The 144,179-nt window shown below is 44.1% G+C and overlaps 6 protein-coding genes across 8 annotated transcripts; 4 read left to right on the top strand and 2 right to left on the bottom strand.

Annotated features, from left to right (window-relative positions):
- The first annotated feature begins 27,511 nt into the window (after positions 1-27,511).
- Positions 27,512-30,836, top strand: tbxta (T-box transcription factor Ta). The gene is made up of 8 exons (XM_035635691.2): positions 27,512-27,703; positions 28,072-28,336; positions 28,620-28,754; positions 28,838-28,899; positions 29,005-29,066; positions 29,207-29,380; positions 29,495-29,618; positions 29,804-30,836. Exons 1-8 carry the CDS (start codon positions 27,519-27,521, stop codon positions 30,066-30,068), a joined length of 1,272 nt encoding a protein of 423 aa, XP_035491584.1. The 5' UTR covers positions 27,512-27,518; the 3' UTR covers positions 30,069-30,836.
- A 7,392-nt stretch (positions 30,837-38,228) lies between these two features.
- On the bottom strand, positions 38,229-43,244 carry nudc (nudC nuclear distribution protein). The gene is made up of 9 exons (XM_035633941.2): positions 43,050-43,244; positions 42,351-42,428; positions 42,023-42,241; positions 41,853-41,933; positions 41,647-41,760; positions 40,318-40,512; positions 40,128-40,211; positions 39,909-40,027; positions 38,229-38,567 (listed from the first exon to the last, which is right to left on the bottom strand). Exons 1-9 carry the CDS (start codon positions 43,122-43,124, stop codon positions 38,516-38,518), a joined length of 1,017 nt encoding a protein of 338 aa, XP_035489834.1. The 5' UTR covers positions 43,125-43,244; the 3' UTR covers positions 38,229-38,515.
- Positions 43,197-44,963, top strand: LOC118310723 (nuclear receptor subfamily 0 group B member 2). 2 transcript variants are annotated; one of them, XM_035633943.2, is made up of 3 exons: positions 43,197-43,320; positions 43,873-44,554; positions 44,653-44,963. In XM_035633943.2, exons 2-3 carry the CDS (start codon positions 44,011-44,013, stop codon positions 44,931-44,933), a joined length of 825 nt encoding a protein of 274 aa, XP_035489836.2. In that variant the 5' UTR covers positions 43,197-43,320; positions 43,873-44,010; the 3' UTR covers positions 44,934-44,963. The 2 variants fall into 2 exon arrangements, with proteins under 2 accessions (XP_035489836.2, XP_035489835.2); XM_035633942.2 differs by lacking the exon at positions 43,197-43,320 and adding an exon at positions 43,385-43,714.
- A 781-nt stretch (positions 44,964-45,744) lies between these two features.
- On the bottom strand, positions 45,745-53,654 carry kdf1b (keratinocyte differentiation factor 1b). 2 transcript variants are annotated; one of them, XM_035633939.2, is made up of 4 exons: positions 52,581-53,654; positions 50,624-51,577; positions 49,610-49,696; positions 45,745-47,921 (listed from the first exon to the last, which is right to left on the bottom strand). In XM_035633939.2, exons 2-4 carry the CDS (start codon positions 51,555-51,557, stop codon positions 47,824-47,826), a joined length of 1,119 nt encoding a protein of 372 aa, XP_035489832.1. In that variant the 5' UTR covers positions 51,558-51,577; positions 52,581-53,654; the 3' UTR covers positions 45,745-47,823. The 2 variants fall into 2 exon arrangements, with proteins under 2 accessions (XP_035489832.1, XP_035489831.1); XM_035633938.2 differs by having other exon boundaries at positions 52,398-53,654.
- Positions 53,655-53,858: 204 nt separating this feature from the next.
- Positions 53,859-62,391, top strand: zdhhc18b (zinc finger DHHC-type palmitoyltransferase 18b). The gene is made up of 9 exons (XM_035633937.2): positions 53,859-54,593; positions 55,343-55,503; positions 57,374-57,523; positions 57,675-57,812; positions 58,186-58,237; positions 58,357-58,459; positions 58,839-58,948; positions 59,506-59,608; positions 61,713-62,391. The coding sequence occupies exons 1-9, from the start codon at positions 54,319-54,321 to the stop codon at positions 62,037-62,039; spliced, it is 1,419 nt and encodes a 472-aa protein (XP_035489830.2). The 5' UTR covers positions 53,859-54,318; the 3' UTR covers positions 62,040-62,391.
- A 24,295-nt stretch (positions 62,392-86,686) lies between these two features.
- On the top strand, positions 86,687-96,361 carry tent5bb (terminal nucleotidyltransferase 5Bb). The gene is made up of 3 exons (XM_035635406.2): positions 86,687-87,004; positions 88,709-89,212; positions 94,670-96,361. The coding sequence occupies exons 1-3, from the start codon at positions 86,984-86,986 to the stop codon at positions 95,693-95,695; spliced, it is 1,551 nt and encodes a 516-aa protein (XP_035491299.2). The 5' UTR covers positions 86,687-86,983; the 3' UTR covers positions 95,696-96,361.
- The last annotated feature ends 47,818 nt before the right edge of the window (positions 96,362-144,179 follow it).

Genomic DNA, 144,179 nt, shown 5'->3' on the forward strand with positions numbered 1-144,179 from the left:
TCTCAAATCTTTGCATTGAAATGCTGATGAAAGAGAGGAAATTCAGCTGTAATTGCTCCTTTGCCATGATTCTGGGTGACACATCCCGGGCCGTATACGCCGAAACCGTGAGCGCTAATGTGTTGCAGCTGCCATCTATTTTTTTCCTCCACGCATGGCGAGGGAGGAGGATGCCGAGATTAACGAACAAAATCTACTATAATGTGCGACAATAAAGTAAAACGAGGCCGTGCATATGACTTTCCAGTGTCCCCCCCCCCCATCTGTTGCCAGTGGAGTCGATAAGACATAATCCAGGTTTCCTCTGAATATGATATGAGAGCTTACAATTTGGAACGCATCATTTGGATCATTTAGGATTTTGGATGGGGTTCACATTTGAAGAGGGTATTTGAACCGGAACCTTAAGAGACACTGCTGGGCAAGGCTCATGCCAAATAGGGCATTTATAAAAGGCTGGCACAGGCCCCGCGGAGTGAAGGCTGGCAAAGGCATGATGCCCACATCATAGTGCCAACCAAGGGTTTTGTTTGGCATTCGTGCTTCTGTAGTATGGCTCGTCTCCTCCAGACAACTGGCCCGAACACAACTTAGCATTAGGTTACAGAAGCATTACAAACACGAGATTGATTCATTAAAAAGCTCTCAATCGCGGCGCGAGACGAGCGTCGCAAGAACGAGGATCGATGAATAACACACGAGCCGAGGTGCAAAATAATTCTACTTGAGCGTTAGTCATATGCACGGAGATATTCTATCACTATTGCAAGGGACAAAAACTAAATTACACACACAATATCGCCTTAATTATGAACTCATGAGGATTTGACTGAATGACTACGAGAGATTTTGATATCCCTCATTTGACAGCAGCAGGCGCCACATATGCAATCCTCACTGAGACAGTTACAATAAAAAAGGTATCTCTGGGCATGAGCAGGGGCAACAGCAATGCTTTATTCCAGGTACCAAAGAGAGCAATTTCTGACGCACAACTGTACAAATCAACACAATAGGGAAAGAAGGGCAAAAACAGCTAAAGTAATTTATTCTGCGTCATTTTGACCTGCCAGGAGGGGCCTATTTTAGGAGAAAATAAAAAAAGAGGGGGAGGGAGGAGGTGCTGAAGACAATGCATTTTAAAGGAGGCTCTTCCCCCAGTGTGCTTTTATCTGTCAGTCAAACCCGGCAATGTAAACACATATTAAGGGGGCAAGACAGAGGGGTTTCCATAGCCACAGTTTTAAATGACACTGCCGCGCTCTACACAGTGCCCCTCCTCGCCCCCGACACCACCCCCTCCCTTCTTTTTTTGCACTGTTGTTTATTTGCTGTTGTGTTGGAAGAATTCAGCTCGTGCAAAACAGCGTTGATAGCGAAGCACAGGGAGCCTTGGCTGGCGCTATTTCCACTGCAAGAGAAAAGCAGAGAGAGAGAGAGAAGAGGGCCCAGCAGACTGAGAGAGGGGGAGAGAGAAAACACATACAAGGCCGGTTATGCAGGAACACAGATTTAATGTAAGGCTTGGCTCCCTGGTATAAGCAGGGGAGAGAGTAAAAAGCTGGTCTGGACTGGCAGGAAGAGGGAGACGGAGACGGAGGAAGAGGCAGAAGCTCATCCGGCAGGCCCGAGGGGCGCCTGTTTACAGGGAGACAGAGCGCTCAGAGGAGACGGAGCGCTCGGAGGAGTCTGCGAAAGGACTCAGTCCGGTAGGAGTCACTGGCCCTGGGCCAAGCGTACCGTACCTCTGGGGGCCGACTTCTCAGGGAGGCCCGTACCCCTCATTGAGGCTGCTCTTGCCCCCTCTTTGGATAAACAGTGCTTTAATACACCGAATTAACAACACAGGCCCTGGGGAAATCAGGCCTCTCCACAATAAATTTGCAAACCCACTACCCCTCCCCTCCCACCACCATGCACCACCTATGGTTTTTATGGTTTCAAGCTCAATAGCACACTTATTATTAAATCATCTTCACCAGAATGGCGTGCGTGTCCTTGTCTTGGCCGTGTAGCTACTGGGCTGTGATTTCAGATGTGCCTTTATGTTTTTTTTCCCTTTCCTTTTGGTTGAATTTATTACATGACATGATATTTCATAAGCAATTATTGATCATAATTGGGGGCTATAGACATTCAGCACAGCCTTAGATTTGAGAATCTGTGCAGGGGGATTGTATTACAGCTTTAAATATGTGTAAAAAAAATAAGCTATTTGGTTAATGATATTTGTTCAAATGTAGCACCACTGGATGCTAGGTTCATGTGTTGCCCATGTAGCTGGGCTTCTCCCTCGGACGTCTTTACTGAGGCAATACATAAAACATTAAGCCTGTAAGCAAGAAAGACTGTTCATCAACACAACATGCGGTGCGAAAATGGGGATGCGATTCTTGCCGAGCCACATTAAAGTGCTCTACAAAAAAAAGAAAGAAACTCTGATTCGGTTTGTTCCGTCATCTCCGCTGGAGACCAGGTAGGAACCCCTTCACTGTGGTTTCTCACCCGCCACTTAATCTTACCCACAATCACATTCAGTGACAGGCGCACAAAGCCATCCGCCGAGCCCAACAAGGCTCTGCTATTATGTAACCGCGGACAGCTGGGTTTTCAAGGGAGGGGGTGAACCCCCATCTGTGTGGCAGCACTTTGTGTCAACCAGACGTGACAGTCAAGAAAAGGGCCTTGGTGGAGAAAGGGTATTATCAGGCCAGGCAGAGGCATAATAGCCTCAATACCAGAATGCACTGGCGATGGAGTCCAAATCCAAACCGCAGCGTAGGCACAACACAGTGACGTCGCGTCCGGATCCTTTATCAAATGACATGTAACAAGCTGTATCCGTGTGACACTTGATAACAAGCGCTGGGCCATCAGCAACCTGTAATATTGATACAATCAGAGAAAATATAAACAAAGTGCACATATGTTCTTGGCTCTGGCACCACAACAGAGGGTAACCGAAATGAAGGCCTTCTATGTTGCAGAAAACATATGAAAGGACATTATCTCTTTTTAGTGCACCCAAACATATTCTTGGTTGCATTTCACCTCAGAGCAGATTCCTGAATCCCGGGAAGTGGGAACGAGCACATGTGCACAGGGTTTGAAGTCTCCCCGCTCCAAAAGGGGGTGATTTCTCCCCACTGTTTGTCTTAATGTGTCACGGTGGTACATTACACGGAACACAGAGGCACCCAAATGTTTGACTGAACCACGCGTCGCCTCCCTTTAGGCCGACGTCGCCCCAATGGGTCTTTGATGCTCCGAACGCGCCGCGGAGCCAAAGGACCCCGAGTAGTAGCGGGGGGATAATTGACAGGCGGCGCGTCGATTTCGATACCCTCTCCAAATAACTCCCCGTAGTTCCAGAGAACAATCATTATCCGTGGCCATATTCCAGGGCCGACAGGCGGGAGAGATTGTACAGGACGCGGGCCGCCGGCGAGATACCCTGGATCTAAACACGTCTGGTGGTCACATGGACCTGGCCTTCAGCGTGCACTTGCGCCAAACTGGCTCCGGCTTTGTTGCGTGCGCCCGCCTGCGCAGCTCGGCATGCACATAAACGTGCAAAATTAATGACGGGCACTCCTTGTTTGCCCATAAAATCCTTGATGAGGTTAAACTTTTATGAATGCGAGACTGCCCGCGGCGGCGGCGGCGGCATAATGGAGCAAAGCGGACGTCATTCATCTGAAGGGGCAAGGGGCGAATATCGGAAAACATTACATGTTAAGTAGAGACATGGCGCAAGTACAAAAACAACATTAAAAACATAAAACAAGCTATTTGAAAATCAATAAGGTACTATATCATTAGGAAGAACTGTGCATCGCGGATCAATGGCCGCGCCAGTGTGTTTAGCATATATTTTTGCGCTGTAAACGACGTGGGCGACATGAAGTCAGGCTTTTTTTTTTCCCAAAGCGGTTTGCTACGGCAATTATGAGGAAAAGCATAACAGGAATGTAGATATCTGTTCAAACGGTGCATGTTCTAACATAGTGTTTGACAAGAAATTAGCCTCGGCTAACTTTATGCTAACTGTTCCTCGTCTGCTGCCTGGACTTGTCGTGTGTGCAGAGCCTGGTGGTTGTGCACGAGTGGGGACGTCCAGTGGGCCGCCGACTGACCTTCAGGTTGCCCTCGCCACGTGTGTCCCGGTGAACGGGCCCCACCAGCTCCTCTCCCCGCGTGGCTGCTGTCTGGCGCCCTCCTCGCCGTGGAGTCGAGGTAGAGGTCACGGTACAGGAACCGCTCCCCCCCCTGCACAGGCACCTCGTTAGCATGCAGAGGCTAAAAAAAAAAAAGGGAACAGATTTAGCCCCGTGTGAATCGTGTTACAGTCGCACGCTGGTGGGATACACTTGTAAGACCGCGCGGAGTACTCACGTACTTCACTTATACTGCACTTCTTTCCCTTTTCCACTTTTAAAACTGCGTTTTTCTACTTCGCCTCAGATGCAAACCGGAGAACTCCACTTCGGGTTTTCCGCGCAGCCGCAGCCTCAATTGACTGTGTGCGCTCTCAGCGCCGCGGCACTCACTGGCAACCTTCAGGGTCCCTCCGCGGGCTCGCTTGTGTGAGTGTGCGTGTGTTTGGTGACTCTTGTTTTACAGACACAGACGGGGGGTTTTCCGCCGGCGCGTCGCGTACACCGCTCCGACATAGTTAATTTTGACCGCCGCGTCGCGGGACGGCACACACGACGCGTCCCGGCGTCCCGAGGCGCGGTTTGGGCAACTTGGCGCACTATTTCGCCCCGGCTGCCCTGTCTCTCTAACGCATACAATACATTCCTGTGTCGCTCCGCGGTGTGACAAGGCCCTGCCTGCCTGCTGTTCCTGTAAACTCCCGCCTTGACTCAACGAGCGAGAGGAAGAGGAGCGAGAGGAAGGGCCCTATGAAACGAGCACAGTTCCACAGCAGCTCCCACACTGGACTTCATATTCCATTATGGATCACACATTCAAGGCTGCTGCTGCTGCTGCAAGGGTATTAATGAACACAGTGATTTCATCATAAAATGATGACTCGCACACGTCCACGGAGAAGTGTTGAAGAGATAAAGATGCCTCCATAACAAATGATCCAGTCCTCACTGTCCTCCGAGAGCTAACAGACAATACACAAGTAGCTACTGCACGCTGACCTGTGTATATTTCAAAAAGTTATTCACTTTATTTTTTTCATCTTACGAAGGACACTGAGTAGGTTCCAATTTGAAATTCCAATTTGGTCAAAGCTTTCTACCGACTAAACTGTGGGGTTCAAATCATTTTCTGATTAATTTGTTCCTCAGTTCAAGTAACTAAACCTTGGAGGAATCTGATCTTAAACAGTATAAAATTAAATAAATAAGGCTCTTAAATAAAAAAGACTCCATAATGGTCCTACCCTATTCCTGGAGGGACGTTAAAGTACATCTGCGCCACTCAAACGTGGCTCTTCAATTTTAGCACTGATCGTGTCACCGAAATACTCCCATGACGTGGGTTTTTACGGCTGGTTTTGCTGACCCAGAATTTGCCGTTGGCTTACTTTGGTGGGTGTTTTCTTTCCACACAGGAAGCATCTCAGCCATCAATTCGTTCCTGACCAGAGGTTCTAAGCGGCGACGCGTGGTCGTATTGGTGACCGATTCTTTCGCGGTACGATTGCGTGCGAAACCAGATTCCACTGCCCCTAAGTGACGGTTTATGATCTTTGATTTGGTACGGCCTGGAGATTGCCGGGCAACAAAACTACCCCGACTCCTTGAATGAAACAGCCATCTGTTCCACGGCCCGGTAAAACTGAATTAATTTGAAGCAGGACCCTAATCCTGGAATTCGGCTGTAGAGTGAGACCAGAAAACCCTCAAAATATAGGTTACATCAAAGGGCACAATGGACATAGTGAGGCTGAGGATGAAAAAAACACAGAGAGCTTTGTTCAGTCACACTTTCAGTGCACGAGACAAACTTCCACGAAGGTAGGATGAGAGAAAAAAAGAGACAGTTCTCAAGCTGAGAGAGGATGATTGAAAAAACAAAGGGGAGGCTATTGTTTCCACTGTCTGTAAAGCAGGTCATAGCATACTAATCCCCTTGCCTGGGCTGTTACACACTGAATGCTGGCCATCCCTTGCTATTCATATATACACACACACACACACACACGCGCGCGACTATTTAGAAACTGAAGACTTTGAAAGACGGGGATGAGAGAGGATGTTTTAGACAGAGCATTCAGAAGAATAAGACTAATTTGATCCCAGGCTAAAAGCTGCACGTGATCGTAGCATTCAGGTGAGTGGGGCTTCGGACCGCTCCTGTCGACATGCCAGCGACCTTCTGCCCTACAGATTACCCCCACTGGCCTTGACCTGCGGCACGCCGAGGGCAAAGCCCTTTTCGGATTGGAGGACAGCCTCTCCTTCCAGTGTCTCCCAGCTTTATCCCTCCCTCGCCTTCATGCCTGTTAAACCTATAGGGATTGTTTTACCCTCTGATCCACCGGGGCCACACAATGCCCATTGAGTGAGCAGGGGTCAGGGGCTCGCCGCCGCGGCCTGAGTGCGGGGGCTTTTTGTTGTGGAGCGTGTATCCCATTCTCCACCCTGGCTCACGTCATGTAGCCGCCGAGCGCAGGACACACTTCGGGGCTCACGCTAAATCAGCCTCATAAAGGCCCTTGGCGACAATGGAGAGCCGAGCCGATCATCTGGCCGCTGTTGTTTTCCTTCCCACACAGTTGTGGGGTTACCCTGGATGGATCACACTTCTTCCTTTTTCTTCTTCTTTTTTTCGTGTGTGCAGTGCTATTACACCAGTGCTGAGGGCGCGGGGCTGACACTGACAGATCTCCTAATACCGCCGTGGTGTCAGACACACTTCCAGGCTATCTCCCTGTCACAGCTGGGGAAAGTGCCCGATAACCTACATGCTCCCCTTCTCCGTCTCAGATGTTGTCTAGTGCTCATCCAGGTCACAAGGTGCTGCGGAGGGAGCCAGCCCCTGCGCGGCGACGATGCCGCCCCCTTTGGTTTACCTGCAAAATTAATAACACCGACCGAGGCGCCGGCCTTCTCTTGGCGCGCAAACTCTGACCGAAAAAAACAAGAGCCGTTGCATTCAAATGGGAAAATACCAGCAGAGATTTTTTGTTTGATTTCCTTATTTTTCCTCCGTTCTTCACAACAAGATCAGTGTGAGTGCGACGATAATTGGCAAAGGGGGTCAGGAGGGAAAGGGGCAGCTGCTATTTTGGGCGTTTATCGTTTGCAATGAGATCCTTTTTTTTCTTCTCTTCTCCCCTTTTTTCTAATCCGGATTTGGAAATCACTTTGACAGCAAAAGAAAACTGTCTGTCTCGGTCTGAGGGACGGTGGTGGTGGTGGTGGTGTGTGAGGAGCGAGCAGCGAGCAGAACAAACAGCTCCCTCTCCCATGTCAGTAATTAAAGCAGCAGTGGGTGGGGGAGTGTGGGAAACAGGCAGGAGGCGTAGATGGAGGCCTGGTTCGGGACTGCCACCTAGTGGTGTGACGAGCATAGTACAGAAGTAGACATCATGTAGTTCTGCACTGAGTGGGACATCATGCACAGTGGAGTCATTGTCAAGTGAAGCTCTCACAGAAAAAACCCCAGTCACCTTGCCTGAACCCCTCTCTCCACCGCCATGTGAGTGCACCGACGCACTCACCTCTTGCAGCTATATGAATGGCAAAAAATAAAAAAAATAAAAAAAATTGAATACAGTGACCCGCAATTGGCAGCTGAAGTAGAGGATGGATTCTGATCCCTGTAATAAGTGGGACTCAATAAGCGCTGCAGGAAACCCCCCCCCTCCTGCTCGGCAGGAGAATGGCTGGGTCAGATTAAGGTTGAGGAGTTTAATTATGAACAAGGAAATGAAGTTCTCCAAAATCTCTGGCTCATGGGATAATTTTAGCCCAGAGACGGCAGGCAGTGGGTGTCTGGGGTCCGTCTCCTCTCTCTCGGTCTGCAGCTGAAGCATCTTCTGCCACTTCACAATCAGAAGCCTCCTGAGGGATGAGGAGGGGCGGCAGGATGACGGGGGGGAGAAGAAGAGGAAGAAGGAGAAGACAGGGATGAAGTGCCACTTAGGATATTGCTTCAAGGACTGCTTCTCCTTGTTAAACTCTCTTGCTGTGGGCATAAATATAGCCGGGGCGTCAGATGATTTATTGACACGCGTTCCCTCGCCTCCTTCTTCCTGCCTAACAAGCCTGTGGACAAATGAATTGTCGAACTGGAGGAATTTCGCCTTGATTTACACTTGGCTCCCGGTGCCGGTGGGAGAGTGTTGGGGAAGGGGCTGGGAGTGTGTGGGTTCATGTGTGTGTGTGTTTGTGTGTGTGTGTGTGTGTGTGTGTGAATGAGAGACGCAGCGAGTGTGTGGTAAACTTCGAGTCAGAATGACATAAGTTGGAGGATGTAGATATTTTCTTCAACCAAACACAAAACACCAAACTTTTGACATTATTCTGTATTCTTTCAGTTTTACACATACACTCTTTATTAGTAACTACAGCTCATGGCAACAACCCTTGATGATTTTATCAGGATCCTGCGCGTAAAAAAAAACTGTGTGTGAATGTGACTCGTAATGTTAAGTGCTTTGACCTTTAAAAAACGTTCTATAAATACACTCCATTTACCATTTAAAGTGATTCTTTAAAGCGGCACGACTCAATATTTTCTATAGTCACAGTGGATCTGATGACTGATGTCACTACCCCTGAGAGTTTTAGCCCCTTTTAGCAAATTGTTTTGTCTCACTTTGTCCAATCTGTTTGTGTCACCTCTGATAAACCCACTCTACTCTACCTGTCCAAAAATGGCAGACGTTGGTCGCCAATGTCACACCTAGCAGCCAAAGAGTAGTTCTTTGGAACTGGGAGACTAAAACTACCAACTTAATAGGGCTGCTCCACTACACTCGGAGGGGTTCACACATTATTCCAAAAGTGATAACCACCACTGACGCCTGATACACCGCTGCGGGGATGACATCATTTTGAAGGCCAGCCCTGAAGTTCCCATCACTCTTCTACCCTCAACCAAAAGCCAAAGGGGTTTTTCCTTTGGCTTTTGGATTATTGAAAAAAAAAGAGTTTATGATATACTTACACGTTTTGTTCAGCAAGATGATCGTCACAAGCGGCCACCGTCACTACCACTAGGCTTCCAACCGCTTCTATCTTGTGATGTTATGTGGCGCCGTCACCTCTTCTGCGAAAGCTGTTCCTGTTAGGAAATTAGTGTTAGATTGGAAGGTTTTGGCGTGTGTATAAACATGTGAGGCTGTAAGGGCGAAAAAAAAAAATCACTCGTGGGGTATTTACCAATGTCGATTAATGTTGAAGTATAAAATGTGAACGTGCCTTGTGTTTGTTGTGCACCATAGACCATATTTCTGACCTCTAACCAATACTGAACCTGAGGCATGTCAATTAACCACTACACACACACACGTGACAATGGGCCGAGAACTGCTCATCCAGCGAAGGTGGCGAATTGGTGGCAAGGCCAAGCGGCTGTGCCATATCCAGCTCTCTTAATACACCCACGAGTCGGAGCTAGGTTCATTTCTTTCATTGCATATCTGTAACAGCTCATTAACAAGTGAAACTCTGACAACGTGTACCGTACGGCCCTTCAAATTAGCTGAATCGGTCGTATCAGTGTCAACATTAGATGTAATATGGACGTAACTCCCGGTGACGCCGATTTTTTTTTACCTGGGGCTGTGCAGGAGATGTCACAGCTGGGAGGCTGCACGGGGGCAACGGTTTTATTCCTGCCAGGCTGTTCATAGTCACAGTCTGGTATAAGGTCTAGAGTTATAAGAAGACGGATGTTATGGTTTGAGAAAATGCATAAGTGCAGATACAGCCATTGTAAAAAATGTTTGTCTTGAAAGCCGAACTGATAAAAAAATGACTATGATGTAAAGAAGCTTATTGCCACAATGTGGAAATCAATAGCTGAGACTTTTCCCTATGCTCAAAGTAATTAATGTAAAGTAGTCCAAAGCAATGGGTGTTACATTACATTACATTCATTTAGCAGACGCTTTTACAATAAGTGCATTCAGCCATGAAGAGAATTAATAGAGGACACGAACATTGATCCAATGGGCAAAAACAGCTTCAAGTCAATGTATTTTATTTTTTTTTGTCAGTCTTTTGATTCACCCTCACCTTGTCACTGTGTTTGACAAATTCGTCTGCGTGACAGAAAGGGACGTCTGCAAAAGAGAAGACAAATATCTGGGACCTGCACTTGAAAGCCCCCCCCCCCTTCAGAAATGTCTTGCTCTGAATCAGGGCCTTGAGCGAGGCAGCACGGTCCTGCAGCTGTCGGCGGACGACACTGACTAAATGCACGCCAAGAACAAACGGAGAGAAATTATTGTCGACTGGCCTTTGCCACCACGTGCTTCACCAGTTGAAGATAATAATTGTGCTCCTCATAAGCTGTCAGCGCCACATGTAATTTCTTTGTCTCTCTTACCACCCTCCCCCCCTCTATTTACTTCTTCTACCTCATCCCTTCGGTTTCTGCCTCCACCGCGGGTCGGAGGGTGGCACATCACGACTGATTCGCTCTGACAATGAGCCACTTGCACTAATTTACTCATTTATGCTAATATGATTGACATTTCATTTCAGCACACCCTCCTCTCCCGCCACCGATATAGGGGCCGGTCGAAGGCAGCCGGTAATCACTGACAGGCCCATTAAAGGGAGATTGCATGCAATTATCTCGCTAATTCAGGAGGGTTCTTTTAATTTGGCAGCATAAAATTGTCAATCTTGGAGGTGTAATCGGCCTCATTCCCATTTGAGGGGCCAGGACTAAAAATAAATAAGAGCGGGTTGTGTTTCCCCCCTTTTTCGGCGGCCTAATGACAAAAAGAGATGCAGATGCAGCAAATGGAAACGATAGGGACCCTCATCTGTCGTCCGTCCACGCTGACAGCGGGCGTCACAACGACACACAGACGCTTGGAAACAAATATTGTTTTTTTTTACTGTCACATCACTTCAATTGCTGTGAAATCATCTAGATAATAGGGTTCATTTTGCATCGTATATTCACTATTAGAGAGACACATCCATATGCAGTAAATGAGCCCAAATATGATGTGCAAGACTCCCCTGTTGTACAATCCCTGAGATACAATGACACTTATTAATCCCCAAGGAGACCTGGCACAAGTAAAAGTATCAATGAGAACAGTGCAAATGGATTTACATCATATTGCAAAACTGTGCAGACAGGTGAACATCGCAGCCCTGAAACACAAGAGCCCCAGTGAGGTCCAACCACTATTGTTTTGTGATGTTGGTGATAAGGTTTGGCTTGCAGTTGGTCTTCCAATGCATCCCTAAATTGCATGATGGTTGAAGGTTGTATTGCATTTCATTTTTTTGTTAAAAAAAATTCTTAGCTCTTTTTGTGACTAACTCATAGTCTAGAGTGCAAGGCGCAAATCCATTCAGGGCATTTCCAAATCCCTTTTGCCAGTATGACGGCAGGAAATAAAAGGTCGCACATGGCTCAAAAGGATTCTACTTGGGTCTCTCAATTAATCATGTTGTGTTTTGTGAGTTCTCCCATTTCCTCCAAAGGCCATAGAAGCCAATTTACACAACATCTGCGTGGCAGAGTGTCATAGATAGGGAGCAGCACCCAAATGCAGATAGTGGGAAAAAAACAAAAAAAACACCGCAAGCTTACAGTCTTTGGCAAGAACTGGTAGGCCAAAGAAAAGATGGACCACGTAAAAACGCAGCGGCTCCATCAGCATGTTTCAGTGGGTTTTACCACCGTGTGACATCAGATGTAAATGATTCATGTGTAACAGTAACTGACATGATGACGTGCGTCTCTTCTGGGTCCTATTCATATTCATACTCTTCTTCTTCTTCTACTACTTCTGATTGAATCGTTTACGTTCGTGCATGTGCCCTATGCTAAAGGAGATAGGAAAAGAAGCATTGAATCTCCTTCCCTATGCATTTAGAGAATCCAAACAGTTCTTATCATGGCAGACGATCAAATACTTCCGGGTCACTTCAAGATTTAGGAGACCTCCTAAGTTCGACAATTAATTCCTACCCTGGGTATCCAAACCCCAAAAAAACGAACTCTGGTAGCAACAGGGCAAAAATATGACAACAAACTTGAACACCTGAACTCAGGTGAGACACATCAGAGACAGGTACAGACAATCACAGGGGGCCGGAGGAGACACAGGAAAAAGTAGAGACACCGAACACAAAGAGAGGAGAACAGGAATCGAAGCGACACGCGGGGGGAAACTACAAAGTAAACCAGGAAATGGTCAAACTAAATACAAGAAACACAAGGGATAAGGAAAGGAACTCTGAGAAACTCTCTAAAACTGAGATACGTATCAAATAAATCAATCAATAAGTCCTGCGGATTCCAAACTTCAAAATCAGTAGAAATAAACTAGAGCACTTTTTCATCAAAGAGGTCTACACAGAATTCTTTGGACCTAACAGCTTTGTTGGTGCCATGCAGTTTGAATTGGGTTAAATTTGCAAAATAAATAAATAAAACCTTGTTTGCACTGAATTTATTATGGGTTATTGAATGTAGATCCCCCAATTAAAATTGAATCTACAACACAATGAAGTCTGAATACTTTCCTGAAGGTATCTAAAACAACTGATACCATAATTATCATTCCCTGACCCACCATCTTCTCTCCCCTTCCCTTCCATGTAAATAACCGACCTGATATACCGTTGCTATCTCAAGTGATAGAATGACTATAGCAAAAAAACAAAAATGGTATGTGGACAGGGGCGTCCATAGGTGTGAGGCGAGCAGTCGTGATGCGTGGACAAAGGGAGACACGAGGATGCAAAACGTGCTCAATATGCAGATATGCAGGTAATCTGAAATGTTGCAGGAAGAAATGGGCATTGATATGATTGAAAATGCGTCGAAAAAATATCAACGACAAATAACCTTCAGACTATATCGGCAGCGTGTGGGGATTTTCTGTATGAAGGGTGAATTATGTTCACACGGAAAAGGGCATACAAATGTGTCAACAGTGTCTGGGTGTGCAATGTGTGTGTGTGTGTGTGTGTAGTGTGTGTGTGTAGCAACTACCCCCTCATCAGTGCGTTCAATTTGCACTTGTGGATAACGTAGGACGTGCACATCTCACCACTTGTCCCAGTGCATTTCTCGGCCCCATGCAGCCTGAGAGGATTGCACAGCGACACTTCATCTCGTTCCACATTTCCCACAGACTGAACGACCCCCCCCCCCCACACACCCCCTTCCACTCTCCTCCTCCTCCTCCCTCCCTCCATCCCCCCCTCCCACTCTTCCTCTTGCATGTCTGTTCTCAGGACTTCAGATGAGGGGAGGGATCGGTCAGTCCATTCAGCAGCCATCAGCCGGCCCTGGAGAAACGCTGGAGTTGGATGGGAAAGGCTGCGAAAGGTGGACTCTGCATGAATGAGAGAAGAGGGAGAGAGGGAGAGAAAACCCTTTGGCATTCAGGGGCTGAAAGATGGCTTTTCATGCCACACTCCCAGAGAAGCCAATTGGGCTGTAATGCGTGGCACGTCCCCCCCCCCCCACCCTCACTGCAGGCGATTCAATTACCTCCCCATGCAAATTGGCCGCGGCTCTCATTTCTAGGAGGCAGCCCCGGTAACTCAGAAGGCATCTCATTGGTAATCTCAGCAATTAGGCCGCTAATGCGTCTGTTTGTCACAGGTTTTTGGAGAGAGAGAGGGTGAAAGACACTGGCGTCCAATGCCGAGGAGCACGGCTGAGGGATGGAGGGATGAATGCAAACTCACTATATCTTAATTCCATGAAGCCAGATGAGATGTTGTTTCAAAAAGGAAAAAGTGTTCCCCTCTGAAGTCACAGTCTTCAAAGCAGAGATGGGGCGTTTGGCCTGCTGCTGCTGCTGCTGTCATCAGAATCCAAATTACATTCAGACTCTGTACAAATTTTATACACTTTGGAACCATAACACTAAGAAAGGGACGATTATACAACAATTTAAATGTGTTTGCTGCTCTCCATCATTCCGTGGGTGTTCACGTTTCAGCTGAGATTTCTTTATTGTTTATCTAACCCCCCCCCCCCCCCATGAATAAAACATCTTGTAAGACTTTCTTTTTTTTACTGCACGCTGTTGCATTATATCAATCATTCACAAAGCCTGTGCCTGTAATTTGATTTCTCGGTGTAATATTCATAGGGAACATAAGCAAAGGGCCCGGAAAAGTGAAACTGTGCATTTTGTCGCCTCTCTGTGTGATTTGTGGCTTATTCATCATCAATCTAGTGAATGCTGTTGGAGGGAGAGGGGGGAGGAAAAAAAAACATTGTACATTGTTTGGGGTTCATATTCAGTGCGGATTAAATTATTGATTCCGAAATAATGCACAGCGCTATGCAAGGCTGATTCATGGAGAAAACCATCTGCTTACCACACCGGGAGTGGTGGTCTCAATAGTGGCCACCAGAGGGGGACCATGCATTATTTAAGGACTGGCTACTTTGTGAACCAAAGCAAAATCTCAATCTGTGGCCCGCAGCCAACAGAAATCACCAAACTGGCATATGAGCAGTCAACTTGTTCAAAAACTCCCTGTAGATTATTATTTTCTTTACACATTTCACACACTCTGTCATCAATGGTCTGAGACACTTTCCATCCAATCACCTTCATTTGTACAGATGCTTCTCTCTCCATCCTCCGTCCATCCACCCTCCTCTGTCATAAACACCGGGGGGGGGGCCATTTAGCCGGCGATCACTGCAGGGATCAATGAAGTTGTCATTGAGTGTCGCAGCGGCCTGTCGGCAGCTGCGTCTTCTTAAAACGCAGCAGAGGAGTGACAGGGGAGTTTGGGAGCCCACGGTGGGAAAGGGAGGGCCCGGTGATCGGTATTAATCAGACGGTACATGTGGTTGAATGGCATAATTTGTCCCATGCTTTTTTGCAATTAGCCGTCACCTCTGTGACCTTGCAGCAGGGATTTGTGTGTGTGTGTGTGTGTGTGTGCTGGACTCTTTGACGTGTTCACGATCAGCAGCTTTCTGAAATCAGCCATGTTCACATCAGTGATATTTGTTATTGGTGCGATGGTTAAGACATCTTAAGTCTCCAGTGAAATGTTGGGAGAAACACCAAAGACGTTACGGACACTTGAGGGTGAGACAAGCACCTGAGGGCCACACTTCATATTGTTGTTGTTATTCTTACCCCAATTCTTCTCATTTATTTTTTTGGGGGGGAAGACATACAGGTTAGATTCGAACCCTGGACCTCTATAAGTATACGTGTGCCGGCTCTATCCACTGAGCCATCCCGGCCACCTTTTTATTCTTATTTGTGAGACTAAACATGCACAAAAAACACGTTGTCAATAATTCAGACCTGGTGAATATTCTCATATTTTATAGGGCTCAACCTTGTGTGTGGTGCAGCAAAAACGGTACAGCAGAGCCCCCTATTATTAATATAATTATTATTATTATCCTTCCCAAAATTGAATGGCTTATGCGAAGAGCTCAGCATGCTCCACCCCTCAGGAAACATTGCACAATGCGTCAGATATGGTAAAAAGTTGGATATTCTTGTGTGGGTCTCAGGTTTGGGAGGCAGCTCCCACAGGGCAGGTTTAACTTACACGTATGTGTATATTTTCATTAGATTCTCTCTCAGCGAGTCGACCACATCCACCTCAACATTTGCAAACACGGACGGCTTCACCAACCGGCGTCCCGCCAGAACCCCCGAGGGGCCCCGCTCAACGCCGCTTGCAGCGTTAATTCTGTCATAGAAGAAGAACATCTTAGCCTCTTCAGTAAAAAGTGAAGAGAATGGAGGGAAACATTTCCATCAAAACCCCAGAGTTGACAGTCATATACTTCATAACTAGTAAACAAATTGATAGTTATATAAAAAACCAAGACAAAAATCAAATTCCTCATACTTGACAGGATCGAAAACAAAATGTTTCCCATTAATAAATGGCATCATTGAAATTTTGGATACATTTTTCTCATGGTTTCAGAGTATCAAAAAAGTCCCACAGTGGCACAGCTGACAGCCAGTGGTGGCTGCCTAGTCAAGAACCGATCACAGTGCAGTATATCATGGCGGGGAATCCGCTCCCTTTACTGTCAGCTGGAATAAAACAATCTCCAAAGCAAATAAAGAGGAGGCCTGCGGTGGTGATGGGAGCAGCGACTGGGCCCGCAGCCCACTCCCAGCCCCGATGGCTCCCCGGGCAACAAAAGAGCAGACGGTGATTCTGACCTGGCTCTTTTGTCCGGGGTCCACATGGGGGCCATGATTAAAACAGTTCAACTCACCGAGGGGGGTCCGGCGGCCCTCCCCTTCCCTTGACAGCAGCAGTACCTGCACTCCCTCCATGGGAAACCGAGGAGCCAGGGGGAATGTTTCCGGCCTGGATTTGGCTTTTTCTTATAACCACCAGCACACGCACACACACGCACACGCGCACACGCACACGCACACGCACACACACACACACACACACACACACACACACACACACACACACACACACACACACACACACACACACACAAATGTAATCACTGTATGGCCTATATATTTATCTCCAACCTTTAAAAAGAAGTAGCCTTCCAGCGATGATCTCTGCTGCCGTGTTTGGTGTCAGAGGGGATCCAGGTGTCCCGCCAGGCGTGCGTGTGAAACGACATGTTTGACTTTGGGTGTTTGCATGTATCCACGCTGCTCCTGATAGGATTAGTGACACATGGGGGCTGCCGGTCGTTCTCTCCGCATAGATCCAGTCTGCTGTAGCCGCGTTTTGGCTCTTGTCACCTCCCGGAAGTTCAAAGTGAGCCAGGGGGCAGAGCTGCGACGGGGCAGAGTGTGAAGAGATGAGAGAGTGTGTGTGTGTGTGTGTGTGTGTGTGTGTGTGTGTGTATCCTCTCTGCAGCCCTGCTTCTCAAGTGCGGATTCCAGGCACCTTTTGATTTCACTCCACTTGGTGTGGGAATTCATTTCACAATCCACATGAACGTGAGAGTATTTTTAACAGGTCTGAATTTTTGCAAATTTTATCATACTTTAAGTATATTTAAGTTTTATCCTTCAATTTCAACCTAGCACATAAAAAGGTCTCTTGTGCATTTTCACTATATTCTTATTATTTTTTCTTGGCTGAACCATTTGTGACGACCCAGTTTTCGCACCGGGAATGAATATTTCCTCACATCTCACTTTACATACAAATTATTAGGAATCAATGCACTCAGCTCTATCATATATAAATGTGTGAATTCACAACTTCACTTATTAGTTTGTAGTTCAATTGAATGAATAATTTAACAACAAATGTGGCATATTCCATTAGGGATATACGAAATATAATGCAGAATAGTTAAAGATGCAATAATTCAAACAGTGGTGTGTTCAGGTGTTACAATAACCTGACAACAATAACAGAATGTGTGAAATAATAAAAAACGAAGTACTACAAACTACACTCGGGGGGGGGGGTGTTAATGGATTACATGTCGTGTGTAGTTAGATTAATGTTACTTTGTCAAGACTTACTTGATTACATTTCAATTGAATAAATTGAATGTATAGAACCTTTTTCATATTTACCAACTAATGAGAAATGACGGACTAGGCTCCTCTCCTTCCCCTGAGATGTTTCAAGAGAAAATAATAATATTCTGGTTAGATTTTTTTGTAGTAATCAAATGGTTTACATTACTGATTACAAAAATGTCAATGTCACTCGTATTCATTAACTGACCCTCATACAGCATATGATAGTAAATAATTAAACAAATATCATAATATACGTTATATTCAATGTATTATTGTGAAAACTGTAGGACATTGTGTGCACTTACGAAAAGGTCCCTTTCTTTCGCCGCTGTAGTGACTTCTCCAGTGACCCCACGAGACACATTGCCCAAGCAGACGTGTCCTCCATCTGAGGTCAGGTCAAAGGTCAGGGGAGTCTCAGGACCTCCAATACAGACACTGCCATCGTGCTTGCTTTGAACAGCCGGGATAGTTCTCATAAGGTAGTGGGACGCCTTCAGAATTCTATCCTCATCATGGAATTATTCATTTACAACGGTTTTCTTTTATTGATTCAAATTCTGTTCAGTTTCCAAAGATGAAGGCAGACACCAGAAGACGAGTGATTTGTCCTCCCTTTGATAATCTATCTAAAAGCTCGACTTTTGATGAACTTGAGAATTTATATCAGATGTGGAGAAATATTAAAGTGCAGACTCAACAGAGGACACAGATAGAGAGAGGGAAAGAGCAAGAGAAGAAGAAGAAGGGGCGGGGGGGGGGGTGAAAGAATGAAGAGACACTCCAAGATGAAGGGGCAGCAGAAGAAAAGGGGCAATTACTGTTCCTTTCTTATGGAAATGGTAATGAAGTGGGACATGGGGCCCGGGACAATGGAGGGCCACAGGCAGGTTGAGCGTCACCCTGTAAACTGCTTCCTGTTAGGGAGCCATTTAGCCCTCACTTTTACTGACTAACAAGCCATCTCCAGGCCAACTACAAAGAGGCTCCCCCATCAAAGCTGGAGGCTGCTGCTGTCTTTGGAGCCCAGATAGGGCTGTTCCCAGGCCAGCTCGCGCATCTAACGGCGCAGCGCAGGCCTTCAGGGGCACACACACAGTGTGTGTGTGTGTGTGTGTGTGTGTGTTTTTTCCACTTTTGAAGGGTTATGAAGCCACGCACTGATGCGTTTGATATAATGATCGGGTAAAAAAAAAAAAGGGTAAAGAAGACATAAATGTCTTTTTATTTTCCTGATAACGCTCCTTCTAAAAAAATTCCAATAACAATGTAACCTTTATTCTAAAGGTGTCCACTTCATGTGTCATCACCATCGACTGTACTTTAGAGTTAACGTTTTTTTTTTAATTGTTCCAGGCAGATGCAGGGAGACACGTGAAACACAAATGTATTATTATCAGAAACCGATGAATGCCTGAAATGGTAAAAAAAAAAAAAGGGGGGGGGATCCTAAATGATATGATATGATAAAAATGATACAGTAAGCTACAGTTGATTTGTAGAAAATTGGCTAAGTCGCCAACGGTACAGGTCTATGAAGCTCTATGAAGCTCTATGAAGCTCTATGAAGCTATATGAAGCTCTATGAAGCTATATGAAGCTCTATGAAGCTCTATGAAGCTATATGAAGCTCTATGAAGGCTGTGGCTGGCAAAAAGTAATTTAAAACAGGAGGAAATAACACATTTGTAGGGGACTATTTTCAGCGGTGGATCGATACATATTTGATGCTCTACAGGGAGTGATAATCTCGAGAGTGGTTTCAGTTTTCACCTGAGCAGGTGCGGACTCTCACATTGGCAGGGCATGCACCAGCAGAGTGGACACAAGGGGGCAGTCTACCGGTCTCGGGGGCTGAGGGGACGAGGAGGAGGAGGAGGAGGAGGAGGAGGAGGAGGAGCGGCTGCATCTATTGTCTTTTAATGAGGGCCTTTGATGTGGGCCCCTCTGTTTGCCGACCGTACACCTGGCTCACTGCGCCTGCATTCAGGTTGGCTGTCTGCTGCGACCCCGGCATAATTTCCAGGTGACGCTCTCCAGTCAGCTGCTGCTGCTGCCTGGCGTGGGAAGACAGTAAAAGCAGCCCGGCCCCCTTTGTTTACTCCCCCGTCCGCCTCCCCTCCCCGCCTCTCCAGTTTACGGTGCAACAGCCCCCCCCCCCCCCCCCCCCCCCAGACTCTGGCCGCCTCTCCGGGCCCCTGGACGCCCATGGAAGTGAAGCCGCCTGGCAGGGGCTCTCTCTCGGGCGACTACGCTTCCTTCCAGTGGAGAGCAGGAAACGAGCGTCACCTTACATCTGACGGTACAGTGACAGATGATGAGTTTAATATGTGGTGCACAGAGAACTGCAGAAAAATAATTATATTAACATAATCACTAGCAACATCTCTTCCATGAAACAATACCCTGGTCACCCTGGATTATTTCCTGCACACCTATATCTGTAAACTGTTCCATCATCTTGAATGACACACAAAATAAGACAAGTTGGTAACGCAAACTCATTGCCTAGAAACATTTTTATAAACTTAAGATGTTGAGTTAAAATAAATGAATGAACTCTGTAAAGAGATGTTGCATGAGCATAACATATTGTACCAAAGGTATTATTTAGTTATTCAGTTTTAAATAGAAAGCAAAGGGTTCACTGAGGTCAGATCTTCATCTCAGGGATGATGAAAAGACTTCACACTGGATAAAAAAAAAGAAAAGAAAAACTGCTCAGCAACTTCAACAAATGACTTCAATTGGTAACAAATGAATGATTTTTTCCAAATGACAAGTTTTTAGTTGTCTCTAGTCACTTGTTAACTTAAAGGTGTACAAACTTAATCCGTTGACTGCATTTAATTTTAATGGTACATCACCTTTGCCCTTGGAGCAACACCGGTGAGATACTGTTCTCTCGTGGCGTCAAATGCTTGAATTCACAACTGCAACTGTGAACGACTGAGAACACTTAAGAATCCTAAATTCTTCATTTTTGATTTTAGAATGCGAAGAGCAGTAAAAGTGAAGACAGAGAGGGGGGAAAAAGTCAGTGTAAGCCGGTGAAACTAAAGCTTAAATTAAGCTAAATGCACTATTTAATTTGGGTGAGGACGTTGTATGCATTTACACTGAAACCGATCTTTCAAATGTCCTTTTCAGTATAGTTTTGGATCGCTGGTACATCTTCATTTTGGGAGTGTTGTCTGAAAACAACAAGCAGTTGATACTCCTCTGACACTTGTTGGGGCCTTGACCGCGGCTATAGATAGAAACTCTGCAACGACGTCACTAGTTGCATTTTTACAGTGGCGCCTGTAATAAACGGAGATTACCTTCTGATTCATACGCTGCCATTTTATTCTTGTGCCCTCTCTTGTCTTTTCATCCAGAATGTACGTCCCGTGTAAGACGCAGTGTACGCTGTTGCCAACACGCTTCACACGATACGCCGTGAATACTCCTCCGTGTTACTGCCTCGGGGAGGTGATAAGCAAGTAAGATGCAGATGGCTCATTGGTCATGCATCGGCAGGCGACGCCGCGTTGTGTGAACATCTCATTTTAATTGTGCATTTATAGCGAGAGGAAGTGGCGGCAGGGGGAAGAGGGTGACGAGCCCCGAAGTCACACGTCCCCTGACTCTGGGTAAATAATGTTCCTGGCTGCACCTATCATTAATCCTCTGTCTTTAACACTTGGTGTTTGTCAGTGGAAACTGGGGCTCGCTCCTTTTGATCTGTCCCCCTCCTCCCTCCCTCCCCCCTCCCCTGCCCATTCAGCCCTTCCACTGAAGAAAAAGAAAGACCCCGACCCACCCAGGTCCGAGGAGAGGAGAGACGGAGAGAGACTGTCCTGAGGTTATAAAAAAAAAAGAAGAAGAAGGAGAGAGTCTTCCTGAGCAGGCCCTGACGGTGATCCATCCCAAAAGTCCCGATTAATATCCGCTAATATTTGCCAATGTCTTTCACGGCCTCCCAGCACAGGCAAAGAGTCGATCCCTCTTCGCGTCAGAGGGAGATAGGCCGGAGTGTGATCTCACTCCACAGGGTCTAACCTGTCAATACGTGTGTGTGTGTGTGTGTGTGTGTGTGTGTGTGTGTGTGTGGATGGGTGCATGTGCACACAGCTGGAGGCTGCAGCGGGGAGATTTAACTGTGTTTTCTCACACACCGGTGTCTGCTGACCTCAGCTGCTCATATTTACATCGGGCACCGCCGATCACCAGTAAGAAACGAAACAAAACAAAGCGAGGAGGCAAAAGACCTGGAAGAGGAAGAGAAGACGTGCGCGAGATATAACTTCACCATCGACTGGGGGGGAGAAGCATTCCTTAATCAGAATATGTTTTCTGTATAGAGAAGACAGACTTTGAATAAAAACTGTAAGGATACTGGCGTCAGGACGACATTGCTGTCACTCAAGCTGTTGTAAAAAGACAGTCGCGTCAAATAGATAAAAAAATAAATGTTGAAATATGAATCTCAATATAATCATGTGAAAATGCCCATTGAAACACGTGTTTGCTTAAATTACACGTTTCATACAGAGGGGCTGAATATCAGCTCCATCTATCCTGGAAAATTGAATATTATCGCATTTATCAGTTAAAAAAACATCATATCACAAATCACCACGACTTTTAAAAACGGAAAACTTTCCGACAACAGACTAAATGACTCACAGAGGAGTCCTGCTGCTCCTGTTGGGACCATCCGACCAACATCCACATCTATTTGTGTCAGCTTGTTGTCTCATTCTTTTCATATTCCTTTCTTGTAATTTGCCTTTGGTTTGGTATTTGTTTCTGCAATAATAACATGCTAATACAGACAACAGCCCGTAGAAAACGAAAAGTATGGATTAACAACCAACAAGCACAAATTTGAAACATCATGGAATAAGGACGTGCACTGTACACACTCACATTTCCAAAAATAGAGTGAGTTGTACAGTAAAATATTCTTTGCACTGCCACATACTCGTGCACTTCATGCACCATTACAGTACATACAGTAACAATCACGCAACGAGTGTTTATCTATAGTTGAAATTGACGGAGAACTGCAGTCAACTGTTGTGTGTAGGTGTCAAAGTATAAGGCGACGCCGAATCGAATTCTCATGAAGAAAGTGCATGTTAGTACAATTAAAATATAAAGATTTATATATTCAACATGACCCTAACAGTGAGGTGATGCATACAAGTAGAATATAATTGTACAAAATTAAAAAACAAACATTATCTTTTTATTTCTTTACTGTGGCTATTGTCCTCTTTTATTAATCATGTGATAATTTCAGAGTAAAACACTGTACTTTTTACACATCACCTTTTAAATGATCATGCAGTCATTCCTACATTTTAGTCTACATTTAGATGCCAACCCCGTTTTATCAAAAAGTGGGAGAAAAAAAAAGACCCTCCACCGGTGCAGTGAGAATAACCCACCCTCCCGTGTTTAATCAGTTTGTTCCAAGTATTTTCTCAGATCTAGATCTGCCTTATACTTTTTTGTTTTTTTAATATAAAGTCAATTTTCAGATGCATTCATCTAAATAAACAATAGGTTGAAATAGTTCTGTGTAAAGACTTTCCTCCCTCCTTCCATCAGGAAAAGGGTTAGACCCAGTGCAGATTGAATTTGCCTTTATTAGATCGGGACTATTGCAGTACATTAATTATATACAATTATAAATATCTATATACAACACTATGAATTGGACTTTTATTTTTTCTTCAAATAACATGTTCTGCTAATCCTTCTCTACATGCGCTGAGATGACACTTGAAAGTCATAGAAATAACTGTGTTTTTAACTACACTGTGAAATACGACAATGCGTCTCTACTCTCTCTCTATCGCCAGAACAACCGTTGATCAAATCTATTTTAATTTTGATCTGATATCATTTATTCCCAATTAAATCAAGCCAAGATGCCTCTGTTTTCTCTTCTTGCATATGAGGAAATAAGGCGGTTATAGGCGTGCAGTGCACTGGATTTGCAATAAATAACATTTACCCCTCGTATATCGTGGCGGTGGGGAAAAGGTTTTGTTTGTATTTCTAAACTTTTCAGAGTTGGCTGATTTTATCTTTTCTTTTTTTTTTTCTCTCTTTTTGAACTCAGCAATGCCTTGCTGCTCCTCCAGGCCTGGCTCGCTCTCTGCAGCGTCAAAGCTGCGAGCCTCCAGTCATTAGCATGCCAAAGGTCCCAAGGTCCACTGTAGGGCACCTAGATGAGGCCCGGTGGGGGGGGGGGCAATTACTGACCCCACTAATTCTTTTTATCCCTTTCAAAGGGAAGGGTGATTAGAAGAGGAAAGTTTAGATTTCCTGAACTTGAAGTGGAAACGCAAAAGTGACAGACGAAGCTCGGGGCTCAATCCACATCAGGGGAAGGGCCGGGGCTCAGCGTCTGTGTGTGTGTGTGTGTGTGTGTGTGTGTGTTGTGGGGGTTTTACTGGCTGGCCTTCTGTGGGACGGAAGAGGAAGTGGTGGCGTGTGGTGGTTTCACTTGCCGCTTTTTCTTTTCCGCCTTTACCTGCACACAATGCTACAGTAAAAAAAAAAGAAAACGTGTGGCATTAAAATACAATACAAGAAGTGAGCGTAAAAACTTCTCTTCATGACACACTGTATGTTTGGTTGAGATCACATGGAAAACACGGCGATCCAACAGAATACAACATAACAGTGCATGTGTTAACATTTCATTGACCAAAGTCGATCTGTATATAATGACTACTGTGATGCTCCTGTGTAAGATCTTTGAATACAGCACTTTTTACTTGTCATGTGTTTTACTTTTACTCATTTACTTAGAGCAAGACACAAATGAAAAATTGACCCTAACTTTACGAATGCCAACTGCAGAGACTGTACATTTTTTATTTTTGACAAACGACGAGCAGGAAAATGACGGAAAAGGGAGGAGGAGGAGTCCTGTCAGGTCAGGATTCGCTGTTCAGCAGAAGAACCCTCCACGGTCTCACGAGAAGTAAACAAACGGAGAGTAAGACATTTCAGGACAATGATGAACAAAGCATACAGGGTTTCTTCCCCCCCCCCCCCCCCCCCCCCCCGCCGCCAGAATTAAAAGACAGTTTCACATGAAGTATAAATTAAGTATCAGTTCATTAGACGGTCCGTGAACATCACAATCAAGACTATCACAGAAGTCCCACTTTCAAACGTCTCTCACATTTTGTGCATGCGATCCATCACCGAGCTTCATCGCCTCTAATATCTCACAAATGGTTCGATTGTTTACGTCACCTCCTCCATTTTTGTCCATATCAGTGACGGAGCTCGAGCTGCTGTGCAGGTTTTGTCCATTGGCCAACTTGTGTCATTTTTCATGAAAGAAACAAACAATAATCTTTGTACGTTTGTACGTGCGTTCGTGTGTGTGTGTGTGTGTGTGTGTGTGTGTGTGTATGTGCGAGTGAGTGAGTGTTTTTTTTCTTCTTCCCAGGCCTGACTCATCTGCCTCCCCGTGTTGACTTATTTAGGCCCGGCGAAGTCCTCTGGAAAATATGCATCGTTATAACTGTCCCTTTGTGAGGCATCAGACCTCTGCAATATTTCTCACCTAGGTGTGTGTGTGCCGATGCCAGAGCGGAGGCCTGCACCAGTTAACCCTCAGCTCACCGGGCGGCAGCGGCAGCGGCAGCGGCAGCAGCAGCAGCAGCAGCGTGTGTGTGTGTGTGTGTGTGTGTGTGTGTGTGTGTGTGTGTGTGTGTGTGTGTGAGGAGAAAAGCGGTGGGAACCTTCAGGTGGCTTTTCGAGCAAACTTCAAATTTCAGAGCAGACGTTCGCTCACCGTGTGGGATGAGAAAGGCTCCTCCTTTGCCTCGGTGTGGCCCTTCACCTGTCAGTCAAAATCGCAAAGGATGTTTTGCCTTTTTGGTCCGGCGCTTTTGATTATATAATTATCGCCTTGGCAACACCTGACAGCCACGGCGGCCAGCTGACGTTCAGCCACGAGATTTGTTTTGTTGCCGCAGCAGCTACAGACGCCCTTCAGCCCTGACTTACCAAACAGGCACGGTCACTGAATTCAATCTGCATTTGGAGTTATGAGGCATCTTCCTGTTAGTGTGTGTGTGTGTGTGTGTGTGTGTGTGTGTGTGTGTGTGTGTGTGTGACTTTTGCCTGACAGCAGAGCCTACAGGCCTGATCTGTGGGGGTTATGTCCAGTATGCAGTCACATTTTTTTTAACACTCTCTGTCTCCTTCTCTTAGCCTGCGAAATAGAAAAAAGAAAACACACACACACACAAGCACACACACACACACACACAAAACCACAGGGGGAAAAGGAAGAGGCCGCTGAATGATACGGGATGGAAAGGTGTGAGAGAGCCCCTTTACATTTATTGCCTCTGTAGAAGTGGAGGAAGTGGTGTAGTAAAGTGGAGTCGCGCTCCGGAGCCCTCACTCAATTCCAAGTACATCACAGACAGTGGAGTCCCAGGGCGACGGGAAAACAGACCCGTCTGATCTGAAAAACCACAAAACACAGAAAACCCTGAATACTGTACGTCAGGTGACAGCTCAGGAACCGGTGGCTGAATATAAACGTACTTACCACAAGCATCTCTTGGTGGGAGAGGCCGTGCACGAGAGTCTTAAAAGTTCCTCCTGTCAGTGAGATGGAGAGTAAAGACCAAAACCAAAGGTGGAGGAAAGTATTCAGATCTTTAACTTGAGCCATTACCAACAAATGATTAAATATACAAAAGAGAAAATGTCTGTCTTTCCTAGACCGCGAAAAGCCGACACTTTGGTGATGCGTGGCTTTTACAAGGCGGCACAATGAGGTAAAGTACAAACCACAAAGGTTATTGCAAAACTATACCACCGCAAATGCGTGGATCAAAATTATGAATGCATGATGTATGAGCAGCATTTCAGTCCTTGTTGGTCAAGTGGAACGGCTTTGGAGACTGTCGGCTACTTCAACCTGCGACGATGCTTCATCTTTTTCTGAAATAATCACGTGTTCTGTTTAAAAATCGACATGTGGTTTATCACAATGACTGACGTTTCATTTGAACAACCGAATGATCCTGTGGCCGAGCACTCGGCCTCCGGCGGGACCAAAATATTTAATACTAGACCCCACGAAAGGGGGAGACGGCGCAGGCCCCATTATGCAAATCCGGGGCATCACTTGTGGGCCGTCCACACTTTGGCACAACAGGAACACAGGGTCTGCCCTAATGGCCCGAACTCTGTCAACACAAGCCCTCCGCCATGTGGATTAGAGACAACAAAAGATTAGCACTATTTGCAAATACACAGTTGAGTTCAAAGGCTCGCGGCCCTCTGCCCCTTTCGCTTCCCTTCCTTTGTTCGAGCGCGCGGCTTTTCGAAACGTGTCGGGCCCCATCGACTGCTGCAGACTGCAAACACATCTCGGAGGTATTAAGAGTCTAAATCCTGAAGTTCACATGAGCACCTTCATCACCACCGTGAGGCATTCTTAGAACAACTGCGCAAGGCTGTTTTGGTGGGGTCGAAAAAGTTGATCCCTTTGAGTAGTTTGCTGGAGGAAAACAAGTGTCAACAAGATAAGAGGATTCTAAGTTGAATAAAGATCTGCTGAACTGCAGAGAGAGAGGACCAGTCCGGTGTGTGGGCGGCGTTTGGAGACGAGGTTTGCGCGCACAGACCACGCCCCGCATCCCCATGAGGTCCCTGGGGGCCCTTAAAGGATGAGGCCTGGGGGCTCAGAGAAAGCAGTAATCGCTTGGGCCTGATCTCCAAAGCCGGCGGCCGTCTTCCTCCGAGCCCAGTGAGCTGTCTCAGTGAGCACCCGGCGTCTTTTGGATCTTACAGTCCGAACTCTGTACACTCTCGCCTTTTTTTGCGGGGAAATATGACTTCTTCCAACCCCGACCAGCGGCTGGAGCATCTCCTCAGCGCCGTGGAGAGCGAGTTCCAGAAGGGCAGCGAGAAGGGCGACGCGTCCGAGCGGGATATTAAACTGACGCTGGACGACGCGGAGCTGTGGACGAAGTTCAAAGAGTTGACCAACGAGATGATCGTCACCAAGACCGGAAGGTAGGCGCAGCGACGCGCGCTGGGCGGGGAGGCCGCGGCCCCTGCGCGGCGCGCGCCTTTTACGCACGGCCTTTATCTTAAAACAATGTGATAAGTACAAGTTAGTTTGCGAAAATATGATAATATAAATAATTCCAAATGCGGTAAAGCTTTTTTTTTTTTTTTTTTTAAATCTAACAGACACTGACTCTTGTTAGAGTCCTGTCAAAAGTGCTGCGCCTGAGGCCTCGGAGGCCTCGGGAGGTTTCCAAACACTAACTGGGAAATGTTGTTGTCGAGCTTTAATTAAGTTGTTCTTTTTAAAAAAAAATTTAAATAAAACAAAAATCCTCACAAATGCCACGTTTCACCTCGTCTCCCCCCCACAGGAGGATGTTCCCGGTGCTCAGGGCCAGCGTCAGCGGCCTGGACCCGAACGCCATGTACTCGGTGCTGCTGGACTTCGTCGCCGCCGACAACAACCGGTGGAAGTACGTGAACGGGGAGTGGGTCCCCGGCGGCAAGCCGGAACCGCAGAGCCCCAGCTGCGTCTACATCCACCCGGACTCGCCCAACTTCGGGGCGCACTGGATGAAGGCGCCCGTCTCCTTCAGCAAAGTCAAACTCTCCAACAAACTGAACGGGGGCGGACAGGTGAGAGAAATTAAAAAAACCACTACATTATTGATTCGTATCTGTTGTGCCACATTAGGCCCAACGAAGCTTCAAGATCCATTTAAACAAGTTATTTATGTATTAATAATAAAAATACATGACCTGAAAATTAATTTCACGCTGGATTCTAAAGCCACTTAAGTTCCTTCAGCAGTTGTAGGAACCCTGCAGTGGTTTTGAAACAGGACCACATGTTGTGGATCACTTCTGCGCCGTCATCAGCAGACGCATTCACGCGCCGCTCCCCTCGCTTTCCGCACAGATCATGCTGAATTCTCTGCACAAGTACGAGCCGAGGATACACATCGTGAAGGTCGGCGGCATCCAGAAGATGATCAGCAGCCAGTCTTTCCCCGAGACGCAGTTCATCGCCGTCACGGCCTACCAGAACGAAGAGGTCAGTCACACCGCAGTATATGTCCTCGGCCGATCTGTATTCTGCTGTGCGGAGTGAAACGCTAACAAGCCTCTGCCCCACAGATCACCGCTCTGAAGATAAAGCACAATCCCTTCGCCAAAGCCTTCCTGGACGCCAAAGAAAGGTACAGGCGGAAAAAAAAAACCCAACCTCAAATGAAAGCCACAACGACCCAAGTCGGTTCGCACCAAATGTTTATAGCAGCTAACATTGTTGTCTCTGATCGCAGGAGCGACCACAAAGAAGTCCCCGACCACGGTGCCGACAGCCAACAGTCTGGTTACTCTCAGCGTGAGTTTCTCTTCATTTCTTTAATTTTCGAACATTTACCAAAACGTTTAACTCCGTATCTGCTGACGAAGGGCATGTGGAACTCTCGGGGGATGCGATGTGCACTGTCTGACTCGGGTGTGACCGTTTGATTTTCGCAGTCGGAGGCTGGTTCCTCCCGGGACAGAGCCCCATCTGCCCCAGCAGCAGCCCGCCTCAGTTCAGCGGCACAGCGGCCCACTCCTCGGGCTCCTACTGCGAGCGCTACTCCGGCCTGAGGAGCCACAGATCGGCCCCGTACCCCAGCCACTACCCCCACCGCACCTCCAGCACGAGTAAGACCCGCTCGTGTCTTTTCTCTACTGAACACACACAAAAATTGATGTTAAAATGTCAAATTGAAAAAAGAAATTTGGGATGTGAAATATGTTCTGTTCCTCCGTTTACAGACAACTACATGGACAACACATCCGCCTCTCTGTCCACTCATGACAGCTGGTCCGCTCTTCAGATCCCCAACTCCACGGGCATGGGCACTCTGTCCCACTCCACCAACTCCACATCGAACTCCAGGTGAGACGCTCGACCTCCAAACAGTGTTAAATCTGTTTTGGATCATGTTTCATCTAAGATGGATCTTCATCGTCGTAGTGAACTTTATTAATTCTGTATCAATGATGTGGGTTCTTCTGGGTTCATGTTCCCACCGAAACAATCACATTCACCAACATTATTTCTTGTGTCTCTCTGATCCACAGTCAGTACCCCAGTTTGTGGTCAATGGCCGGCACCACCCTCACCCCCTCGGGCTCGGCCTCGGCCTCGGGCTCCATACCCGGAGGTCTGACCTCCCAGTTCCTGAGGGGCTCCTCCTACACGGGGCTGACCTCCTCGCTGCCCGTCTCCTCGCCCTCCTCCATGTACGACCCCAGCCTGAGCGAGGTCGGGGTGGGCGAGGCCCAGTTCGAGAGCTCCATCGCCCGGCTGACCGCGTCCTGGGCGCCCGTGGCGCAGAGCTACTGAGCCGCCGAGGATTCCAAACTCTTGAGGGCTTGAGGGGCGGCCGTTCTCCGAAACGGCCCGAGGCTGCAGGGGACAGGACCAAAGAGACACAGATAGGGGTCCCGGGGAAGACGTGGACATGTCCAAGGGCCTGCGGGGACCAAGGGCCTTGGCTCCTGTTTGTGGAAAAAGCATAGATGATTGATTCCAAAGCCTCTATTTATAAAAGAAAAGATGTAAAGTTAGGCTGGAGTTGATGTCGATGTGCAAAGACAGAACTTGACAATCATATACTTCCATGTTGGACAATATCCCAGTAGAATACTACGCCTTAGAATAGCTGCATGGCCAGAACCCTTTCTTTGCTCTTAGTAATGCCCGAAATGCTTATTACACATTTATAACATGTTTAAGACACTTTTCTACTCCCCACCCCCCCATCAATCTATCACTGTCCACAACTTTGGTTTTTATAAATGTTAAACATATAAGGGTTTTTTTTTTAAAGGTTCCCGCTAACATAAATGTGTATATGTGTGTATATAGAATAAATTAACGTCCAGTGTTTTTTCCGTATAAATGTGCCTTCTTCTGGTTGCAATACAAACGTTCCGAGATTCGGACTCAGAGTCACAAGTGCCTTCTGAATCGCGGCAGGGTTTTTTGTCGGACAAAAAGACCCCCGCCTCCCCTGCACAAACGCATGTACATAAACTATGTATTTGTATTTGAACTCACTGTGAGTTTTATTTATGTGATTTAATAATAAATTAAATATGTTTGTTTTCTCAAAAATGCCTTTGATTTTGACTGTTTTTCTGGGGGGTTTTGGCAACTGGTGCAATACTTTCACCTCCAGTAATGTGTGTGTTTCTCAGCTGCATGCAACGAAAGATACAAACGTTAACCAAGTCGAGCATGAAATCATCAATAAATTCATATCGCCCCTTAGATCAAAGGTCAAACAAGGGTCAAGGGGTTTAATTAAAAAGGCAAACATCACGGGTCAAGCAACAGACGCCCTTGAAAACATTTCATTCTCCTCATTTTTAAACCCAAGGGGTTTTCGCTCTGAGGTGCAACTCACTTTTTTTGGGCCCGGTGGCATTATGAGCGTTTCTTTGAATAACAGCGTCCGCACGGCTGCTCTAAGTGAAAGCGTCTTCTTTGGCGTGTAATTTAAATGACAGGGTGACTATCGAGGTGCCCTTCCATCACTGGCACCCCTTTGTTACAATCTGCATCGTGGTGCGACATACGGCGAACACATTCAGATCTGTGTGTGAGGAGAGTCCGGGGTACGGAATATGGGCCCAAACTGCTCACAGCTGAGATTTAATAATTAAGATTGGAAATGTAATAAAATGTGTGTATTAATACTGGGATTTTAGCAGGAACATAGTGGACGCAAACTAAGCTCGGCTCAGTTTCGTCACCTTTCATGGTCTTTTTAAGCAAATCTTTTTATACCTTATTGCCTCTACATTATCATGGTGATAATAAACATTAATGGCAAGAATTAATTCTGTGTTTTATTATGAGGAAATCCAAAAAAGATGTGGCAACGTTAGTGGCCAAAATCCTTTAGAAAAACTGTAGTTTAATGGAAGTGTTTTGGTTTTTTTAACATCACAGCTTACACAGCTTAACATTTAACAGTATTGACGTTGTTGAGACAAAGATAGACAAATCTCTTGTGTTTAAAAGAAACCTACAATAATGCACATTCATGTAAAATTCCATGTTACGCATATACAATCAAAGTAACATTAAACCTGTTATGATTATGGGTGTCTTTTTTTAAAAACGTTAACATTTTGCTAAAATATAAATGCACTTTGGTTTGGTCCGCTCATACCTGAGGCCTGTGGCTCGGCTGTGTGCTCATGATGTCAGTGGTGTGATGTGTGTGTGCGTGCGTGCGTGTGTGTGTGTGTGTGTTCTCTGAGGTTGAAAACCCCAGAGAAGTGATGGAGTGGTCCTCACCCAGGTGCAAATTAAGGCTTGGGGGGGTCAAGGGGCCACGGGCAAATAGTAATGAAGCAACAATGTGAACTGCAGCTGGCGGGGGCCAAGCAGAGCAAAGCCCCCCCCCTCACGAGGGCCGGCATCTCCCAGCCACTGCACCGCTTTTCCAGACATCGTGATTCTATCTACGTTAGCTCGATTACCCAAAATATCTGTCTGTGTCCGTAGAAAGGACTTCACTTCTGTGATACAGGGACCGGGAGGATATTCAGATGACATGTAACATGGTGTTAAATGACTATTGTTGAACGGGTTGATTGCAGTCTGAGTTTGCAGGTCCTCTGGAATGATTTAGCACCTTTTAGCTCACTGTTTTGGTTTTACGGCTCGCAACTTTACTGATTTGGTTCATTCTCGCGGCTCACGATTTATTGCTTTCTGCACCATCAGGCAGCTGAGCTAAAAAAAAACAACTCAAAATCACAAACACGAACGATAATGTTGCTCGCAACGTGCTGGATGTGTAAATTGGTAAATGCCATACAAGTAAAAGTCCTGCATTCAAAATGTTTCTTGTAAAGTAAAAGTAAAGGGCCCAATAGGCAGACTGTCCCTTTTCAGAGTGTTACATTATTATGTACTCAGTATACTGTATATTTATATTTATTGTTACTGTGTCTATATATTTTGCATGTAAAAGTATTAATCTGTATGATTAATCTTATGAGTCAGTCATCACTACATTGGAGTGGGATCATTAAAGCTGCACCGTTTGAGTTTTTTTAAGGATCTATTATCACCATATTCCACCTCATATGCTATGGCGTATGTGCTGGCAAAAAGTTGATTTTCAAGTTTTTTTCAAGAATTTGGCATAAATGGCATTTGGATATATTCCCACAACACACACACACACACACACACACACAAACACACACACACACACACACACACAGTCGAACGCTCCAGTCACAAGTTTTACACTTGAAGCATTTACTGTAAATGCCAACACGTAAAAACATTCAGCGGCAGATGTAAAACCATGTTTGTGCGATTCTGTGGCGATTAAAAAAAAAAGCATTGAAGAAAACATATGAGAACTGATCAGGATAACTTGATATTTAAGTTTTACATTGACATGTGTATGCACACAATACTATATAAATATATAACATCCTGAGTTTCTAATCCAACTGCTTTAATATGATTTCTCATATGTAATTTGATGATCCAGACTATTGAACATGACATTATTGTCATATTAGCCTGTTGATGTGAATCATATTGAGCCATCACCAGCACGTAACTCGTGTAGGTTTACAGTCTCTACAGTACGGTGAGTGTAACCCTGCAGTACTTTTCATCAGCGGCTGTTCGGAGGATTGAAGTTCAATGACTTCATTTTGTTCAGCAAACGGGGAAAGCTGTTTATGAGCTGTTGTCCAGACTCGCAGAGGAGGATGTTTGCTGATGGTCTTTGCTCAGTCTGGGGCAGTAAATAGGTCCTGCTGGGCTCGGGGGCCATCTCTGCCCTCTCGGTTATGTTGTGTGTGTGTGTGTGTTGATCTGAGGAACCTGAGCATGACTGAAGCCTTTGTCGTCCAAGATGGCTGATCCGCTCCGTACACCCCCAGCCCGCAGCCTGTGTTGGCCTTCGCTAATTGGCAATTGGAGTTTGACTTTGCACACTGGCCTCTTCTCCACCCCTGGAAGTGTGTGGTCCAAATACGCTTTGCAGAGTGTGCCCAGCACCCAGGTGCGGAGGACGGAGGGGTCCGAACAACAGACACAGATGTTGGGTTGGGTTAGTTTTATTTGTAGCAGTGGTTTTATGTGTGTTACGGTGGCAGAAATAGAGTTTCTTAATGACAACTAAGAATATGTCAATCACTGATGGAAAGAAATGAAATATAGACCGGGACTGAGGTCAGACTTGTGTTTTCATCCGATGAGGCACCATGGAAATCTAAATCAGAAAGATGCGGACAATGCCAGCCTCCCGTCCCGTCCCAGTCCTGGTGTCCCCTCACGTATCCCTCCTCCACTTCCAGGAACAAGCCACGGGTTGCCTTGTGGAAGAAGGGAGGGGGGGGCGAGATGGCCTCGGCAAACGCCACAATTATGACGGTGAGTCACATTGTGCGAGGCCCTGGCGGGTGATTTACGAGGGGCCGCTGCAAAAAAACAAGTCGTCAAGTCTGGAACAGCGAGTCAGCGCGGTGGCGGGGAGGTGTGTTTGCAGACCGCCCCCTCGTCCGCCCCTAAACCCCAACCCCTTCCCTCTGATGTCTGTGTGTCTTCGTTAATGAAGAAATTCTGGTACCTTGGTGAGACATTGCTGTCAGCTGAGCGGACTCTGGCTCCTCCGTGCCCTCAACCCCTGCACCGTCACGCAGCCGCCCCACACAACCGCAGTCCCATCAGGCCCCAGTCTTCACCTCCTCGCGCTGCTGGAGCCCTTTGAGGGACTTCTGGAAGTTGGGTCGTACTATGACTTCAAATGTGTGGCAGAATTATCAATATGCTGGTCTTGGAAAGTTTGGTTGAACATTGACTCATGGCTGACAGGGTATCTACTTTAACTTTAACTAAATGTGACCATTAATATCATAAGTAGTGTAGGTCGCCCTAAAAGGTTTAGAGGCAGCTTCGGCCTTAAATGATTGACTCAATGAAAAAAGCCAGAGTTTTGCAGAAATCATGCATTCAGAAAAGTTCCTAAAACCGGAGACCGAACCCCCTCCCAGTCTATACCCATGTTGTTAAGACCTGACCGACAGAAGCAAGAGATACTTTACTCATATCCACTTGGCATCATCTAACTACTCAATGAAAAAAATAAATTACACTTGCACACAATTGACACAACAAGAAATTGGAGGGGGAGGAGACCAAAATCGAAGGGTAAAAGAGAGTGAATGTTGAATTTGCCAGGGGACGAAAAAACAGGAGAGAATGGTATTTTAGTTATGTCGGTTGTGTTTGCAAAGTATTGACTATGTACTTATAAACCTAGGGTTGTGTCAGATTACTTGGAAATGTAGTCAGTTACTGCATACAAATTATGTGGGAATTTTTGTAATCAGTAACGTAATCCATTGAATTACAAAAGTAATGGAATATAATCTGAATACTTTTGGATTACTATTGGATTACTACAAAACAAACACGGTAAATATTGCAACGTATAACAAACAATGGACGCAACCGCAAAATTTTTCGAGTTCCACTAATTAATCTTAAAAACTGTTGAAACATCAAAAACATTTTCGACACAAATAAACTCCAATTAGCATATTCAGCATTTACAAAACGAACAAATAAGGCATTATCAGTATCTATAAATCCTAGAAATTAAAATAAACATTAGCAAAACTGGCAACCTGAGAGTGTATATTGATGAGTAATGTATACAGTATTATATATATATATATATATACTTTTTTGACAATTGTGGTTTCAACATCAACCAACAACTTAAAGTCCATGAAACATAAATCTAAACGTCGATGCCCTATAATATTCCCTATGTGGGGATAAACCTCACGGCCTAAAAAAGGGAATCAAAGCTCAAACACTACCAGCAGAACAGTCTCTGTAAAGGCACCGCCGTCCCAAGTGAGACAGATGTCCCAGCAGTGCTTTTGAACTACACGACCAATTTCACACATGAGGAGGACTTGCTTGCCGGCATAAGCTAATGCGTGTCTCCTCCGGTCGCCACAGTGATGGCGACAGCCTCTCACCCTCCTGACAGGGCCAGTCCAGGCCTCGCTGTGGACCGACACGCGAGCAGAGAGGGCTTGTAAGCAAATTGGTCCTCTGGTGAAGTAACATTTAGCAGAGGTGCACGATATCCAGTGTGGTCTGAGTGAGAAAAGCGTGTCCCCCCTCGCTCGGCGGTGGTCGTCCGCTGATTATCCTCACGGGTTTCGGCGACGTGTCGGCAACTGCGTTCACGCGACGTGCACCATTGCAAAGAGTGAAAATCTCTAATTACTTCAAATGATGACTGCAGTAATTGCAGGGTAGCTGAGGCAAATGTGGAAACTTTATCTCCTTCAATTTTACTTCCACAAACCTAAAGGGAAATGCTACAAATTCGTCTGTTCAGGGGACTTGGGGACTACAACTTCATACAGTATGTGAAAAATAGAGTGTGTGACCGAAATCCGTAGAATACTCTCTTAAAAATATGAATTATTTATCAAATTTCTTTTAACATACGTCTTCTCCCTCTAGAAACCTTAAATTATTCTTGATATCAAACCCGTTTTGTTTGATACTGAGGGACCTGCGTTTCTTTTTTCAGGAACAGCCATTTAATGTATTCACATTCAGCAATGACCCCTCTGTCTCGTAGTTTACATCGACCAGCATCCGCAGGCTGGATTCAAATCCAGCACGCGGAAGCTGACCTTCCCGCAAGGAAAGATGCATTATGCAATCCACGTGTTTTTAATCTCTATCACTTTCCTCTTGCCCCCTCGGATTAAAAAACATCCAGCAAATCAATCAGGGATTTAACGGAAATGAAATAGAGTTCAGCTTTAAGAGAGCGGCTCCACAGGTCCTCAGGGTGGTTGTGACTCCACCCTGCTGACAGGTGGAAGTGCACAGTCATGCTTGTGAGTGACTGTTAAATATATTATTGGTCATAATCTGGAGACATTTGTGTAATCTAACACTTGATTTATAATATGAATATTTTAGTTTGTGCTGTTTTCTTAGAAGCTGTTAACTCACAATTGCTGCACCTTTTTTTTTTCATGTCATCAGTTTTTTTATGGAAAGAAATGAGTCACCAATGTGCATCACATGACGTAATTTATTTACCATATATTTATATGTATTCTATATTGTACATGTTCTAACCGAGAGGTGACGAACTATTCCGTCCATTTAACAAAAAAGGTCCCAAACGGTCTCAAAGGTCTAATTGCAAGTGTCAGCTGATCCCCGCACAGACATTTAATAATCTGTAAATAAATACAAAGAATGTGACAAATATTATTTGTACTCACAGGGAGCAGTTTGAAAGCTTTACATCTGTGGAGTTGAAGTTAAAAATAGTTGTAAAATATTAATATATCTCAGTTTGAGAAATGCGTCCGGGCGCACAAATTACTTCCCGTATGTAGATTTGAACACTTTGCAGATCATGTGATACACATTTGTGACCATTATGAGACAAATTGCTCTCCATAGTTTTTTACATTCGTTTTATTAGTGATATAAATGCCACTATGTTAGAATTGTAAACATAGATTAAAGTTAGCTCAACAGGTTAAAAGCTACTGGGGGGTATTAAAAGATTTCTTAAACAAGTAATTCTTATTGATTGATTATATTATTGATTAATATGAGGAGGAAATATTGTAAGTTTTTGGCATCTGACTAGCAAAACCTGCCCGGTGCAGGTGTGACTGTTTCTGTGCTCACTGGGGAGCTGCTCTAAAAAGTTACACCTACACTAAATCACTCGATGGAGGCTTCTTGTTCATTTTAGTTCAAACTTTTTTATTCTTTCGTGTAATTCTGATAAATGAGACAAATACTCTATTTAAAAAAGACTATTGGCCTCCCAGATCTCGATTTATTCCATTTAAAACAATAATATATATATATATATATATATATCAATAAATGTCCCAAGTTATTTGTATGATCGGTGGGGGCTCAACAGGCAACACGCAGCCTTACACTTTGAAGGAAAACAACGCCCCCTGGTGGTTGATTTTTTAAAAACTTACACTTAAACTTTCAGCTATTTACTGGTGATATGACATGAACTACAAATACAGTGATTTGACTATTTCAATGTCTAGGGACATGTTTAACATATAAAAAAAAGTCATACTCGACATCAGGACTTCCACTGTTGTGCAATTAAACGTGCCTGCTGACTTTCAGGGAAACCTGTTCTCGGTGAAGGCCAGTGGCCTTTGGATGTAATCCAAACACAATACGCAGCAGAGTTCAGTGACAGAGTTAATGGCTGCTGAAATCACTAGTTTTGGCCTTGAACTCTTCAAGGTTGTGAACTTTCAAATTCATCACCAGTTAAGTTTTTAAGTGAGCAACAAAAAAGATTTTAATTTCAATTTTACAGATGTTTTTTTACCCCCCATTAAATTCTCCTCAGTCACGAACTTGACGTTTAACTCTTCACCCTTGAAGTCAGGTGAAGTGTTCAGTAAATATACACATCACTTAGATTTTATATTCATTTATTAAAAAAAAGAAGAAATCCAGACATCTTTAAATATTCAGACGACGTGCGGAGGGAGGATGTGGACGTTACAGTCATCAGAACTGTTCTCGTAACAAATAAAAAAACCAAAAACCAACCTGTGCCTTTAAGAATGTTAACCAACAGAAACCATGTTCAGTATGTAGAGAACACATGATGGGGGGGAGGTGGCCGTCGGTCGGTGCGTGACATTTGCTCCTATCATTCCCCTCGAGTATGAATATGTGGATCCTACAGGCGGAGTCTCTCAGCTGAATTTGGCTTTAGAGAAATCCATCTCTGGGTGCTGAGCCATGAACCTGTGGAGACAAAAGACGTTGTCAGGAACAAGGAAACAGTTCACACGTCACCAAAGCAACATGTAGTCAGAATTAAATAATAATAATCATTTTCATTATTATATGACAGAAATTCTGATTCTGATCAGGGAATATTTATAGGTTAGTGCATCTTTTTGTGGCCCAGGAAAGGGAAGTTTGGGGCCCCCTACTGAAGCTGCTGCCCCCGCGACCCGACCACGGATAAGCGGTTGAAGATGAGATGAGATGAACAACGACAACAAAAAAGTGGGAAGATTTCTATCAGACTTTTCTCTTGCACTATTTTTTTTTACTTTAGCAACAGCACCTCCAGCTGGACAAAAGGAGATTTTTTTTTTAACGAGGAAAAAACTGAAAAAGAAAAACGCATGATCCTTGGGAAACAACGCCATCAGACGACACATCTGATTGGACAGACACAATGTGAACGTCTTGCGTCCACACCAGTGACCACAGTGTTATTGTTACACTCTTATAAAACTGTACAGGACCTTTACAGGCAGCTTTAACAAGCTTATAAGAGGAAGCAGACTTCAAAATAAAAGCAGACATTCCTCCTCTGGCCTCAGGAAGAGGGGGTCGTTCACTACCAACAGTGATAATGCAGCACCATTCACTTCTGTAATATTAAATACGATATGATGTGAGAAAAACTATAATCCACCTCAGCAGTTTTTTAGCATCGAGGAGTTGTCGTAGTTTGAATAAAATCATCTTACAGACGTTGAAACTCGTTGCACCAACGGAATCCAGCACAGGGAACAACATGCTGCCCGTGTTGTTGTGTTTCTATGGTAACAATTGTTTTAGCTCTTCCTGTTGTGGTTGCTGAAGACATTCTGATAACTGAAAACTATTCTTTATTCTTCCTTCTAGTCAAAACCGTTACGCCTGGATTACACAATTCAACTTGCCTAAGGGAGGCCAATCTTCCCCAAAAGTCCACTATATCGGGTACCACCTCTGTGAAAAGACACTGCTAACTGGTGCAACGAGGCTGCGACGGTGACACTTATGGTGGGAAGTGAAACGTCTCCTTTTACCAGGTCCCCGTCTGCACCACATTCACTTTTATAGGTTTCAGTCAGAGAAGGTGACCGAGGGCAAAACTATACAGACGATTGTACAAGTTCATCCATCATATTAAAGCTCTGTGCATTATAAAGCTTTTGTTAAACCGACTCAGAATACAGTGCCTGCTTTGGAGAGTTGCCAAAGATGTCAGCTGACAAGGGTAAAAACGATCTTTACGACATTACAACCTGAGCTGAACTGTTCTGGTGTTATTGATTTGGCAGTGATGCAACAGCGGAGACTCACTTTTTAAGAATGTCTTGTTTCTTCTGCTCTTCTGATGTCGGCAGACCCATCGATTTCTGCCTCTGGTCGTACATCATCTTCTCCACCATACCACGCGTCTCTCCGTCCAGGTCCGACAGCTGCTCGGCAGGAAATGCACATGAAGGAGAACCAGTCAGAAATCCTTTTTGTCACTTTTAACCACACAGTTAGTGCAAAATGCATTAGTTCGGCCCTAACCTTTGAGTTCTCCGGACAGATCTTCTTGGTGTTGAGTTCTGGATCCGTGGAAACAATCTTGTTCCACCACTCCATTTTATTAATCTGGCATTAAAGGGAAGGAAAGTACATATACACAAACATTAAGCTCGACAACTCAGCATTCCTTTCATTCACTCAATCACGGCTGAGACGCCGACTCTCTTCTCACCTTTTCCAAGTGCACTGTGACCACCTTGCCGTCGTCGATCAGCCAGGAGCTTTCCTCCACCTTCACCTCGCCGCAGAGCTGCCCGTCAATGATGGGCGGGTGTCCCTTCAGGCCGACTTTGATGGAGCGCCGCTGGATGTCCACCACCACGTCCCGCCCCTTAATGCGGAACTTCACATCGAAAGGCACTGCCAGCTGTGGGACGACGTCAGAAATCATAAAAGGCGTGAGATTCTGTTTGTTTTCGCGGGCACCAAAACATTCACAGCAAGTACGTTGGGTACATTACTTAAAGTAGCTTGTGACAATTTTTTTTTTATACAAAGAATGGTATTATATATAATGTATATGTCTTATGATGTGTGTATGTTTTATGTCTTTAACCAATAAAACTAAGCTGAATTTGGCCTGTAAAAAAAGAAAGAAAAAAAGAAGCCTAGTTTAATGGATGTAAGCCTGTGGGGGAACATTACTCAGTGGCAACAGACTGGGTCGAGTATCACACGCTGCTTGTGTGTTGACCTTCAGAGCAACAGGTGTTCCCAAAAGAAAATTGGCCTTGGGGCAACATTATCAGGCTGCTTATCGACACACCTTGAGACTATAAAAAGCTGCATTCATGGTGTGAAAATATTCAAATATTGAGTCTGGGTTCCATTCTGCACAAGGAGGCCTTTTTTCCAAGCAAATGCTGTGAGCAAAAACACTACTGGCGTCACTCAAATAGACGTCTCCAACGCCAACACTTTGACATGTCTGAGGGAGCGTAATGTTAAAAATGGACATGAATGGGGGCCGACGAGTGGTCAAGAGTCCAAGAAGAAAGGAGGGGAGGGTCATTTAGGTTTGCCAAGACCAATTTTCAGTTTTTTTTAAAGCCGGTTTAACAATACAGATGTGCCTGTGTGTCAATTTGAGAAAGAAATACATGGAGAGGGAGAAAGCGGGGCCAGGAGGAACGGAGTGAAGCAAAGCGTGTGGATTTACAACGAAACAAGATTTTACTCATCTCGAAAAACCAAAACCCCAAACCTTTTTTTCCCTCTCATTCAGCTCGATTTCTTAAAGCGCCCAGCACCTCAGCCAAGCCCTGATACTTGATAGAAAACACTGAAAGTGTAAACTATGTGAAACTATAGCGGGTCAGAGGAGCTGTCCACTTGTGGTCGGATGGATGTTAACACCAGGTCTGAACAGAGTCTGTGATGTGACGCTGCTGATGAGGGTTTTCATATATGTCACAGACTGATAACAAAAAATAACCTCTTCTGAGAGGCTTAGTAAACACGTTTATGATACAGAGGGAATCCATTATCATAAGGAACTCACATCCACTTCAGACAGGCTCTGCGTCCACTTGTAGTTGGGCAGGTCGGCTCCGTTTCCCGCATTGGGCTTCAGTTTGCCCTTGTCCTTCTCGTCTTCCTCTCCCTCTGAGTCGGACTGTGGACACGGGCATTAAGAAGAGTCAGTCCGCACAAGCACTAGTTTACGTGGGACATTTCACTGTGGAGCAGGACCTGCTCTTCCCTCACCCCTTTCTCTTTTTCGGCGCTGTCGGGCGACTTCTCTACCTTCGTCGTTGCGTTCACCGTTTTCTCCACTTCTTTCTTTTTCTAAAAAGTATAATCACACACAAACGAAATATTACAGAACAACTGCGGCTACTCGTGTGACAAAGCATCACAGCAGCCCGATTCGTCACCTCGTCGAGTTCAGACTGCAGCTTCTCAGCCTCCTCCTCCGTCAGTTCCTGAATTCTGGGCCCGTCGTCGTTTTTCTTTTTCCTCGCTGCCTCCTCCTCCTCCGCCAGCTTGGCGGCTCTGTCGGCTCTGGCTTTCTTTTCCTTCTCCTGTTTCGTCTGGTTCTCTTTGTGGGACTTCAGCGCCAGCTTGTTGTGGTTGGCGAAAGCTTCCTTGACTAACTGAAAGAAAAGACATGGAAGGATAGGTGAAGATGTGCCTTTGATTAGTGATTTGGTGCAGCACGGTCTTGAACGTCGCAGCAGCGGCATTGAGCGGAACATCACTTACCTTCTCTGCAGAGCCTGAATCGCCACCGGTGAAGAAGTCGGTTTTGCGTCGGAGGAAGCTGAAAAATGTGTTTACTAACTGTTGAGAGACAAGCAGACCATCACAGATGAGTAAATAAAAACTAAAGGAATCAAATGTGCTGTATTATTATCTCCCAAGTCTCCTCTGATTGTCAACCTTCAGGTAATATACATATCCTATAACATTAGCAAAAAGAAATGTGTGGTGATGGGGGAAATGACAGTCAACTGAGACCACCTTGCCAAGACCCATATATATATATATATATATATATATACACACACACACATACATATATTTACGTGTATATATGATATGTATGTGTGTGTGTATATATATATATATATATACACACATCATACTTTTACAGGAAAAACACCGATCTACAAAATGGCTTTAACGACAGGTGAGGCAAGAGATTTCATTGAGAAGTCATGTAGCTCTGATAGTCACGTGGAAACCGAATTCACCACAACACCCCAGTGATCAAAGGACACGAGGTTATAATCTCCTGAGTTTATTTTTTATTTTTTTAAATAAAGGCAACACAATGTAGTTTAAACCCATAGCGTTGTTGAGAACATTTGCTTAGCAGCTTCTAAAGCGCGAACGGACGCAGTGTGCCTCCTAGCTTACAGGCTAACTCGATTAGCTCCGACGGTGGCAGCGGTGAATTACCTCCTGCACTCCTCCTTCGTGTTGCTGCGCCATGACGAGCAACATGCCGTCGTACTTTTCTTCGTCGTCGCCCATGCTCGTGGAGTCAGAGAAGCTCAAAATATATACTGTTGTAGGTGAATGACAGGGACGAAAAGCGGAGGTGGCGGCGATATGATGCGAGGGCCCGTTCGTAGAAACGACACTGACTTCCTGGAAACAAACCCCGCCCGCGCTTGCTCGGACCAATTGGAGGAAGGCATGTTGAAAGTCGTCTAAACTAACCAATGAGGTGAGCGCTTTGTGTCAGGGAGAACGAGAACTTTCTAGAGGAAAAAATATTTTTTTAAATGTTGATTTTACTGTAAATTTGATTTTAAAGCACCGTGTTAGCCTGAGAATGATGAGGTCTTTGTTTAATAGTTAACTAATTTTAAAATAATTTATAATAGCATCCCAAAAAAAAAAACTAGATTCAGAACAAATAGGCTCTAAATTATTATTTTTTTTAATGTAGCTGATGTTTGTGTCAGAGAAGCAGTGAGCAGTTGCATTGAAAATAATGACATTTATAATATAACTATGAGTCAGTTCCAAGGTGTAACTGGGGCACAGGTCAGGTGGCAGCCTGTGCGTTGACCCCGTCAGTCCTTGATAGACTGGTACGGCCTGAGTTAATGGCTCAGGTAAACACAATAAATGTCATTCACCTCCGTCGGCTTTAACGCTTCCTCTCCCCGTGCAGCTGCTGAGTTGAACTATTCTTATCGGCGACACGTGGAAGTAAACTATATCCACTGCATGGGAAGTCCACGGTCACGCGTTTTTTTTTCTCTCAATGCAGGGGCTTAAATAGGAGGGTAAAAGCTGAGTGGGCCGTGTGCTGGTGACATCCTGGATAAACAGTTGACTGAGGTTGAGCACGGAGTGAAGTTGTTCATGATCTCTGGAGCTTTTTTTCAACGATACGTCTTTTTTCACCATGTTTCATGCTGACGAGATGATCGCAAACAGTGCTTGCTCTGGTCACAAGGATCAGCATCCGCACACCATCCTCTACAACATCTTGAGCCGGAGGGACAGCGACCGCCTCAATGGCAAAAGGAACTCTTATTTCGTAGTACACAACTGCCTCTGTAAGCAGAGGAAGGTTTGCCTGAAGGACCCGAAGGCCACCTGCCAAGTTGCCGCCGGTGTGCTGATCAAAAGCGTCTGCTTCATGAGAAGTTTGCCATGCTTCAATCAGCTTCCACCCGGCGACCAGTCATCACTGTTAAGACACGGCTGGGTTCCTCTATTTCTTCTGGGCCTCGCACAGGAGAGGACGGTGTTCGAAGTGACTGATGCACCAAACTCAAGCATCCTCCGCCGGATTCTGCTCAGGCCGGGACTTTCCGAAAAGGAGGCCGACCAGCCGACTCTCGCCGGAGTCCACAGACTGAGAGCTTGCTTGCGTCAGCTGCGGGATCTGGATCTCAGTCCGAAGGAGTATGCTTACCTGAGGGGCGCCGTGCTGTTCAACCCAGGTAAAACCTCTCTCTTTTCATTTAGATGTGTTTAAGTAGCCATGCCATGTAGTTTGTTACACGAGCTTAAACTCAAACTTCTCTACTCCCCGCTACAGTTGTCCACGGGTTGAGCGCTACATGGTGTATCGAGGGTCTCCAACAGGAAGCGCAGAGGGCTCTCCAAGAGGTCGTCGGCCTCCTGCACCCGGATGACGCCGGCCGCTTCAGACACATCCTTCTAGTGGCCTCCGCTACTCAGAATGTGAGCCACGACTTGGTCGCGCAGCTCTTCTTCAAGCCACTTATTGGCAACGCAAACATCATACATTTGTTGACAGACATGCTTATTTGTCCAATGAGAATTACGGAGAATGTGTTGACTTTTATACTAGAATAAAATGCACATGAAATAAACCTTTCAAAGCCATCTCTAGTGTAATTATGACTTTAATGAGGTATCGCTATATTGTGGAGGACCTTAAAGGAAGCAGTATGGTCTGACCCCTTCAGAAAAAACTGCATTCTTGGACTCCCTCATGTGGCCATATGTGGCAAACAACAAGCAAAAAAAAATAAAAACTCGCTCTTTTTGTTTCACTTCATTCACTTTATTGTTTTATGATTAGACATCAGTTAAAAAGTTGGGTTACTGACAATGCCGACACATGGAAATTTCTTTTTGGTGGAGGCCCAATTGTTACACTTTGCTTTTATGAAACCTGACAATACAGTATGTGTGAACACAAAGGGCTGTGTTCTGGTGGACATCTCAACCAGTTTAGTGAAATAAAAAGGACGCTCTCGTATAAACAGTTAGCTGTTTATACCAGAGACACATTCGTCAATCCTCATTAGTCGATTTGCTCTTCATGGTACAAACCAGAAAAACCTGTTTCACACTAATTATGACAACGCTGCTGTTGCAGCCAAATTCTCAACTTACTTAAAGATGACATATTAAGCAAATATCACCTTTTCAGTGTTCGTGCACCTTAATGTGTGTATCTGTGGAGCCTGCCAGCCCATAAGACCACCATGATTTTTTTTGTGAGCTACTAAACCCTACAGCCTGGCTCTGAACCACTGGTCCAGATTTCTCACCCGCTGTGATGTCACAGTTGGACTCTTTTGGGGTAACCCCCCCTTAATTGGAGAATCTCCACTTCTCTGGTGAAGGGGCGTGGCATTTCCTACACATTTTGAAATCGGTTGGCCAATCACAACAAACTGGGGTTTACCGGGAGGCGGGGCTAAAAGAAATCAGGGGTTTTAGACAGAGGGTGAAAAGAGGAGCTGCAGGACAGTATGAGAACACTGATGCCTTTTCTGAACATAAGAGCAAGTAAACCTTTCCAAGTGGTCACCCAAATTTACAGTATGAACCTGAATATGAGCCTAATATGTCACCTTTAAAAAGCTATGTCAAGTTGTCTTTAAAGCATCTTGGACCATAATACCTGAAGATAAAAAAGTAGTTAATTCTCTATATACACTAAAGGGTAGAAGATCCTGGTAGAAACGTGTGTACTCTGGGCAGTTAGGCCTTATGTTTACAATATGCATATGTGTGCTCCCCGTGTGTATTAACCGCCGCCACTGACTACACTAAGGTCCACGACCAACAGTAACCATAAACTAATGCTGATAAGAAGGCCACAGCGCTGAAAGAATTTCACCTGAGACACCTGGACAAATTCCCATCAGGACCCGGGAGCAAACAAAAGCAGGCATGTTGACATGAACACAGACATTCACTTCATGATACAGTAAGTTATAGCGCATGATACAACCTGAAGAGTACAGCTGCGGTTCACACCAGGTTGTCATGGCAGCCGACCAGAAACAATGTGTGCACAATGCAATGAACAGAGTGGTGGACAGCTTTCTGCTTCATATGAACTTCGTGTTATGATGACATGATACAATGCATTAAAAATCACACTGCACATAAAAGTCTCAATTCAAGGGCCACTAACTTGCTTCTTCGTTAACCTGTCCTTGGCATAAGAAAACTAACATGTTATATTTTGGGAAACACTTATTTTTTAACCCGAGAGCTTTGTGCTAAGATTATTTTAGGATAGCATAAGTTTAGCATTTTTGGGTAATATCTTCATGGTTGAATGCACTTATAAGTCAATCTGGACAAAAGCATCTGGTAAATAAATGTAATGTTGTTTACAAACCCAAAGAAATAGTCCGGTAAATACTGTAATCCTCTGTAAAGATAAAAAATTATCACTTTTGAAAGAACAAACGTGTGAATTGTATAAATTAATATCCAAAACATAGCATGTAAAGAGGTGTTAATAGGCAGATTTCGTTCCCTTTGCACAGATCTTGGCTAGCTACAGTATATTTCCATCTCATCGTCTAAATGCTAAGCTAACTGGCCGTCAATGCTTGTCATTTTCAGCAGGGTACATGAGGTCAAAATCTTGTTGTTGACATAAAAACCTAATTTTTCCAAAATGTCAAACTATACATTATTTCTACCAGTATTTTTCTTCAGGCCAAAAATACTTACTTCATACTTTTAAATTATTTAAACTTTTTGAATAATGCTGCCCAAATGAAATAGAAAAATGACAAATTTTGAAAAGCATAATGTCAGATAATTGGTGTAAATGTGTAACTCAACTGAGTAAAAGCTTAAAATCTCACAACTAACCGTAATCAAGCCTAAGATGATGACGCCTGCGACGTGAAAATTAAATGTGCCAAAAAATACAACTGTGTATCTTACTTTCACAGAACTAAATTTAAATATCCTTTACATAACTACAGCATAAATCAGCAAAACGACACAATTCCTTCAAGGAGGACGGGACGGTTATTCAGGATATTTTAAATTCAAGAGCCGCTGCTGATATCTGCCTGCAGGACAAGCTTGCCACCGAGCGATCCTTCAAATATACACATAATATTCATCAACCATAAATACACACACACACACACACACACACACACACACACACACACACACACACACACACACACACACACACACACACACACACACACACACACACACACACACACACACACACACACACACACACACACACACACACACACACACACACACAGAGCCCTGAGTTCACTGATGTCCTTCAAGACAATGTGATTTTCATATTTTCCACAGCCAAGCCGTTGTTTCCACAAAGAGCTTGGCTCGGCCAGAGACTCCTGTGCAAGTAGTGTCTCCTTTCAATGTCTCATACGTGACTTTGTGGACACAAGCAAGACAAATAATTCAAGCGTAGACAGACAGCAAGGAGCAGGAATCATGTTCTCATGGAGGAGCGAAAAAGTGAGACACCGGAGGAGTTGGACTCCAGGTGAGACCCGGGCGAGTAGGCCGTTGGAGAGCCAGAAGAATGACCTGTACAAGGACAACCCCAAAAAAAAGTGATTAGTGTTCACAGTCACTGCCACAATAACCCTGCTCTATAACATCATCAGCCACACCAGGGCTCGGTCTGTTCGTCTAGAGGGTCACATTTGGACTCCTCCAAACCCTTTAGGAATTATCAGCTATGGGAATGTTTTATTGTTTTATGAGGAAATAAAAGCATATGCACGAATACACAGTATGCGTTTCACTGTAAACACAAACTTAACTTACCAGGAAACTCTACAGGGCCACTTTAAGAATTATAATGCATTCACCTGAACGAACGCAAGTGTTTAAATATGGTACAGAAAACAACATAAAATAAACATAACTAAAATAAACGTAATGCAAGGACTGAAATGTTTTACAGTGTTTTTGGGAGAATCATTTCCCCTTGACTGCCTCCTGTTATGGACGACATTTACACAAGAATACCTCACAGTTACGGATACAGAGATTAAGGATAAGAAAACAAATATGCTCTCCCATTAGGCCCATTATTGTTATCTATCCACCATTACCGGGGTAAAAAAATCCGGCACACTGATGTAAGTCAAAACAGCAGTTTCACTGATAAACACTATTTACATTGAGTTTGAGTGATGGTGCAGCCCCATGAACGCTGCAGTCCACATGTATGAATAATGGTCAGTTGACCCACAAAGCCCTCTGTTCGGGGGGTTGTGCTACATGTGGCTGACCCACTAAATGTTTACACATCACGCAACAGGTAACGTGGAACTAGATCAGGACCGACAATCATTGTCCAGGTCAACTGCTGCAGACTCACTGTTCTCACCAGACAAAGGAAGAGAGAAAAAAACAAAAAAAACACTGCACATGCTCATGTGACACCTCATAGTCTTGTTTCTTTTTTTCACCAATTTAATGTCATTCAGTGGATAGTTGTGACCAAATGAAATCAAACTGTGGAATTCCCTTTGTAGTAAAATGCCTGTACAGAAGCATTGGCGCCATAAAGGACAAGTCACAGTTTTTATTCCGAAGAATAAAAGGTGTTCTAGAAAGCCGGGTGGAGGGAATTTACATCTAATAATTAAAAACATTTGGCTGACCTAGAAATCAAAATTTGACAAATTTTAGACCCACAAAAACCGCCTCCGCTCTGATGCTGGTAAGGCAGTCAAAATTCAAGTAATTCAAACAAACAATGTGCACAAGACAGACACAAGGCGGAGAAAAGAGAACGAGGTGACATCCAGAAAACAAGTTGGCTATATCTTAGATATCATGCAGCCTGTCTCTTTCCATATTGTCAAATACATTTCTGTCTGAACGTCTGGCATTTTTTTTTTGTTTTGTTTTGTTTTTTGTTTGTTGTGGCACGCCAGAAAAAGAATCATGAAATAAGACCTTTGTTTCAGGACATTTAGAGACACAAATAATTCAAAAAATTTGCTTAATATTGCGACTGTGAAGTTGATGTTAAAAGAACATATCAGGTAGTCAAACCCGTGTTATGCTTTGTGTGAAGAAAACTAACCCTGGTGTCCGCTGCTCAGGAAGTACAATGACAGTACTATATGACTACTACGGTTTTAGTATGGAAATCAAAACATTGCATTTAAAGTCACTGGCCAAACAAAGTAATGAATGTGATGTCGTTCACTGTGTAATATTTCTATGTACTGACATAATAATGACTGATCTCTCACCTCCGTTGTTTCTCCACATCTCCCTGGCACACTGGTCAGAGGAGGTCAGTTCTGATATTTGGATGTTGGGATTTGATTTGTAGTCATCTGGAGGAAACGGGGAAAAGGAGAGTGATGGTTACTCAATGGCAGAAAACAATAATTCTCTAGATAAAGGGGCAGTGAGCGATTTTTAATCCAATACACAATTTGTAAAAGTCAGCGAATATTTCATTTCATTATTTTTTCAGCAAAGCCCGGGCTCGGTAAATTAATAGTGCAAGATCATGCAGACTAAATAAATATGTGTGCTGGTGCAGTTTATTTTGTTGAGGAATTACTTTTTTAAGCAAAGTCCACAGCACCCCATTCAACCAGACATATTATGCTCATATTCAGGTTCATGATTTCAATTTGGGTTGGTACTTGAAGGTTTACGTGCTCTCATCTTCAGCAAACACATCGGTTTCCTCATACTGTTTGTTTCTGCTGCTCCTCATGCTGTTTGTTTCTGCAGCTCCTATTTTCAGCCTGTTGATTGGTTTTAGCTCCCGTCTCTTTAAGGCCCCCCTTTTACCAGGCTTTGTTGGAAAAACGTCCTAGTCGAGCCGCTGCTTAATGCCTCACATTGGAAGCACATAATACGGCAGAGGAAAACTGAAAAATGTATCATTCTATGTCTCCTTTAATGTCTCAATGTGGTGACTCATGCCTCTGCACATCATTCGTGCAAGCAAACATTTTTGCTGAATCATTTCTCCAGTCATGAGCATCACACAGCAGATTAATGAATCGCTTAACCTGAGCATTCTATTAGGACAGACAGGGAAGGCCATCTTAGCTCTGAACGCTCCAGCTGCAACAGTGTTACCGCGCATGCATGTGTGTATTTGTTTGTGGGTGTGTGATAAGTTATACCAGCCTCAGCTGACTGAGTAGCGTTGAAAGGGCAAGTTGTTGTTGTTGTTAGGTTTCCTTGTAAATGTTAATGAACACAGAATTTGCTTAATGCATATAAGGGGGAAACAGGCTTACTATTGTTGCTGAACGTAAAGGAGTCGCTCTCCCTCATCGTCTCATTCCCGCTGTCCGACAGCGTCCTCTCCCTCCTGGAGGGGGGCGGCCTCCTCTTCGCACTCTTCCGGGTGCTGATGCGGATGATGCCGCGCACAAGCCGGCACTCCGCCTCCTGCTCGCCCATCTTGTGCTCCTCCGCCAGCGAATTGATGAGCTGATTGATGTCTTTGCTCCTCCTCAGGAACACAGAGTCCGAGGTGCACCTGGCCAACTCTTCGATCTGATATTCGGAGTACAGCTCCAGCAGCTTCTTGGTAATCAGAGAGTCCACGTTCTCCTCGCCGTCCTCCCAGTCGTCAAACCTCATGGACTCGTGCAGCGACGGATTGCTGGGCAGCGTTTGAAGAACGGACTTCGAACGCAAATAGGACGATTCGGTGTCCACGTCTAGATACTCCCTTGGGCTGTCCACTTTGACACCGGCGATGCGAACATCCCCAAGCCAGTCTGTGTGATCCTCCTCTTTGCTGTCTCGCGGGTTCACACTGCGGAGGCTCACCTTCTCCGGTTCATCCGGGGAGCTCTCGTTCGGCGCCAGGCGAGGAGCAAGCGTGGACCGCTGGCAAACCCTGTACAGGCCACAGGTCAGCACGCTGCACAAGAACGTCCTGCAGCTGCTCAGAGAGGCGCAGGGGTTGCAGGTTGGCGCTGCGGCGGGAGGGCCGGCCGAGCCGGGGATGAAGCCGATTGTCTCGCACTCCTTTCCGTTCGCGTCCCTAAGGTGGGCTTTGTGGGCCGCCTTTGGCTCCGGGGTCGGCAGCCGCTCCTCCACCGGGTCCACGCAGCGCTCCTCGTATGACGACCGCTGGCTGCCGCTGCTCTGGCTCGGCCTGTGCGCGGAACCGCCACGCCCCGAGCTCCGTCTCAGACTGCCGGTGCCCTCAGCGGACATGACTTGCTGGCTCCAAGGTTCTGCACAAGGGGAACAGAATGCGTGACTACTCGGCAAGAAATCGTCTTATCGTGTTGTCAATCCAATCCGTCGGGCAGAACCTAAAAACCCCTTTGTAGCCACCTGAGGGCATCTCTCTTTGAAACAAATGTGATGCTACTATCTTCAGGTGGCAGGTGAAGAGACCCAACTGGTTCTGTGGAGGATGCGTTCGCTCACACTTGTCACATATCAAATTCCGCTGGATTGCTCTCGTGGGGATTTCTATGAGTGAACTCAAGTGTTTCATTGTAAAAAAATAATTGTGGGCGAGTGTTACATGAGGGCAGAACTTCAAAAATGTCGTTTTCATTTATTTTTTGTTTATTAGTTTTTATTGGAATTTAATTGGCCTTTTCCTCGTGTGGAAAAAGTTGAGAGCATTATGGGCAGCTTAATTTGGTAACAACGGGAAATAAAACACCAAATATGAATATGGATTCAGTCAAGTAGCTTTAGTAGAACTCTTTAAAATGTGTTCTGGCAGACAGGAACACGGCAGAACCATTAAGAAAGCAGTGATTGTTTGTTTTTTACATGAGCCGATGGTTCTCTGCGTCTGACATTCCGCGTCACGACGGCGACTCGTGTTTACAGTCGTCGTACCATGGAGTTAGATATTAAGAAAGCAAATTCCACGAAAATAATTATTTTTCATCTTTCACATCTAGCAACCAACATTCGATTCACGTCACCGGGCAATTCGCCTTCGCGTGCGAAGCATTAATTTTCACTTTCGTGTCGACCTGTCGCCGCCGCTCGCTCCTCCATTAGAGGAGCTCGTCGGTAAACACGACTCACCCGCTCGCACGGCGCGTCCACGAAGTTAGCTGTCGTCCCGTGAAAACTTTTACATTAAACACTTCTGTTGTTTTTTTTCGTTGTTTTTTTTTTTTTATCAATCCATCTCGACCGTCCCCGAATATCGACTCCGCTCAGATGTCGAACTTTTATTCAAAGTCCTCGACCCAGATCCGCGTTTACCTGCGCGTCAAGGTGTAGCGAGCGCACCAGGTGGCTACAGGCGAGAGGGCCGAGGGCTTCCGGTCGTGACTCTTCAAAATAAAACACAAGGTGAAATTGCCACCGTCGTGTATTTGACAGCGTTTCCTATAACTCCACGTAGACCTATTCAAAACAAGTTTAAACTAGCTAACAATCAAATACAACATCTCCATGACCAGTGTCGGACAGTTTCCATGTGGAACTATTGCAACAGCTTACTATTTTTTATATTTTGTTATATTTTGTACATACAAACAGCTTTTTAAAATTTCTTTCTATTCTGCTATTTCTGCTATATTCTGTCCACTGTGCTGCTGTAACGACCAAATTTCTCCATTGTGGGACAAATAAAGTTATATCTTATCTTACTAATTACTCAGTAAAATATTACTCTAACATTATTACTCCTCCCAGTAACTAGTAAGGGATTACAATTTCCGAAATAGTTATTATATTACAGTTACTGATCCAAGTAACGCTGCATTACTTTTTCTTTGCGAGAATGCGAATATGTATTTTGTCTTAGGTAGGCTTTATTGTATGATGACGTGGACGCGCGGGCAGCTCACCTCAGCTACGGTCACTGAGGAGATCTGGAGAGCTTGTCGCTGGGTATATCTTAGATAAGACGTTTGAGCTAATATGCCAGGGCAAAAATAACAGAACAAGAAGCTTGACACAATATCAGCTGGGGTGTTATGCAACGTTTTATGTTCTGTAAAACCATCAGATACTCCTTGCTGCTCTTATGACTGAATATGCAGAACCCGCAAATGTAATATAGTAATATAACTGGTAATGTGACTAATTACTTTTAAAACCAAGTAATAAGTAAGGTAATATAATTACTTTTTGAAAGAGTAATAAGTTATTTATTACCCTTCCTGAGTAACTTGCCCAACACTGTTCATGACACCCCCAGACGAGTCATCATTTTGACGCTTTTATTTTGAAATAATTTCCGGTAAAAACATTTGGACAATCCCTCACTCATTGTCATGCATCAAGTTAGCCACAGTGAGGCGTCGATTTACCGGATGTTGTACACTTTAAAAACGGTTTGTCGATATTTGACTTGTAGAGAACTAAATATCAATGAAAGGGCGACAAGTATATACCTGTGCATTCATGCGGCTATTCTGATCAGGGCCATCAACGTGGCTAAAATGTAATGTAGTAACGTGTCATTTATTTTGAAAGAAAAACAACCGGACACGCGTCTTTGTCTTTGTCTTAAGTTTGACAACTTAAAGCCATTTTTTCCCAGCTTGTTTAACGACGACGTTTCCTACAAGTAGCGGTCACGAGTGTGTCGGGACTCAGTATGAATCACGAACGACTGTTTCAGAACTGCTTGTGTTAATTTGTGTATGTCGGGGAAAAAGGATATGAGCAAAGGTTTAGCTCAAATGGGACGAGAAAGCTAGCAGTGGTAACGGGGTTACCGGTGTCCACCGGTCCGCAGCTGGCGGAGCTGCTAAGCTAACGATGGACAGCTGTTTGCATTTGTGCCCAGTATTTCTATTGACCGGAAGAGGCATGACAGGTAACGCACATGCGGTGTCGAGCGCGGGGTCTTCGTGTCATTTACACTCGGTAGCCCCGGTGAAGGGTTAGCTCGTGTCGTCGTCGCCTCGGAGAACACAGGTGTGTCTGTGATGTCGCCTGTCGCCGGCCGCACGCACCGACTGTCCGGATCCCAACTTCACGATTAATCATGAAGAAGTGCGAGTACCAGCAGATCGACCCGCGGGCCCTCCCGACCCCGACCCCGACCCCCACCCCGACACCTCCGCACCACCGCGGGGACGACGACGGCGGCGGCGGCGGCAAGAGCGACGAGTTGAAGAGACCCAGGAGGAAGTGGGAGGTTTTCCCCGGAAAGAATCGCTTCTACTGCGGGGGCCGGATCATCGTGGCGCGGCAGAGCGGGGTCCTGCCCCTCACCCTGGGCCTCATCCTCGTCACGAGCGGACTGTTCTTTATGTTCGAGTGAGTGTCATGTTTTGTTTAGGATTATGATCAAATCGAGAACGACATTTCAATAACCCCTCACCTCCCATCACTTCCCAGTGAGACGAGCTCAACCAGATCTCTCTCTCTCTATATATCTATTTCTATCTATATAGATATATATATCTATATATCTATATAGATATATATATCTATATATCTATATAGATATATATATATATCTATATATCTATATAGATATATATATATATCTATATATCTATAGATATATATACATTGAATTGATCTGTGTGTTGTATTAAACCTACGCCGATCTGTGGAGCATATCACACTGACTGCCTCATGATCTATGTCACACAATAGTTCAATAAATTAAACCCAATTCAAATTTAAAACAACATTTCTGAACGTAGTCTTGCAAGGTTTTCCAAAAAAGGACCTATCAGACCCTGTATTTTTGTAGCTATTAATGCAAAATATACTGTAAGAAGGAATCCTGCCAGAATATGGAAATGACTCTCTCTTTATTCCTGTGCAGTCAAAGGGTGTTCTGTCTCCAGGGGCCGACATGGTGATTAAAAGCACCGACTCTTAATTAAAACTAGATCCCTTGGTGGTAGAGGAAGTCGGCTCAGTTATTATACGAGTTGATCGTTTCCCCCGATCCTCCTGAACACGGTCGGTGTGTGTTCTTACGTTAATTCATCCTCTCGCTCTGTCGTGTGCCTTGCCCCCCCCCCCCCCCCCCCCCCCCCCAAATATCACAGCTGTCCCTTCCTGGTCAAACACCTGACCAGCTGCATACCGGTCGTCGGAGGGGTCCTGTTCGTGTTCGTGGTCATCACCCTGCTGCAGACCAGCTTCACCGACCCCGGCATCCTGCCCAGAGCGACGCCGGACGAGGCCGCAGACATCGAGAAGCAGATTGGTAAAGACCAGCTCTGCTGATTTCCATCAATCGTAATTATGGTAGCGACTCATCGCACGATACATGAACGTGGAATCAATCAATCAATTTTTATTGACCTCATTAACAGCCATTGTGTCCATGTGCGCGTTTGTTGACATGAGAATGAACGTCAGCAACAGTCCAGCAAAGTCTTCCTGCTTCTATTCTTCTCGTCTGTTCTCGTCAAATGATTAATCAATTACTGGTTTGGTCTATTAAATGTCAGAAGATATGGATTTCTTAATATTTTTCTACAGGCACCAGGTCTTCAAATTGCTTGTTTTGTCTGAGGCCTAAATGCAAGTCTAACATTTCTCTCAAAAGCAACACACATCGACCAAGCTCACGTGATTCAGTATCAAAAAAATTGTCTTCAAATGTGTTAATGTTGTTTATCGTAATAATAAAAGATGTTAACGTTACAGGCCTAATCATAGTTATATTTTCATTAGAATCTTTAAAGTCATGCCTTGAATTTGATCCCCAAACGCAAGCTGCTTATGCTCAGACCATCTTTTTTTTGGAGTCTGCTCACTAGCATTCAATTGTGTCAAACATGATGACCATACTATTTTATGCATTGTCATTAGAGCTTTCACACACTATTTTGCCATAGAGCATAATTCACAACTGGGATTATTAAGGCATTGTTCTGCTGACATCGGCTCATTTGCTCTGAAATCAAAACATACGGCAAATTGTAATGGGGCGCCAACAACTCATCCTGCAGCCAGTCAAGTTTTAATGATGAAACCTTTGACACAGCAAAATTCACTATGCAGAATTTTTGGAGACGACTTATTCACTGTGACACATTGGAAGCAATTAGGGCAATTTTTTCTGCAGGCCTGATATCTTGTTGCCTCCTGAAGCTCCTCCATTTGGTCCGAGCTATTCCAGGATTGAGAAATAAGTTGCCCCCCCGACGAGGTTCTGGACAGATTCTGTCCCTCAGTTGCAAGTTCTTGCCATCATTATCTTTCTTTTCCATATGGCCTCCTTCAGTGTAATGACCTCAGTGTTATAAGGTGGCCTCGTGTGTAAACTCCTACTCATGGAATGGAATCATCATCACAGACATCTCCTCTCTGTACGCTCTACTGTTGACATTTTTCGCATCGCTAAACAGACGTCACATGATTCGTCTGCGTCCGTTGGTGACGCCTCTTGGAAATGGAAAATGAACCGAGAGGTCCCAGACTAATACGCATTTGATTATTAGTCTGAGTACGCCAGGCTACACATTGACAACAATGCCACCAAAAACTGAACGTGAAGAGCTTCTTAAATGTAGATGATGTGGCAGGACTGTTGTCTTGTATTGTTTGGAGTTAGATCATAAATTATGTACACCTAATAAAGTGTTACACCTGAGCCATGTGAATGTTATGACAGCTGAAATTATAAACTTAAACTGGACAGAAATCAAAGCAAGTCTTAAAAATGAAGTTACATAGTATGTACGTGGCATGGAGCTATGTTGGGCATTATGTGAGATCAACAAATAAAAAAGATAAAGGTGTACGTTTAATGCTCTAATGACCATGTTCAATTTTCACATGCTGTTGGGAAAGGCTGGGGCGACAGGGAAATAGCACTTGCTGCTAAAGCTAGCATGAGCATCTTCTCACAACCTGAAAATTACACAAACTTTCATTATAAACACTCCGTTAATACACCCTCCGAGCCCCATCAAGTTGCTTGTGTTATTTCCCCACGCAGATACTGTAAATAAGCAAGGATTGGCATCTCCTGTACTCAATAATGCTCACTTCAGCAGATCAGTGATTGTGATCAATGTCGTTCCCCCCCTTGTGTCTTATTTTTCGTCCTCACCTCTGTCTCTCAGACAACACGGGAAATGCTAGCTATCGGCCTCCGCCGCGCACCAAGGAGGTCCTGATCAACCAGCAGGTGGTCAAGCTCAAGTACTGCTTCACCTGCAAGATGTTCCGGCCCCCGCGCACCTCCCACTGCAGCCTGTGTGACAACTGTGTGGGTGAGCTGCAGATGCAAACACCAGCACCATGGCATTAACCTGCGTTCAATAATAAATGAAGTGAACATCACACTTTTTACTCTGAGACAAATCAGCGTAACTGTTGAACCATTCTTCTAAATCAAATTGTCTTTTGTGGATTCTCCTTCAGAGCGATTCGACCACCACTGCCCCTGGGTGGGGAACTGCGTGGGGAAGCGCAACTACCGCTTCTTCTACACCTTCATCGTGTCGCTCTCCTTCCTGACGGCGTTCATCTTCGGCTGCGTGACCACACACCTCGCGCTGAGTAGGTCCAGGTTCTCCACGGTTGAAAATCAGGCTGGATTTTACTGATACTTACGTACCTGCCAAAATGTCGGTGTTTGTTTTGCCTCGCTCCGGACTGCCAGACGGGTGGGGTTTACCACCTCATTGTTTGATAAGAAAAATAAGCAGGAATTTTTTTCGTGACTGTATTAGGTGCCTGCTATTCTACAAACGTTATTTATTCCCAGAGTCCTGCTCTCTAAAGGGTTAGAATAAATTAAACTAATTTGAGCTTGACTCTGGTAGGACTGCTTCCACATCAAGAAAATGAAATAGATGTTTTTTCACCTCTTTAATAGACTCAGAAACACGGGTGGGGCCTCGCCTCACTGTTATTCTTTCCTCTCTTTCAGGGGCTCAAGGTGGAAAGGGTCTGGTGTTTGCTCTACAAGAGAGTCCAGGCAGATATCCTTTACTCACCACCGTGTTTTAAGGTTTTTTGGAGTAAATGGACACGTTCAGGGAGTCGGTGTAATTTTTTCTGCACTCAAATAAATGACGTTCTCCTTAATTCAACCTTTCACTGCAGTAGAGCTGGTGATATGTTTCTTCTCAGTCTGGTCCATCCTGGGCCTCTCAGGCTTCCATACATACTTAGTGGCTTCCAACCTGACCACCAACGAAGACGTGAGTAATGCATTGTGTTTGCACCCTTACTTTGATTTAAGTGTCTCATGATACAAAGATAGGTCAAGGGCATTTAATGTGACGTTTGTAAGAGGCAAATAAATTCAAATAATAGATCATGTAAAATATGAAACTTTGTCTTCCACTCACTGGAAGCAATGTTTGTTTGGTTTTGTGTCTTATGTTACTGAAGCTTTATAAATTTGTGTTGACATTGTGCAGGAGCTTATTTTTTAAAGCTTATGCTGTTATTCATAAAAGAAAATAATTAAATGGAAACCTTTGAAATTTTCACATTTTAGTTACATTTTATCTTATGAATCTTTAGTATTTCAAAAAATGTTGTAACCAGTCTGTACTGTTAAATTTTTTACCCAAGATTAAAGGCTCCTGGTCAGGGAAGAGCGGCGAAGACGTCACCAACCCATACAGTCATAAAAACATTTTTATCAACTGTTGCTATGTGCTCTGTGGACCCCTCCCACCAAGGTTAGTCTCAAGTCTCACACACTATATGAATTATAATAGAATCCATGCACGGTTAGATCCTCAGGCTGGCGTTGATCTGACAGTTTTCGTTTAGACATCTCAACCAGACAGACGGATATTAATTTTTCCTGATCCCTCAGATATATATGAAAATATCATGTTTCTGTATTCAATGAAAAAAAAAGCACACTGCCTTGCATGTTGCACCGTCATATTTATTCTATAGATTATGAAGCCAGGTTTCAAATCAGGAACACATTTGATCTTCCGATTATTTTGGAAATTGCCCAGATCTTAATCTTAACTCTAAATGCTGCTTGTTTTGTTGGCCCAACAGTTACGCAGTTACCCAGTATTGCTGTCTTTTTTTGAAAAGTTCACTAGCCTTTGCACGTGCTTGCCAATTAGGTTAGAGAAAAACCTTTATTCCTGTTGTTCAGAATTCCTTTGAAACCACCTTTACGAGTCTACTCAATGAACAGTTGTCTGTGTCCATCACTAAGCGAACACGAGACTAAAAGAGGACTTGGACCTTCCCTGTTTCTTTCCCGTCCCAGTTTGATCGACAGGCGAGGTTTCCTGCCCGCGGATGAATCTGCCCAGACAAGTGGCGCGGACATCGAGGTGCCAACTGTGGCCACTAAAAGCGAGATAAATGTGGTAGGAGGATCTTCCCAGCTTGTTAATGGCACGCAGGAAGCCCCCTCTCCTGTGCCTGCACTCCCAAACTCCCACCACGACTCTTCCTCTGCCTGACAGACGCCTTGTTGCCTGCTGTGCTGCCTGCTGTTGACTGCGGTGCATCGGTTAATCCCTACAAATGCTGTATTCTCACTGCAGTCAGAGGTTTACATATCAGTATTTAGAAGTTCTCTCAGTGGAAACAAGACTTGATTTTATGATTTTCATCAGTTGAGCCAAAGCTTCCTGATTGCAGGGTAAAGACAGACATGGGAGCAGCATCGATCTCACCCATCACCCTCGGGAGCGAGGTGGGTGAGAGTCGCTGTTAACCTTGTCAGCCTGATGAATTCAGACACCTGCTGCAGGCGGGCAACGCACTGCTGAACAGCTCAGTCATAAACAAATCAGGTTAACTGCTGCTTTCCTTTTGATATAAGACCACAAATACTGTTCACAATATATATGGATATATATTTTTATGTTTTGTTCCCTTTCCTCTTCACAATCTACACTCAAGTATTTAAGTTCCTGTGCTCTACTTTGAGGAAGGAAGACTGAGCTCGTTGTCTTCCTCCTCACAGAGCTGCTCTCTTGTTGGAGAATGCCTGAACAGCCACTTTTGTTTACAAGATGTACCTGTGAGCCACAATACTGTCAAATCAAGTGGTAGAGGAGCTGCTGTTTGGAAAACGTGACAGGCAGTTCTTATTTATTTTTATTTTTTTTGCACCAAAGGATCTATTTGCATGTACAGAATAAGCTGATGCCAGTCGAAGCTGCAGTGTTTGTAGTTCTACAGATATTTTGTGACAGATGTGGGTTTGAGGAAGGTGTAAAAATAGTCTTTTGAATTCAGTTGACACACTGAAGCAGTGAGGTAAGCGTCTTCTGCAGTACCTTGTTTTTACTCCGTGACGGTTCCTTTTGTCCTGCCACATGTTCACAATATTGTTTATCTGTATCTAAAAGTTTTAAGTGCCAATTTATCTGTGACTGATCAACTCCATCAACATCTTTTATTGCTGTTTCTTTGTGTTTTTTTTGAGTTGTCCACCATCTGTTTATACATTTTTCTATTTTTGTCATGCATCACAAATGCAAAGATTTAATAAAACATGCATATTTTTCCATGCAGTTCGTCATCTTCATTGCACCGTTTGTACTACCCTCCCAGTTTCCATATTAGAGTATAACTGTGTTTTCCACGGGGAGAAAAGCTCCGAACAAAGTGTCCCAGTGTCGGTACATTTGCTGTGCGTCCATCCACCGCTCCTCACGTGCTGTTCTGTATGTTGTCTGCCTCTATTTGTCCTGCCACCAACACTATAGGAGAAATGCCTGGACTGTACTGGCTGATAAGCCACAAATAGTGCAGGAAAAGCAAGACTTGATTGAGCTCGGTAAGCCTGTATAGAGAGAGGGAAAGCGAGTGCAGCGTCTCTGTGCCCACTGCTGTCACGTCCTCTTGGCTGGCTTCTGTCCTCATGCTTTGCTTTATGTCTAAGGGTGTACTGTGTAAAACGTCTTCACAGGGTTGCAGTTACGGCTTAGACAATCGCAGTGTACGCTGTCAGTATAATCTTTAAAACGCACAGATTTGCCAAGATTTGGTTTTTACTCCAAATTTAAATGCCAAACACATTTTAAACAAATGCGTAAATAAAATTCTTATACATAGGTTAGATTTACTTTGCCACATTAAAAAAGGACAATAAACACATTATCTTTAGGAGGAAGTTCATTCCCGATAAAGAAATTAGCCATTTAATTGATGATAATCTATCAGGACAACGTAATAGATCACCGTTGCTTTATCTTAATTTGCCCATTCTTATTAAATATGATCCCTGATGTCTAATGTGCATCTATATGCAAATCTATGGCATGAAACAGTGCTGCCTTTGATCACTCGTGTGGCCTGCTCGCACTCCCGGCTTGTCTTTTATTCAGCTTGCACAGTCGTTGCTGTATTCACCGACGTGATTTAATACCCTGTTGTTCGTCCTGTTAACTTCCTTGGCTCGTCTCACCATTGCACATCTCTTCTCCCCACCCACCCCGCTTTCTTGTTCCTCCCCAGTGCACACAGGGAACTAAAGGTCTGCTGGAGTCAGCCTCTCTCCCTCCGCTCCTGTCCACCTCGTGCCCTCAGGGGAAGCCTCAGACAGCTCATACCTGCCCAGACAACAACAGCCCTGCGGTGAACTCTGACCCCTCGCCAGAGCTCTCCATGAGCTGCGGGGCCCGCCGCGCCGCCAGCCCTCAAGGCGATGGCTCTCCTTCACATCACACCAAGACTCGCTGGAAGAAGAGTAAAAGAGCGGCTTTGCATGTTCCCAACCCTGCCTTCGACGTCCCTGTCTCCCCCACTTCTCCGGATGCTGCCAGCTTCGCCCCTTCGCAGTGACTGACCTTATAACGACGACTTTCTCGAGTCAAAACACATTGCTCGAAGCTTGCATGCTGTACAACAGTGAGGTACAAGTATGAGTTAAATTTTTGGTTTTTATTTAAAGTCTTGGGTTTGGCCATTGAGTTTGGGGATGACAATCACAAAGACATGTTATTTATGTGTGATGAATTTACAGGAAATAGCGACATTAGAGGAGAATGGAACGAGGATTACTTGACCGTAAATGATACAAAAATTAGCCTCTGGTTTAGGATGGAAAACACATTAAAAGATAACATGGGTACGGTCGAATTGTCAAATTGGCTTAGGAAGTTTCCTAAATCTTGACGTGATCCCGAAAGTATTTGATCAGCAGCCATGATAAGAGCTGTTCGGATTCTCTAAATGCATAGGAAAGGTGCTTGAATGCTTCTTTTCCTATCTCCTTTAGCATCGGGTACACTGGACTTTCCTATGCGAAAGGAAAGCGCATATAGACACCCCACAATTCATTGCAGCAGCGATATTTAACGTGATGCACCATGCACGAACGTAAACGATTCAATCTGAAGTAGAAGAGTATGAATATGACCCAGAAGAGTCGCACGTCATCATATAAGTTACTGTTACATATGAATTATAACATGTGATGTCACACGGTGGTAAAACACACTGAAACATGCTGATGGAGCCGCTGCGGTTTTTTTGTAGTCCATCTTCGGAAATGTGTAGTTTCACCACGACAGACGCACGTCAACAACATCTTCCACTGAGCCATATGTCTTTCAATGATATTCACCTAAAACATGAATTTTACCAGCATGTTAGATCCACTAAATTTGTGTATGGGGCAGATTAAGCTTAAGTCAAAGCTCAGAATCTGTGTTTGTAAAGGCAGCAGCTCATAAAGGGAAAGTCTGTCCCCAAATATGTAATTCACATGTGCAGCTCAGTTTATGGTGTGAAATTCAGCCACTCTCTTCCTCAAACTGAAAAAGCAGAGAGACAATTTATACTGATGATGTCATGGCGAGGCAGTGAACAGTGGAACAAGTGATGGGATTTGGAAAGCAGCCGTGGAGCTTTTTTCAAGGACCTGCGGACAGTTTCTTTATCATTTTTCGTACCTGACAGCTCCTGTGTTCGAAATCAAACTCCTATCGATGTACAGATGGGTGACAAATTAAAGGAAAAACCTACATGATTTTTTTATAAGAACACCTTCAGTGCTCCTCGTCATAGTTTCACAAACTCTGGAACTCGACTGCAGGGTTCAACGCCATTCTTTCAAAAGACAGACCAGGCTAACAACTGGGCCTCAAATTTTCAGGATTGCAAATTGTTAATCTTGAGTGACTGTCATTAATATCTTTATTATTTCATCTTTTGTCAAGATCCGTGATACTGTGTTGCAAAAAGCAAAGACAGTAAGGGGACTGGGGTGGACCTCACTATTTTTTGCCCCCTGGCCCTGTAGTAGATGACCCCGGCCCTGGGTGCGGAGTGCTGTCCGGTACAAGTACTGTCTGCATACTGCTCCAAAAACTCAAATAGGCTGGTTTGAGATTTGGTGACCGTTAAGGTCAAGCATATAATTCACATTATTTAACAACAATACTATAATAACAATGATCATTTGATTTTTGTGTGAGTTTTTCCTTTAGATTTGCACGTTGGATTCAGTGCGTATCAGTTGTTGCTGGTGTTCTGATGTTTTAGCTGTGGAAAAAGAAAAAGAAAAAGAAATGAATGGATGAATGCAACTGCATGATATTGACTAGAGAGGTATTTTTGTGTGGTAATTTTTGCTAAGTCAAATCCGTTCAAGCATCACATCACTCACCTCAGAGGACCTCCACCGCCTCGAGGGCCAGGAGATTGTACAGTCGTGTACCTGAGCAGAAGCATTCCTGCTTGTGTTATCATTATATACCACACAGTAATTCAAGGCTCACTTCCAAATATGCACTTCCTGCTCACACTTTGTCTCGGCAACAGCAATACCTGTACTCTCCTCCTTTTGAAGCAGTTTCCACTTTGTGCGCTTGGACAAATTTAGAAGATGTACAGTATGTGGAAAGCTGTAGGAGGTTAAGTTGTTCAATATGCAAGTTCCGCGTGACATAATATCGCGTTGACCGACATTGTAACCTGATGCCAATAGCTGCACAAAAATGCAATTGTCCGTATTTCACATGATGAGTGTTAATACTGAGCTTAGAAGCACCGTTTCATGTGTCCATCCCCGAGCATCTTCTGGATATCAGTGAGAGCGAATACAAGCAATGCATCAACATCACTGGCCCGCATTATGCAGTCCCACTGTATTTGTACAAAACTGGTTATTCAAGCCAATGCTACTGTCAGAATAAAGGAAAAATAAACCTGTCTTTTAAAAAAAAAAAAATCCTCTGAAGTGCTGCAAACGACCACTAGATGGCAGCGATGAGCTGTAAACACGCAGCCGCAGTCGAGACAATCCAAACCCAGTCAAACCAGAGCACTTCATACTCTACACCTCCATTTGGTCTCAAGCGTTTTATTATCACCGTCTTTTCTGTCTGAATCTCTTTGGTTTTCTTTATCTTCTTCCTCCTCATTTGAGAATTCAGGCATTTTGAGCCCACTTGGTTACTCAGACAGTGTGAGTCCGTGGGACAACGCAACGTCGAACTGGACCAGGGAGCAGACAGGTTTCAGTGGCCGGCAGTGTTGGTCCTGAAGCTACAGAGACGACTGAATTCCTCACCTGGCTGTGAAACTCAAGACTGACAGCCAGTGAATTGTGTTCTGCCCCTTGTCAACGACATCGGCGATCCCAGAGTGAAAAGGCCCTTAAAACTCGGTTCATGATCAAAATTTAAAAAATACATATTTCAGTTTGTACACCATCTCGAAAAAGTAAAAAAAGTATTAGTAAATAAAACATTAGGTTGAGTTTAAAAATTCAGCTAATTTGCTTCATCAGGACTGCATAAGTGCGCTTTGATCACATACGTATTTGGACTCCATGGCAACACAAGAGAAACCCGAAAAACTATCATCAGTTTAAATGCTATCTGGGTAATAAATATATGATTTGGGGGGGGGGGGGGGCTACTCTGTGTTCAAAAGAACTGCTGAAACAGGTCGAAAAGAAAGAAAAAAGAACATGGACTCTTTTTTTTTCTCTCTGAAAGTGACACCATATGCAGCTAAGTAAGTTCAGGAGTGTTTGTGGCATGAACACTTACTGGTATAATTATGTTACGATAACACGTCACCTGTAGGTTCAGCCGTCGTATCTCAAGGTGTTTTTGAAGTCACAGGTTTTTCCAGTGTGTCACGCTCATACATTCCCTTAACCTGTAAAAGGCTTCTTCACCCAGCGTGAATGTCGTCTTGCCGTTCCACATTCTCGCTGTGAAGACAAATATGCAAATCAGTACTTGTTGAGGATTATGCAATCAAAACAAGGCTTCAAAATGCCAAAAAAGAAAAATGATGTGTTGTTCCATTCAGTTTCATCAGATTGCTTCCAGAGAGACATCATTGGAACTTCTCCAGGAGCCAGTTAAGTTGGACCGAAGGAATCGCACTCCCTCAGTTCATTTATAGGACACCCAGTATCATGGTCACACTCTGCATCGCCGTTTTCCATAGACGGAGTGATGAATCCCCAGACAGCTGGTCTGTCAGGCCTTCGGTTTGCCCGATGCTTGTCGTTGGTAAAGGTTGGAAGGTTGGAGGCTGCGTCTGACGTGCACGACATGTTCTGTGGGAAAAACACTTTGTCCCCATCACCACCATCACTGTGGTGGATGTAAAACTGCTTCAGCTCTTCAGCTGTTCCTGACAGAAACATTTGGGAAAAGTATATTGATGTTGTTAGGCACGTTTCCTTTGCATCTCCTTAACGCTTGGTTTGCAGGACCCCAACTTCACTGTCTGGGCTCGATGCTGCTCCATCAGTCTCGTTTCCAGCCACAGCAGGCAGCTGTTTTCAGTGAAATCGCTCTGTATGCTACTGTACCTGCCCGGACAACAGACAGACAGAGTAAGTGACCGGATGGAAATGAACATGCAACTTTTTATCTTCTTTAGCGTCAGATATCTGTATTTTTCTCAGTACTTGGTGGAGTGAATATTTGGCATGGCCTGCATTACAAACACATGTCCAGGAGAAACATATTCTGCATGTTTGCCAGATGTTCAAAAAGGCAGCATGTTCTGCTTTTATTTTATTTATTTATTATTCAATATCATCTTTAAATAATAAGGTCAATGCACATCATATACTTCTAATGGCTGATTTGAGCTGGTTAAGGGACTACAGATGTGGGCTTTGTACCTGAAAATGAATAAATACATCACCTCTGACCCCTAACTATACTGACTGCGTCTAAATCTATCTGATAATCTAGTCACAAATATCAAATGCAACATGTGATACATGCATTTTAATCATTACATTCTCATGTTGGTCAACGGCTTATAGTAACATGTCTATTTAGGCTTACATGATGTATCCCTATCAAGCTTAAAACACTGACCTCACATGATGTCATATATTAAGATATTTTGTTTGTCTCAACAGCCTTTGCTAAAATGTGAGATTATCATCATGTGAAGAAAGCCACGGACCTAGAAATACGTGGAACTAATGTATGAAAGACTGCACATCAGCGGAATAATATGTTGACAAGTTTCCCCCAGCTGTCCAGCTGGTAGTTTACCTGTCCCGCCTTACATCTGCAAAGATTACGAGGGAAGCGGGGCTCCCCTCTCTACGCGCCCTCCGAGGAATATCAAGACAAATTAGGTTGCCCCGGGCCGAAAGAGTCTGCCATGTTTAATGAGTTCCAAGGAAGAACAAATAAATGTTTATGGAGAGCTGCTGCTTAACATAGCTGATCTCCCCTTCCTTGTCTGCCGTGCGTAGCTGTGTCACGGACAACACAGCACTGTTGCCAGGGAGATCCCCTTAGCTCTGCTTAATGAGTGGGGTCTTTGTCTGCGCCTTGGGCTTCAGGTTAAAACTTTTCATCACCCTTTACTATGCATTCACTTCTTGGCACCGATAACATCTCATCAGATGCCCTGACCAACTCTCATTTAGAAAATATAGGCCTCCTGCAACAGCCAGTGCCAAAGTCAAGATCAAGGGCGGCAATGGGAACGTCTCCAGAGCTTCATCATGTCGTCATTACTGATAGCTACTGTTCAGCTAACAGGTTTTAAAGGCTGTCTGCTGAAAGCCTATGTCAGTATTTTAAATTATTTATACGTAAATCTAAAATATATTCAGACTTCACTAGGCGTCTTTTCATGAGACAAAAGCCTCGTGAACTTTATCACCGAAAGTCTAAAATATTGGCATCTCACTGACACGGCCAAGGATGCACTGACATGGGATACACTGCATGTGCTGTTGATTTGATGGGAGACTCATTGAATTGCTTTGACCTGCAAGGTGAGGGTCACGTGACTGACGTGGACAACTGAAGGCTTCAGTTGACTTTGGGTTGGCTTGTCAAATCATACTGTGGAATGAAGGAAAAAGTGAAGAAGCCCATAACCAGTGCTCGGATTCAGGGGGGCACGCATTTTACTCTTTGGCATACTGTTACTTTTTCTTGCACAAAGGGACTTCCCTTGAGATGCCGGTACTCGTTTAGACTCCAAGATACAGCGTGATTGACAGCTAGAAGGGGAATAGAACTGTAGAACAGTTGGGGTGGTCCAATGATTTGATCAGGACGCCCTCTAGACAACATCACAGTGGAGGTAGTTTGGCACATTGTAAGGTTCAAGAGACCTAGGGCAGATTCAGAACCCTCTTGATTCTCATCTTCACATTGGCCTGCTGCTACCGTGATCCTGAACTGGATAAGTGGAACAACAAGGATGAGTGGACTCCTGTTGTCATGTTGTATCTCTAGATCTGAAAACTCTGAAGATCAGCAATTCTGCTATGGGTGTTGTGTTCTTGAGGGTTGTGGACATCGGCTCTGGACTGGTTGACCAGCTTTTGACTCCAAGATGACTCCAGCCTTGAAAACATTTTTCACTATGTGAAAATTCAGAATCCGCGTTTGTGGTGTTTCCTCGTTTTCCAACTTGCTGCTGCTGCTGCTGCTCTCCAGCTGTCCTGCCACCCGTGGCGAAAGGGCCAAACTTATCCACAGTAATTTTCTCATATGGGATCAGTCTCATCTGGTATATTTCTCTGCGGACGTCCAACACTGTCTCCCAAATTACATTCATGTGCAACCAATTTGCTTTTTAATTCTTGTGGAGGATATTTGCTTACACTTTGCTAAGTGTGACATCCTTACGCTGCAGAGAAAGGTCGTAGGGAGGAGGTTGGGGTGAATTCTTGGGCGCACAAAGCACAAGACTGACGCTGGAGACTCTTACTCATCTCTCACGCTTCAGGCCACTATCGGCATTTTCAAAATGAAACAAAGACCATGATATTTCTTTAAGCATTAGTGTTTTTGCATTGTGCAAGTGTTGTTGTATTGTCCAATCTTGCCCATTTGTGACCCCTCTGACCCCAGTGTTTCCCTTCCTTCAATACATGCCTAGATTTGGCTTGATACAAAATCCACAACCAAAACTACTTCAAAGTAGGTTTGTCTTGTTTTTGGCAACTCTCATGTTCCTTAACTTGCTGAGCAACCTTCTGAGGTATGGACCATTTATTTGGCTCCGTATGTCGCATTGTCCCATGTCAGCCCCATTCATTGAAAAAAAACAAAAAACAGTTACACCCAAAAGAACTAGCTTTTGTCATTAGAGGGAAAGGGTGCAATCGGTCCGTTCAGGTATTTCCATTGATAGTGATGGAAACATGACACCGGGGTGGACATTTCCCACACAATGCTGCGACGCATGTCACACATTCAATGAGGCCCTTTACCCCTCTGCAACTTCTGCGACTTCAGCCAGGAATTCTGACCACCTGCATTCAAGCAGCACTCGAACACTGTTCAGTCTGCATTGAGTTTGGGTATGATAAACTTCACATTTGTACTTGGCTTTATCTCTTCAGAACACTATCAGCATGTGCTTATATTGGTCAACATCACAGAGGTCACAAAACCCATTGTGGAAGGTAAAAAAAATAAAATTCAAACACACTAGTCTTCCTCGACAAAATGATTGATTGTCGCGTCCGTTCATTGCTTCCGAATCCACCTGATGCCCCATAATTAGGCTGATAATGTCTGACTGCGGCGTAACACAGATGAAATCCTGAAATCATCAAAGTCAGTATCCAGTCACTGCTTTTCTCTTGGTTACTTTATTTGTGTATCTGACCAAATCCCAACAGAGCCAGTTCTACCCCCTCTTTCATCAGCTTTATATAATAGTATAATATATTATTTCATTCAAACATAAAAGCACTTTTTGTGATTCAACAGGTTCATTGGATTGAACCTGTTGTTCAAGATTCCTCCAGTCAGCGCCGTCTTCCACAGAAGGAAATGGTTGATTTGTCACGTCCAAAGCGACAGCGCAGATGTTGGACATTGAATTGAGCAGATTCGTGCGTATCTGCAACTTCATAAATCCACTGCGGACTCATTACATAATCTCTTACAGTATGTCTCGTCAATGGGTGAATCCCAGAGCAGCAAAGTGATTTGTCTTGGTGTCATTTTGTGTGCATTGGCTGATACCCAGGGGCAGGCTGTCTGACAGATGCAGAGGGAAACTGTGATGGAGCACCTGGAGGCCATGTGTTGCCTGGACCGAAGCAGGAAAGTGGATGGTGGAAGATTGTGTGACATTGCAAAAGAATACTTGGGATCCAAAACCCCCCACATATAAAAACAACATAAAAACCCCAAATGCTTTATTTCTATTTTAATTTTCCAGTCCTGTTGCTACTGGGTAACCTTTCTTTCCTTTTTCTCCTGTGTTCAATCTCCTGCCTCCTCCCTTACCATGTGACAGAATCACTGTGTCAGGTTTTTCATGGCACAATTAGTATAAACTGTGGCCACTTTTACAGTGTGGGCTGGCATTGCCTCACCCTGCTCACCGCCAACTGTTCAGCCTGTAACGCTGTGTGGGGTCCGCCAGCATGAAACCGCTGAACGCATGGGGAGTGTGAATGTGCAGGTTGAATGGTGCTTTCTTTCCAGAAGTGAGAAATCAAACGCAGCACCTTTGACTTGATTCTAACCTCGTACACATTCTGTCAAATACAGTGAATATCTCCTTACGGTTTACTAGCTGTCATCCTTTGTGTGCGGTGAAATATAATCCGGTGTTGCTTCACAGCCCTTGTTCCGTAGGTGGGAACCAAACAATGCGGCGTTGACTCAGCCACACAACACCAATCCAGCCCATCAGCAACAGGCAAAGAAGGAGAAATGGGGTAAGATCGAATTTTCACGCACACAGAGAATGGACCCACAAATGCACAAGTCACGTAAAATACAATGATTTATTAGCAAGCTAATGAAGCAAGGCAACGGTGTCCAGTAAGCAGCAGGCAAAAGGGAAATCCAGGAAAACAGGCAATGGTCAAAATCCAAGGGAAGACAGGAACTCAGGATAACAGGATACAGGGAAAATGCTTGAAGGCTGAACACAGGGAAGCAGACGATCTGGCACTGGGGTAAGGGGAAGACAGAACTTAAATACACAAGACAATGAGACACAGGGGCAAGACATTAGGGCGGAGACAGGTAATCAAACAGGCAGGAAAATATAAGACAGGAAGTAAAACAAGACAACACATGGGAGAACAGAGAATCTACAAAATAAAACAGGAAATGGAAAAGCTAACAGAAAACATGAAATGATCTAAAAACAGAAATTTGACACAGGAACGAGACATGACGTGACGGCCCAGGATCTTCCGGGTGTAGCTCGTGGAGCTCACTAATAAGTTCTGGATCCAGAATATTACTGGCCGACACCCAGGATCTCTCTTCGGGTCCGTACCCCTCCCAGTCCACAAGGTACTGATGGCCTCTTCTTTGTCTTCTGACAGCGAGAAGTCTCTTTACAGTATAGACAGGGCCTCCATCGATAATGCGTGGAGGAGGGTGAGCGGGTCTCTCGGGCACCAACCGACTCTCTTGCACCGGCTTAACACGGCTCACGTGGAAGGTGGGGTGCACTCTCATGGTCCTAGGAAGTCTCAGTCTCACAGCAACAGGATTAATAACTTTTTATACAGGGAATGGACCAACAAAACGGGGGGCCAACTTACGGCTCTCAATGCGGAGGGAAAGATCCCGGGTAGACAGCCAAACTCTTTGTCCCTCCTTATAAGTAGGAGCCTTGGACCTCCGATGATCTGCAGACTTCTTGTACACTGAAGATTTATGTAGCAGAACTTGACGCTCCCTGATCCATGTCCGCCGACAACGGCAAACTAATGCCTGGGCGGAGGGAACTCCCACCTCCCGTTCCAGATCACACTGGAAGGGAGTGAGGCCGGTGGAGGAGCAGGGCAGAGTATCATTGGCGTATTCCACCCAAATCAGCTGCTTGCTCCAACTAGCAGGATTCCTGGAGGACAGACAGCGAAGACCCACCTCCAACTCCTGGTTGAGCCACTCAACCGACCATTGGTTTGAGGATGGTAACCCGAAGACAGGCTCACAGTGGCACCGAGAAGTTTGCAGAATGCCTTCCAGAACCGAGAGATGAATTGGGGCCCCCGATCAGACACCACTTCCCTGGGAAGTCCGTGCAACCTGAACACATGATGAAGCATCACCTCCGCCAACTCTTTGGCGGAAGGTAGTTTGGGTAAAGGAACAAAGTGAACCATCTTAGAAAACCTGTCCACAATGGTCAGAATGGTAGTGTTCCCTTCAGACGAAGGCAAACCTGTGACGAAATCCAGAGATATATCCGACCGGGGTCGAGAGGGCACAGGAAGGGGATTGAAGTTTGGTAAAGATAGTAGCCCCCTGCAATAGTTCAAAAGCAGAGGAAATCAATGGGCGTGGGTACCTGTTCTTCACCGTGATATTGTTGAGTCCACGATAATCAATACACGGCCGTAACGACTTATCCCTCTTCCCCACGAAGAAGAAACCAGCACCAGCCGGTGAGGAAGAGGGTCGGATGATCCCCGCCTCCAGAGCCGAATCGATGTACTCCTTCATGGACTGGGTCTCCGGGGAAGAGAGAGAGTACAGCCGCCCCTTAGGCGGTGAAGAGCCAGGCAGCAAGTCAATGGCGCAGTCGTATGGTCTGTGAGGAGGTAGAGCAGTAGCCCTAGCTTTGTTAAACAGCTCCTTTAAATCCATATAGCAGGAAGGAACAGAAGATAAATCCGGAAAATCCCTCCTCTCGGAAACCTCCGGGTCCACAGAAAGAGGAGCAGGAATCCTCTCCTCCGAATCCACAGAATGAGAAGCAGGAACCACAGTCACCTTCGCCAGAGTCGACACACTATCTCCAGAACTCCCTTCGGATCTGGACTGGAAGCGGGTCCTGGCACAAGGGGAACCCTTGGAGTCAAATCTCTCTCTCTCCCGTTCGAAGAGCCGCTTGTCAATTTTGTTGGCTAGGGCGATGAGAGCGTTGAGGTCCCCTGGAAGATCCAATGCCGCCAGCTGATCCTTCAGCGCACTCGAAAGGCCATACAGGAAGGCATCCAGACGAGCAGCCTGATTCCACCCGCTCTCTGCCGCTCTTCGTCTGCCCTTACGAAGGCTCACCAGAGCCCGAGCCGCTTCTCTGCCCGGAGTGACATGTTGAAAAATCTGTGAATAAGCTTGGGTGAAGCGAGCAAACGAGTCACACAGAGGCGAATTTCTTTCCCACTCCGCTGTGGCCCATGCCTCTGCTCGACCAGACAGGTGTGAAATCAGGTAAGCAATCTTAGCCCGATCAGTGGGATAATGGACAGACTGGGGCTCAAAATGTAATCCACGTTCAGGCCGAGACAGATGAGGAAAAGCAGTGGAACTGACAGGCGACTGGACCAGAACAGCAGCAGAACCATCCCCGACCGTGAGACCAGCAGATGAAACCGGAACTGTGGAGCTTTGAGACAGGTGGCGCAGCAGAAGACTGGATGGCTTGAAACTGTGTAGTCAGGAGAGACACTTGTCTCCCAGCAGTATGTCCCAGCTGACGCTCCGCCATACCTCTCATCTCCAGCTGAATGGTGGACAGCACTTCCTCTAACTGGTGAAGCTTCTGTCCTTGAGATCGCAGCGCGTTCTGTACCATACTCGGGTCGCCGGAGTCCATGTTTGTGGCGAGATCGTACTGTCACACACACAGAGAATGGACCCACAAATGCACAGCTCAGGTATGTAAAATACAATGATTTATTAGCAAGCTATTAAAGCAAGGCTCCAGTAAGCAGCAGGCAAAAGGGAAATCCGGGAAAAAAGGCAATGGTCAAAATCCAAGGGAAGACAGGAACTCAGGATAACAGAACACAGGGGAGAAACGCTTGACAAGGGAAGCAGACGATCTCACACTGGGGTAAGGGGAAGACAGAACACAAGACAATGAGACACAGGGGCAACACATTAGGGCGCAGACAGGTAATCACACAGGCAGGAAAATATAAGACAGGAAGTAAAACAAGACAACACATGGGAGAACAGAGAATCTACAAATTAAAACAGGAAATGGTCGGAATGGTAATCTAAAACGACTAAGAAAAAACAACAACTTGTATTTAGGTGATTGATGAAAAATGGCCCAACTGCTGATTGGGCTTCACGTTGATGAATGAAGTAGTTGAGCTGATAATGAGGCCCACTTGAGTATATGAGTTCATGGCGACAGATCTGTCGACAGATAAGACTGTTTTATACAGCTCACATGCAGCTTGCCAGACCAAAAAGCTTGAAAGTACAATTAAAGAGGAAACTCCTAACACGAAACATAAAATATCCTGACCTAAAACATTTCTGTAGAGGCCTTAAGATCTCTAAGGTCAACCACTTGTGAGACGTTGTCATGGTCCGCTAGGACCAAGACACTTTTGGACCTTTGGGAAAGACGTGAATTTTGCATATGATTTCTGTGATTTGCCCTTCCCTGTGTGTCTTGGTTTATGTGAAGACACTTCCCTGTGTTTTGTTCATCTTGAGGTTTGTATTCCCTGTCTTATTACGTGAATTCATTCCCTGTGCTCTCCTGTGTCTGGTTTTCTGTCACTTTTCGTCTCTGGTGATTCCCTGTGATCGTCTCCACCTGTTCCCAATGCGTCTCACCTGTGTAGCGTTACCTGTGCCCTCTTGTGTGTTTATAGTCTTTGTGCCTCCCTTTGTCCTGGTTGGCTCGTCTGTTCATTTCCGTATAGTTCTGTGTAGCTCTATCTTTGTGTAACCATGCCATATTTCTCATCAGTACTTGTTGTCCACGTTCCATTGTTGAAGTTTGGGATTTTCTTTATTTTTCCCAGTAGAGGACTGGAGGTCAGTTTTTTTTGTTACCTTTTTATTAAATACTTTTCCCCCCCATACCTGCAGTTTGGGTCCTGTCTCTTTACCCCAACGTGACGGACATAACTTTAATATACAACACTAGTAAAGGTATTTAAAGATGCATTAGGTCACAAATTCTCTGACAATGACACGTGCTTGATTAGCAAAGAGCAAAAATATTAACATGATTAAACTTAATTAGATTAAAAAAGGTACAGGATGTTATTGTGGGAATATACAGCTGAAAAGCGTCGGAGGAAAGGTGTAAAGGAGGATTCTAAGCGCTGCTTAGGGAATCCGACTCGACTTAGACTATACTACGTCAATACACGACGTGGATGTTATTGACGTGCGTCTAATTATTGTTTTCTATAATTTACAGTTGCTATGCTTAAATTTGTCAGTAGAGGAGATGCTTGGTCGTCAGTAAATATTGTTTGTTTGAACCTAATTCTGTTCTGTATAGATCTGTGTATTCTTAGACTTGACAGATGGAGCAAACTGTTTTAAAGAAAGGAGGATTGTAGTGGGAGAATATAATGTATGTATTATTCACTGGAAGAGATGCAAAAAAAGTACAAAAAATTAAAAAATGATTGCAATTCTTTGCAATTCAGGCGCAAATAATATATATATATATTTTGATGTGTGACGTGGCATGTATGTGAGTGCATTGAGATTTGAGCATCAGTGTGAGGGCTTGTATATGGCATTTGTCATGTTTTGGTTGGGTCTTCATTTTTTTTGTCCTGTAGCATGTACTTTAGCTATATGTTCTTGTAAATCTATGGTGTTCATGCCATTGTAAATTTAACTTTTACGTATAAAGTCAGAGGAGGGGGGCACTTCAAGTGTAGTCATCCTGGGGTGTTAATCTGGGCCTGAGAACAGGTTAGAATCACAGAAAAGGGTGTCCTGCCAGCTGAAACTCTTCCAAATCATGTTTACTTAGTTCTTCCAGTCAAAGGGCTCATGAAACTAAACTGTGCACATAGTTAGTGTCACTTCAAGACAATATAAAAAAGGAGGGTGGGGTTTCCAATTGTAATCCTCATTGTCAGGTGACTGATATGTCTTCATTACACCCACCTGCAGTGGCACGTGTTGGCTCTCAACAACAGCACCAACTCAGTACGTGTCTCAGCTGTTTACTCCACCAACCACACTAAAAGTCTAATGTTAAAATATTTTTACAATGACTAAGAAAAAACAACAACTTGTATTTAGGTGATTGATGAAAAATGGCCGAACTGCTGATTGGGCTTCACGTTGATGAATGAAGTAGTTGAGCTGATAATGAGGCCCACTTGAGTATATGAGTTCATGGCGACAGATCTGTCGACAGATAAGACTGTTGTATACAGCTCACATGCAGCTTGCCAGACCAAAAAGCTTGAAAGTACAATTAAAGAGGAAACTCCTAACACGAAACATAAAACATCCTGACCTAAAACATTTCTGTAGAGGCCTTAAGATCTCTAAGGTCAACCACTTGTGAGACGTTGTCATGGTCCGCTAGGACCAAGACACTTTTGGACCTTTGGGAAAGATGTGAACTTTGCATATGATTTCTGTGATTTGCCCTTCCCTGTTTGTCTTGGTTTATGTGAAGACACTTCCCTGTGTTTTGTACATTTTGATTTTTGTATTCCCTGTTTTATTACGTGAATTCATTCCCTGTGCTCTCCTGTGTCTGGTTTTCTGTCACTTTTCGTTCTTAGTAGCTCTGTTTATTCCCACGTATCTTTGTGTAGCCATGCCATATTTCTCATCAGTACTTGTTGTCCACGTTCCATTGTTGAAGTTTTGGATTTTCTTTATTTTTCCCAGTAGAGGACTGGAGGTCAGTTTTTTATGTTACCTTTTATTAAATACTTTTCCCCCCTATTCCTGCATTATGGGTCCTGTCTCTTTACCCCAACGTGACGGACATAACTTTAATATACAACACTAGTAAAGGTATTTAAAGATGCATTAGGTCACAAATTCTCTCACAATGACATGCGCTTGATTAGCAAAGAGCAAAAATATTTACATGATTAAACTTAATTAGATTAAAAGAGGTACAGGATGTTATTGTGGGAATAAACAGCTGAAAAGCGTCTGGAATTATCGTAGAGCCACGGACAATAATGTCCAACAAAAATGCAATACAGCTGCACATACCTTTTATCCAAAAACTCACGCAGCATATAACTTATTTTGAAACTTGTATCTAATTCTGGTGTCACAATTGTGTTACATGTTGTGTTATAAGAATACATAATATAATAATGAAAATGGTTTAAAGGAAAAATAAAAGACAGGCTTTTAAACAAGAGCTGTTGGGAAGGTAGTTGGCCGTGGAGGCTACAAATTGACCTGAACTATGGTCGGGCCTGCCGTGCAAATCCAACCAAGAACCAGAAAATAAGAGGCCAAAAATAAAGGACTTGCAATTCTGCCAATGAGCCGTGTTGTGGGGAAATATATTCAAAGGGCTGTCCTTATCCATTTTTGACTCCATTCAAGTCAAAATAAGGCAACTGTGAAAGAAAAGTGTTGGATTTCCCAGTGTTCACAATCCCATAGGAGAGAGTGGTTCTAAATACACAAATTAAAGAAGAGAAGGAGAAAAGTAGGGGGTACTAAAAGTAACCACATATATATTCATGGTAGAAATTTTGGAAAACTGACAACAGGCTAAAAAAATCAAATACATTCTCACAAAAAACAATCTAATCTCTCTCAATAGAAGGACAATGTGTACAGGAGTCAGGATAAAACACAGGAGACAGCTGACATTAAAAAGAAGGACAAAATGTATTATACAGTGAGGTTTTGTGGTCAAGGTGGAGGATCTGCAATAGGGTTGTCACTTTTTCCAATGTCTGGTTTGTCTGGTTATGTTTCCAAATCAAGTGCTTTTTTAAACAGCAGTCTTAATACCTTGTTTTCTACATGCCGGCCTGTCACTAAGGCCTGTACCTTGCACTCTGTGAAAAATAAAGGTATCAGAGTACTACACTATTAGGCTACTGTCTATCAAGTTTGTATCTAACTAGCTATCTTTTTATTTACAATATTACCTGCCAACAAGAAAAAACGCTCAGAGCCCACGCGGTTGACCACCCAGGATGGTTTTGCTTGCTGGTGTCCTCCACTTTCGTAGCAAAACAACATGACATAACTGGCTGATGCCTAGTTCACACTGCACGATTTTAACCAGAAAATTCAAATCAATCATTCAATCAAAATTGATGTTTGATCAGCAGTTGCCAATCCGTCCCCAATTGCTATGAGGGCCCACACACACACACACACACATCGCCTGCTCCGACTAGAATCATAGCAGGCTAAAATATCTAGAAGAATCTGTGACAAATACAGCCAATCAGAGCGCAGGACTACGGTGTAGGGGGAGGATTCTCCTGGTGGAAGTCTAAGTGTGAACTGCATAGCGAGCCGGTGACTTTGAAAGGCGTGAGTCATGTTTTAATTTCTACTTCAACGACTTGTTGTACAACCTAACCCAAAGCCTCTCCCTAATCTTACTCAAAATAGTTTTGCATGCCTACGGATAACCAGAGACATAAATGTAGTAGTTGTGATTGTTTAACCATTATACCCAAACCTCAGCCAGAGTTAATTTTAAATATATGTCCTTCAACTATTAGGACAAATCTCCATGTACTTTATTTCTATTATGCAAGTGATCCCTGGGAGACATAGTAAACATCCATCCATCTACACTGATTTATCCATTAAGGGCTGCAGGGGGGGGCTGCACTGATCCCAGTTCACATTGGGCGAGAGGCGGGATTCGCCCTGGAGGGGTCGCCACCTCATCACAGGGCCAACATACAGAGACAAACAACCATTCACACCTATGGTCAATTTAGAGTCAGTCAATCAACCTAACCCCAATCTGCATGTCTGCATGTCATGTTCTGAGTACCCAGAAAAAACCCACGCAGACAATGGGAGAACATGCAAAGCCCACACAGAAAGGCCCTGGGTGCAAGAACCTATAACTACATAATGATAACTATAATACACAGTAATAACAACGGATCCACTGTTACATACATTACACTCCGTATGACCAGCACTGATCTTTTGCAATGACTATCATAGGAAAAGTCGCTAACGCACCTTTGCTGAAAGGGTTTTTTCCAATTTCCATGGACATCCTGGTTACACCACCTCACACGAAAAATACCAAAACGTTTGCTTCTTCTCCGTGCACATGATACAGGTTTCATAATTTCTTTGTTTTGTTGCTTGTGTCTCTTAACATGAGAAGCTTTGAGGGGGAAAAAACCCTGAGCAGTTGTTGGTTATTCACCAAAAGTAATTTGAAATATATAGCCTTCAACTGTTTGGATCCATTTTTCTATTATTCTATGGAGCCCTTGGTGGCAGAGTAAACATGAAGTGCCGATTTATTCGAGTGGATAAAATTCGCTGTTAGGAGGCTATCATGCTCTAGCAGCATGTACAGCACAGGAATTTGTACAATTTAGTACATAATAATAACTTTAATATAATAACACCAGATCCCCTTGTGACCTTGATTACACCTTGCATAACTAGCAGCAATCTGTTGGTAAATGACCACAAACATCTGTTTTAATTGTTGTTCTTATAAATGTCCCTAACACACCTAGGTTTCCCCTATTTCCATGGACATGCTGGGTACTCCTCCTCTCATTAAAAAAATACAAAAAAATTTGCTGCCACTCCCTCGACACATGAGTTCGCTTTTTGCCATTCCCATGAGTCTGCAACTGATATATAAGTACTGTATGAACCTAGCAGATGCCGTGGTTGGAACATTAACTATTCATTTGTGCCCTAAAACTGAGATGGCTTGCACCACTACAACAAAGCAGCACCATCGATGTATTATTTTGAAAAACAAAGCATGTCAACCATCTGTTAAGAGCTTATAGATAATGTAATGTGATCTGGTGATTCTTAATTGTCAATTGACCAGCAAGGCTACAATCAAATATAATAAAAGATCATTGCATGCAAAAAATACCAATTTAGAAGATCAGTTTCAGAATAGAACAGAAACGTCGTAACACTAATTCATCCCCCTGCTGTTTCACAACATGACATTGCACCACAAATAAAACGGCGCATTTATTTGTCATATTAATTATCAGGAGATATCCCAATACTTCTTGGTGTGAAGTAGCATCAGTGTGCAAAGCTATGATTTCCACGTGGCTTGAAATTTGGATAGCAAAAATTCAGTTTCAGCTCAACTACTTCATGTAATGAGTAGTGTAGTCTCATTAACTACTGCTAAGAATGAACGCACTGAATTGTAGGTACCTCATATGGCTACAAACTATATTCAAGAACATGCCAACCAAACTTTTTTCTTTCCACACTCACTATTCTACTGTATACACAGTGTGGCACCATTGCCCATGGGCAGATGACATGCATGTCAGCTCTAATGCAGCTCTAATGCAGCTCTAATGAGTGAAGACCACCCTTGGAAGAACCAGCTATGCCATTAAGTCCCATGCCATAATGGCACAAAGGTGCATTGTTTCAGTGTATTACACAAGGAACTATATTTAAAACAGGTAATACCCCCAATTAAATTCACTCATCACATTTACTGTATTTTTCATGGCTAATGAATCTTCCACGGTTGATTCCATTGGAGTCCACATGTGGGGTACGTTTTAGCAGCACTGGACACATCCCACATATTAGGTACATGTTGAGTGTGAATGGGAAGTTTCAACATTTTCGCAAGATGTCAGACAATTTAATACAGGCTTAGTTTGTTGAACAGCATGAAACTTCACCTCGTCTCCATTTGGGATGATCCAATAACCCTTCAAAATATCTGGATTATCACCATCAGACTTCAAAGACCTTCACTCTGTCAATCCCATGATGCATATTGCTCTGTACTTACATCAAACGAGTGGACTCCGATGAATTTATGTGGCTGTAAAAGAAGATTTCAGGCCGATTGTAAAACGGCTGACATCTGTGCTCAATCTTCAGTGTGGCATGTAATGAGGATCACAGGGCTTTGTTCACTCCCATATGAGAGAGGGAGCCGGAGCCTGGAGCTCAGGTAAGCCTGTGTATGTGCCGGACAGCTAATGGAAAACATTACTGAGGAGCTGTGGAGAATCGAGGCTCTGTTGCTGAGTTTCTGGTGGCCTTTAAACCATGTGGTTAGATCATTAGTGCTCACCTTGGACCAAAGGTCTGGAATCTCCCACAGATAAAAGCAAGGGGGTACAGCTAGAGCGCCGACCTGTGTCTGACATACTTTGCTGCAACTTTGACCTGTTCGTGGTCTAAAACTGTAGCATGCTACAAGGTCAAGGTCAGAAGGTCAGTCATACACACAGCACTAAGACATGAGCCACAGCTAAAGAAACAGTCACTGCAGTCCTCAGCCTTTATCATATTCCCCTGTGCATGCAGTATTTTTCTTATTACACTTCGAGTCAGCTTGATGGAAGCATGTACAGTTGGTACCCTTGCAGCATAGCAGCTGCATGGTCACAACAAGTTGGAGGGTAGATCCCCACAGAGCCTCACGTACACCCTCTAATAATGAAATTTACGTTATTTGGACTAGCGGATCCTTCGCGTACTCGTGGATGCAGAAAGTATTAGCCTTAAGTTTTGCTTTACCTTATAATATGAAAAAGATAAAAAATTAATTTTGCCAAGGGAAGGCAACATGTTCTTTTGTGGTTTTTAAAACAAACTAACTTTTTTGAATTTGTCAAAGTTAGCAAATTTACAATATCCAAAGACTTTAGTTTGCTCAATCTTAACGTAAAACGTATAAATAACCTTGTAAATTAAGTAAATAAGCCAGGAAATAGTCCTGCACATAACCACATGACCCAAACATGCATTCAAGTAACAGCCAGGCTAGCTGTGTCCACCTCTTTCCAGTCTTTATGCTAAGCTATGCTAACTTGCTACTATCCATGACTTCAAATTCAACGGACAGACATGAGCGTGGTGTCGATTTTCTCATCTCACCATAGACAAAAATGCTAATCCCTGTATTTCCAAAAAATATTTTCAGGTTCACTTGGTGTGCACATCTGAATTTTAATGCCAACTTATTTTGTGTTCATCGGGCTGCTGTTATAGCTGAGACCCAAGTCACTAACATTGTGACTTAGTCAGTCCACTCAGTGCAGCTGCTCACATAAAGCCAAGATGCTCTGCAAGCCTTTTTTCACCTAAGGTCACTCGACACTTGGGTGGTTGTTGGTTAGCAGTCTCGATGGCGAGGTGCTCTGAATCAGCACTGTGTCTTTTCTAAAGGAACCACTTGGAGCTGTGAAATGTTAAAGCTCATCTTTTCAGTTGAGGTCAGAAGGGGCTAAATGTAGGTAGCTCCTCTGTCCATTTAAAAATAAATCCATGAGGTTTTCATAAAGATATAAAGAACTCCGTTATACTTTTCTGTGTTTTTTTTTTTACAGCTGTGATTCAGCCACTTGGTCGAGATAATTAAAGCTGAACCCATCAATATTTCGCTTTCACAATGGTTCAAATTACTGTGTGGAAGGAGTCATTGACAGAGGTGAACCACCAGAGAATTATTATTATTTGCAGGAAAAAAATCTCTGATTAAGTATAGTCCCTCCAGCCCCAAATGCTCTTTTCCAGACCATTAACTCGCTCTTGTTAATCTGTTTTTGGGGAAAAGACTCTGATAAACATGGTCTAAACTTGCCAAATGACAAAACAGACGAAATTAGCTTTTTGCTGGCAAACACAGTGGAGAAGTCAGAGACCTCTTTCTATGGTGTTGGCAGAGACAAAAATGGAGCTAAAAGGCGAAGGACCATTGCCACTAAGGGGCCACAAGATCACTCGAAATAAAAATCGCTCCGTGTCTGGAAAGTTTGATAACACTTTAGCTACAGGAACTTTACAAGGTCAAATCATGTAAAAGGAAATCCTGAAACGAGCTACATCCTATCCCATGGAGATGGACCAGGAGCGTCTGTTGCTTCAAAGGCCCGGGCCGGTGTGTGCCGATCGGCCTTCAGCAGAGGCTACACCACAACGGGGTGGAGCTGGAGCCGCAGGGGGTCAAATTAGACCTGTTGCTTGTTTGATGCCATACAGAAAATAATGTTTTTCTAATGGAGCATTCATTAGTTTTTACTGCTACTGCACCTCGTAAAGCACATGTTGATCTCCACTGATCATGTGGTGTGAAGTCCAAATAAAAACCTCTCTCTCTCTTTCACTTAATGGTTTCACCCTGGACCTGTGCGTGTTCAATATGTGATGTTTGTGTGATAAGATTTTAATAAAAACGTCACTTTCTCTCACCTTGTAGTGCAGTAGTTAAACTTATTGCACAGCACCGATATAAAAATGCGTGCTCCGTACAAGTACCAATCACATCTTTAAAACTTTGACTTCCTTCTGGAACTTTTGGAGCTGGCAAGACACAAACTTTAATACTGTACAGTATTTCCTTTCTATTGCACATTTTCAATTTCTTTAGCTTTTCCATCCTGTGTGGTTTTGCCTTACTCTTACTTTTGTACTATTTAGAATTAATCTATTGTATATATTACATATCTTATTTTCTGTTTTTTGTTTTTCTTTTCTACTATTGCACCGTGGGTCCGAGACAAACGGTTTTTCAATTCCTCTATGCCTGGAACAATACTGCAGGAATTGACAATAAAGTTGACTTGACTTGACTTGACCACTTTCGACCACTGTTTTTTCAACCATCATTTTTTAGTAGGTAGCTAACGAAGGCTACATCCACACTGCTATGTTTTCATTTTAAAAACGCATCACTGTTGCTATGTCTGTGCCTGCCGACCAAATTAATCCCTGGCTGATGGCCATGTTTTATTATGAATGGGCAGAAACAGATAAAGTTTTTTCAATGATAACAGTTTCACCTCGTCATCGATACAAAAAACCCCAATATTCCTGCCCTTACTTTTTACCATTGCTGTTTCTCTTGTGTAGTATTTTCTGTAACTACGCAACCAACTGCAAATAGACAAGCTTATTTTGATTAGATTGTCCAGTGTCCATGAATGGTTACGTTTTAAGGTGTGTTAATATGGATTAAGATGATACGAAGCTATAACTCTGGTCTGGGCAGAGATTGTTTTAGTTTTTGAAATGCCGTTTTACAACGAAAATGTACAAGTATGGATGTAGACTAATTATGCACAAAGATTACACCCAAATTCTTAAGCCAACCTACTAAACTCTAAACGGAAATGTGGGTGCCGATTCAGAGGTCTGGGCTCTAAAATAGTGCCTGGAGGAACTCCGCAGATGCTGAAGTTGTGACAGAAATGGTTATTTGGTACACAATTAGTTCAGTACAGTGTAAGTAAGACAGAAGAGAATGAGATTGAATTTTGGGGAGTTTGAACCCTGTTCTTCCAGGAACTTGGCACAAGACCACTGCCTGTGAATAGTGAACATATTCTTAAAAAATTTCGAAAATAGTAATGTGATAGCTGATTACAAATAAAGTTTCTCATGAAACTGATTAATTGTTCGGAATAATAATAGGTCACCAAGTATGTTTGGTGGCAAGAAAATGACAGGAAGACATTTGATATTCCAGTAAAAGATAGTTCTTAGAGGAAATAAGAAGTGTTGCATTGATTCCCACGATGTCATAGCTGTTCAAAGCAGTTTGGCAAGAAGTTTTTAGTTAATGAAGTAGAGTTTGAAAGGTCATGTTTTAACTTACTGGAACACACCCGCTTGTCAAACAGTGACAAACGGGTTGTTTGACACCTGGGGCATGATGTATCCAAAATGAGATATCTATTTGGTCGTAACGTGTCAGACTGGTGAACAGCAGTCTTTTCCCTTTTGTCACAGACAAATTGTTTCTGGCATGCTGAAAATACAGTAATAACACATGAGTTAACACGACAGTGGAGCATGAGAGCCATTTGGTTCCCCTCATTAAGGTCCCCCTCTATTTAGTTCAATTTGCAAGCTAAAGGACCCCAGGTTGGCCAGGGTGTCCCTGAGTGGATTTTGAATGTTATCCCCATGCCTTTGTGCATCTTGTACCAGTCGTGTGATAGACTGACGACCTGTACAAGGTTTACCTTGCCTTTACCCCCCAACCCATCAATTGATAAGCATTGTAGTTTATACAGGGATAGTTGGAAGTTTGGCATCTTTTATTTTCAGAACTTATTCACAGAAATTGAATACATTGTCCAGAACTGTGTTCATATAATCCCCTGAAACAAAGAACCAATGTTTTTTCGCCAACTTTGAATGAGTTAAATATAGTTACATGAGGTGGACCCGACCTCCGTGGGAGTCTCCATGTTTGATACGAATACGGTTGCACAAAACGGTCCAGAATAGGGAAATGGAATCAGCGGTGCGCCACCATAAAGTGTCCCCTGTCCGTCGCTCAGTTGGTTGCGGTTTGCAACTTTACCACCAGATGCCGCCAGAAAATTACAAAAAAATTACATACTGGGGCTTTAATAGTAGCTGGATCCATATATTTTCATATTTTTATTTGATCATTTTTATTTATCTCTTCATCAAATTGTTATTCCTATTGATGTACCTGTAAAAGAAAATGTTAACACTTGCCATATCATGCAGAATTCCCCTTCAACACTATCAGCAACATATGTTTGTATTCTGCCCATATTGCTTGCCGTCGTGCTCGGAGCGGTGCGGCCGTGATGATAATCATTCCCTTTGATGTCACGACACGGGGCCAATTTAGCGCTGTAGTGTGGCCACAAAGTAGGGGGTTGCAGCTCATAAATCCGGCGTTATGTGCGTACTTTCCCAGAACAGCAGCTAGTGTAAATGTTGAATTTGCTTGGGGGAATCATATCAGTGGGGCTGCTGCGCAGTTTTCCGTGTTGATGTGAAAACACGCCGGCTGTTATGCAAGGGGGGGCGGCGAACGTAAATGGCAGAGGGACAATGGAGTGACGCTGCCCGTCACAGAGGAGTGTCTTTTTCAACACTTCATTATATCATTGTCATAGAAGAATTCATACATGCCATTCTGCTCTGCGTTTAAAACCGCAGGTGTAAACATTACTCCGGTAACGGACTCTGCGCGACGGCTATGTCGTTAATTAGGCCAAATTAAAAGTGTCATGGCAGTGGAAATGGGCTTTGCTGATATAAACGTTATGAGGGTGAATCTGACAGAATGTCAAGGGGCACAGAGCTGGAATCCGTCTGACAGGATATGTAGATCCGTTGCGATTTTCGTTCATCACATAGAATCTGTGGTAAAATGCCACTGTTTAGCCTGTCAGCGCTTCAAGCGTGTGTGTGTGTGTGTGAACTGTGAGCTTGAGACATTAACACAATTTTCCCTCCAAGGGGGAACGTCCCTATGGTCACAAGCGGAAAGGAAGAGGCATAACAGGCCCTATGCACGGAGTTACATAAGAGTGACGTGTTTGGCATGTTGTTGCTTATGTTGAGCTGCCGAAGTGCAGAGAAATATCTACACAACAACTGATCCACGTCTGACATGACGAAGACACGCGGCCGGCGCTGAACCGGGGTCTCATGAACTCATCTTCTTATTCACTGCCCTCTTGTGCATGTGCATTGTGGATGATCCTTGCATGTTTTACGGGTATATAACCAACGACAGAAAAATGTGCTCGTCAAGCCTCCCCTGAGCCTCCGCTGTTCTAAGATCAGTCATGATGTCACACGCATTATTATACACCTGCACAGTTGCGAGTGGAAAACTACCTGCACATGCAGTAAAGAAAATTACTTCCACAATCCTGAGGGGATGCCACGGCAGTTAACCATTAACGCAAACCCCAGGCCTTTTGATTCTGTTGTGCTTTGTACAATTGTCATTATAAATAAGTTTTCCTTTCCGTTCATTGAAGTGTAGGGTTGTCCGTGGAAGGTCCGCAGTAAATCTAAGAAGTTGAGACGGCATATTGTTCAGTATTTTGCCAGTGTCAATCAAAATACCGGCCTCTTAAGCTTCTAAATGAAAGGAGAAATTCCGGTGTCTGACTTGACATTCGAGTTATGCATGGAAGTGAAACACGTTCCATGCAACATAAGCCCAACATGCAAATAATGTTTTGCATGTGGTAATTCCAGTTTTCGCTGACTTTTTATACAGGTGGTTTATAACACAAACTCTTGCGACGCACGGTGACGAGGCATCATGTGATCACCCTGACAAAAGATCCAGTCTCATTGCACAGTGGTGAGAAGCAGATCTCGGATGTTCTGAAATCAGGCCATGAAAGGCTCTTTCCTTTCCCCCCGTGATTTTGTCTACCGATACAGCCGTCTGAAATGAGAGCCACTGATCTCCCGTTGGAAAAACACCTGATTGGCATTTTGGTTTCGCCGTGATGAATTTCTCTCGGAATACCCTGGATGGTTGAGCGGAAACATGCAGTATCTCAAAGGATTTTTTCTACTTCACATGCCCTTAACTTTCCAGATCAACAAGTTTGACGGTGTATCAAACCAGATGTCGTTTAGACAATAACTTCGAAGGACAAGGTTGAGCTGATGACGCACAACTGCTTAAGGGTTAGTTGAGTTTTTGATATTTTCTTTAGTTCAACTAAAATTATTTAAGTAGTATAATCATGAGTAACTCATACAACAAGAGTCACTTTCACACAAGAAACCAATAGTCTACAATGTTTATGACTGTTCCACAACCCTCACCACATTTTTATTATTGTAACGACCGTGCTGTAATCTTAAGGAAGTGCTTATTTAAATTCAAACCATGCAACCTGCACCCAGTGGATGGTACGAGCTGTCAATCACTCGTTATCCACACCCCAATGCATACTGTGGGCATTATCATCTATTCTACTCTAAATGGACCATCATTTACACAATGACAAAAACTCATGCTCTGTTGAGTATTGACACCATAAACTCGTACACTAAATGGACTTCTGTTTGCAACCGGTGGAGTCGCCCTCTGCTGGTCATCCGTGAGAATACTGGTTCTAGGCACTTCCACATTGACTTCACATTCCGGACCCAGTAACTATCCATTTTCATACACAATATGGTTTTGTCTCATTACCCTGATTTTGCCTGATTAAATTTCCCTTTTACCAAAGGTACGCCCTCTTGTGGCTCAGGGCAACAGCTTGCTTTGAACTCTTTTTTTTGGAATATCAAACCTGCATCTCTGGCGGCTGTCTGACTCTACGGCTGGTGCGTGGGCGAGGGAGAGAGTGGGTGTGTGACGGTGAGGCTGGGGACGGCAGCAGAGAGTTAAGAAGTTATCAACATTGCTGTGATCTATAGCAGTGAAATAGTAGCTCATGTGCAATGATAGAAACCCCTGTCGTTAAAGACTATCGGATACTCGACTACGAGCCTTAAAATTCAAACTATTTTAGTCAGTTTTGTCCAGCTGGAGCCTAGCAGCAGCAGCAGCAGTAGTAGTAGTGGTGTTTCTGATGAGTCGTGATGAATCTGAGACCGTAGCCTATTTATAATCAACTAGTTTTTCGAATTTGTGCGACGAAAAGGCCCGCCGAGCGCAACCGACAGATGAGCTCAGCGAATAGGAATGTTCTGTAATCAGGCCAAACTTGTTTCTTCTTTGAAATGAGTGGGAGAGATGCTTAAACGGGTTACTGAGTCCCCTCCGCATCTCAGTGGACGGATCAAGAGAACAGTCCTCGCCACATGAACATTAGGCTACCTATTATTAGCCACAGCCTTATAATTTAAAGAAAAGGAGGAAAACAGTAGAGAGATCGTTTTTTTTTTCTAGAAATAATATATAAATAATGAAAAACAATAATAATATTAGAGACCAAAGTCCAGTTTCTAGCAAGTTGTATCATCACACACATCTTCAAGTCCTGCAGAGTCGGGGCTCTGTATGTGTGTGATGAAAATATTATTGTGGCCACAAGTGACCCCACAAAAAGATGAAATGTTATATAGGAGGTAGGCTTACCCCCCTTCTATATATATTTATATTTATATTTATATAGTTTATATATAAAACAGAAGCGATCTAATGAGCAACATGAGCAGCCGATCTGGGAACATCACGTCCTCAATTCAAGAGAATGTAATTGCGCTTACCTAGTAATTACCATATTTCCTACAGTCCTCGAACCTGCCATTTTACGCATGGGAAATGTGTGTGTGTGTGTGTGCGTGTGTGCGCGCGCGCGCGCGCGCGCGTGTGTGTGTGTGGGTTGATTGTAGTCCTCTCTCTGTGTGCTGAGGCGTTCATAAATCTCTCTCCAGCCAATGGGGAGGCTCGTCTTAATCCCAGCTCGGTCAAAAAGCCCAGATGCGGCTCCAATCCGAGCAGAGTCAGCGGAGACAGAGGGGCAGAGCAGAGCAGAGGGACTCGGCCGGCTTTCTGTCTGTGGACATGTGCAACATTCGACCAAACTTCCCCATCACTCCATCGCGTTCTGGACGTTCCTGAAAGTCGACCGGAGGGGAAAAACTGCGCGCTTTGTCCCACCTCATCCGCAGTCAGACGCGCCCCCCCCACCCCCTCCTCCCCCCCCCCCCCACCCCATCAGCACCACCAGCACCCACCTGCTCCCTCCGCTCTCCGGACGGTCCCCGTTGTGTCCGGTCGCCATGTCCTCCGGTGATGCCCCGGAGCAGGACCGGCGGGTCAGCGTGCTGTGCTGGGACCAGATGCGCCGGCTGGACTACATCCTGGGGGAGTGCGTGCCGATCCACGGCCGCGGCAACTTCCCCACACTGTCCGTGCAGCCCCGGCAGATCGTGCAGGTGAGACCCCGGTCCCTCTCCCCGAGTCTATCCATATCTATATGAAATATGAAATTGTCCTGGTTGGGAAGAAAAGGGGAGAATTGCCGTCAGTTTGACTTGGTGTGGTGTGCGTCAAATAATGATTCCGACGCAGCAGCCATAACTTGTTTTTGTTTTAGATACATATTTACTACTGTCTTCTGTGTGATTTCTGCTTATTCTGTGTTAGGAAATAGTGGTTCCTTGTGTGTTTAATAAAAAATAAGTTGTCTTCACATGTATGAGGAGAGTTGCCGACCCCCTCCACCCCCTCCCGTCTGTTTCAGATATTTCAATAATCGTGTTACTGATCAGTTGATTCATTATGAGTCGGTTTGTGAAGTTGTGTCCCCTTCTTGTTGGACTAGACTAGCCCCCCCCCCCCCCCCAAAAAGGTCTGACTGGAGTTTACACACCAGTAAACTTAAGTGGTGAAAATGGTCTCTTTTGAATGGATGTGAGATTTGAAAAAAAGAATTCACTCGTTGCCTTTACAGTTGAGATAAAAAAAGAAAGAAATCACCCTGGCCTGTCTCAGTTCCCACGCGTGGACACACGGTCGTGCTGTTCATTTGTGGCAGAGCCGATCACACTTATTAAAGACATTCGATCACTCGTAATCCTGACGCAGACGCAAGAGCGGGGATGATCTGACACCACTTGACACCGCTGGCTCCTCAAGTCTCACAAGCAAGGGACAGATAATGACGGAGCCGCGGAGTGTTTACGAGGAATGGAATTCTCACAGGGCTGCAATATTCCCCTTGACATTATTGAGATGTCTTTGCCTGTCATCCGGTGCTTCATATTTTCTATGGTGATCCTTTGGGGGAAGAAAGACCCCCCCCCCCCCAGACACACACACACACGGGACATTTCAAGGTCCTCTATAATCATGGAGGCCAAACCATCTGCACTGAACATCCCCAATAATGCCTTTTCCCTTCGTTGCACAATCCAGTATAGACAACAGGGACCCCACACATTTCTTTTTTCTTTCCATGAGCTGGATTACTTTTTCAGGGGCTTTCGAAGACCAGCTCTTGGAAAATCAGCCCACTGCTTACCCAGTATCTGATGAGAGGCCACAATGATGTCTCCTCTGTCTCCAGCATCCGTCCCGCCTGAGCATGTTGGATGCGGCAAGACCCACAAAGTACAAAGTACAAAGATAAACATTTTAGTACTTTGGTTTGCTTTAGTAAACTGGAGAACACAAGTAATTTGTTGGTAAAGTGTGAATGATTGGTGCAAACACCAATTTGGTGTTGGAAAAGTTGGAAAAGTTGGAAAAGTTGCCGAAAACATATTTTTGGGATATAATTATGTTTGCAACATCAAAATTTTGAGGGTTATTTCCTTTCGCCAATTTTCGCCTGACGCTGGCCACCTGTAAATAAAACAACCTGTGTCTCAGGCACGGCCGTGTACAGTCTGGTGCCGGTGCCAAGAACTGCATCCGTGCTGTTGTAGCAAGTTAATTTGAGTAAAAAGAGGCAGATTGCCATGTTCCCCGTGATGGAATAGGTCGAGCAGGTTTTCCGGTTTCTGCAAGTTGATTGTCATACCACATGGACGCGAGTGGAGAGCAGTGGCTGCCTGGGAAGGAAGGAAGGGAAAACCCATTTGAGAGATCAAACCCCACTATGATATGTTTTGGAAGACGGTTCACAGTAGTGAGGTATTTACGACTCATGGTAAACGAGCTAAGAAGTGCTGCTCCCTTTTTTAATGTCATTTTTATTTTTAGCCTACGCACCAGACAGAGCTGTCTACCTGGGACAGATAGAGATGATTTAGTAGCCCGAGTCCTGTCATCGCATATTGGGGTAAGATGATCGCACTCCCAGAGGGTCGGAGGAGCCCCTCTCTCAGTGGTGGGTTTGTCTGGGGGCCACATTTGAATAACATCTGCTTGTGGTCTGGTAGCGAGCGAGCCACGGGATCAGCGAAGGAAAACTCTTTACTGTTACCGACACTTCTGTGCTTTGCGCTTTATTTAATGCTGAAAGTCATCAGCCCACAGTCGGAATAATTGTGAGCCGTACATTTTCCCCCTCAACAGGCCATGCCTGCAGAGGCCCCGTGTGGTTTACGCTTTTGGTAGCATTAGACGGCATGATGTTAAACACAGATACTCCTGTGTGTGTGTGTCATACGTTACGTAATTTATGTTGGTTTATGTGTTGAGGCGGACGTCTGGGGGCCAGTGTGTTATTGTTGGCCACCAGGAGGGGTTGTTTCTTATTCCAGCTCTGCAAACTATCATATTTTAACTGAATGGTTGTGTCTAACTTACATACAGTGGGGTCTAAGGTCCAAGACCACATTCCCAGAATAGGAAAACCGTTTCAGACATTTTGGACCTGTTTCCACCATTGTGCTTTTTATTTATTTATTTTTTTCTTTTTAATTGGAGTTAATACTCCACTTTCCGGCACGATCTGGAGCAGAATGTGAGGAGTGGATTAGTGTCTGTAATAACCCCGTCAGGCTTCCAACGTATCACTGTGGTAAGTGTAAGACACTCGCCGGACCCCACTGTGGTCCTTGCCAGATTGTAAACTAACGCCTCACTGGGCTATTGTTGCGAGATTGAGCAACACGAAGACACCACATGCTCCCAGTGGTCCCCAGGGAAGGTAATCTGGGAAGAAGTCAGCTTTAGATTGTTTGGTAATGATTTTTCTTTGGCAGTTTGCTCCCAATTATTGGCCGTCAGTTAGAAATTTCTTGCACGTCATCGTGCTTCTCGGGGATCAAAAAGTGGAAGACAGCGCCGGGGGGTGTCTCCTTAACTGGATAGAGTTGTATTGCCGTCTCATTTTTTGTTAAATGCCATATTGGCTGCTGCTGCTAGATGAATGTCTTTATTCAATATATATGTTCTTTACATATTTCTGCTTTTAGATGAACAATAAATGATTTGATATCTGCCTTTGAAACACCATCCAGACCTTCTTGTTGGGAAATGCAACTTATGATCAATACAATTAACCTGTTAACTGAATGTAAAATCTAAATTATTAAAATGGATCAGAAGGTAGTTTCGGGACTAGAGCAATACAGTACAATGACACAACAAACGTTTCCTTTTCTTTAAATTTAACCTTTTTACACCTAAATAATAAGTCCATTTGACATCTGATATGATTTCAACACATTACTAACAAAAATTATGAGATTTTGAGCAGGCTGCAGGGACAACAAGACTGGAAAGAGCTTGATTTCGGTATCGAATCACAAACGCAGTTCAAGGCTCTATATGGGTAACTATTCCTACCATAGCTTTCACTCTCAGCCGTTTGATCTTTCTTGGCTAGCTCGACGAATCTTATACAACCTCCTCAAATTAGTCCCTTGGATCGAATCCTGCACATTAAAAGGTCTGTGAACCCTCGAAGCAGATGAGCAAATCCTTCCCTGAAAACACACAGTACGTCAAATAGAGTAGCAGCAGCAGCGTCACATTTCAGCCCCCTGACTCACACTGGTCAAAGCATTCAGGTGAAATGGCCACCCCTTTGCATAGGAAATTCAAGGCAGCCTTTTCAAATAGGGGGCCTGCCAAGCTACCGTACGACTGACTGGCTGAGTTAATTTTGGAGTAGATGCGACGTTCAGGGACTTGTAACTTCTCATTCGCTGTCGCCATTTCCTTGGCAGAGGGGTGATTTGTCTCGGTGCCCAGAGCTCTTTTTGGCGTCCAAGGTACCATGGGCTGGTAAGACGGCCGGGGCACTTCAAACTGCCTTAATAAAAGCTAATTCAGGCCGCAGCTTAAATGAAACAGTCCAGGAAACTATTGAGACAGGGGAAGGAAAGTGGAGGGACTGTTATGTGTCGCCAAGGCGTTGTCAACACCAGACAGTCTAGGGTGTTTGCGGCTTTTTTCACAAGGCTTTTCTGCTCAGACGTCAGCGGAAGTGTCTCCCTCTCGCCTCGAATCGCCAGGCGGCTGGTCTGTAATGTGGGAAAGGTGCTAACCTGTGTTTTATGAGTGCTGAAGGTTGGGGATTGTCGGGGTGGTGGTGGCTGTGCATCGCCATACGCTCCTCTCAGGACGCCCAGGCCGGCAGATGATGGCGCGCTGTTAACTCGGACCAACTGTTTAAGTGGGAGGTCAGAGCAAATACTGCTGTGGGTTTCCCTTTGCTGGATAGTTAGAGAAAAAAACTAAACTTGGCAGTGTGTCCATGGCTCTTTGTGTTTTCATTTCATTCTCATTTGAATTTTTACTTATATGGCCCGAACTTCAACCATTTGTTAAACTTTGTTCGCTTGGCTGGGGGAATCAGCACAGAGTTAAATCCTGTAACTACTTCTTGACGTACAACAGGCCTGTTAATTCGGTACTAATTACTAACTACTAATCTTGCTTGCCAACATTTAGGTTGCTAGATACGAACATACCCCAAAACCAAATGTCTGCTTGTGCACAGATTAAAAAAACAGATACAGCATGTAAATGTAAGATTTAGAGGTGCTAGTAGATACATTTTGGGGGATTTAATCTTGAAAACGTAGTGAATAAGATTGTTCTCCAAACTCGTGGACTTGCTTTAACACCAGGGGCTGAAATGGAATGAAAACGATTGCCTTTTACCCATTATAGGTGAGCACACGTGTATCCTTTGTAACTGTCAAACAGCGGTGCATAATTGACGGGGGATTTATTGGACAAAAGATTAAGGTTCTGAAGTTCAAGTATACGTCTCGGTGGATAGGATTACATGGCTGGCCGGGTAGAGGTCTGTCAACGTAGACTGATGGCCGGTTGGGCAACAGCAGATGCCGGTGGCTCAGTGACATTTTTCCTAATGGGAAGCATTGTTTTGGATTAGCTGTTTTCTCCCACTCTGTGACATTGGAGTGACGCAACATCTCAGCTGTCTGTGTAGCCCAGCCGTTTTCCCAAGCACCGCAGCAGTGTATACATGGTGTGTGTTCCAAATATGCGGATAGAACTTTGTGCTTGCCAAATAGTGTTCATCCGACAGCAAAGGGCTCACATTTTCTCAATATAGGGCCACAAATTTAAAAGTTCCCAGCCTTGTGAGCCTGGAGCAGACACAGCGTATCTCTGTTGTGCTGATGTTACTAGTACATTATATATACATTATAAGTGTTGAGTTGAGTGGGGGATCTCAAAAATGATCTACTTCAGGAATCTGCCATTGGCTTTATCAGGCTTTTCCTGCCTCTGGCTTCTACAACATATATATATATATATATATATATATATATATAAGCTTCAAATTCTGGTTCGGCAAATATTTGATTACTCCCATCAAGGTTTTCAGTTTTTAATAAACCTGTAAATTCCATTTTTTCTGCAGCCTGTCAGATTCCTTCTTCTTTTTTGCATGTAAAGACTTGTGCTTTCTTTGTCTGCCTCTTCTGATTGTTATCTCTTTTATTTTGGATATCTTTCAGGTGGTCAGGGCTCGACTGGAGGAGCGGGGCGTGGAGGTTCGTGACGTCAAGCTGAACGGCTCGGCTGCCAGCCACGTGCTGCACCAGGACAACGGCCTTGGCTACAAAGACCTGGACTTGATCTTTGGCCTAAATCGAACTGACGACAAAACCTTCCGGGTGGTGAAAGATGTGGTGCTGGACTGCCTGGTGGACTTCTTGCCGGAAGGGGTGAACAGGGATCGAATGACAGCCCTCACCCTGAAGGAGGCGTATGTGCAGAAACTGGTCAAAGTTTGCAATGACACCGACCGCTGGAGCCTCATCTCGCTGTCCAACAACACCGGCAAGAACGTGGAACTTAAGTTTGTGGACTCCCTGAGAAGGCAGTTTGAGTTCAGCGTTGACTCCTTCCAGATCACCCTGGACTCGTTGCTGCTCTTTGACCGCTGCTCGGAGACGGCCATGTCCGAGGCCTTCCACCCCACAGTGCAGGGCGAGAGCATGTATGGGGACTTTGAGGAGGCCCTGGGTCACCTCCGCTCCCAGACCATCGCCACCCGCAGCCCAGAAGAGATCAGAGGCGGCGGGCTGCTCAAGTACTGCCACCTGTTGGTGCGCGGCTTCCGGCCGTCCTCCGAGGTGCAGATGAAACAGATGCAGCGCTACATGTGCTCGCGCTTCTTCATCGATTTCCCTGACATATGTGAGCAGCACAGGAAACTGGAGGGGTATCTGCAGAACCACTTTGTGGGCATGGAGCACAAGCGCTACGACTACCTGGTGACCCTGAGGCATGTGGTGGATGAGAGCACTGTTTGTCTAATGGGCCACGAGCGCAGACAGACGCTGGCACTTATTTCCGCCCTGGCGCTGCGCGTAATGGCCGAACAGAACGCTATCCCCGCTCTGTCCAACATCACCTGCTACTACCAGCCCGCTCCCTATGTCAGAGATGTCAACTTCAGCAATTACTATGTGGCACAAGTTCAGTCGCCCATGGCCACATTCAGTAACTCTTATCAAACGTGGCTGCCTTGCAGCTGAGCAGTGACTTGATGATGTGTGGAGAGCTTTTGATTTTAAATTTACATTCAAGTTAACTGGGCATTTATTAGAATGCTCAGTACCTCTGTAGCCGTGTGGATTTTTGGTTTGAGGCCAAGTGTGGACGAAAAGAAATGTATCTTTTCTTTTCTTTTTTTTGTTGCCAAATCTCATATCAAAACAATTCCACTAAATTATATTGGTTTAATACTGCTGTAAAGAATTCTCATTCGAGCCATTATAATTATATTTTTATTCTGTTGGCATTTAATTACCATCGTCGACATGCATGGGCAAATGACGGGTTGATATGTGACAGAAGAACTCTGTCAGTTCTGTTTCTTGTCCGATGAAGGCTTGTGTATTGTGTCTTTAATGAAATGTAAATACTTGGTATGAAACCAGAAAGCTGTTTTTTTGTTCTGTCTGTGGTTTCAGCCGACCTGATTGGGAGGGGAATAGGACCAAAGAAATTCTTTCTTGTGTAGCATGGCAAACAGAGACTGTACGTGGTTCCAAGTGCCTGAAATTGACCAATGTCTTTATAGAATTTTCTATGTAAGAACTGCTTTTGAATCATTTTTCATCCAGGTTACTGTACATTTCTATAACAAGGGTTAAGGTATTTGTTTTTAAATCATTAAAAAAAAGTGAGAAAAATATAAAGATGTGGTCTTTATTAACTTATGTTCCAGTTGAACTAAATTATTCTGGGGATGTGCGTCATGAATGCATTCTCCGTCTCCATTCTCTGTAACTCACCGTCTCAGTTTCTGTTTCTAAAGGAACATTTATCATCTATCTTTCACTATATTTCTCAATCACACGCCACCTTCACAGTGTGTTGTCTGTGTTCCATCAACCAAACACTGACTCTGGTCTGACACAAACACTTACTTGTTCGAGCTCTCTGCACACCCCCCATAATGGATTCCCATGAGCCTGAGCCTATACATTAGCCATTTCCTTCCACTTGTGCATCCGACAAGGGGTTTCCTTGGCCTCGTTTCAGAAAGAGGAGATCGCTGTTGCTTGTCTTGGACGAGTTTAGCTCTTGAGGGGGCAGCTGAGGACCAGGTGGTGAAATGGGACTGCTGGCTTTTCAGCAAATGTAATGATGCATTCCAGCACTTCGCTTCCTGGACGATCAAAACAGTTCAGTATTTCATCCCTGAGACCAGCATTCCTCCCACTATGACATTTTATCCTAATTACTTTTGCATGGGGGGACGATTCCTTGAGATTTAGTAGAGCATCTAGCCGGGACACAACTGCTTACGAGTGCTTCAGATGGTGAAAGAATGCACTTTGCCAGAAAGCCATTGCTGGAACACATGAGCACTGAGTGATTTCTTTATGGACTTTCATTAGAAGGCAAAAAGCCTGTCAGTGTGATTAAGGGCGAGGTATATAAATGCGACGAGGGAAATTCCCCCTCCTGGGTTAGCTGTCAAACTCTTCTCCAAACTGCTACAAGAAACACTCTAGAAAACACAAGTCACCCCGGGAGAGTTCCACTGGAACAAACACGGTTTGATTGACTCATCTTTAACAAACCAGTGATTTCTGTTCATGGTGGCCAGACCCCAACAGTCAGCTGCAGGGCTGGGATGGTACATCTCTGGAAATGTGCAATATTTCATAACAAGCAATGTGTCGCCTTTCAGGCCTTTATAGTGTATAGGTTAGCTTCCTGTTAGTGATTAGAGGAAGATGGCAGAATCGTTCCACGTGCTTTTTTCATCCATTGCAATCCACACTGTAAACGCTGCAGAGGCAAAGTTGTAAGTTGATCATTTCATTGTTTTATTATAATTTGAATGTTAAGATCCATTTTTACATTAAAAAGCATTTGATCTGGTTGTAATTGATTAATTTACATAGGATTGAACCATTTTGTATCTTGTCTTTTGTTACAGTTTTCAAAAGAGCCACAGTAAACGGCTTGGTAAGCGTACACAAACAGTATGCTGGAACCGTTTGGTGAAGTGTAATCTAAATGACTGTTGAACTTTAAGCCACCCTTGCGGCAGAGCTTCATGGATGACAACGTGTAGACCGTTGGTCTGTTGCATCACGGCTTTGGTCCAGGTCGAAATATCTCAACAAGTACTGGATGAATGCCTTGACATTCTCCTGTTTGTATACTGTATGGTGATCACCTGACTCTTCCACCTGGGCCACCATGGGTTTTCTAGTTAACTTTCTTAACAACTATTGCATGGATTGCCACGGAATAGCATATTTAGTACAGATATAAGTGGTGCAGAGGGGATTTAATCCTTAAGACCTTTGTGACCCCCTGCCTTTTCATTTAGCACCACACGCAGGTCAAATCTGGAAAATATCAAGATAAAGATCTACTTGATGTTGCGAATTTTGGCAAAGATTTCCACGGGTACCAGATGTTCAATCCTAATGACTTCTACAAATCTCTGAAGCACCGTGGGGTTGAAATTTGGGGGTTTTGAGTTTAATGTCTTTACAACTATTCAGTGGATTTCCATTTAGTACTGACATTCAACTCAACTCTAACGATTCCAGTGATCCCTCCACTTTCCAACTAGAGACATTATTAGGTGAAAACTTTAATGTGTCATTTGTGGCCCCAATCGTAGCTACCCCCTGGGTGAAAGGAATTCCATTAGTGTGTAACTTCCAGAAATTTGTTTACAGATGCTGATTTTCCAAAGTTTAAAGTGGTGACTGTGATGGTTTATCCACCACTTAGGTCCAGACTGATAATCTGGACACTTTCTCTTCTAGAACCACCAGTCTGTTGAATTTTTCGGTGGTTTGGACTTAAATATCTCTTCAATTCTCATCTTGCACCAAAATCAGATCAAAGTTTCAGTTTACTCAATACTTTGTATTGGTTCTAATTGACATTGTTATTGTGTGAGCATAGTAGCATTGTGACGGTCGCATTCACCTCTGTCGCTTCAGTTGCACCACCTCAAAGAGTGGCTGGCATGGCTGTAGAATCTTGGTCTTGTATTTACGTAAAGCCTCAAAACCGTGACTTAGATTTTTACCAACAAATTTTGTTTTTCCTGCACTAACACATTTCCTCTAATAGTGGCTAAAGTGTTTTCTAAGTCATGTGCACTATAGCCACACGTGCTTTTCCTGGACAAATACCACCGATAAATATGACACTGTGGTAAGCACTGTGGTTCTTTCTGTTCCACAGTTCACACAAGCCCTCAACAGCTTGGCCTCCTCACCCTAGGGTTCTCCAGCCTACGTGGGTGGGCCCCGTGGCAGTTTGACTCCCACCACACACACTGGAGCTCAAAAGGTCCTGCTATCATTTTATCTCTCCCCTCTGAGTCAGTCTACTGCAAAGAGAAATCTGTGTCTGAGGACTGCAGTGTGCATGTTGTTTTGGGGATGCGGTAGGTTCGCATGTCAGATTAGATTATGGGGAAGTCATCTTCGGTTGAGAAATATACCAGCTGGGGGGATGATGGGAAGGGTCAGGCTGCGTGAGCAGCTACAAGTGGTCTCCAGTGTAGCAAGCCATTCACCATTGTCAACTCCCAGCTCCCTATCCGGGTATATTGGCTGCCTGGGGAGATTGTGAAAGAAAAAACAAATTTGCTCTCTGATGAGATGCTACAAGGGTGGCTGAATCTTGTCAAACAGAAATGAATGCAGTGATCCTTAAAGAGCATGCTTGAAGGAGGAAGTTTAAGGAATATTTATCATGGGAGGTGGAGAAAATTAGAGAGGAAGTGTACAAAGTAAAACACATTTTTTATATCAATGTGACTATGTTTTGCCAGTTTCTGATGCTGCCAAGTTCCATAAAAGCAGAAATCCGCGATTGAGATATAATAAAAACAAATAAAATTGTTTTCATTGAAGAATGATTCGATCGGATTGATACTAATTTCAGTCTTTACGGCTGAAGACTGAAGGAAGCGGTGCAAGTTTTTTCCTCGTAAACTTGCTTTACTGGACTGGGTGGCATCGCTCCATCCATCATCATGTCGTTACCCCAGAAAATCACAGGACTTCTATTTGGAGGATCGGTGGACGTTCAGAGCGGCTTCACCATGGTGATGTTTGTTTGTTGTCCTGAAATGCGAAGGGGCTCCCTGTAGCATACAGTGCGCAGTAAAACCTATGTATTCACCTAGGCTCTTGTGGCAATTTCCTCAGCCACAAATTGAGTCAAATACGCGTTTATTGGGAAAAATTCTATCAAAAGGACCGCAAGCTTCTGACATTTACGTGAAAGTATAAAAATCACAAAATGTAGCTTATTTAGCGACTGTTTTCACTCCCTCACTCTTCTCACATATGGGCATGATATCTATGACTCATTCATGAGTAAAGTTTAGGGAGTCTGAGGTTGGGAGCTTATTCGTGACCTTGGAGACAACAGCAGCGTACCCTTGTCTGCGATGTTACCTGGCCTTCATCTGGAGAGCCTTGGATGTTCCAGTGACATTGGAGGAGGGTGCTACCATCAGTCAGTCTTTTTTAAATGTATTATAATGCAAAGGTACATTGTATATGAAGTACAGATTCTGCAGTTTCATACATCTAATATGTCTTAATGTCTGAGGCGGGCCAACTGACCTCTGTAAGATGTTTTGATAATGTGTCACATTCAAGACAAATGTGGTCATCATCAAGATTTGGGTTCTGGTTGGTTTGGTTAGTATTCCTAAGAATTTCATAATGATAGAAGGCCTATAGAGCTCTGCTCTTATTGGCACATCTATCAATCACAGGGAGCAGAAAACAAGCAACAAAGTGAAGGTGAGAAACTGAAACCTTCTTCTTTATAAATCGCTGCAGCTAGAGCATTTTTTCTTCCTCTACAAAATGCTCACATGCATGCCCACAAATTCACTGCACAATGTTGCATGCAGCAGCTCATCTCTCCTGTCAATTTTTTCGCTGGCAAGTGCATGCATAATGTGAACCCCTTGTGCAACGTGAATGCCATTCGAATGAAGCACTGGAATGGTCATATAGCAGAATAAATACAAGCCATAAATAGGACCAACAATTTGGTTTGATATTATGGAGGGGTCCACCTCAAAAATGTGCCTTTCGAAAAACTAATAATGAAGTTAATAAAAAAAAGCTTCTTAAATGTAAATATTTTTTGGTTTCTTTGCTCCTCTGTGACAGTGAAATGAATATGTTTGGTGTGTTAACAAAACAAAACATCATCTTGGAGTTTTGGGAAACACGATCAACATTTTTCACCATTTGATGACATTATATGGACCAAACAACCAATCGATTAATCGAGAAAATAATCGACAGATTAATAGATTATGAAAAGAATCGCTAATTGCAGCCCTAAAGTTTTGATATGATAAGAAAAAAAAGGTTCTGGGTTCCAACCAGCCGGGCAGGTTGCATGCTCTCCTCAAGTCTGCATGGCTTTCCTCTCTGGCTTCCTCCCACTGTCCAAGCACACACCGCTTCGGTTAAAGTGCAACTTTAAATTGAAGAGAAAGAATTGACACCCAAAAAAGAACACACGCACAAAAAAACCCCACCTCCCCATAAAGACCAGCTTGGTGATGAATCAATCAACAAAGTCATGCAAGTCATAATTTTTCTATGGCATGACGCACGCTGTATAAATCCATCAGTAGCCGAATATATGTTCCGAAAACGAGCAGAACAGAAGTGTTCCTCTGTTCCTAGATGAGTCCGATGCGCTCACCGCTTTATTTGAACAAATTAGTGACCAACCTGTAATTTACAGACAACATCACAGGCAGTGAAAAAAAAGAAGCCCCCGTCTGTGCTTGCATGACAAATATGGGCTGGAACACAGACGGACTGAGCAGTGAATTCTGTTGAGTCACTCCCAAACTGAACAATAATGAACTGTAGTCTTTTAAGAGAGTCTCAGACCGCTGAGGGTGTAGACTTTAAACAAAAAGAGACACTGTGTGAGCACACAACACAATTTTGGGAAAGAAAAAATTGGCTGAATGGAAATGTCATGTCTTGAAATGGTACTTTTTTTTCTTCTCCCCTTTTTTATATGACATGAACGATATGCTCTTTTCTCACAGACTTCTACACAGCTGCCGCTGCAGCCGACGCCCGAGCTTCGGCTAAAACTCACGGTATCCTACCGACATCTGCTCAGACCAAACACCCGCCTGCTTTCATTTTGGTTCAGAGGAAGATGGGCGTGGTTTCCTATCTTCCCTCATCCGACGGAACTTCCTGACGGCACACAGTAAACACTGTGCCCACTGAAAGGTCACACTGTTTGTCAACCATGGGCCCCGGCGAGTAGCTTCCCTCCTCATAAATATTAATGGCCACTGTACCAAATGGGGCCACTGGCTTTTAACAAGGGGTGCGGAGGATGGGAGGGAGGCTTGTTTCTTTAAACGCTGCGAGAGACTCCTCCGCTGCGGGGCCAATGGGAAACTGAGAGGCCAAACTGGAAAAGTCTGGCCCCTGCCTCCAACATATGGGTCTTCTTAGCCCAAAGTGAATGGAGCTCTGATCCCTCATGGCTTTGATTGCCTTGGTGCTCACTTTGGCTTCAAAAGTAAAATCAGCATAGCAGAAGGTTCCAGTGCCAAACACATCAGCTCTTCGGTTGAATAACCAACGGCTATAAACTCAAATGATTGATTACCCTCAAGCATGCCAAACCTTTACTGCACACCAGCTGGGCTAATACTGTATGGTGGACCTTGTTTATCAGTTGGCCTTAGACGGCTTATATAAGAGTGTTACATAATAATATGAGCCACTCAGACTAGGTGTACCAACAGGTCCCCAGGAGATCCGCGCCATATTACTCAGCAGAATACCTCCGGCCTGAAACGGGCCCGGCACATCTGGTTGTCTGCTGATTTCAGCCAGAGCCCAGCGAGATGCAGATGGCAGCCAGTTTGGGCAAGAAGGCAAAGAGAAGCTCTGTTTTTTTTTGTCCAAGACAACCATGAGTGTGCACAAAACCTTGGAGGGGTGTTTGCTTGACTTGGAATCATTTGGATTTCAAAGAATTTCCCAGCCTTTGATGCCTTTCCTCACAGTGAAATGTGCTCTCTGTGAAACGCTAAAACAAAATGGATGAAAAGCATGAGGCGTGGTTGAGAGGAATGGGAATGAAATAGTTTAATTGCAGGTAATTTCAGTACCTGGACTTGTTACTTATTGATTTGTAACTACAGACACCTGTAGTTACTGGTGTTGACATCAGGTGGTTTAATACTTCAGGTCGCAGAATTCTGGGGGCAGCAAAACAAACTATGGTCATTTTAATGGACTGATGGAAGATATGGAAGGAATAAAAAGCTGTGAGTCGACTCTCATAAAACATCAGGTCCAAAGAGGTATTATTTTAAGCATACATGCATATACTTCCTGCGTGTTATAGCACTGGGGAACATTTTCCCAGAGTCACGCACTGCAAATCAAGACTCGCAAAAGAGAGGCAACATTTCACCGGCGGTGTTGATGTTTCCTTTTGAAAAGGCGATGGGTCCACGCTGAGCAGGGGGAGGTTGATGGATGAGCCACAAGGCAGAGGCTTCGGTCTGACTCGCTGGAAGCAAGAGGGAGTGACATCTGATCTGCTCAGGCGGGTGGGGGGGACAGGCCTGCTTCTGTTTCCGTCAAAACCTCTGTGGGTTCTGAATCACCCCAGAAGGTAACGTGTATCTCATCTTGACCCTTCTGTTCCCCTTTATTCAGATCCACATCAAATGACGACCGTCACGAGGGTCAAGAACTGGAGCCTGATTACTTTATCAACGACACTCTACTCACCGACGCAGTCACGGTAGATTCGTGCTGTCCGTCGCACACATGAGGTCGGAAAGAAAAGAGAGGAAATGATCAACTCCAGCTGGTGATGATCATAAAGTAAACAGCCAATTATGTCATTAACTGTGCTCGCAGAAACGCAATGTAGGAATAACTGACATTTTCAGATGCGGAAAAGTTGACATTCCATCTTCTCCAAACATGACTTCCAGTCTCAACCATGGACTGTTTGTGTAAATGGACGTGGAATGCGAGTGCAACACCACCGAGGGCCTCCATCTTGAAACCAATGTAAAATTTTTCGTATTTCTGCTGTATCCCTCAGGTGAAGACAGTTCAGCACGGGGGCCTATGTGTGTAGCTGTCAAATTATGCTGACTGGGCAGGAACAACATGAAGCAACTACAATGGCAATCGGTAGAGCGCATACCTCCGCCAAGGCCGAACAGGGAAAAAGGCCCAGACCTCATCGCTCCACCAAGTTTGGTGGAATCGTTTTTTTTTGGTAATTTTCACGTAATCCTGCAAACATATAAACCAGAGGTAACAAATTGACTATATCCACCTGCACGATTCCCACCTTCCGCCGTGAAGGTTGGATTTCTGGGTGCCAGCTCTTGTGTGCTAATGTCTTGCTCGTCGCCTGCTAATTCTTGCGCATTTGTCTGTGCTCACGTGCTTGCATTGCACTTTTTATTGGGCAAACAACCTGCCAGTCGCTGACACGCTGAAGCCGTGGTTGACGAGCGTGAGGGGAAAGAACCGGAGCCCGTACATTAGTAACACGTCAAATCTGTGCAGTTCAAAACTTTCAAAGGAAGATCAGCTCTTCACAGACAATAAGGCAACTGAATGTGAGGACAGCAACATCTAACCAAATCATCTCCTCGTCACTCTTTCTGATGATGAACTTTTTCAATTTATAATTCATGGATCTTGATGGGGAAGAAAATTCAGGCATATTTAGGGGACTGATACCTATGAGTACTGTAAGTGTCTTCTGGTGCGGCTTGGTTGAATTTGAGGGGACTGTTGGGCCTAGGCGGAGGTATGCGCTCTACTGAGTGACATTCTGGTTCTGCATGTGATATTTTCTATCTGTTCTTTGGTCTAAAACCTTCGAGTATCAGGATATTGTTGTGGCAGGACTTCGAATAACCGTTTGCACGTGTTCAACCGACCCTTGTGGGCCTTTCAGGAAATGAGGTGACGTCATGGCTAGTGCTCTGATCATTACACAAGTGTTTTGATAGCTTAAAAACATCAGTTGTCCCGCAGCCGAACGTCCCATATGATTCATCAGGATCCACGTTGGAGCGTCGCAATGTAAGACTAACTATAATGTGTTATACTGTTACCTCAGATACATCTGATCTTTTCAGGTCCTAAGAACATTGTTTTCATTTGCGTCAATATCATGCTATTGGAGAAAATAAGTCTCTGATGGACTCTACATGCAGCAAACACTATTTTCAATCCCCTTCCTCCTCAAGTCCTCAGCTCGCATCTCATGTGGAAGAGAGGTGTGATGCGTAAGGAGACGACGATGTTAAATAAGTGAATGAGATACACGATAAAACAAATTGTTGGAATCATTTACTGCAAAGTCGACAGTGTGATTGCACGTCCAGAATATGGTGAAAGTAGTGAGTGATGGGTTGGATTGTAGTTACAGTAAATTCCTGATCTGAATGTGACAACAGGCCTTTTTTCTTAAAGTACATGGAAAATCCCAAAACAGGAAATCGCTCCGACGTCTTACTTTGAGCTGTTGCTGATGCTGCTACACTGATGTCTTTCTTCCACTTTCGGTGTTTCTGCCAACCAGTGTGAGGACCTTCTGTTCTTCAGTGTGAGGATCTTCTGTCTGTTCTGACGGTCTTTTAAAGGGGCAGTACGCGATACTACAGTAATACTCGCTTTGACAAAACTCCAGCGAATATTTCCTCATGCTTCCGCGAGCCGTCGCCTCTGTGGACCTTGAGTAAAGGCTTTTGTTTTTGAGGAGGAATTTGTCAGTTCAGTACCTGGATTCGTGTTACTTACTCTAAATGTACCTTTCAGATTTCACCCCTGGTCCGCCTGTAGTTACTGGTGTTAACAACAAAGGTGGTTTAAAACTTCAGGTCGCAGAATTCCGGGGGGCAGCAAAACAACCTGTGGTCGTTTAAAAGAAGTCCTTCACAGGATCCTGTGGACAGGAATAAAAAGCTGTCAGTCAACTCTCATAAAACATCAGGTCAAAAGAGGTGCTATTTTAAGCATACATTCATATACCTCCTGCGTGTTATAGCACTGGGGCACATTTTCCCCTCGAATGGATTCCCAAAAGTCACGCGCGGCAAATCAAGACTCGCAAAAGAGAGGCAACATTTCACCGGCGGTGTTGATGTTTCCTTTTGAAAAGGCGATGGCTCCACGCTGAGCAGGGGGAGGTTGATGGATGAGCCCCAAGGCAGAGGCTTCGGTCTGACTCGCTGGAAGCAAGAGGGAGTGACATCTGATCTGCTCAGGTGGGGGGGAGGACAGGCCTACTTCTGTTTCCATCAAAACCTCTGTGGGTTCTGAATCTGCCCGGAGGGAAACGTGTATCTCTTCGTGACCCCATTTCTTTTCCAGAAAATTCTCAAATTCACGTCTTGTCATGAAAATGCTCAGCTTCACGAGGGTCACGAACTGAAGCCCAAATACTTTATCACTGACACACTACTCACTGACGCAGTCACTGTAGATGCATGCCACACACATGAAATGATAAACTCCTCTTGGTGTTGATCATAATGTGAACAGTCAATCATGTAATTAACTGTGCTCCAAGGAACACAATGTAGTGATAACTGAAACATTTTCATATGCACAAAACCTGTCTGGCTGCTCCCAATAGTGGCAGAAATACAACAACAGTCAATTGTTTCCCCAAAACTTTCCATTTCGCTCTTCTCCACACATAAACTTTTTTTGAATGATTAAACAAATAGAATTTGATATTTAAATTGGTGATTATCTAGAAGTGCGTGCTGAAAGTCACGTTTTTAAACTTGAGGCCGAGCGAGGCTAGCAATTTTTCTCCTGCTTCCGGTCGACGCTCAAATAATATAAGGCCACTTCCAAAAATTGTAGGAAGTGCATTTTCCAAAATGTCATCTCATTTAATCTCTACAGGTTGCGAGCATGAGCTATGTGGGAATGAGCTTCCTCAGCCACGCAGGACAGCACAACGCAGACAGGTCATTTTCAGTAGCTAACAGGTTTAAGCCAATTAACAACTACTGGTCATGTACACTTAGAATAAGTGTCAGGTCTAATGCACAATGTATGTTTGTTTTCTCCTTTACAGATTACTTACAGGCCCAGCTGAATGTCGGGCCGCAGTCGGCCGCAGCAGTCGTGCTGCCTGTGCGTCAGAACCCTCCCGTGGTGACTCGCTCGGATCGGCTGAGTCGCTGCCTCTGCTTTTCTGTCCCGCGTGATTGAACCGCGTGATTGAACAGCTGGAGACACACGCACGCAAATCTTAACCGTCGTTCTTACCCGTGTTGTGCATGTCGCCGCTCACGTTCAGGAATTTCAATTGAAGACGTGGGTGGAATGCGGTCTGACTGTCAGAGGTGTGTCGGGAATCAGTCCGTGCCCTGGCTGATTGATAACACCGGTGAGGTTTACAGCGACACATGGACAACGACCTTCACCAGGATTCTGAAGCGATGCATATTATTGACGTAATGTGAAATAAGAGATAGTGCAACCTTGAATGTGTTTGAGCTGTAAACTACATGATTTGGTGGCTTTAATATCACGTGAGAACGTTCGGCATTCCGTGGGTGGAACTTGGCTCACAAAACCGCCCCGTGTTTAAGACCGTCTTGGCTGTCTCTATGTCATCAAATGTATATTAAAGTTAGTGCCCTCTTTTTAAGTGCGGGTTAATTATCATTCTAACCTAGGCATACCTCGGGCACCTCCTTAAATCACACACCCTCAGAGGGAGACAGGTGACTGCAGCGTGCGCACCAACACCTAGGACATATAAGGATGGCATTGTGTCACTCTTGATTTGTCAGTTTCTGCAATAGCTACAGATACTGTTTGTTGAAATTATATTGATTTTCAGCTTATTTTAAGGTTTTTTAAGGTTCATTTTTAAAAAATTTTTTTTGCATTTCCTAGCTTTTCGGGAGTTGAAGTGTTGGCTTCGTTAACAACTGCATAATGTTTCACATCCCTCTCGCATTGATATAACGACCCACTCATTTCATTTGCATTTTCAAAAGTGTGATATATATATATATACAATGGCAGCTTCTTTCATCTCCAGCCATCCCTGCCTCCCTCCTCCACTCTCGCCCACCCCTCCTCCTCCTCCTCCTCCACCTCTGCTCATTCATCCGCTTTTTTTCGCCTTACTCAGATTGATCAAATATTTGCTCTTCTTTGGGCCCGGCCTGTTTATTTTCTGGAGTGTGTTTTCAGCGGCGGTCTGGCCTGTGCGGTGGCTCAACAGTGCCGTCTCAGACGTCCCACTGTTTGGCCTAGCGGCTGGGGGGACGGCGGCTGGGCCCCGAGTGCGCCGGCAAAGTTGGCCGCTCTTCCTTTGCTGGGCAAACTGGGCCCGTGAGTCTCACACACTGCGGCCATTCACTCTACCGGCACACACAGGATAGAGTATGGATTGTTAGGAGGCCAGTGGCAATGCCAGGAATGCTAAGCCCTAGTTCCTCTCTGGGAAAAAATGGTATTTGGTTCTCGCTCCCTCTCGCTCCCTCTCTGCCTTTGAAATGTTGCAGCAGTCTGATGGGATCACTAGGTGCATTGGCCCTACCTGTTTCCTCTTTCCTGCAGATTCCAGCCTGGCCGGTCAGAGAGGGCCTCCCAGCCAGAGGAATCCTAAGAAGAGACACTGCCTTCCACATTGGTATTTCCTGACCCAGTCCCACATCCCCAGTGGCTCATTCACAGCAAAGAAAAAAACATGAGATGAGATCCGTCTTTAACCCTGCATTGACAATAAACGTTTATTGAGAATTTAAAAACCCTCTTGCTCCTAATCAGGTCTGTGATGATCTGTGAGTGTGTATTATCATTTTCATTTGCCTCAGGGAACACAGGAAACCGCTTTGCCGTATGCCAAAGCATGCTCTTCGAGGCGCGCGGACCTCGCCGTCTCCGCAGACCTCTTTCCTCCAAGCTCAGCCGGTGCTGTGCCTGAGTGCGTGTGTCCAGCTAACAACTTTGCATTGTGAATGTAACACGAGCAGAAGGGGTCAGGGAGGATATGAAACACGGTCCAGAAGTCATCAGAGGAGGGGCTGTAAATCTGGAGGCGTTGAAAAGCAGAAATATGTGAGGGATTTTTTTTTTTTTTAAGCACTGTTGAGACACTCGTGGGGTACGAGAGATATCAGGTGGAAAAGGGACTTCCCTTCAGTTGAGTTATTCTATTTTATGTCCCATAAGGTTGCGTATTAATATCCCTGCCACCTGAGTAAACAACAGGAATCCCATTGCAGCGAGTCACTGAAGTTCAGGATTAACAAGAGCATTTACATAAAAAAAACCTGAATGAATGCAGGCATCAAGGGGCCAAGTGGAGAAGTCACTGGGAGAAAGCGCTGCAGTATGCAAAACCCATTTTGTCTATCAGATTCATTTCATGGCCGGAAAAAAGAAAAGAAAGCGATAATGTCTCGGACAAGTTTGTAAAAAATTGTCAAGGAAGCAAGTATTTAACAGTCAAACACAGTTGCTCCGGGGCTGTTGTCGGCCTTGTGTGAAATTCTGCTTTCTGTGTCTGCGCATGCCAGGGGAGATCCCCGGGGTGATATCCCATCCCTTTCTCCTGAAAGATGTGGCACCGTCTTCTGAGAACACTCTCAGTAATACATGATGAGCCGATAGCCTCCGCAGCGTACCGTGTCCTAACACCTGACCTGAGCAGCACTGCAGCTGAACACGGAAACAGGAAAAAATGTTGTTGTTCGGTCCCATTTCCAATCTTGAAATCGTTCAAGTGGAGCCAGAGACTGATTCCAATGATTCCAGCGAGATAAACCTCACACACACACACGCACACACACACACACACACACAAACACACGCACACACACACACACTCACAAACACAAACACACACACACACACACACTCACACAATTTGCTTTTATTTATGGAGCAGGAGGTCAGACCTGCCTGACTTTGTCCAAAAGCTGAAAGAGATAAACGGATAATGAGATTAAATGCCGTTAATTTTGGTGGTTTAGTACTCAGGTGCAACATTTCTCCCTTTACGGTGCAGGTTGCCAAAAATATGGCCGATAAGCTCAAACGTGACGACCTCATTGTGATGACAACTCCTTTGCCATTTCCTGAAAATGTGGTCCAAAATGTCTGTCCAAATAAAACATACCCCAAATACATTGGATGTTGAACTCCCTAGATAAGACGTATGCTCGTGGTCTCTTTTGAAAGGTAACATCCTGAAGTTTTATCCCTGACAGTCAGAATCACTGTAAGCACTTCTTGCATTGCACTGAATTTGAGGGATTTCTTTTCTCACCAGATTGTAATCAAATGCCTGTAGCTGGGAACAACTAGGGAATATTTATTTGTGCAATTATGCAATTATGTGTCTTGGACCAAATATTGGACTGGATTTTATTTGCCCTGGGCCCTTTCCGCTGAACGGGACAGTTTTTTTGTTGGAGAATCATTATGGACCACTATGAGACCTGATCGGTGCGTTGTCATTTTTTTTGCTTGGTATCGTTTTATTCCTGAGAATCGTAGCTTTCTAACCAGGTTTCGTTGAGTATGAACTCATACATAGTGTTTCTATAAATGGACGTGAACTGACGTCTTTGGACCTGCAAGGGTTTCGGTCCATCACGAGTCTGACGATGCTAAATCTGTGGAGTAGTGGGCTGCACAGGGCCGGTAAACATACTTCTCTCTCGCTCTACAACTCCACACCCCCATTTCTTTCACTCTCAAACTCTGAGTTCCTTAGACCCAACCAGGAGTGACTCATGTGACATCACTTGAGGCAATTTAATAGCTTTTGCGCAGCTACCGTTGTTTCACTAAAGTCTTTATACACCGTTTTTTTATTTTACTCACAGTGCTCGGGGAGACTGGTAACTTTAACAGACTTTGAGTTGTAAAGTCTTTGAGTTGTAAAATATCAGAGAGAAAAAAGAGTATTTCCTAATATTGCAAACTACTGTAATGCACACATGCAAACTATCTATGTCAGTAAAAACACAAATGAATTCTCCTTTAAAATTTGGAGACATTGACTAATATGTCACCAAAGTCCTTTTGAAAGAACCCTTCCATTAATTTTCGACTGTTTTTGAAAAACCTGTACACACTCCAACCGTGAGAGCGGCTAAATGCAGACGGCCTAAGCCTACACTTAGTGTGTATGGTCACAGAAGAAAAGGCCTGATCTTGCGTTTCTAGCTCTAAACACTGAACTTCACAGCAAGCCGTTCCCTCCACTGTGATATAAAATGCACACAGTTTTAGCAGAAACACTGTCATTATGCTCAAAAGTGATACTTAGGATGTTGGATGAGATGTTCACGTGCCAGCGGAGGGAAAGTGGAGAGCCGTCTTCCATGTGCTTGGCTCGGAGAAGGAATTGAAGACTGTCCCATCAGCTGAATGAAGGTCCACCTCGAACTCTCCATAGACATTTACGAATGAATTTACCTAAAAGAATATTCCGTCATTCTGGGAGACAGAAACTTTTAGTTTGATTATTGGCAACTGTGTTTTATTCAGTGTAAATCAGTGTATACCTAGGCTCCACTTATGGCCAACCGATACCCCAAATGAAAGGAAAGAGAGGATAAACACTCTTGACTCAGGCCTCTGGTTTACTGCTCCATTTCACGACCTCCACGCCCTCCGCCGCCACCACTCCATCCATCTTCGCTGCCGCTCAAAGCTTGACCCTCTCGCAAACTGCCCACATCACAGCCTCCATGTTTACATGCGAGAAACATTTTTTTTTTCTCCTGGCAAACTTTTAATTAGTTGCTGCGTTTTTAACCTCGAGCGTGTCCGACTTGCAGGGGCATGTCCAGCTGCTGCAGCGCGGAAACATCCAGAGTTTAGTTTTTCTCTCTCCGGAAGACATGGCCAACAGTAACTGTCCTCCTGAAGTTGCAAATATCAAAGAAAGTGCCAAACTCTTACACTGTGTTAAATATCGTCACTGAATTCCAGGAGGCATTTTGTGATGACGTCCGTGTGGCCTTTGTACAGCCTGTGTCGTGGCCGTGCTATATTGTGGTTGGAAGCAGGTTGAAAGAAAATTGGTGTTGAGGTATTTGTGGTTTTCTTGAGCATTTCCATTACATACAACTTTTAGCAACACTCATTTGTACAATGCAAATCATTTAGGTGTGTGGCACTGGTGTGACACTGGACGACCAGCTGTCCTTCGCTGCCAACATCGCAGCGACGACCCGCTCCTGCAGATTCACCCTCCACAACATCCGGAGGAGACGTCCGTTCCTCACCGAGAAGGCGACGCAGGTATTGGGCGGCATTAGGCTTTTGTCAACTCACGCCTGGACAGCTGCAACTCGCTCCTAGCTGGTCTGCCGGCATGTGCCATCCGACCTCTGCAGCTCATCCAGAATGCAGCGACCCGACTGGTCTTCAACCTACACTGCACCCTGCACCGGCTCCCGGTGGTGGCTCGAATCAGATTCAAGGCACTGGTACTCGCCAACCGAGCTGCGAATGGCTCAGGCCCTTCCTACATCCATAACATGGTCAAACCTTACACCCCAGCCCGTCGACCATGCTCTGCTACTCCCTCACTGCGAAAACAAAATCCCATCCGTTTGCTGGTTCTGGTTGGTCCTGGTTCCTCAATGGTGGGATTAGCTCCCCACTGACATCAGGACAGCAGAAAAACCCCTTCAATCCTTATGCCGCCGACTGAAAACTCACCTGCTCAGACCGTAGTCCTTGAATCCTTACCCAACCACAGCGCATCTCTCCCTTGTTAGCATTGAGAGAGCGAAAACTTGGACTTTTTCAACAATACAGTGTGAGCAGTCAGCTCGTGACTGGATGATCAGACCGTACAGTGAGTTGAAAAATCGTGGGCTTTGGCTTTCTATCGCAGACGATATACATATCAACATTTCTAAAATTTTCTAAATTTCTAAACTTCTTCCATTTCAGTTTATTGAGGCCACTGTCCCTCCGGGGAACTCTCTCTCTCTCTCTCTCTCTCTCTCTCTCTCTCTCTCTCTGTGCTCTGATTCTGTGCCTCTCCACAGAACTTTATCACAGAGGTCTACACAGAGTTTCTTGGACTTCACCGTGTGGTTTTTGTCCTGACGTGCAGTGTGAATAGTGGGACCTTATACTGTGCACACAGGTGCGCCTTTCTAAAAATCCATTCACCACAGGTGGACTCCAGACACATTTGAAGGATCATGAAAGCAAGTAAAAGCCTGCACCTGACCATGATCTGTAGTGTCGCGCCAAAGGGTCTGAATACTTGAGATGAGATGAGACATTTCAGCTTTCAATTTTTATGCAAATATAACATATTTCATGTTTTTACTTGGGTCATTATGTTAGGTCAGCGTAGCTTGATGGACATTAAAATTAAATCTGCAACGCAATAAAAAAAGCACTGCCATTACAACGCTTTGAAAGGGGGTATTCTGCCCAACAAGCACTTTTACTTTTGAAAATTAAATGCTGATGCAAAAAAAATGCTTTATATAAAAAGCATATGTCTGTCAAACAACAAAAGGAGAAAGAAAAGGTTGAGGCCTTTTTTATTTGAAATTGATTCCCATAGCTCGGGAAAAAAACTTGTGCCCGTTTACTTTGCAAGAAAGAAATGACTACATGCACTGTTTGTGCAGCTATCTGGAGTACAGCCTCGGCTAAAAACAACGCTGCATAAAATCATTATAGATGCACAGTTTCGCAACACTCTGTACTCTGCAGAGCTCGCACAGTGGCACAAATGGCAGGTCCTTGGCAGGAAGTAGACTGTGGGGTTAAGTAAGGGTGGCGGCTGGCGCTGCTACCGATTTCCATGGGTTTGGATGAAAACTGACTGGCTTTTTATAGCACAGTGGCCGGGCGGGGTCACAGGGTATGCGAGGCTCAGAGCGTTCACTGTGTGGGAGTGTGGCACTCGTTCAGACGCAGCCGACAGAGAGACAGTGAGGGAGAAAAAGAGACGGGGAAGGGGCAGAAAGCCAAGGCCGAGGCTGAGAATCAGGCATTTCAGCTTCCTTTCCCCCCAGAGATCTCCTCGCTGTCATTCTGGGAAGGCGTCATGCGCCACAGTAAAAGTGATGCGCTGGTGAGTGTTGAGCAAATGGACTGACACAAGTGGACTGAGCTGGCAAGCGATGACAAGCCAGGGCCCCTTCTCCCTCGCAGCCTCAGGAAATACCCTGGTCCCAGCCCCAGATCTTCAATCACTCAGCCTATCTCTAGTGTTTTTCAAGTGTGTGTGTGTGTGTGTGTGTGTGTGTGTGTGTGTGTGTGTGTGTGTGTGTATGCACATCTTCGGGGTGTACCTGCGCATTTTCATTATCTTCAGACCAGTAACACAGAGTGATTTACGCGGGGGGAAGGTCTGGTTCACAGCATTCTGAGCGAGTGTTTTTTTTTCCCCCCTTGCCAAAATCAGCAATATCGCAGATGACAGAGAAGCTTGCACGGATAGAGAGCCGTACAGCCAAACAAGCTAACACATGAGCCCCTCCGAGTCATACCAGGGATTCCTCCCTGCTCGGCAGCTGGATCGTGAGGACCAGAGCACCAGACAGGCCCGATCATCCAGAGGAATTCAAAACACCGGGCCATATTAATTCAGCTCATTGCTGCTCTGCATAAATTGAAAGGGAATGAACGAGGTAGTCAGCAATAAAGGCAGAGTATGTACTTAAGAGAAAATTTGAGTTTAGGGATAAATGTGACATACTGCAACAACTTTGGTCTTAGTCTGCAGTATTTCTTCAGTCACGAACAATGTACTCACCAGAGAAATTGCCAAAGTGTGGGACGTGCGGTCCGAGATCAGAAAAAACAGTTAATCCAGAATTTCCAAACCACTTTTTTTCTTTTCTTCTTCCAGTAAATCGAAAGTAATGCATGCACCTTAAACAAAGGCACGGTAGCAGATGCTGCTGCGTGACGTCCCCTTCACACCAGTGGTGTCTTCATGCATGTTAACTTTTTTAGAATAGCTGCAATTATGTCACACTCGCTCCCCTGCACAGTGACTTCTTCTTCTGCCGATATAATGAATTCAGCAAGAGACATTTTGACAGAGAGACCAAGCACTTACAGAATCCTGGATGGGATATCATGCAAAATACATAACCTTATGCAAAAGATGGTGGTTGTATAAAGTATAACACCCCCCCCCCCCCCACATACACACACACTATTTTTTATTTTTTATTAAAAGAATCAAGCCAATTGTGTTGTTGAGAAAAAAGAGTAAAGATGAGGTTCACAACAGTTTCAACTGATGGCTAATGGAATCAAATGGTAGATGGACTTTTAGTCTTATCGACCACTCAATGTGTAACTGCAGTGTTTCCCTTGTGTGTGTGTGTGTGTGTGTGTGTGCAGGTGAGGCTTAACGTAACCATGTGCACCTGGAGCTGCAGCACGACTGTGCTCCAATCAGACAATCATCATGCCAGCACTATAAGACTCCAGTTAGTCGTGGCCGGATTCTTCAGCCGACCAAGTGGTAGTCCGAACCTACGGCTCTGCGCGTGTTCATCTATATTGTTCATGTTAATTCCAGTCAGATATTTTCTTGTGGCCACGTCTAAGTACGCCCTTTCTTGTGCTCAGAGAACCGGACGCCTGGCTGCTGCTTCTTGTGTTACTAGTTTGCCTCACCTCCTGCTCCGAGTTATCCATATGAAAGCCCGTCACCGACTTTCACGTCAGTCTGCGTCCGCATGCTGGGGTTCAGCCAAATACAAAAACTGACACTCAAGGTGCTTTACGGTACAATTCGCATTCACCCATTCACTTAGTGCTGCTATGCGCAGCGCTTTTTCTGTCACACGGGAATCATTCATTCATTCATTCATTCCTTCCTGCTGGCACAGCTGTCGGGGGGAATTTGAGGGTTCATTGTCTTTCCTGTGGGAATCGAACCACCACCGTTCTGGTTAATGGAGAACCCTCTCTAACTCCTGAGCCGCAGCCACCCTGTGATTATGTGTTGGCGACGGACTTTAAATAAGCAGAGCGGGGTATTGTAAGGAACTTTTTACTGTCTCCGTTACACAAATTGCATTTGTTCAAGTCTTCTGGTGACCGACCGAAGTCACCAAAGGTTTTAGCACTTTTTTTCTTTTTTTAAATCAGATGCCCTGTTATTCTATAAATGTCGTTTTTATGTCCTGTTGACCATTGACAATGCAATTATGGCTCTCCGTTCATTTAGGGAGAGGAGCCTGTCTTGTTAGCCCAAAATAACCCGACTGGGAGTGATGCCAAGATGGCCGGCGAGCGGCAAGACTTGTCTGGAAGGGCTTTGATTCAGTGTGTGTGCCACAGGCAGGCGTTGAATACACTACATGATACAAAATGACTCCATGACGGAGTTGAGTTTTCTCTTAGCCAGCCTCCAGTGGGGCAGACTGAAAGAGAGGACTGCATTTCTGTAAAACTAGCACCGATATTACCCACAATGCAACATGACCATCGACAGTTTGGCTAAGAAGTGACAAAGACTCAAACCCCAAAGTATTTGATTTACGATAGTATAAATCGGAGAAGTCAAGCTGAAGTATAAAAATAAGTGATCAGAATGGATCTAGAATCAGTAAATCTAATAATTGATTAATTATTATTATGCTTTTCAGGACTGTCCCCATTGAGTTTGTTACTGATAGAAACGGAGCCAAAACCATAAATCGAATATTTTGGTGTTATCCTTTAAAACACTTTACATTATTACATGCATTTAGCTGATGCTTTTGTCCAAAGCGACTCACAATAAGTGCATTCACCCGTGAAGATATTACCCGAAAAGTGCAAGAATCAAGAGAGAACTTTACCGCTCTGGATCGATATGAAACCGTTGTAACGTGATGACAGGCCTTGGTTTAGCCCTAGGCCATGTGAATTTATTTTGACTATCAGCTGTGTCGGGTTGATTACCTTGGATGTGTCTTCGATGAAGTGAGACCTGTGTAAGTGAACACACATGGAAACGGACACGCCCCGACTCGACTCGCCTTTCAACTGACAACTGACAAAATACTGACCATACTGTAAGCTCCACTAAAATAAAACCATATTTATTCACTTTTTTTGGCAAAAGAAGAAACACCTTTTTTCATATCTAAACTTTGCCTAGCTCCTTCATGAACCTGCATATTGTCAGTCAGTCATGTTCAGGCACACCACTGAAAAGTTTCTGCCCTCCTCTTACCCTCCACAGGCACAGCTAGATCATACAGTGATCTTAGCGCGACCGCTTGTCTACATTATAGGGTACTATAACGACAAAAACAAGCCAGCGACTTGGGAGCAGATCACAGTTCTAGAGTTTCCACTGGTGGCTGCCTACTGTGTTTCAGTTCCCAGGCTTCTCCATTGTCCCTCTCGGTCAGAGAGTGCTGCCGGGAAACGAGCTACTTATATGGCTCACAAGACACACGCAAAACACAAAGCCAGCCGCCAAACGGTTAAAGTTACAAAATAAGGTGTAAGCTCATCCGAGTGCAGAGTAATAGTAAATCAGCACGCTGCTGCGTAAGCTCCGGTGCCAAGGCTCACATCGGGTCAGGGCAGGGTGCACGAGCTTGTGAATGCGCCATTTAGCTGGATTTCTTATTTAGTGGAATTTAATCATGTACTGGCACTCTCCTTGGCAACTAAATAGTGCAAGTTCTAGTGGTTCAAGTGTTCCATGCTAAGTGCAAATGTTCAAAATTAGGCCCTTTAATTGTGGGTTTTTTCCAAGAAAAATGAAGCAAACTTCCTGTTAGTATCATACTAATTGTCAATTTGGGATTCAAGCAATAGGTTTTGACATATAAACTCGACACTGTAGCCTCTAAATGGTAATTGCATAACCCATACGAGACAATGACAAGCCTGTCATGTTACACGTCACACAATAATGCCGTGCATCATGCACATCACATGAAGCAATGTTAGCTATCTAAAATATGGGCAGCTATATGAAAGAAGATAAAGTTGTCTTTCTTCCCTTCAACAGATTATTTTGTGTCCATTTTTACCGACAATGTGATTGGATAACATCTTTGGTGTGCAGGAGCAAACTAGAAACAGGAAGAAGCTGCTGACAATTTAGGAGCTAAAGCAGGTCAGGCCAAAGGAGAGAGGAGGCAAACGATCCTTTAGGTGTCAGGAGTAGGGTTAGGGCGTAGGGATTTCAGAGGTCAGAGTCCGGCTAGGTCCGCACAGTTCTTCCAAAGAGCTGGAGGAATCGTGTCCATGTAGATTTCTTCTTTAGTTTTCTCCGCTGAACTTCCTTCATGTCATTTTCCAGAGTCTTCATCCCTTCCTTTTTTTCATCTTATTCCTCGTCATCCAGGGACTGAAAGACTCCAGGAGGCAGGACTATTCCTCATTCCGCTGGCACCTTTCCTTGGCCAGGTCTTCCTGCGCCTTGATCATTGTTGCCATATGGTTGGAGCTTGCCTGCATTTGTGAAGCCAGGAGATGGAGCCTATCTCCTCCCATTGGCATTGAGGTTTGGGGCCTGTGGATGTTCCACCTCCTTTTCTTGGTCAAATTTTCCCACTTTTGTGATTGTCTGTCCCGCCCTGATGTATTTCACCTGTCCAATGATCTCTGCCTCCCTTGTGTATTTGGATTTTCTGCCTGCTGACCTGCGAACTGCCACATCTGTAAGCCAGTTTTTGCACATTAAATGATTTTCACTGTGCCTACCTGCCTTTGCTGGTCTTGAAAACCTAACCATATAGAGTCTTTGTATACCTGTATTGCTTTAAATGACTACAAATGTGTCCAACATGGACACACAGAGAACCTAACTGATAATGTGCGACACAAAACTTTTAGTCAAGCTGGAACTTACATTTCCCATAATGCCACCAGTAGTTTGCTAGACATTCCTTTCATGCAGAATTCCAACTCTTTTCAATCTTCACACGTCTGTTTTATAACACAGGCTTTCTGTTAAAAACTGTCATCGCCAAGCCAAGATAACCTTCATAATGTCATCAGTGTTGTCTTTTCCAGAGCAACAAAAGACTTTGTACAAATCTTTTCACGGGCTGAGAAGTTCTCCCCATGACCTGTAAACTGAACCTTATCTGCACAATCGCTGGAGGTCCCCTTTAACAAATGATGGGCTTTAGAAAGGATTACAAAACAAAAACGTCGTTCTCAAGCATGTCAGTCTGCAGTCAATCATTTGAACTGGCATTGGGACTTGAGATGGTTCCAAATCGTTTTTCAAATCCTTCTTAAACCAATGCTGACATGTACAATGAAAGCATTATTGATCGCTGTTATTGTTCCCTGTCTGACAAGAGATTTTGTCCTAAAGTAAGCAGAACTAGAGGGTTTTAAAATACTGATTTGTGTAGTTAGTCTATTGAGGACTTATGTTAGCTTCTGCGGAATTTCTGCTGAATTTGCTGAGGTATTATCTGAGACTGGTGTTAATATCATGGTTTCCAGTTAGTTAGTGATAAACCCACCAGAAGATTTGATAAGATGATGGCACTAGGTGAAAGGTCATCGGATAAAGGGAAGTACAATTCATCCTGTTATCTTTTCATCACTTTCCCTTGCCTTGCCAGTTTGTCTAATGGATTCAAATTTATACTAAAGAAAACATAGACCAATGTGGAAGTCTTTGAAAACCGAATGACGCCCTTGCATTTTCTGTCTCCACGTCCTCCTCTCACTGAACGGAGCTGCTGTGGACTGGTCTACCAGACAAGATCCAAGAAGAGAGCTCGAATGGAAAGAACAGGTGAGCCATCTGTCTCTGGGATTCACCGTGGCAACACTTGAAAAGACAATAAGACTGCTTAAACAATGAGGCCTTTGTAACACTGCCTCAGTTTCCTCCCTGGCTCTTCTTCTCTTTTTTTTTCCAAACACATTTCGGGGTCCACGTGAAATAACAGTAGACGTCAGTGCGACGAAGGTGTTTCCGCGTGGCGTCACGGCAGGCTGGTTTTGGCGAAAAAGAAGGTCAGACAGGTGCTGACAGAAAGCTGAGGCTACATGTCTGAAAGCACTGAAATAATCATCACGTGGAGAGATTTCATCACCCTAAGTGGCTGGACAAAGTTAAACAACTCTTCCTCGCCCTGTGCGAGTGTGTACAGTAGGTCACATCTACAGCCGCACTCTTGAGAAATGACAATGTGGATCGCTCTTCACGTTTTCTCGTCATCGGATCTGTAGACATACCTGAGAGGGGTCTGCTTTGGAAGTGTCGAACACGTGGAGGGCAGAGTGTTTCTGTATAAAGTAGACAACGTTCTGAGAAGTTCAGTAGGGAAGAATAGCCAGCTGACATTAGTATGTTTGGGAAAATTTTCAGTGCAATCAAGTACAGACCTTCAGGCAGTAATGTGATTACATTACAGAGACTTAGGGGCTTTAAATGTGGAAAAAGTCAATAGATCTTTGGGGGGAAAGTACCAGACTGTCATTCGCCACTAAGGCTCTTGCATGGAGGAAGTGCGCTCATGTCTTTGCAGCATGTGCTGGATCTGCATGGCCGTGCAATACAGTACAGTAGGCCCCTTTGTAAAATCTCAATCACCCCCTCGCTCCCCTCCACCACCCTCCCACCCGTCGTTGGTATAAGTCCTGCAATATAGCTCCCAGTTTGAGCAAACATTGGGAGCTATTGTGGAGGACAGAATTTCGTCAACAAGCACTTTTTTTTCGGAGCCTCCCCGCCAGGCTGATAGCTACCCTGAGTTCCCAGCACTCCCCAGGGGGAGATGTTATAATGACCATGTGGGACAATTTTATATGAAACACCTCTCTGCTTTCCAGGCGCATGGCAGTTAAATCCCCCCTTCATGCCCAATCCTATCAGCAGTGCTGTAAGCTCCCTACTGGGGTCAGGGACTGGGGGCTGGTAGGCTCTGGGGGGGAAACTGAAGTAAAAGCCCTGCTATAGAAAACGGAGTGGGGGGTATGGTATGGTTGTGGAACCAGCTGTATATGATCAGGTTTTTTCCATCCTCTTCAAAGTGTTTGTAGAGTGTGGGGCTGCAAGTGGGACAAGTGGCGAGATGCCTGAGGGGGAAGTGAAAGTGGTAATTTCCTTGGACCTGAAGGTAATGGTGTTTAATAGTCACTTTATCCCAAGTTCAATTTTAAAAGTGTTGAGTGAGTGCGTTCTGCATGCTGTGGCATGCTTTTGAGGGCTAAATAAAAAAAAAAAAATGGCCCCTCATTTTAATATCTAAAAGCTGCAACATGCTAAATATGAAACAACAACCAGTTGAGAGCTTTGGTGTCTTTTGTTGGAGCTTATTAACCAGCCTTTCGTGTGATAATAGCTGACTAACGCCCTAATTTATGTTTCATGACGGATTTTGCCAAAGGCTTTAGAATGGTCTCTTTTCTCATTAAGAGTAAAGCCTTCTGTAAATTCCATGCTGTGACCTGTGCGCTTGCATTTCCAGCAACAGCGGAGAGTTGGAGGACATTTTATCATAACCGCTGCTTATCTTCTTGCCTTGCTGGCAGGGTTTTTGGGAGGCGATGTTTACACAGGAAAATAGTTTCTGCTTGGAGTGCTTAACCTAACGGGAGGGTTTAAGCTTGGCTTTGCTCAAGTCCCAATAACAGTATAGTCAAACCGACTGCTGTTTGTGCAACTAATCAAAACTGCATCTGAGGTGTTCTTGTCAGAGCTTAAGGTATCAGACTGAAACGAGAAGATGGTATGTCCTGTCAAAAAACGGAAACAATTGCTTAATTTTTCATAAAGTTACTAGGCAAATGATTAAATATGAATATACAGTATATGCTCTGCGGTATTTCTCTTGTGTTGTGTTGTCTGTGTCATTGGTGAATTGCATGCAAATTTCCCAATCACTAGTTTAAAATCTTCTCCAATAAAGCGCAATGTTCACGCGAATGCAGTGGGGCATGAATATGGTGTGATTGACAGCTAGTTCCTTCCAATAGGTGCAGTTTATCAGTCCCTGACTCTCGCTCCCTTTTTGGCTGCTCTTCTTAACACACCTCGTCACAAGAAGGTTGTAAGATAGATTTGTCTCTCGAGTACTAATTTCAACATCTCTTTTTTAAAAATTCCCTAAACTGAATGGCAAAGAAGCAGTAGCATTGTACTTAGGGTGAAGCTATAACCAGTAGAAATGTGTTTCCTCTTTTGGTTTTCTTTAGCACTCTGTCATGCATCTGTTACTTCTCCTGACACCGACCCTGAGGGATGATCACTCAGAGGTGTTTTTGTAGCATTGTAACGTTGTAACGTTCAAGGACGGTGAGACCTTGAACGTTACGAGGCCGCCATATCCCCAAATGTGCAAGATTCTGCCTGACATACCAGATCTCTGTGCTGCCTCTAGCCTCCTTGGCCTTCTGTATGCCATGCACAATTATCATCCAAAGCGGATGAGGTACCCCCCTGAAGCAACTCAGACGCTTCATCTTTTGTTTTCAAACTTGGCTCTTGATGATCGCAGCACAGCAGTTTCTGCGAAAACTGTGAATGTCGATGGGGGAAGCCTGAGATGACTTCAACCTGTGCTTTGCCTTTTCTACTTGTGCATTCTGTGATGTGCACTTTAAGCTGTTTTACTAAATTAATAGTTACAAATATTGAAAATCAAATTTGTTGAGAAACTGAAAATTCTGTGTTAAGTACAAAGTTCCAGAATTACATTTGTATAAAGTTGTCTTCAGTGTTTTCATCGTGACAGCATTATGCTAACATTTGTATCAGTTTTCAAATCTCTTTGCTTTGGTTTTTAAACCAAAAATGTTGTGAAATAAATTTCCTGGTTTCAGAGAAAAAATAAATAATAAATTAGAATGCTGACCATACTTCAAACAAGGCCTAACTGTCCCTTTAAATCCAGTCAAGCCACACCAAGTTGCATGCGCTCATAGATATCAGTCCTCCAATCTTCGATTTCTCTGGGAAACTCATGGATCTTGATGAAAAAAAAATTGGCATATTGAGATGACCTATTTTATTATTATTCAGGCACCAACATTGAATGGGTTCTTGCCTTCCACCAAGTTTCATCGAAATCCGTTCAGTGGTTTCAGCGTAATCCTGCTGACAAAGACACACAAACCAACCAAAGAAACAAATGGAACGTGGTGAAAATATAACCTCCATGACAGAGGTACAGTCTCGTAGCTTGTAGTAATTTCTTTGGGTCTTATTATCTGAAACACCAAGTGTCTTATGATTCAACAATAACAAAAGAGTGTAAATTATCTAAAAAGGGATTTTATTGAACTCGTTCCCTCTATAATTATTTCCTCATGCAGTGGCAAAACGACAACTAAAACTCATGTTTTTATGGTCCCAAAGTTTCTCTTAAAAATCACTCAGACAGGGATAGGAGGATGATCAACAGTTTAGTTGATCATCCTCCTATCACTGTTTTCCACTTTGTATTTGACAGCCCCTCATAAAACTAATGCCACTTAAAAATACCTCTTCCCTAAAGGCCTGATTTATAATCTGGGATCTGATGATTTTGCAAAAAGCCGTCCTGTGCAAGTGTTTGCTTCAGCTTTTTTTTTTCCCCCTCTCCAAAGTGTTTGCAGAGTGTGGGGCTACAAGTGGGACGAGGTCGCAAGATGCCTGAGGGGGAAGTGAAAGTGGTAATTACCTTGGACCTGAAGGTAATGGTGTTTAATAGTCACTTTATCCCAAGTTCAATTTCAAAAAGTGTTGAGTGAGTGCGTTCTGCTTATCAGTACTGACACTGTTGGTGACCAGTTGGACTTTGCAGAATCTCCAGGGCTGAGCCAGTCGGGTGAGACTCATCTCTTTCCTAGTGGAGGATGCTGGGGGGCAATGTGTTTGAGTTGGTGCAGGAGGAGAGTCTGGTGCTGTTGGTGGTGAGCGTTCAGCCTCCTCTGTTCCATCCCCCCCACCACCACCACTTGAGCAGCAGTTTTCCTGTCAAGGAAACCAGAGTCTAATAGCTCACACATGTCAGTGGAGGGTGATGAGACTCTGATGAGCCTCTCTGGTTTTCCTGCTCTGTCTCTTTGTGTTTCTTTCTCGCTATTTTTACTTCCACTGCCGCATTGCTGTGCCCAAGGATTACCCCAGACCAAGATTAATATTGAAATACTATATTCGCAATGATTAATGAACATGAACAGGAATGGCACTGACCAAAATTCCAAACGATAGCAAGCTCTGTGGACTGTCTGTACATCTGACAGATCAAGGGTGAAATTAAATCAGTTCAGTTCAGGACACATTAACACGACACATTTGCAAGAGTTGGATCATTTCACAGTCCGTGAGAACCAAGATAAACAAACTCAGCTTCATGCTTTGGCCCTGACATGGTCTGCTGCTGGCAGGAGTACCTGGGTATAGGCAAAAAAACAACAACTTTACATCGGTGAAAGATGAAATTAGTTTTATGATCAAGACAACATCACAATGGCCGAGGCTTGGTTAGTTTTATGCACCAAAGCAACTTGATCCGGTTTAGGGAGAGATGCTTTGGGTAAAAATAAGCACCCTGCGGAGGCGAGGTGACCTTCGATGTCATGGCTACAATGATAAACACCTTGCTGAGGTTAGTGAATGGTTGTGGATGTGCTTTGAAAATCAAAAACAAAACTGAGAACTTCGACACGGGACTATCGTCGGCCGACTTCCTCCTTTACTCCTGTCATGCAATATGTCCTTCCGCTGCAACAGGTCTTTATTACTGGAATGTAAACATATTCCATCGTGGGGCACTTGGTGAAACAAACCACTCCTTCTCTTTGGTCTCCATAGTTACATGTGCCCTCACGTTTTTCCTGCAACGAGTGTCCGTTTTAATGCCGGAACTCTTTACAACCAGTCTGATCATACGACGGCTCTTTGGCTCTCGACCTATCGGGCTTAATTGTAGCAATGACGCAATCTCAACTATCACATTGGTGAGTACGATGTCACCACGAGAGAACGAAACGATGGTCAAAAGCTCTACCAAGAAGACCCAAGTCGTAATAAACCAGCACAAGCCTTCAATATGTCAGCAGTGTCTATCTCTGCTGTGAAAGATGAATGTCAAATCGAAAATGATGAGAGACTAGTGTGTGCTGTCACACACTCCTATAGCCGCACTCTGAATTAGACGGAAACTGCCGGAATATGTGGATCTCTGTTTCCAATTTTCACGTGTCAGACGGTAAGCAGCAATTTGTCACTTAGCCTCCAAATCAACGTCAGTGAACTGGCAGCGTCTGGCTGCGGTGACATTACGCATTACTGTCTGCCGTTAGATCAGACAGTAATGCCTAATGTCACCGTAAAGCACGATGGCTACATTGACCGTCTCAAAGCAAAAGGAGGGAGCATTTAGTCATATTTGGTTGGTGGGAACCAGCACATCAGTAATACATAGTGGCTGCAGGGCATGATGGCAAAGCACTGGATAGTCCCTGTGACTGCAAGTGTTTCCCATTTTCTTCAGACTGTGATTGATGCCTTTGCTTTCTGACAGCAGAGTGCACGAGAAAACCCACATTACACGCACCTATCTTATAGAGCAAGAAGGAAAACAGGGACTTTAGTCTCTGCGTGGAGCGGCAATTTAATCTCAGACAAGAAAACCATAAGGAGGAGCATCACCGCAGTGCTAAATACCTTCAGCAGCCGTAGGAAGGAGTTATCCTCAGTGGGATCTATCCATCAGTCATGCAGCTGCTGAAACAAAGCCATCGCTGCTGCAACGGACTGAAGAAAATGCTAAGTGGGAAGGGGTTTTTATAGCCATGTCTTGAGAGATCAATGTGAGATTTCTTCCCCAACAAATGGAGCAAATAAAATCTGTCTTGGGGACTTAATTTTTTTTTTCCCCAATGAACATTAAAAACTACGTAAATGAAATAAAAACTACCCGAATGACAAAAACTAGGGCTAAATAATGACGATAATAGAGAGATTTTGTTTGTTTTTTCAAGTCAAAATGGGAAACATTACTTCTATGGATAACAGGTGGTTTTCAGTGGGTAATCGTGTCAGTAAAATTATAATAGCAATCCACAACCCCGCTCCAGGGTGAACAAAAAAGGACGCAGTCAGGCTCATGCTCTATGTCCTGTGTGAATCTGTGGACACTTCATCACCTCCGCGGGGCTGTTTTGTTTTCCTGCCCTCTGCTGATTCCCCATTCCTGTCGTCGCTCTTCTAAGCGGTCAGCGTTTCCCGGCAACAGCTTGTTCTGCATCTCCAGCGCAGTGCCGGCACTGGGTCTGACAGGAAGATGGCGTGGACCAATGAGACTGAATGATGCCTGGGCGAGCGTCACCTGGGGCCATGGGCGAGTTAATCATTTCCATTTGGAAATTGGAGGCATTTTTTCTTTATCAATGACTTTTGGAGCAAGTCGTCACTGGGCAGGGAGTGTTTGTTGCTAACACACACACATTATTAAACTCTGTTGGCCTTTTTGGAGGAGACAAAGAGATCCACAGCGGCGCTGATGGCTGGCAGTCTCCCATCTGAGGTCATCTCCTGAATACCCCCCTCATATTGAACTGGCACATTGTCCAGGCCCCTTGAGAAAACAAGGCCGAGCCATCCACCAGTGACTGACTCAATCAGGTTTTTATAGCCATGACACGGATCAACGACTTGCAAGAAAATGTCAATTTTCTTTCTCTCTCTCTCCTCCTGCGGTGCACTGGCCGCTCTCGTGATGTGGACAGGCCTGCACTTTCCCAAAGACTTTTCCCCATCACACCCCTAATTAGGTAGGAACTTTCCGTGCTCACGGAACGCCAGTGCGACCATCAAAAGGAGGAATGCTCGGAAACGGAGAGGAAAGCTCCAGGAATCACAATCTGCAGGCTGACGGAAGCCCCGCGGATTACTATTTACAGTGTCACGGGCCTGGGAAGCCAGGGAGCAGTGGAAAAATGGAGTCTGGAGTGATGGAATATTTCAAAGGATGTCTGGCCAGACCACTTATGGGTGGTGACATATAGCTGCTACGCTGACACATTGCATACTATAAGTTACATCAACCACCAGCGGGCATATATGCATTTTCGCAAAAAGGCCTCTCTGGACTTATGAACAAAGGAGAAAGACACACGCAGAGGGGTGCAGGCGGGGGGAGGCGCTGAGGCTTTGTCTAAAGGCAAGGTTTCATTACAGCGCATAAAGAAAGTCAGACGGACAGAAGAACCTTCAAACTTCCTGTGAATTGAAATATCATAATATGACGTGAACATAGAGGAACATACATTTTTTTTGTTCACAAATTTACAGTAGTATTTACTACATTGTTTTAGCTCTGGTCAGAGAAGTGACTCATCTGAGTCTCGTGTACCAGTACACATAACATTCATCATCAAATTTACTCACGTTTAACTTTACGTTTCATTCTGAGTAATGTTAATGAAGCAACAATTTCTTTAGAGAACTCTAAAAGTGAATGAACAACTGGACATTTAGTCATTACACATTCACTACACTGAACTGATTATCATAAATTCTGAATATGTCAACGAGATTGCATCATTGACCTGACCTGAAACTGACCCGAAAGTTTTCTGATAAAAAAGCAGCTGCTGTTGACGAGAAATGTCATTAGATTTGCATGTTTTTTTTCTAATTACAAAAAATACTGGAGGAATTCAACTGTTTACCTTAAATGTCAAGTGATTACCCTACGATTTTTCATCCTGTGTACCATATTTCATAGCAGTCCACAGTGGTCGTTTGGACATTTCGATCACAACCACAAATGATAAGTCACAAAAGTATTACCGAAGTTATTAAGATCCATCCTCTGGGAACCATGAATGTCTCTGCAAAATACATGTGTCAGTTCATACAGTAGATTAGATATTTTACTGGAATCAACAGAAGAAGCCACCGTGTATATATTTTTTCAATTATCAGGACACACTCACTATTTTAAAAGCACAAGATGTGTTTTTAATATAGATAATTTACATACCAAAGAAGTGCATTTGCTATTTGGAGCAAATAACACTAGTTGGTATCATCCGTTACATGCAAGAGAAGGCAGTTTCATTTGTGGATCCTGCCTGACTTGCTTGTAGTTCTCTGAACATATTTTATCATTGAGTTAAACTCGCTCAAGGGCTTCTCCGCAAAGCCTCTCAGGGAACAGTAAGTCAAACTTTTTCCTTTGTGCCATCCATATTTTCAAACCTGGGCCAAAAATTCCAACCACACCTTATATTCTGTTATTAATAATCGGTGAAGGGCACAGAGCGTTCGTACCGAGGGAAAAAAAGGAACCACTCTAGTCTGAAGCACATTCTAATGGAGCAATTGCTTTGGCCTTCAAAAACTATGATAAATATCTTTTTGGAAAACGAGAAACACAGAATCCATTATGAGTGGAAGTGAAAAGAGTTTCCTGCAGCCAGGCTAGGAGGAAATAAATGCAGGAGTTAAACACTATAGTTCTTCTACAACAAAAAATAAAGAACAAGTGAAGCAGCAAAACTTTCATTTATAACATTATAATGTGTCTGACTGTAAAACATGAGCAAAATAGTGATTCAGCTACTAGTACTGCATACGTTTGAAGAAATGTATGTACATGTTCAAATGCACTAACAAACAGTCTGAAATGTGGGAAAAAAAACTAATTTGCTTTCTTTCCCAGGGTAAGATGGTTAGATTGCTAAAAATTAAGTTTGAATATAAAGTAGATATCATCCCATAATTGAAAAAAAAGTAAATTCTTCTTCAACTGGTGTGGGATGCGCTTTGTTTAGCACTTTTGAGAATCATTTTGTGCATGGTGGAGAAACTTTGGGAGAGAAATATTACAAGTAAGACGATTTTTTATGAGGTAGAAGGAAAAGCCTCAGCCTGTGAAGTGCCGTAAGCGTGCTCCGATAGTTACAGAACAATTTGTAACATCAATTAACGTGCATCAAGGCATCGAATTCATTTAGACAATGTGGTTTAACCTCGGTGTCAAATTTAGGTTATGTAAAGGTTAACGCAAAGGACTCCGCGCCAAAGTCTTCCCCTTTGATTTGTATTTTTTAACTGAAAGGCGGTGAAAGAGCCACAGAGGATTCTTATCCGCTGATTGTGTTTTAACCAGGGTTACAGTCGGGGGGGCTGAAGTTAGAGATGAGCTGCAATCTCACACATACCTGAGGACCTGCCCACCATGTCTGTATCTGCGTGTGTGTGTGTGTGTTTGTATGTGTGTTTTGCACTGTAAAATAATTTTGTAATGACTACCGGCCATGCTGTTCACAGATGTCCGCTGTGTGCAGCACAAAATCAGATCCCGTTTGCACACGGGATTATGGAAAAAAAAGGCTAATTGCTGCATGATATCGTTAATAAATCGACAATAGTTTACTTTAGTTTGCCCCCACAATTCTTTGACCCGTGGTATCTAACCTCATTTCACATTACCACCAGTAACTACAGGTGTCGCCAAGTCTTTATTTTTTCTAATTCTTTTTAAACATTTTTCTTTAGTGCTTCTTGGCTATGCTCAAAAACGCTGTGTGAATGTGGGTAAATGTGACTTGTCCTGTAAAGCGCTTTGAGCGGCCTATATGACTAGAAAAGTGCACAAATACAGTCCAATTTACAGTCCATTTACATGCTGTCAATCCCACAATGCATTGGAATATATATATATATATATATATATATATATACCCCTCTTAAAAGCTCTCATGTGTAAGTAGTGCATTGGTAGAAGGGCATGGAACAGAACAGATTAGCCCTGCGGTGCTCACACCTCCTGTATATAGGTGCACTTATTGTATGTATGTATACAGTATAATCCACATGTATGCAGCATAATCCGTGTTAATGTCATCTACCCTACTCTGCCTTTGAAGGAGAGGCTTGAGCTGTCGCCCGTGACAAAGGGTGATGCGTGTGGTGTTATCGCCGTCTTTTACGTACAAGACAGATGTATTTAAGAAGCTCTACTCAAACCCCTCTGCAGGACATTCCGTGTTGTTTGGCGTCTTCATAATCTCACCTGGATCCCATGTGACATGTATCATCCCTGGATGAATCCTCCCTCACGGTCACCAGCCTCCTGTTATTAATGAAATCCGAGCAAGGTCTCCCAGCAGAGATGTGTAATGTAGATTAACCGTTTTTTTGGCTGACACTGTTGGGCGTTCACAGTTCGCCTACGATGTATTTGTTTAGCACTGCCATGGCTTTGTGGGTGAAAGCAATTAGCACAAAGCTGCATGGAGTATCGGGAATATCTTTTTCCCAACTTTGGCAAATCTATTAATACACAGTACGTACTGTCAATCATGCAGACAGGCGCTACACTAGTGGACCTCTAACTGAACAGCCACACACACGCAGCGCTGGCAGCATGCAAAGGGCAAACAAAACAATCATGGCACAGAGTTTGTGCGTGACTTCTCAAACATGCATCTGACCCGAATTTAACATTTCACGGTTTCCGTCTATTTTTTCTTTTTAATTACCATTCCTTCGATTTTTTTTTGGGGGGGAGTTGGAAGCGTTTGCTGACGCAAACAGGAGCAGACGTGACTTCCTGAGGTGCCTCCACTCCTCGCCGCTATTTCATTTCCACTTGTGTGTTCTTCCTGCTGTGAATCGCATACTGTGTCTGTGTGCACGCTCATGTCGTTTCCACTTGCAGAAATATACGTTGAGGCACTGCAGGCGGGGTAAAAGACTGGTGCCGCACAAATGTGACCTCATTCAAACGGGGGACGTGGTGTCATGGTGCTGGAAAACGGTGGCAACGGTGGCGCTGTCACACTCCGTGTCCGTGATGAGGAAAACGACTAACGCACGGCCAAAGACCTGCGGAGACTCTTAAATATGTCTCCTTCCCTTGCAGCTGCAAAGCTGATTTGATGATGTGATTTATAACCGTCTCTGGCAGATGGTGACTGTGCCGGTCACGTTGCAGAAATATGCAGCGCGTGTTATCATCTATGGCCCCCCCCCCCCCCCCCCCCCCCCCCCCCCCCCCCTTCTGCCAGTCTGCCATGGCAAGGTGAAATGTCGGACAGACGTCAAAGGTTTAATGTAGCTCTTCTGCTTTCAAAGGTCTTAAAAAACAAAGGAGAACTACATTATATGTTCTATTGAGTTGTGTATTTACATTATCCCAAATGTTTCCAGCAATTTTCAGACCAGGAGAAATCTGTCATTTCAATCAGAGTTCCATTTCATTTGTTTTTTTAAAGCCTGTTTTAAGCCACATTTCAATCAAAACCTTTGTAAGTCTTGGTAATCTTTTCATATATCTTGACTGGATGAAGGACTGTGGTCGTCGGACGTCTGGATCATTAATTGTCTGATAAACAACAGTAGCAGCAGCCACAGTCTCCTGTGGGAGAAACACTGATTTTTAATGTGAAACAGTTTTACTCAGATTTTCTAACCGATTTAATTAGTGGATCCATTCGTTTTGGCGAGGAGGACTCCTCCGGATAATTCAGCTCCTTGTAAAAACCTGAATGCATGGATCATAAGTTATCAGAGAAACAAGGAAAAGTTACCAGCAGCTCAACTTGCAGGCCCCCTGAAATGTCCTGTGTCTGTCGAACAGCATCAGAAAAACACTGATTTAATGTTTTTTTGCTTTGAATAATTGAGAGACCGCTCGCGTCAGAAAACATTATAGTTCAAAAGTTCAGTGCACCTTAAATCACAAAAACACATATTTTCCCTACTCACTCCTACTGTAGTGGTATGTGGATTGCTTTGCCAGGTCTCATGCTATTGACCACAGAGATTTTGTGGCACCCGCCCAGTAGTGGAGGTGAATGGAATTTCATTTGTGGCCCTCAAAGCTTTGGAAACTTTGTGAAAGCTTTCCAGTACAGATGTTGCCGTTACTCGGGATAATCCACAGACCTCACTCTGAATATTTCTTTTGCTGTCAAAAGAAAACAGTAAGGTTAATTGTATTTATATTGGCCAGAAATCATGGATTTACCTCAAATGGTTTCACAATCTGTGCAAAATATCACGTTCTCCACTCTCAGAACCTCCATTCAGATTGTGGAATTTGTTTGGCAAGATACCACAAAGGGTAAGAAGGAATTTAGGTGACCTAACCCTTTAACATGAAAGACACAATGGCGATGTGAATAGATACAGTGCATAGTTGACTCTGTTGTTTTGATTACATACTGTACTGTAGAAATTGCCGGCTTGCACATTCCGCTTTGACCAAATCAATTATGTCAGTGTTGCTGTTGAAGCACATGCTCCCCATCTAGATGGGCTTTCCACGTGAGAGTCAGCTGCTTTTTGAAAGCGCTCAGAAGCACATGATTGGAATACAAGTATTGGTGACTGATTCTGTAGTCGTCAGTTAAGACAATGTACTTTTAAACATTTATTTCTGCACCTGCGAGTATTCTAGCAGAACCATTTTTATACTGTATATTAAAGTGAAAAATATCAGAATCCCAAATTAGGTTATCTCCAAAAAGTCTTTTCACATGTGAATTCGCCAAATTTGCCCCCAAGCAGCGACCTTCTTCAAAACCGGAGAGCTGTGTAATTGGTCACAATCTCCATGGTGTCAGATTTACTCCAAAGGGATCAGAACCCGATCTGTCACCTCTTACACACATTGAACAAAATAAAGGGAAAATATTCTGGCTATGTGTTCTGCCATCTCACACTGGTGACATCGTTTGAAGCACAAGTTTCAGGCTTTGGAGTAGTAATCGTGGAAAGCAATTGCTGTAGCAAAGTCCCATCGATACACCTCCCCGAACAATTGTGACTTAGTCTGTGCAGCCCGCCACAAGGAGAGGAGCTCCGGTCCCTTTTAAATTTGCAGACCTTTTAAATACACAAAAAAAAACCTATATAACACTAAAGGGAAAGGGAAAAACTAAAGAGGCATAATATGTCTCCGTGAACATTTGTTCGCAGTCAACATTCACTCACATTTGAGCTCTGTTTTGATCAACATCAGGGATGCTCGTGTTGCTAAATGGGCCACTGTGTTGGCTAGCCATGTTTAGTACTGGCTGTTTATCAGAGACAGCCCTAACCCACCTAATCACTATACCACCATGCTGCCCTTTAATAGCTAAACAGAATTACTTAAAAGAAAACAATTTTAAAAAATCTAAAAGAAATTCTGCTGTTTTTGTTATGTCATATGATCCAGCATATGACTATTCAGCATCGAGCCGCACCAGTCTCTCCTCAGGTTGTGGCCACATTAAAAGAGACATTGAAGACAAAGTGGTCTCATTTGATACATCTGCTTGTTTCCCTTGACTTTTAACCAGAGAACACATTTACACTTTTTTGCTACTGTCCACTTTAATAATATCACATGTCACCAGTCTCATACACTGTGCCATGAAGATGAGCCTGGCGGATTTCTCCTCACACTCCTCGTGAAGAAGTCGCTCAGAGAAGCTTTTCTTGTATTTTCCCTGATTAGACACAGCTCACAGAGAATGAGCCAAAACATGAGAGAACCACTGTAAAGGTGATCCGATAGGTGTGATGCATGTAATTTTTAACTGCTTTGGGAAAGAAAGAAAATATGCAAGGAGAGAGCATCCAAAAAGGGATGACAACACTATCTGATGAATGCTATCATCAATCTCCTGCGCGCTTTTAAAGCAATGATACTTTCAGCATCATTTTACACACAGCTCACGTATGCCAGCACACGAATACCCACAAAAAGACACGCTTACAGTCTGAGCCCTTTTATTTATTGCTCTGGCAACACACGACACAGACATGGGATGTATTATGGTGGAAAATTCCTGGTCCCGGTTTCCTGGATTAATACAGTGTCAGCTTCAATTTGAGTATGTATGTGAAAATGATGTGTTGAATCTCACAACAGAACGGAATGATACACCAGTGAAAGGCATTTTTGCTTTCATTGGCCGTCCCAGGGGCTGCGACTGCTGCCAGTGTCACGCATGCCAACACAAGGCTATGATTAAGCTAGTTTGTGTAGTAATTTTGCGACCTTTTGAAAAAGAAATGACTGACATATGTAATTCACCCTATAGCCTGACTGAACCGCTGAAGTTAGCCTCCCACAGAGGTTCAAACTTCTGAACTTCTTTCTCTGATGTGAATACATGTGTTTCACATTTCCACTTTCAGCTCGCATGAGCAGTGGACCACCGTGGCAAAAGAGACAGACCGCTCATATGATGCTTTTTTTGGGGTACATGTTAGTCTGTTGAGTTTTCACTGACACACCACATTGTTTTGGCAAAAGCTTTTGATGCTATCAAGCTTGAAAGCTACAGAGCCAGCCAACTGTCACAGAGAGAACAAAAAGGATTATTGTGCACAAATGATTTATTTGTGCTTTTGAACTAATAATTTTAAGCGTTTAATACAATTAGCAGATGGACATATTTCAGATTATGCCTCAAATTTGCACAGTACAGTTTAACATTCAACGGGCACAGAGCAACATTATCATTCGTGTGGACCTGAGTGCACCTGGTTAGGGTAATTCAAAATTCCCTCTCCAGTACCATGGTCTGGTGACCTGTCCAGAGTGTACCCCACCCCTCGTCAACTGGGATAGGTTGGTCTGAGCTAAAAGAGTAAAATGTTGAAATGAAAATAATGACCTACATTGAACTGAGTAGAACGGTGGAGTTGGCTGATGGGTTCATTACTTTAAGCGATCCAATTCTTAAAATTTTCAGCTCCCAAAAATGAAGTCAAATAAACCGGATCGTCCCCTGGTGGCTGGCAGCAGTATAGGTCATAAACCCCGCCTCCTTCATTTTAGCAGATGGGACATGGACCTTGATACCCCGTCTCCACAACATGATCACTACTGCGCAGATTCTTTTTCCAAATGACGTCAAAACTCCAATATGGCATCACCTTTATCACTAATATTTTGGCTTGATTTTTGTACAGTGGCTGGAAGCGGAGACGTGACGTCCATCTTTATATGGAGTCATGCTTTGCAATCACTGTTATTTTACATTCTGTGTGGCTATAAACTGAATTGTAACATCCAATCATATTCATGCAGTCTTCTCCATCCATGCTAACTGTATACTAACTTCCTGTACAGGGTTCGTTAGTCCCTGAGGGAAATATGGTAGCTGCTGCCTGCCTGTGTTGTTCTGACAGAATCAGAATTTAGAATCAGTTTTATTGCCAGGTAGGTAACAGGTTACTACAAGGATTTTTTCAATAGTCCAATAAGGAACGAGGCATCCCACTAAAAGCCTTCAGAACGGTGCCATAACATCATATGGTGAAGTGTTACTTGATGGGGCCGACACTGACTAACACTTTCCAAACACTCGATGGAATATTACTCTGATAGAAAAATTCCTGCTAGCTACATGAGCACAATCGTCATGGATCTTAAAGGGTCCAGCTCCCCAAAGCATCGTAACTTATATGGAAATTATAGGGGAACAGCTGCCGGCAACTTGATGATCTAATGTCTGTCTGTGGCTTGGTGTGAAAATGCACGGGTGCATGGATGTAATGTCTCAAGAACGGAACTAGGACCTGGAGAAGTGGTGTTAGTGCTCTTACTTTATCCATATGAATGTCCCATTCATACAGCAGCCACAGGTAAAGACATTATCCTTGGTATGTCCTGCTCCACCAGGAGCTCTATTTCAACTGCTGTGTTACTGTGTCTGCTTATTCCAGGTTGCTGACTTGAATCTTGTTTTGAGCCTCCATCTTCATCCACGAGACGCTTCCTAAAAAACAAAAAGAACCAACAACTGGCTGAAAAGTGAAAACTGGACCTTCAAACAGAGAATAGTGATTCAATCTCTTCCTCTTTTTTTCTTTTTAAAATGAAAGTAAACCAGTAAATGATACGACATTCTTTCTAATGGATTAAGAGTAAAGATATCGACAAAGGCTTTTGGAGTCCAGGAGCTGGCAGGGGAAAGTGGTGACAAGATAAGATTCCTCTGAGCCTGCTAAGTAGATCATTGTCCGTTTTCCCCCTGGGCAAGATTAGTCCTCTTGGGAAATGAGCACAAGTAGGTATTAACACGGTCAGGGGTGCGCTGTAACAATAGTTTAGGCTGGGAATTTGGCTCCATCCCAGGCCACCTTGTTCACACCAAAAAAATGATGTGGACCAACCCTATTTGTTAATGTAACACAGGGGTGGGGATCTGGCCTGAAAGTACATTCGTAAAAACTAAAAAGCAACTCAGAAATACAAAAGATTCTCATGAAGTAGGAGACGAGCATCATGGGTACGGTCAAGAAAGCAAAAGCGGCGGAATCACAAACTTTGCAAGAGACATGGACAAATAATTTTTCCTTTTGTTGTAGTAAAAGTTAAGCCATTGTGCCTAGTTCGTGGGGATTCACTCAAAGTGATGGAAAAAGTTCAATGGATGAGTTCATGGACAAATCCTCTTGGATAAAGCTCTTTGGCAGAGTTTTGGTGCCCAGCAAGCAGCTTTTGCAAGACTACATTCCAATAGAGACAAATGTGAGGCAGGGTTTGTGATGAGCAAGCCAATAGCTACGAAGCTGAAACCTCATCCAGAAGGAGAATTGGTGAAGGAGCCTTTGTTGCTGCAGCGGAGCTGCTGGAAAAGCAACATAGGGGATTATGGTCGGGATATACATGATATTGAAAAAAACATGGAAGAACACGGGAAGAAATTACCAGTTTCTCTCTTTGCCTTTGATATGAGGGAGAAATCACTGCCAAAGTTGAGGATCTGCTCGTGCAAGTTGATTAGGCCAAAACAACTTTCATTATCCATTCAAAGTAAAGTTTAGTACTTTTTTAAAACGGTGTATAAATTATTTGGTAGCCTTGGAAACACGTTTGCATCAGCAAGTGACAGAAAGTCCAAAAGTGGAGACTAGAGATGACAACATCATAATTTCTGTCTGCTGATGAAGATTGTATTATCATTTAGTTGAGTTTTTTTAATGTCAAAACTATCAATTATCCACATCTGAGCTTATATTCGAGAAATATGTGTCTACTTATTTGCCACGGGTCATCTTGGGTCTACATCCATTTGATCCAGACTGAATATGACTCAACAATTTTCAGATGAACTGCCACGGTATTCGGAGCAGGCATTGATGGTTCTGTGAGGATGAATCGTACCAAGTTTAGTGATTTTTGCGGAGTTTCCTCTTGTGCAACCATGTGTAATTGGGTTTTTATTGAAGTCAAAACTATTGCATGGGTTGTCATGAAGTTTGGTACACAAATCCCTCTTCCCCTCGGATTGCGATCACTATTGTGAACTCTTAACTATTCCCTTTAAATATTATAACATCCTTTATTGGCCACACTAGGTTGAAAAGAAAAGCAATACATGATGTTTCGAGGGGTTTTTTGACCTTTGAAAAATTTACAAAAGTTAATTTCACCTTTGACAGTTAACAGAAACTACTGAACGTAAAGAAATGCATTCAATAAACAAACTCATACTCATGAGTATGTTAGCATGCTGAAATTAGCATTTAGCTCAAAGCCCCACTGTGCCTTAGTTGAGCATCACACATGGATCTAGAGCACAAACGCAGATGCTTCTAGCTACATACGATTGGCTTCACATGTCGCTGGGTGAGTCGGCGAGTGTCGAAAGCAGAGACCTTCCTTTTGTGGCCACTGCCATTCACAACTATCCGACTGACGTAAGTGCCTTGTGAAGATCTGGGAAATGTTTAGATTAGCTCCACATCGCCCCCCCGAGGACTGAGGTCTGTTAAGGCTCTTGTCAATGAGTGCACAGGGAGTATGTTCGCCAGGGAAACAGCGCATTTGTGTTGTCTGAGCCAGGCCTTGTCATTCGCAAACGGTGTGTGTCTGTGTATGTTTAAATAGTTGATGCACTCTTGAGTCCCTCCATTAACTGTCTTGTGCACCAACGGCAAACACACGGATCCTATGTGCAGCTCTCTGTTTTGCCATCCTTTACCGTGGAACTACAAACACAAGGGCGTATTTTTAGTTTGGCACCGGCTCGTGCAACATGGAAGAGGGGGGGGAGCACAAGAGGGCCATGCATGGGGTCAAGAAGAGTGGTGCTCTTCACCGGGCTTCGACACAAAATGTTCAAGGCGGCTGTTGTGAATTTGGTCAAGGAGCCTTTTTTTCTTGCCCCGAACTGGAAGGTCCTTGTCCCTTCGCCTGTGGATGTGCTCAGCCGCGCGCTCGCAGCACGTGTCAGTGTAGCACTACCAGTGTGAGGGAAATGCACAGAGAAGGTCAAATAGGCGGCTTGAAAAGAACCACAGAGTTTGTTCACAGACAGCCTACAGAAAAGATTCCACATCAGCGACCATATGTAATTAACTGTTTTAGGTAGGTAGCAATAAAACTCTATTTGTCCGTTTTTCTTGAATTCCTGCTTGCAGCCACTGAGACTGTCTCTGTCATGCGGGCCTGACCCAGAGGTTGCCAGTTTGTGTTTGTGTCTTTGTCTGCAGCTCGACGACGGGCTTGTGGTTTTGGCGAGGAAATATGAGAGGAGGGCAGCGTTGTGGTGGCGCAGGGGGGACGGAGATGGATGTGGAAGAGAGAGACAGGATGAAAACGAAGAGGCGAGGATGATGTATTTCAGCTTCACTAGTCATAAACATAGCTGAGGTGAGGAGTTCAGGCCACGGGGAAAGAAGCATATATAATTTTGAGTTCAAAAGTATAGAAATATATTACAATAGAGCTCTGGCCACAACTGTCTCTGTGTCATATCACAACTGCGCCCCCCCCCCCCCCCCCCCCCCCCCATCCGTGAAAAGGGATTCAAGCACTCTATAATACTTGCTAAAAAGTCTGTGCGCAATTTGAAGTTTCCATCCGTTTATTCTGTGCACTTCAGCACTTTCTCACTGTGCCCTCTTTCAAATTACATGTGCCATCACCAAAAACGTCTCAGTTTGCCCCACGCTGTCTGTCATTGTGCCTTGGGCCGGGCCTTTTTTTCACTGCCATTCCTCCAGAGACCAAATAAAGGGTTGAGCCAATTTCTGGCTGCTGATGTCATCTCCACCAAATTTAAATGATTGCCCTGTAATCAGACCCAATTCTCCTCTGTGATTGGAAGCGGCCCGTCCAAACTGGCCCGGGCGACTTCTGTGGGACCGATGGCAGAGGAGGATGAAGGAAGGATATGGCGACCTTTAAAGCTAACCTCACTCCTTGAGTGAACTTTGAGGAGCTAATGCGATATCTAAACAAAAAAAGAAGGGATTGATCCCATGTTTCAGTGCCAACAGATACACATTTCACTCATCAGTTCTTCCACTCTGGTCATGATGCTTATTCAGGGACCTCTGATCTCCTTGAGGATGATTTCCTGTTGTGAATTCTGAGTTTAAAGGCTTTAATATAAGCAAATATTATCCACATTTTAGGTCCGAACAATGATAAATTAGTCCATTTATTCAAGCCAACGTGGCAATGTATTTGGTTATTGCCATACGGGAAGATACAAGGGGGAAAAAAACCCACAAAGTGAAAATGTTTTAGAGGTAATGAGGGAAAGTAATTGAATAATGAGTCGTCGTAACCAGATCTCTCTCGTTTCTGCCCTACAATCTTCCTATTATGTGATCAGAAGACAGCAATTAAACCACTCCAGGAGAAAAAAGTAGGCCATTTTGATTCTTTCAAGAGCTGCTGAAGTGGCTGTAATTAGATGGGGTCGGTATTGAATAGTACATTGTATTTATAATTTGGACCAACTTCAGACGCAACGACTGTGATTGCCTACAATTACTCTCTCGAATATATCCACGGGGTGCCCAAATAAAAAGTAACATAGCTTGGCACAACACGTTGTGCAGCCCGTCATTAGGAGCCACAGCTCCTTGTGTTCAACATCTCGGGAGCCGTCCTGATAAAAAACAGGCCACTAATGAGGGAGGACTTCCAGTCAGTTGTATTCTTCGGTTGAATTAATAATAATAATAAAAAATTGTTTTATTCAAAAATGCTTTGGTTAAAAAATAAATAAATTAAGGCAGCTGGTGGATTGTTGCCATATGGCAACAATATATAATTGTGGAAAATATAACTGACTGAGTAATGCTAAGTGCACATTTCAGTGGTATAATTTATAATCCAGATAATATGGTACATGTACAAAGTGTCTAAGATTCCAGAATATAATGAAAAAAAACGTTTTAAAACGTTTAACTTTTAAATGTAATGACAAGTTGGAAACATACACTGCATACAAATTGGATACTTCCATCAGTCCACTCACTCATAACTGTGTACACAGTATGCGTTTTAGTCTGGACAGAGAAACTGAGACGTTAGGAAAAGATGACGCGGTCACTCACATTCACTTCCTAATTGGGTCATTTTACACATTTACAGTCAGTAACATTTCCACCTTGATGAAATCCCTGGTCCTTATTTTTCACCATTGCAGTTCCTCGTTCTTAGTGTATTTGGCAACGAGGCAACCAACTGCAGGTCTGAATGGTCAAATGATGTGCTTTTTTAGGTGCGACTATATGGATGGGGATTACTTCTGATAGGGAAGTTATAGTTATATATTTCCAGAGTAGCCTTGTGCTATGGATGTCAGTTACAGTCCGAAAAACTTATAATATATGAACTGTTTGTAATGGTAAAATTTTAATTCATTTTTTTTCTTCTAAATATTGAACAATTAGTCAATTCAGACAGCCCTCAGATCCTGGCCTTCTGTGTCACTGCCCATGGAAAAAAGGAGGAGGAAATAGGATGTCATGGTCATGTGATGTTTTTTGTACAATCAAATAAAAGACCAAATTTTCACAACTCAACATTAATATATGGATTTTTTACTGCCGCCTTTTATTAAAGCTGAGACAAAGCATCAGTTGCCACATGGCAACACCATGTAAAAGAGGGTTGAGGTTATGAATTGCAAAGAGCATGCTGTGTGAGGAGCTGACGGAGAGCGATCCCACAGGTCGGGGGTCTCTCACAGACCCCGACATCCGGCACCGCTGCTGACCTCAGACCAGACCTGTCACTCAGCTGTCGGCCTGCTGGAGGGACTAAACAACGGGACACAGTGGGTGGGTCTGCAGCCAGTCTGCAACAAACTGTACCATCAATACGCTTCACAGTAATGTTCTGCCACAGCAGCTGACAATGAAATGACTTACTCAATATGAAAGATAGAAAAATGTTTACACGCATATATATATATATATTTAAATTAACTCAGACTTGGAGTATGGACACAACTTGAGTTGCAATAGAAGGATGAAGCTGATCATTTAGTGATGACTTTCATTATTAAAATATTTTCCTTTGGAATCTTTTGACACCTTCCGCTATGGGGTGAGGGGCGTTCATCTTGAAGGTCTTGAGCATGTCTGAAGAGTTCATCGTGAAAAGGTGGTAAGGTCACGTAATCGGTGCGGAGGATCTGCGCAACTCGAACGAAAAACTCACCGCTCGCCTCCTTGTGGTATTTGTGATGTGAAAGGAACCTCCCTGTTTGAGAGGCGAGAGGCGGGGTTCACCCTGGACAGGTCGCCAGCCTATCGCAGGGCCACATACAGAGACGGACATTCACTCTCACAGTCACACCTACGGTCAATTTAGAGTCTCCAATTAACCTGACCCCATTCTGCATGTCTCTGGACTGTGGGAGGAAGCCGGAGAACCCGGAGAGAACCCACGCACACACGGGGAGAACATGCAAACTCCACACAGAAAGGCCCTGGTTGGTTTGAACCCTTTCGCCTTCTTGCTGTGAGGCCAAAGTGCTAACCACTACACCACCGTGCAGCCCACAACCAATCTTAGAACACAAATATGACAGTCAGTGAGTTGAAATACACAGAGCTTAATGCAAGTGGAGAATCCATAGCTATTTAACAATATTAAACACTACAAGGTCACATTAGCTCATGCACATGTTGTATGTACAGTACTAGAGCGTTTATCATATCAGCCACACACACACAAGGTGACCCGACCACCTCTCATGCCGGGACTGACTGTTGTGAGTGTTGTTAATCCAGCTCAGACTCCGGATGAATTCATCATCCACCGCGGCTGTTTTCCTCCTCGTCCTCTGTTAATCTTGGACGGTGCAATTGTTCCCGTTCAATTATACTTAAGAGAAAAGGTAAATCGGCCTGAGACGAGTGAAGGAGTTCCCGACAGGAACGAGAAGAAATTGTGGTTCTTCTGTTGCTGCGGGTTATAGAAACCATCTGTCACCGGGTCTTGTTAAATAAGAAAGTGTAGGAGGGAGATTAAGGCCTTTTCTGCCTTGGATTTACCTCCAGGGGTTTCAATAAGCGCGATGCATGTCTTCATTTCCCACATTCCACGGGATAGAATTCCTCTTTTCTGAAGAGCAGTAAAAGGAATGGGATCTACCTGCGAACTGACTCTAAATCAGAGAGAAGGGAATGTTCCTTCTGCACTGTAGGAGTTTTCCATCTCCCCTTATCCTCCTGGTGTCTGGTCCAGCAACACCGTCTATTCTCCGGCGTGGCATCGCTGTCCCCTGCTGGTGCTGCCGAGAAATGCTTGTTTTCTACCAAGTGCCTTTTCATTTCATCCAGTCATAATTTGGGACTCGCAAATGACCCGAAGCCAATACAAATCTAAGACATTTCAAAGCCTCAACACCTTCTCATTCTTCATGCCTCCAGATATATAAAGTTTTTTAAAATATGTATGCCTTTTTTCCCCTCCTCATCTGAGAAACCTTGCAATTTTTTTTTTTCCTTTTTAAGAAAAGTGTGTTGTAACCACTAGGTGGCAGCAGCACAGTGTAATTTCACACTGGCAGCATTGACAATGTGTTTGTCCGTCTCTATGCGTCTGTTATGGACGAGTGACTCAAGATGCTGTTCAGAGAGAAAGGAGACTGATGTGATTGAAATCATTAGAATGATGATTCAGAGTTTTAGAAAGAGGTTCCCTTGTTTGAAGAGCTGTCAGCTTGACAGTACATCTTAGAATTCCCTTTCAGAACAAAAATTGAGATATGTATGCATGTGGTTTCTTTATGCCAACCCCTCTGAGCTGTTTATCATATTAGAAAAAAGAATCACAGCATATATACAGCATCTCGACAGAGGATTCCCCTCCTCCATTGCAGCTTTAATCTGTAGCCTGCGGTCCACATGGGAAGGGTCGTCTGCTGTATGATGAAATTGCGACTTCGATCAAAAACCAATTTGCCCTAATGCGAAAGGTTAGAGATACGGGCGGTAAAAACTTGGTCATGCATTACAATTACCGAAGTGACGGGCTTTGATAAGTGTACGTCTAGACCGTCAAGTGTGTGGGAGATGAGATCAGTGCCCTGTGGAGATTCTCCTTCAGAATTCATGAATTCAAACGGTGAGGCTTCGTTCTTCTTTCACCTCGTGTGAAGAGTGGCAGAGGGATCCACGGGGGGGGGACACTCCCAGCTCAATTGCAGACTAAATTTCGCCGCAAGCAAAACACCGAGCGAACCGATTGCCGACTGTCAGTTGACGAAATAAAAACTAGCATTAACTTCAGGGGCGAACAGAGAAGAACGCTGCCCCCAAATCATTTGCAGTGGTTGAAACGTGATGCAAATTCAGAAACTCAGAAACAAAAGTACTTTCTGTGCGGAGTTTGCGCATTCCTATCTACTATTCCTTGACCTCAGTGGAAAACGTCATGAGGTCAAGGAAAGGTGTAAAGGAGGATTCATAGGACTTAGGAAAAGACGACAACACTGCTCAGAGAATCCAACTCCACCTTCACTAAACGACGTCATTGTGCGACGGAGGATGTCGTTGACGTGCGTCTGTCGTGGTGAAACTACAAATTTCCGAAGACGGCCTACAGAAAAAGCTCAGCGGCTCCATCAGCATGTTTCAGTGTGTTTTACCACCGTGTGACATCAGATGTAAATGATTCATGAGTAACAGTAACTTACATGATGACGTGCGTCTCTTCTGGGTCATATTCATACTCTTCTTCTTCTTCTAATACTTCTGATTGATTGTTTAAATATCACGTTAAATATCGCTGCCGCAATGAATTGTGGGGCGTCTATTTGTCCTTTCCTTTTGCATAGGAAGCTCCAGTGCACCCTATGCTAAAGGAGATAGGAAAGGAAGCACTGACGCTCCTTATCTATGCATTTAGAGAATCCGAACAGCTCTCATCATGTCTGACGATCAAATGGTTCTGGGTCACGTCAAGACTTTGTCACGGCCACATTCAAGGAACTTGGTAATATATAAGCGGTATGTTGTTAAGCAAATGAAATGCATGCACCTGAGCTGTAATGCTGTCTCACAGGTGATGCTCTGACGCGTTTCTTAGATAATATTATGAATGTCCGTCCCATCATGTCGAGGCGTTGTGACATCCAAGTAGTGTCCGAAATGTACCAACAGCTGTCTGCGCTCTAACTGCCCTTAAGTCTTCTGTGTAGCAAATTGTATTTGCTTTATATATTTATATATTTTTATATATATCGTTTCATACGTGTTTTTGAACTGGCATCTTTCTGAATTTGCATTTTT

The sequence above is a fragment of the Scophthalmus maximus genome, chromosome 5, assembly GCF_022379125.1.
Source record: "Scophthalmus maximus strain ysfricsl-2021 chromosome 5, ASM2237912v1, whole genome shotgun sequence".
In the NCBI taxonomy this organism is placed as follows: Eukaryota; Metazoa; Chordata; class Actinopteri; order Pleuronectiformes; family Scophthalmidae; genus Scophthalmus; species Scophthalmus maximus.

Bases quoted from the DNA above. Each gene is read 5' to 3' on its own strand.
- LOC118310723 (XM_035633943.2), top strand. From the start codon at position 44,011: ATGTTTCATGCTGACGAGATGATCGCAAACAGTGCTTGCTCTGGTCAC. The intron at 44,555-44,652 runs GTAAAACCTCTC...TCCCCGCTACAG, and splicing joins CGCCGTGCTGTTCAACCCAG to TTGTCCACGGGTTGAGCGCT.
- tent5bb (XM_035635406.2), top strand. From the start codon at position 86,984: ATGACGCACAACTGCTTAAGG. The intron at 87,005-88,708 runs GTTAGTTGAGTT...ATCTCTCTCCAG, and splicing joins TGACGCACAACTGCTTAAGG to CCAATGGGGAGGCTCGTCTT. The intron at 89,213-94,669 runs GTGAGACCCCGG...GATATCTTTCAG, and splicing joins AGCCCCGGCAGATCGTGCAG to GTGGTCAGGGCTCGACTGGA.
- tbxta (XM_035635691.2), top strand. From the start codon at position 27,519: ATGACTTCTTCCAACCCCGACCAGCGGCTGGAGCATCTCCTCAGCGCC. The intron at 27,704-28,071 runs GTAGGCGCAGCG...TCCCCCCCACAG, and splicing joins ATCGTCACCAAGACCGGAAG to GAGGATGTTCCCGGTGCTCA. The intron at 29,619-29,803 runs GTGAGACGCTCG...TCTGATCCACAG, and splicing joins AACTCCACATCGAACTCCAG to TCAGTACCCCAGTTTGTGGT.
- kdf1b (XM_035633939.2), bottom strand. From the start codon at position 51,557: ATGTCCGCTGAGGGCACCGGCAGTCTGAGACGGAGCTCGGGGCGTGGC. The intron at 49,697-50,623 runs GTAAGCCTGTTT...CGTTTCCTCCAG, and splicing joins CTTTACGTTCAGCAACAATA to ATGACTACAAATCAAATCCC. The intron at 47,922-49,609 runs GTGAGAGATCAG...GTCCTTGTACAG, and splicing joins GATGTGGAGAAACAACGGAG to GTCATTCTTCTGGCTCTCCA.
- nudc (XM_035633941.2), bottom strand. From the start codon at position 43,124: ATGGGCGACGACGAAGAAAAGTACGACGGCATGTTGCTCGTCATGGCG. The intron at 42,429-43,049 runs GTAATTCACCGC...GTCTCTCAACAG, and splicing joins ACGAAGGAGGAGTGCAGGAG to TTAGTAAACACATTTTTCAG. The intron at 38,568-39,908 runs GTGAGTCTCCGC...TTGTCTCCACAG, and splicing joins AAACAAGACATTCTTAAAAA to GTTCATGGCTCAGCACCCAG.
- zdhhc18b (XM_035633937.2), top strand. From the start codon at position 54,319: ATGAAGAAGTGCGAGTACCAGCAGATCGACCCGCGGGCCCTCCCGACC. The intron at 57,524-57,674 runs GTGAGCTGCAGA...ATTCTCCTTCAG, and splicing joins CCTGTGTGACAACTGTGTGG to AGCGATTCGACCACCACTGC. The intron at 58,949-59,505 runs GTTAGTCTCAAG...TTCCCGTCCCAG, and splicing joins TGTGGACCCCTCCCACCAAG to TTTGATCGACAGGCGAGGTT.